The following is a 142,377-nucleotide window of genomic DNA, read 5'->3' on the forward strand; positions in this document are numbered from 1 at the left end:
GATAAATCATTTTGTTTGGCTATTCTCAAAGCATTCAAATTTACTTCCACCGGTAAAACACCCTCCTGACCATATACTAGTTCATATGGAGTCACTTTCGTAGCACCATGCCTTGAGATTCTATGTGCCCATAATGCCTCAGACAACAAGTCATGCCATCTCCTTGGATTATCCTCAATCTTCTTCTTGATGAGCTTGATTAAAATTTTATTGCTAGACTCAGCTTCTCCATTAGCTTGGGCATAATATGGAGAGGAATTGAGCAACTTTATGTTATAAGATTCGGCAAACTTTCTGACTTGGTGTGACATGAAAGATGAACCTTGATCTGTAGTTAACGTTTGAGGAATACCGAATCTATGAATAATATGCTCGGTTATGAATTGAATTACCTCCGTATGTGTCATGTTCTTGAGAGGTACTGCTTCAAACCATTTAGTGAAATAATCAGTTGCCACCAATACGAACCGATGCCCTTTTGAGGAAGACGGATGGATTTGTCCAATGAAATCTAAACCCCAACCCCTGAAAGGCCACGGTTTGATAATAGGATGTAACATAGCAGCAGGAGCCAATTGAATATCACCAAACTTTTGACAAGCTTCACACCCCTTATAATATCTGAAGCAATCATTAATCATAGTCGGCCAATAAAACCCAGCACGTCGCAATAACCATTTCATCTTGGGAGCTGACTGGTGAGTGCCACAAATACCTTCATGTACTTCTCCCATAGCAACTCTTGCCTGGTCCTCGTCCAAACACTTTAGAAGAACATCATTGACTGTTCGGCAATAAAGACCATCATCTCTCATTGTATACTTGAAAGCCATACGCCGAACAGCCCTGCCCACCCTTTCACTCGGATTGCACAAGTAATCAACAATGGGCTTCCTCCAGTCGGGATTGTCACCTGCACTAGATTTTTTGTTAATGACCAAATCAGTGGGTTCTGGTTCGGCCTCTTCTATACTGGTAAGACAAGACATTGGACTTTGAGAAATATGAAACATGCCATGATCAACATGGTATCCAGATGCTTGCTGTGCCAACTCATTTGCTTTCCAGTTGTCATGTCTAGATATATGTGCAATGCTAAAACAATACAAAGTAGAGATTATATCTAGACATTTATCAAGATAAACATTAAGTGATTCGTCCAAACACTGAAAGACTTTGGATATTTGCTGCACCACTAGTAACGAATCACCATAAGCCTCAATATGTGTAACACCTATAGCAAGTAACATCTCTAGGCCGAATAACAATGCTTCATATTCGGCTTGATTGTTTGTGCAAAAATATTCTAAGCGGCATGAGGCATCAAAAACAGCACCATGAGGAGATATATAAACAATACCAACACCTTGGCCATTGCTACAAACTGAACCATCAAAGTATAATCTCCATGGTACTAATGAAACAAGGTTCATATCAACATCATTCTTGTCATTAATCCGATGTTCAACAATGAAATTAGCAACAATTTGGCCTTTCATGGATTTTAGAGATTCATAAGCCAAATCATATTCAATCAAAGCATAAGCCCACTTGCCAATTCTACCACTAAGAATTGGCCTATGTGTAAGTGCATCTAGTGCCACCCCTAGTTGGTTTTGGAGTATTGACGACAAACCTAGTTGAGGGACTAATGTGTTTGTGAGAATTGCAGGATAACACAGGTAGAAGTCCCTCATTGATTCGGTTTTACTACCAGAGATGACCCCTAAAAATGTATGAAGACATTGAAGCCAAAGGTGGTATATGAAGATATTCACATTGAAGACTATGACAAAAGAAGACACGTTATGAAGCCTATGGAGCTTGAAGACTTAGATCTTTCATAGTTCTTTTTCTTCTGTGTTGAGTCATAGGAAACACCGTACTGTTAAGTGGGGTCCAGGAGAACCAGTCAGAATGACTGAAGTGATGCCTAAACCAAAAACCTATGTCTTCGAGTGAAGACAATGAGAGCGAATCTTGTCCAGAGCCGGACAAGTTAGCTTTGCTTGTAGACCAAGTAAAGTTGCCATGAGAGTTTGAAATCTGACCGTTGAGACACGTGTCAGTTCCTTAGTGACCCAAGGTCATTTCGGACAAATCAGGTCGGGTTGCCAAGTGGCTATAAATAGCCCACCCCCTACAACCATAAACGGTTGGCTGCTCAGATTTCAGTGCACGGCTTTTGTCGTTTGAGAGCAACCCACCTCGAAGCCTTTGAGAGAAAATTCCTAGCGAGGAGAAAAGCCCTAACCACCCAGAGCCAGAGGACATTGGGCATCACTTAAGTCTTCTTGTCTGTGTGATCTGAAGACTTATTACACTTGAGGATTGTGAATCCTCCAGATGGTTAGGCGTCGCGTTCAGAGCATCCAAGAGACATTGTGGATTGCCAGTGAACGAAGTCTGTGAAGGTTTGGGAGTCTACCTTGAAGACTTACCAGAGTGATTGGGCGAGGACTATGTGACCTTAGCTCAAAGAGAATACGGTGAGGACTTGGTGTCCTGAGCTGCGTGTTCAGGACTAGGTGTCCGGGACTGTGTGTCCTAAGGTTTAAATACCTAGCTGCTCCAACCAGACGTACAGTTGTCACAGCAACTGAAACTGGTCCAACACATCATTGTCTTCAACGAGTCACCGGTTTCATCTTCACTTCCTTTTTCTTACTGTTACTCATTGTGAAGCCATTGCATGCTTGCTCTATCTTTTGTCTTCACAACGTGAATGTATGATCTGTTTGGCTTCATAACTTCTTCCTACCTGATCCTTATTACACTGCAGCTGTTTGTCTTTGTGCTTTCACTCTATTGAATACTTGACCATGGCTTGCCTAGTGTAATCTAACTTCCGCTGCATAGTAATAGGCAAAATATTCGCTGTTTGTCTTCATAACTCCCACGTTTTGAAGACTTTCATAAAAATCGCCTATTCACCCCCCTCTAGTCGATATAACGCACTTTCAATTGGTATCAGAGCAAGGTGCTCCCTTGTTCTGTGTGATTCAGTTTAACCACCTGGAGTTTTAGCTATGTCGACTGCAGGGATAATCAAAGTCTCCGCTGCGTGCCCCGTCTTCGATGGAACTGAATATCCCTACTGGAAGAATAAGATGCGCATGCATCTTGAAGCCATTGACGTCGACCTATGGTATGTCGTCGAGAACGGCGTTCCCAAGGCTGGAGAAGGTGTCACTGCTGTTGATGTCAAGAAGTTCACTCAACTGGACTCTACTGCCAAAAATATCATCTGTTGTCATCTGACAAAAGGACAGTATAGCCGTGTGAGTGCCTTGAAGATATCCAAGCTGGTCTGGGACTGGCTCTCCAAGGTCAATGAAGGCATCTCAACCTAGAGAGATCAGAGAATCAGTGTTCTTCGCAACCTCTTCAACCACTTCAAGCGAAATGACAATGAGAATGTCCAGCACACATTTGACTGGATCACTGACATCACAAATGAACTTCAAGCCCTCGGCGCCACTGAGATCACCAAACATGAAATCGTCAAGACGCTACTGAGATCACTTGATAGTTCGTTTGACATCCTAGCCCTGATGATTCAAGAACGTCCTGATTTCAAGACACTCGATCCGTCTGACATACTTGAGAGGCTCAACACACATGAGTTCCAGCTTTCTGAGAAAAGAGATATCTACGGTCCAAACTATGGGCGAACTCGTGCCTTGAAGGCAAAAGCTGTTTACTCATCTAAAGAAGAATCTGACAGCAGTTCTGATGATCCTGAAGACATTGGAAGGGAACTTGCAATGCTAGTGAAGAAGTTCCAAAAATTCACCAAGAAGAAAGGCTTCAGAAAATCTGCACGACCAAGCTCAAGGAATGATGAAGCTACTGCTCATGACTACAAGAAGAAAACATGTCACAAGTGCAAGAAAACTGGACACTTCATCTCTGAGTGTCCACAGTGGGACAATGAGAACAGAAGGAAGAAGAAGAGCAAGGAATATGATTCTGACGACAAGAAGAAGAAGAAATACTCAAAGTCTTCTTCCAAGTCTTCCTCAAAGTCTTCATCACACAAGAAGAGCTCATCTGGCAAGGCACGTGCGTTTGTTGGCAAGGAAATGGATTCAGAGGAGGAGTCCGCTTCTGAGGAGGCAGAGGTGGAATCTGAGGAGGAGTCTGATTCTGGCATTGCGAGTCTGGCTACAGCATACGTCGCCAAGTCCATCTTCAACACTGAAGACAATGAATTCATCACCGACACTGATGCAAATGACAAGAACGACTCCACTCCCACCTACTGCTTCATGGCACGCGGTGCCAAGGTAAACACACGCACTACTCGCTATCAAACATCTAGTGACGATGACTCTGACTGTGATTCAAAACCCAGCTACAAAACACTTGCTAAAATTGCAACTGAACAACAGAAAGCTATGGAACATATTCAAAAACTGTTAGACAGAAGCGATGATCTGTTGGGTGCTGAAATGACTCGATCTGAATCCTTAATTGAAGACATAAAAAATCTTCACGTTAAGTATCAGGAACTTGAAGATCGTCTTGATACTCTCTCAACAACTCATGAAAAGCTTTCCTATGATTATCTTCAAAGGAAGCAAGAACTTGAGAAATTGAGAGCGGCTCATGAAGATCTTCAAAAGGAAAACGAATCACTTCGCGCCGAACAGATCAGTTCCGCTTAGGAAGGATTTGAACCACCATGTCTTAAATGCATTGAGCGTGATAATGCTACTTCTGTTGCTGAATGTTCCACTGCTACTGCTGTTGCAATATCTTCAACTGTTGATGTGGTAACTAACCCCTCTGCTGAGGATACCACTGCTATTGTTGATGAGAATGCTAGGTTGAAGACATTGCTTGAAACAGGGATGTACAAAAGTCTTAAAGGACATCAGACATTATGTGATGTCCTCAAGAAGCAGATTCTGAACCGAAACCTTAGGAAAGAGGGTGTTGGGTTCGTAAGGAAAATAAATGCAGATGGCTCTTACTGGAAACCTGAGCAGTACCCCAAAACCACATGGGTTGCTGCAAAGGAACCTTCAGCAGATCCATCCAATTTATCTGGCTTCACATGTGCTAACCCCATTATTATTGATGAATCCTTTGATGCAAACTATAAACTGTTTAAGAATCAGAATGGTGAAGTGTTTGCCAGGTACATTGGTACTAACTGCAGGAATGGACCGCCTATGAAGAAGATCTGGATTCCGAAAAAGTGTCTGGAAAATCTTCCTGTGAATGTCTTCATGACACCTCACTTGAAGAAGACAAACCTCAGACCAAAGGCTTCATACGGTCCAAAGGCTTCATACAAACAGAGGACTCACCTGAGTCACACTAACACAAATGTTTTGCAGGGAAACCATACTCAGGCATATGAATATGAGAGCGGTTCATCGAACCATCATGTTCATATGACCAAAAATTATTCTGCTTATTCCTATGAGTATTATTGTCCACCCGCAAGACTGTTTGCTAAGGCTTCAAAGCCAAAATTCTCAGATGCTGCACTTAGACTTATTGCTTCTAAGCCACCCTTGAAGATGTGGGTGGTTAAGAAAGCTTAACTCTCTTTTGCAGGGAAAGGTCTCCAGCAGAAAAACAAAATCTTCTGACGCTATTGTTGGGGACCTTAAAAATCTTGTAGGGCGCAAGATAAAATGCTCGAATGGCATCATTATGTACTTCGTTCCTGAATCGCATGCTACTCTCCCTATTAGTCCTAATCTGGATCTAAGTTTTCATAACCCACTGGTTCGTCAAATGTTTTTGCTTCACAATTCTCTTCGTGAAGCCTATCTCCCTAACTGCACTGTAGGGTACGACACCAGCATCTTCAAAGTCTTCAGAATGGATTATTGACAGTGGGTGTACAAATCACATGACTGGCAAAAGAAGCCTTCTTATGGACTCAACCTTACGTCCATCCGACAAGAGCCACATCACATTTGCTGACACTGGTAAAAGTAAGGTATTGGGTCTAGGTAGAGTTGCAATCTCAAAGGATCAACACATGGATAAAGTCATGCTTGTTGAATCCCTTGGCTTCAACTTAATGTCTGTCTCAATGCTTTGCGATTTGAACATGATCGTAATGTTTGGAAAATATCGTTGCCTAGTACTAATGGAATCTGACAAGTCTCTAGTGTTTGAAGGGTATCGAAAAGATGATCTGTACGTGGTAGATTTCTCAGCAGGGCCACAACTTGCAGTATGTCTTCTTGCAAAAGCTTCAGAATGCTGGCTTTGGCATCGGAGGCTTGGGCATGCTGGCATGAGGAACCTCCACACCCTTGCGAAGAAGAAGCATGTCATAGGCATCGAGGGCATCAAGTTCAAGAAAGATCACTTATGCGGTGTCTGTGAAGTAGGGAAGATGACAAGGGCAAAACATCCTTCGAAGACAATCATGACTACTACTCAACCCTTCGAACTGCTCCACATGGATCTTTTCGGCCCCACTCACTACTCAACTTTTACTACTACTGCTTGCCTCTATGGCTTCGTCATTGTTGATGATTACTCTAGATATACTTGGGTGCACATAATCCTTTACAAGACTGAAGTGCAGGATGTCTTCAGACGCTTCGCCAATCGTGCTATGAGCAATTTTGGCGCCAAGATAAAACACATCAGAAGTGACAATGGCACTGAATTCAAGAACACTGGCCTTGATACATATCTTGATACCTTGGGCATCACACATGAATTCTCAGCTCCGTACACGCCACAGCAGAATGGCGTCGTCGAACGCAAGAACAGAACACTCATTGAGATGGCCAGAACAATGCTAGATGAATACAAGACTCCAAGAAAATTCTGGACTGAAGCCATTGACACTGCATGCCATACAATCAATCGTGTTTATCTTCACAAGCTTCTGAACAAGACATCTTATGAACTCCTAACTGGCAAGAAGCCAAATGTCAGTTACTTCAGAGTATTTGGTGCAAGGTGCTGGATCAAGGACCCACACCACACCTCAAAGTTTGCACCAAAAGCACATGAGGGCTTTATGCTTGGATATGGAAAGGATTCGCACTCCTACAGAGTCTTCAATCTCTTTCATTACAAAGTGGTTGAAACAGTGGATGTGCGGTTCGATGAGACAAATGGTTCGCAAACAGAGCAACTGCCAAATGTGCTAGATGAGATTCCAGCTAGTGAATCAATCAAGCTAATGGGAACTGGAGAGATTATACCTTCTGAAGCTCATCCTGAAGAAGAACTTATCATCTCAGCACCTGATCAACATGAAGACAATGCTCAGCCTGAAGACATTCCTCCCAACAACAACACAGATCAGCAAGAGCAAAGTCTTCACCCTGTACATCCTCGTGTTGCCAATGAAGTGCAGATTGACAGAATAATTGACAACATCAATGCACCTGGTCCACTCACTCGTTCAAGGGCAACTCAGCTAGCAAATTTCTGTGGGCACTTCACATTCGTCTCAATATCAGAACCCAAGAAAGTTGAAGAAGCCTTCATGGAACCTGAATGGATTCAAGCTATGCAAGAAGAGCTTCAACAGTTTGAGCTGAATAATGTATGGGAACAGGTTAAGCGTCCTGATCCACGGAAGCACAACATAATAGGCACCAAATGGATATACCGCAACAAACAAGATGAGCATGGTCAAGTTGTCAGAAACAAAGCTCGTCTCGTTGCTCAAGGATATACTCAAGTGGAAGGCATTGACTTCGATGAAACATTTGCTCCCGTGGCTAGGCTTGAAGCCATACGCATTCTGCTGGCTTATGCAAATCATCATAACATACTTCTATATCAAATGGATGTGAAAAGTGCCTTTCTCAATGGCAAGATTGAAGAAGAAGTGTATGTTGCACAACCGTCTGGCTTTGAAAATCCAAAACATCCTGACATGGTATACAAGCTCAACAAGGCACTGTATGGCCTCAAACAAGCCCCTAGGGCCTGGTATGACACACTCAAATACTTCCTGAAGAGAAAAGGCTTCATACCTGGTTCCCTGGATCCCACTCTTTTCACGAAGACATATGATGGTGAACTGTTTGTGTGCCAAATATATGTGGATGACATTATCTTCGGCTGCACCAATCAGAAGTACAGTGAAGAGTTTGGATATATGATGCAAGAGCAATATCAGATGTCCATGATGGGGGAGCTGAAGTTCTTCCTTGGTCTTCAAATACGACAACAACGCAATGGCATCTTCATATCTCAAGAGAAGTATCTCAAAGATTGCCTGAAGAAGTTCGGTATGCAAGACTGCAAAGGCTTCACAACACCAATGCCAGCCAAACATCATCTAGGTCCTGACGACAATGGTAAAGAGTTCGGTCAAAAGGTATACCGCTCCATGATTGGTTCTTTGCTTTATTTATGTGCATTTAGGCCAGATATTATGCTTAGTGTTTGCATGTGTGCTCGATTTCAAGCGGCACCAAAGGAGTCGCATCACTTAGCTGTGAAGCGAATTCTTCGATATTTGGCTCACACCCCAACTCTAGGATTATGGTATCCAAAGGGCTCAGAGTTTGATTTGGTTGGATTTTCGGATGCTGATTATGTTGGTGACAAAGTTGATCGCAAGTCTACATCAGGCACATGTCACTTTCTGGGACGATCACTTGTATGTTGGTCTTCAAAGAAGCAGAACTGTGTATCTCTCTCCACTGCTGAATCTGAATACATTGCTGCTGGATCTTGCTGCGCTCAGCTTCTGTGGATGAAGCAAACACTCAAGGATTATGGCATTCATCTGAAGCAAGTACCACTTTACTGCGACAAAAAAAGTTCCATCAAGATTGCCAACAACCCAGTTCAGCACTCAAAGACAAAGCACATCGAAATTCGTCATCACTTTCTCAGAGATCATGTTGTGAAGGAAGACATTGATATCATACACGTCAACACTGAAGAAACAATTGGCAGATATCTTCACCAAGCCCTTGGATGAGAAGAGATTTTGCAAGTTACGGTGTGAGCTAAATATCCTGGAATCCTCAAATGTCTTGTGATCAGGCACACATCCTAACACTTATGCATATGATGACTTAGATGTGCAACGCACAAAGTAAAGTATATCTTCAATCAATGAAGACATACATTCTAAGTGTGAATACATTAATGTGGAATTTGACTTCGGAGCGCCACGATAATTGTGCGCCGTGTCTGGGTCTAATACTTCCTATACGGTGGGTAACGCCACCACCAAACGTTCTATTTTGAAGTGTTTCACTCATGGCGTTACCTTGCAATATCTTCACATTTGGTTTGGCTTCGAACTCAACATGTCTTCATGATTATCTTCACTACGTTGATTATATAGATGTATACATACTAGTGTTCTATCCTCTACAGCATTCACTTATAGCTATGTCTTCTTGGTTGAATCTTTTGAACTAAGTGAATGTGATCGGACCCTAATCTCTCTATGCTTTCTATCTCAAAGTCTATCTCTCCAAGTCATATGCATTCTATTGAAACTGTCGAATGTCTTCACTGCGTCCTTGTCAGCTGAAGATATAGAGACAACCATAAAGTCCGTTTTAAATGCCCATTCCTCCACATAAAATCCGGAGAAGCAGGAACGACCGCCCGACAATCCAGACGTGCGTGGGACGTGGAACAAACCCCAAACTTCCGCAAACTGGCCACGCGTTCCTCAGATGCGAATCGCCAGGGGCACCTGTGTAATAGCACAGTGCCGCCCTTGTGCCTATAAATTCACACTTACCGCGGTCATTATCTCCTTCTTCCACCCTCGCACGAACCCTAGCGCCACCGCTAGCCCTCGACGACGCCGGCGACGAAGCGCTTCGCTGCCGCAACTTCTCCGACGCCTCTTCACGCCGATCGCGGACATCGTCCTCTCCGCCGTCGACGTAGGTGTCTTCCGTCGCCAAGTTAGGGCACAGAGGACTGAACTGCTCGGCATCATCTCCCACTTCCGTCTAGCAGTTCCAAGTGTGGTAAATAAAACTTCTTTTAACAGCCCCTTTTGATCTCATGGTTCTGTCACTTTCTACCATAAGAAGTTTATCTTCACACAAGTTAGATCTCTCAATATGCATCTCACAACATGCCTAGTATATTCACTTGTGCTTCATGAAGTAGTTAGATTCCTCACTTGTACTGATCTGTGGGTTCGTACAAATCTGGAACCAACTTCTTATCTATGAGTGAATGTCTTCGCACGATGAGGTCAATGTCTTCTAAACTGATTAATCTTCAAAACCTTTTGAGAATGCATATGACCTCTTCCCCTTCCCTCGCACCTTAATGCTGTCACAGGTACATGTCCGTGGGAGAATCCTTCGGTTCTCATAGTCTGCATTCATTTGCAGAATTCCTACAGCAACACATAAATTCTCCTGAAGCCAGTTCCTGTTGGTCCAGCAAAAGAAAGCCTTTGAAAGTTTTGAAGCCTTTCAAGTTAAAGTTTATGGCTTCAGAAGCAGCTGCAAGGAAAGGGGGCAGACAGCGACATGAAGGAACTTCCAAAGATCTGCCTGAAGACCTGGCAGAAATGTATAAAACAGATCCAGAAGAGAATTATGGGCAGCGCAAGACCCGAATCCAATGGATTCGACGCTATTGGGCAGAACAATGGTTCAAATACCGCTTCGTCACCCAGGAGTATGCTGAGAAAAGTGCCATCAAGAGACCATGGGGGGACGTCCTTTACAAGAATCTCATACCCAGGACCAGAGATGAAGCCATTGCTCAAGGCTTCTACCCATGCATGGTCCGAGGACCACAGCCTGATGATGCGCATCCGTCGTCACTCCTCTGGTGCCGTGACGACAATCTGTTCAAGCGCAACTTCCAGTTTGCCCAAGAATCAGCGAAGCAGAACAAGAAGAAATTTGGGTTAGACTTCAACTCTGGTCCCTCAGCTCCAAGGGCAGATGGCACACGCTACGCAGAACCCAATATCATCGGTCCGTATGCCAATCTTGAGGGCCTCATCACCCGCATCTTAGTCCAAGGGACTGCCGTGAATGACCCTCCAGCTGACTCTGAGTCTGATGAAGCTCCTGCTGTACCGAAGCCGAAGCAGTCGAAGAAGCCAAAAGCTTCAAAGCCAGCCCCTTCATCAAAAATCTCAAGGGCGAAGCCATTGGCAACTGCACCTCCTGAAGACAGTGTGCAGTCTGAAGACGTATACCGCGTCTCCAAGCCCCAGAAGGCCAAGGTGCCTCAGCCACACACCGGCAAAAAGCTCACAACTGCTGCCATTCTGCGCAGCGAAGCCATTGATCTGTCGAGTGATGAAGATCTTGGAGATGACGCTCTAGAGCAGCTCATCAAGAGCAAAGAAGAAGCTGAGATCTTCAACAATTTGCCTCTCTTTGATGTCGCCATCATCCACAACTTCATCGACGAATGGTTTGCCACACCGAATATAAGCTTCGAAGATCTGCAGCTGCCTGTTGGCCTCAGCGTCGCCTTCCAAGGCGCAATTGCTTCAGAACTTGCCATTGCCCAGCGCATTATTGAACTGAAGCAGAAAATTGATCATGAAAAGGCTCAGTTCAAGAAGAATATGGCCAAGCTCAGCGTGCAAGAAGTGAAGATCTTCAAGACCATGTTGCATGAGCTAAAAGAAAATTTTCTGAAGAAGCATGCAGAAGCTCAAGGTTCACATGAGCGGATGAAGTCTCTGGCAGAACGATGTGTGCAAGCCTACAATGAGGCCGAGAAGCGCAAGGCACTTGGCCGTCCTGGCATCGACCCCAAGATGGCCGCGAAGAAGAAGAAGAAGAAGCCTGCTATGGCTGAACCAGAGGCATCAAGGCAAGAAGCAGTTCCAATTGTCTTCCCAACTGCAACGACTGGCTCGAAGCCAAAGAGCCAGTCAACAGCTTCTGAGCTCAAGAAGACAAGAACTGTTGAGGCTGAAGCCAGGAAAAGGAAAAGCTCTGAAGCCTCTCCTACTGCCCCCAGCAAGAAGAAGCGAAAGATCAAGAAATCTCGGGCTGCTCCCACAGAGCCCTTGATAGTTGAACCTATTTCTATGGTTCGCCCCAACACAGAACGACAACTGACAGTTCATGAGCCTGCTTCCACAGAGGCTCCTGAAGCTGAAGACATACCAACAGCCGACCCCATTGCTGTTGAAGACATTGGTCATCAGGACAATGTACAAGATGATGCAGCCCTTCCTCAGTATGAACACAGCGAACTCATCAGCATTGGTCATCCTCTGACGCCAATTGCACAAGATGCGTCATGGGCGGATCGCCCTCAAGAGGAAGAAGACAATGAGGCCCAGCCCACACCAACCCCACAAGCATCGTCTGCATTCCGCAGGCTTCGCAAAGGTCCAAGGCCTCACGTCTATGCTGAAGACATTCCGGCTGCATCAGCCGCAGAAGAAGCACCACAAGAGCCCAATCCTATGCTCCACCAAGAAGCAGTTCTCCAGGATAACGTGCTTGTGACTGACCCTCCAGCTAGTCAAGCGGAGGCTGAAAATGTTGAGGCTGCCACAACCAACACTGAAGCCAATGTGGAGCCCTCCCCACCAAAAGCTTCAGCAGACAGCGAAGCTACTGATCCAGACACTTCTGTTCCTGAGTCTGCTGCTGGTCCTCAATTTGATTATCATGTTGAGCACAGGCCTCATGTTCAGAAGCCAGTCCCAAGGCTGCCAAGGTTCCCAGGTCCTGCATCAGCACCTGGCTCCTTCGACATCAATAGCTTCAAGGCAGACAATACATTCTTCAACAGCTCCAAGAACCCCTATTCGAGGGAAAGGATTTCATCAGATAGGTTCTGGAGCTATCCTCAGCGCAGCTACTATTCATGCATCCTATACAACCAAGGTCGCATCTTCCTGCACAAGCGCCTTGATGTTGAAGCTATTGCTGGTCTGCCCTGTTTAGAGGAAGCGCTGGATTGCTTCAAGCAAGTGGGTCTGCTGCAGTTTATAACTGATGAAGAGCACTGGAATGAAGAGCTTCTGTTGCAATTCTATGCCACCCTACACATCAAGGGATACAACAGAGATCCGAAGACTTGGGCCCTGGAGTGGATGACCGGCAATGTCCATCACGAAGCCAATGCATTTGATATCATTGAGCTCACCGGCCTGCCCACTCCTGGCAAACTCTTCGAGGAAGGTTGTCCACTACACACTGAAGCTCTTGAGAGCATATTCCAGAGACCTGAACCAAATATGAGTCAGATGCTCTCCATGATGAAGCCACTGCCTCTCGATGCTCCTTATCCAATAGAGTTCTTCGTTGAAGACTTTGAGTACCTGCCCAGAACAATCTATCACATTATCTGGCGGACTCTCTGGCCTATTAAAGGGCACTCTCCAAATGCCAAGATTGAGGGTGCAATGAAGACTCTGATATTCTGTATCCTTCATGGCAAATGCTTCAACGCACAGGATTTCTTCATACGCCAACTCGCTGCATCAGGCTCAGATCTGTTTGGTTTAAAGTTCTATGCTCCTTGGGTAATGAGACTGATCAAGCTTCACTCTGCAATCTCATATCAGCCCTCAGCCCGCAACCATCGGATCTTCTTGCCAGATGTGGATACCTCTGCTGAAGCTATATATCCTAAGCCTGCCAAGCAACCTTTGAGTCTTCAGAATGCAGAACACCAGAGCTTCACTCAAAACGATGAAGGTGTTGAAGCCATCTCCAGGGTGTATCCTTTGGCTGGCACTACACGTGCGCCACACCCTGCTTCAACTGAAGCCACTGATAGTGCAACTGCTTCCAGACCCAAGAAGCGCGCTCGTGTTCTCAATAACCGAGAGCTTCTTGTGGCCCTTCATCAAAAACAAGATAGGCATCACGACCGGCTAAAGCGTCAGATGAAAAGCCTCTTGGTGGATGTTAATCGTCTTCGAAATCTTGCCACCAAGAATGCTTTCGTCACTCATGAAACCTGTCGTCGTACATGGAAAGGGCTATCAATGATGTGTACTGAAGCTGAACTTGAAGAGGATGGCTTCACTGAGCGATTCAAGTTTGACACCACACCTCCTAGAAGGTCTGTGATGCGCAACACACCATCACTTGAAGACTCTGAGTTTTCTTCATCTGCTGCCACAGTCACTGCCAGAATCATTGATGAAGAAGACGATGCTACATCACCGCCACCTGCTTCAGCACCTCCAAGTTCTTCTGCACCGCCAAACACCTCCAACGACACTGCTGCTCCTGGGAACGAGTAGACACTCTATGTCTTCAAACCTTTTTGGTCCTTCATGACAAAAGGGGGAGAAGCATATGGGTTGATAGTCTTCAAGCGGGTCCATATGGGTGGGTGCTTTATGTTTTGCTATATTTTGCTTCGTGCTTACAACTCTTGTTTTTGCTTCATTTGGTTCTTTGAGTTGTAACACTAAAACTCAATGGTCGTCTGCTACTTGTTTGCCACCCTGTTTGCGAAGATAAATTCCGCATGTGCGACGATAAATTCCGCACGTATCTCATTCTGCAGACGTCCATTTTCCATTATGCATGTCATTATCTTCATATACTTTCACATGCATAGTGGATTGTCATCATAAGCTGAATTGGATCTCCACAAGTACAACCTGCCATGTGCATTTGCATTCCAAAAGCAAATTAACTTATATGCACATCTTCAGGGGGAGCCCTTGAAACTTATGAAGACAATTCCTTATCCTTTACAATTTCACAGACTATATTCCCTGTTGAGAACTTCAACTAGTTTGTCATCAATCACCAAAAAGGGGGAGATTGTAAGTGCATCTAGTGCCACCCCTAGTTGGTTTTGGAGTATTGACGACAAACCTAGTTGAGGGACTAATGTGTTTGTGAGAATTGCAGGATAACACAGGTAGAAGTCCCTCATTGATTCGGTTTTACTACCAGAGATGACCCCTAAAAATGTATGAAGACATTGAAGCCAAAGGTGGTATATGAAGATATTCACATTGAAGACTATGACAAAAGAAGACACGTTATGAAGCCTATGGAGCTCGAAGACTTAGATCTTTCGTAGTTCTTTTTCTTCTGTGTTGAGTCATAGGAAACACCGTACTGTTAAGTGGGGTCCAGGAGAACCAGTCAGAATGACTGAAGTGATGCCTAAACCAAAAACCTATGTCTTCAAGTGAAGACAATGAGAGCGAATCTTGTCCAGAGCCGGACAAGTCAGCTTTGCTTGTAGACCAAGTAAAGTTGCCATGAGAGTTTGAAACCTGACCGTTGAGACACGTGTCAGTTCCTTAGTGACCCAAGGTCATTTTGGACAAATCAGGTCGGGTTGCCAAGTGGCTATAAATAGCCCACCCCCTACAACCATAAACGGTTGGCTGCTCAGATTTCAGTGCACGGCTTTTGTCGTTTGAGAGCAACCCACCTCGAAGCCTTTGAGAGAAAATTCCTAGCGAGGAGAAAAGCCCTAACCACCCAGAGCCAGAGGACATTGGGCATCACTTAAGTCTTCTTGTCTGTGTGATCTGAAGACTTATTACACTTGAGGACTGTGAATCCTCCAGATGGTTAGGCGTCGCGTTCAGAGCATCCAAGAGACATTGTGGATTGCCAGTGAACGAAGTCTGTGAAGGTTTGGGAGTCTACCTTGAAGACTTACCAGAGTGATTGGGCGAGGACTATGTGACCTTAGCTCAAGGAGAATACGGTGAGGACTTGGTGTCCTGAGCTGCGTGTTCAGGACTGGGTGTCCGGGACTGTGTGTCCTAAGGTTTAAATACCTAGCCGCTCCAACCAGACGTACAGTTGTCACAGCAACTGGAACTGGTCCAACACATCATTGTCTTCAACGAGTCACCGGTTTCATCTTCACTTCCTTTTTCTTACTATTACTCATTGTGAAGCCATTGCATGCTTGCTCTATCTTTTGTCTTCACAACGTGAATGTATGATCTGTTTGGCTTCATAACTTCTTCCTACCTGATCCTTATTACACTGCAGCTGTTTGTCTTTGTGCTTTCACTCTATTGAATACTTGACCATGGCTTGCCTAGTGTAATCTAACTTCCGCTGCATAGTAATAGGCAAAATCTTCGCTGTTTGTCTTCATAACTCCCACGTTTTGAAGACTTTCATAAAAATCGCCTATTCACCCCCCCTCTAGTCGATATAACGCACTTTCACTATGCAACATGTACTTAATGACATCGGTCTGACAAGCTACTACACAAGCACTCGGCACTAAATAATGTCTCAATTTTGTGCAAGCATAATATAAGCATAGACATAATTTTTCAATAAATGTATACCTTGTCTCGGCATCCAATAAGCGTCTGCTCAAATATGTAATAGCATGCTCTTTTTCCTCGGTTTCTTGAGTCAAAACAGCACCAATAACTCCTTCCTCCGCTGCAATGTAAAGCCTGAAGGGTTCCCTATGCTTGGGTGCTTTCATCACCGGAGGAGTGCACAAATAACTCTTGATCATATCAAATGCTTCTTGCTGTTTTGCCCCCCAAGTGAAATCAGCATCATTCTTCAACCGAAGGATAGGAGTAAATGCATCAACTTTCCCTGATAGATTAGCTATGAACCTTCTCAAATAATTGACCTTGCCAAGGAACTTTTGCATATCTCTCTTGCATGTTGGAGCCTCCACTTTCTGTATAGCCTCTATCTTTTTGGGATCAATCTCTATGCCATCTTCATGAATAATGAAACCCAAAAACTTGCCAGTTGACATGCCGAAAGCACACTTCAAAGGATTCATCTTCAGTCCATACTTTTTCATCCTTTCAAAAGCTAAACGAAAATCGGCCAAGTGAGATTCGAAAGCATCCGATTTGACAACAATATCATCAATATAAACTTCAAGTATGATACCGAGTAAATCATGAAAAATCAAATTCATAGCCCTTTGATATGTGGCTCCAGCATTTTTTAATCCGAATGTCATCACTGTCCACTCGAATAAACCAAGGAAACCAGGACATCGAAAAGCCGTTTTGTACATGTCCTCTTCGGCCATAAAAGTTTGATTGTATCCGGCATTACCATCTACAAAGCTAATAACCTTATGTCCAGAAGCATCATTAATAAGCATATCGGCTATTGGCATAGGATACTCATCTTTGGGTGTAGCCCTATTCAAATCTCTGAAATCAATGCACACCCTCAACTTGCCGGATCCTTTCTTCTCCACTGGGACAATGTTAGAAATCCACTCGGCATACCTGCAAGGTCGAATGAAATTAGCTTCAAGCAGTCGACCGATCTCTTCCTTGATCCGGTCATATGTTTTCGGATTAAATTTTCTGGCTGACTGTTTATAAGGTCTAAAACCGGCCTTTATAGGCAACCGATGCTCCACTAGCTCTCGGCTTAACCCTGGCATCTCATGATATTCCCATGCAAAGCAACAAACATATTCTTTCAATAGCTCGATTAACTTAGCCTTACAATCGGCTTTCAAATTTTTGTTTATAAATGTCGGTCGAGTGACTGAACCATCTCCAATATCTACCTCTTCTAATGGATCTGCTGATGTAAAACCTTGTCCAAGTTTATCCATGTCATCCAACTCCTCTATAGACTCATACATATCGTTCTCACTGGACCGATACTTTACAAGACGTTTTTGTAACCACTCGGAATTAGGATCCATTTAAATATATCATACTTTGGAGCCGATTGCATTCAGTCGGCTTTAAAGAGAGATGCACAAAACCATTCTTGGTCGCGCTGAGAAAATCAAATTCTGACAAGTCACGTCCCGTCAAGCAAGTAGCATTGGGATGTTGCCAATCCACCGATGCATCGGCCAAAGCAACACAGGCCGAGTTATCCGCATGAATGACTTCCATTTCATCATCAACCCACTGAATCAAAAACTGGTGCATAGTGGATGGCACGCACTGGTTTGCATGAACCCAATCACGGCCTAGTATAACGTTGTAGTTACCTTACACCTCAGCGACAAAGAATGCAGTAGCCAAAGTTTTGCTTCCAACTGTAAGTTCCACATACATTACACCTTTGGCTTCAGTTTTTTCTTTGCCTTCAAATCCGTTAAGCATCATATTGGTCTTGATCAATTCTTCATCAGGCAAACCCAATTTTTTGAAGACCAAATAGGGCATAAGATTTACCACAGCACCACCATCAACAAGCATCCGAGTGAGCGGCGACCCATTGACATGACCTCTGAGATATAATGGTTTCAGATGCATTACTGGTTCTTTTGGCTTCTCGAATATTGCGTTTTTAGGGCCAAAATCCAGCTGAGCCACCTCCCCTTCCTCATCTACAGCACGAAACTCAGCAGGTAAGTAATACACCATATTGATATCCATACCTTCATGAACCGGTGTAGACTCATAGTCCAACATATCAGCCTCCTCCTCGAGTGCATCCACCGATTCAGAAATTTGTCCGAGTGAAGAGGAAGCAATAGGTAACGTGGATGATGCAATGATTGCATCGTCCTCTTTTGGTAGTGTAGGTGCTGCTGTGATAGGTGTAGAGGCTACTGTATCTTGTATTTGTTTGGGCCTCCACACTTGTTTTGTAGGTACCATAGGCCTAGTGTCATTGAACAACTTATCCCTTTGCTTCTCAGCCTCTTGTTCTGCCATCTCTTGACTCCTTAACCTCTGTAGTTTCCTCTTTTGTGTCTTTGTTAGCCCTGGAGGACACCACTTTGGCTGAGTGTATTTAGGATCTCTCGTTTTTACTCGGCTGGTGCTTGCTTCATGGTCATTAGCCGAGTGCTTTGGCGCGATAGCAAGTATCGGCTCAGTCGGATTGCTATGCACAATCGGCTGTCGTATGGCGAATGTTTCGGTGCCCAAGATAAGTGAGTCGGCATCCGTTTTCTCCTTGCCTTTTCCCGACTCAACTGCTGCAATACTTGGTGACTTAACACGCCATTCTTTTCGACTTTCCAGATGCATGAAATTTCCACTCGGGCACAGCTTTTTACTCTGATGGAATCCACTCGGATGGATGTCACTCGGATGGAATTCACTCGGATGGAATCCACTTCGATGAAAGTCAGTCGGATGGAATCTACTTGGCCACATTTTTTCACTCGGATAGCTTCCACCTAGGTGCATTCTTACACTCGGATAATTTCCACTCGGTCGCATATTTTGACCAGCCAACTGATAGTCACCGATGTTGAGTTGGCCATTATATGAGTAATCAAGTCGATCCCACACAGATTGCCTCTGCTCTTCTGAAAACTGCGCCCTTGGTCCACTCGGTTTTGTATACCGACTGAACATATCAGCTGATGGTGACCTTGGTCATTTCAGATGAGTCGGTCGATTGAAACTAGAACCGGCCGACTGGTTAGCATACTGGGACAACAACATATCAAAAGTTGGCTTGATCCGCTTGCGCTGCATTTTAGCTTCATTCTTCTTCCACTTGCCAACTTCTGGACTCTTGGGCTTGACAAATTTAACACGAGTATTTTCTTGCACTTGCGGTTGCCCCCCGAGTGTAGGATTCTTGATGGTGATTTTGATCACTTCCTTGTCATCGGGTTGCTTATCAAGCACAACCTGTCTCCCCAAGACCTTGTTGTCCTCCTTGTCTTTCCTGGGCTCACCAACAATGACATTAGCTTTATTAGCAGATTCGGCTACCTCCGGCCGAATGAGTAGCTTCTTCCCCTCCAAATCCATGGTATTCATTGGAAAAGGTTGTTTATCAACTTGCATCTCAGAAAAGTTCAATCGTCCGTCATTAATGGCCGATTGTATCTGTCCTCGAAAAACATTGCAATCGTTAGTAGCATGAGAAAAAGAATTATGATACTTGCAATAAGCATGCCGTTTTAGCTCTTCAAATGGCAGTAAAGTATGAGATATTCTAATAATCTTAGCCTGCAGCAAAGCATCAAATATTCTATCATACTTAGCAATGTTAAAAGTAAACTTCATCTCTTCATCACGATTCTTATGATTCGGTTTCAGATCATTGCAAGTAAAGGGTTTGGCCTTAGATGGCCAAACAAATTCAGTAGCAAAAACATCACCCTCATCGTCCGAGTGATCACTATCATATTCCACCATATTCATCTTTGGACGATCGGCTTTGTATCTATGCACTTCTTTGATGTCTTTGCTTCGGCTTTCCTGAGCCAAAGCCCTTTGTAAGAACTCATAGCCTTCTAGCTTTTCTCTGATGGGAGTTCTCAAACCACTCAGTACTAGGTCTGCCAAGTCCTTCTCGGTTATCACCAAACTAAAACACCGATTTTTTGTTTCTCTGAATCTCTTGACATAATCGGAGACCGATTCATCATGCTTCTGTTTAACCGATGTCAGATGTGACAACTTGAGTTCATTGTCGCCGCTATAAAAGTGATCATGAAACTTCTGCTCTAGCTGCGACCAAACCCGAATGGAACCATGTGGTAAATAAGAAAACCATGAAAATGCGGTACCAGTTAATGATAAAGGAAATAAACACACTTTCAATTCATTTAATGAGCCTGCCTCACCCAATTGTGCTAAATATTGACTAACATGCTCCCATGTGGTTTTTGTGCCCTCTCCATTGAACTTAACAAAATCTGGAATCTTATATCCCGGAGGGCACTGGATGGCATCAAAGTACTCGAGGTACGGCTTTTGGTAAATCCGATTCCGAGGTAACTCAACTCCAAAATTTTCTCGAAGCATCTTAGCCATCTCCTCTCTAAGATTAGCTAGACCATCATCCATAGTGGACGATGCAGCTTGTGGCAGTGGCATAGAAGGAGTAGGGTTACTAGCTGTAGGTAGGAATTGTGGTATGTACGTCGACCCATAATTTGGTAGTGGTCGAGTGGATGTAGCTGTAGGTAGGGTTTGGTTAGGTGTTGCCACCGAACCTGTCATGCTCATAATAGGATTAATGGGTGCAGCCACAATCTGATTTGTTTGGGTAGGATAATAAGCCATCGGCACGGGAGGCGCCGATGAAATAGGTAAATCCAGATTAGGGTTTTGCACACTAGCAGCTACACCGTCATTACCACTAGCCGATTGAGATATATTCTTCTGAGCATTAGTATTTTCTATGAAAGTTTGATAGACTAGATTGTTACCATCAGCAATACGACTCTCAATCTCAGCCCACTGCTCAGGAGAAAAAGTAGTACTCACAGAGGGTTTAACCTGCTCGGCTTGAAGAGGAGGGAACTTGATTTCTTCAATCGGAGTGATGTTGCCTTGGCGATCCTTCTTGAATTTTGCAAGGAACTCCTGCAAATCCTTCTCTTCACGCGCCTTCTTGTACTCCTCATAGACTTGGCGATGATTGGCCGATATCTCATCAAGACTGGGTTAATGATGTTATCGGCGTCTACCTCAGATGGCTTGGGAAGATCAGACATGGTGGATGATGATGATTGACATTCGTTCCCCAGCGGAGTCGCCAAAAAGTGTGTTGACACACGAACACGTCACGTGTACCCTCGACGCCGGGGGTGATGCACCGCAGCTCACGTCGAAGGAGACCCGACCGACAGCGCGATACGCAAGACAGTCGACGGGCGCTTTTGCAGACCCGAAAACCCCACACCCCCGGGAGGGACCCCGTCAAGGAGTGCGGTGGCTATGGGCTGACCTAGGTCGATTAGCTCGCCCCTAGAGCCTCAGGATTCGCAGCTCTCAAACACGAAGAACAGCGAAGAACGAGAGAGAAAAACGGTGGAGAGATAAAACGTAGATGAAAAAGTAGTATGTTGATTTGTTCGATTGTGTGGTGTTCAATCGGCCGTCACCCCCAACATATATAAGAGGCGGCTGGACTTCCCGTACAAGTAAAGGACTCGTCTAGGCTTTCCTTACAAGAAAAATTACATCAATCCATGTCCTAGAGTCCTAATTCTATTCCAACTCGGATTCAGTCTGAATCTGGCCCAAACTCTATCTTCCTTCTTGCACGGGCCGCCGGGCTTGCATATGATCTCCGATCAAGACAGCCCAAATATCAAACTTGTGCGCCTCGACGATACGAACAACTCTCATGTTGATCACTTTTTCAAATAAGGCCATCTTGAATACTTTTTGAGGTCATCTTTATCTCCCAGTCGGACTCGGTCTTGCAGTAGACTGGATTATCCGAGTCTCGTAGTGAATTTGTAGGCTATATACTATCTCTGATGATGATGACTCCAAAATCAAAGTTTACCGTCTTGATGATACGCACAACTTCTGTATTGAACACTTCTTCATCCGAGGTCATCTTGATAAACTTTCAGGCATATGTTCAGTTTCACTCGGATTCAAGCTCATCCACTCGGATTAGAGTCATTCACTTGGATCGTCTGACTGGACTTTTCACTCGGAAGACAATCTTTCACTCGGATGACTATATTTTCACTCGGAAGGCATTTCCACTCGGATGACTATATTTCCACTCGGAAGGCATTATCTTATTCGATCGGCAAGTTTTCGTCCCGATGGTAATCTTTTCACTCGGAATATTTTCACCTAGAGGACAATTTCACTCGGATGACCATATTTCCACTTGGATAATAATAAGTTCATCCAGTCAGCAAACTTTCACTCGGCCGGTAAATTTTCGCTCGACCGTAAACTTTCACTCGGATGGTAAACTTTTCACTCGGATTTTCCGACTGAAAACATAGCCTGATCTTGATTTGTCTCTCCAGGCCCCATACGACCTCGGATTGAGACGAATTATATATGAAAATCGATTGGCTCGACGAGAAGAAACTTTTCCGTGTTGAAGGTTTTTCAATTCAAGGCCGTCTTGAAGGTCGAATTGCTCGCGCATTGCATCAGACACTCATCAACATGTGTCTGGTGTCAAGCGTAATATTTTGGTCTCTGGCCTGTCCAGACCGTATTGACTATAACTTTTGCATATGAACTCGGATTGAGATGATTTATATATGAAAATCGATCGTCTCGACGAGACGAAGACAATTCCTTTAGAGCACTCCTTCATCTGAGGTCATATTGAGGGCGTAATCGGCCGAAAAGCACTTAGAACATTAAATTTTGTCTCTCGGAGTACAGCTTCGGCCACTGAGATGAGGTCGAATGGCGATAGCCTAAACATCAAAGTTGTTCCACTCGACGATATGAAACTTTCTCATGCTGAAAACCCTTTCACTCTGTATCTTGCCAAAATCAGGTGTCAACACCGTGTTGAGACTAATCTTGTGGCCTAGTAAAGACCTGAACCAACAGCCTCGCTGGTTCGATCATCGGTTTGGTTTTTAAACTATGGACCCGGCGAGTCTACCTGGTCGAGACTCGGCTCGACATTATCCCCGAGCATCTTCGCGTTGCCGTCGGTGATGCCCAGCCGCATGGCCCTGCAGCCTTCGCCGCTACTATCATCGGGTGGTTGGTGTTCCCAAACAGCCCTCGCACCTCATATGAGAGTACGGGTGCGCCGTCGATGGTGGCCCCTTCACGGCTGTTTGTCTAGTGGGTTCTAGCGGTTTTGGTGCTAATGAATCCCAGTGTCCCCTACTCCACTTCGGCGCCTTCGGATCCAGGACGTGCTCACCTCCTAGCGTCGAGGGCTGTTGTTCGATGGCAGGTAGCCATAGCCCACCTCGAAAGGCCACCATACCCCTAGACATCGGAAGGCCGAAGTGGAGCAGGGGACACTGGGATTCATCAGCACCAAAACCGCTAGAACCCACTAGACAAACAGCCGTGAAGGGGCTACCATCGACGGCGCACCCGTACTCTCATATGAGGTGCGAGGGCTGTTTGGGAACACCACCCACCTGATGATAGTAGCGGCGAAGGCTGCAGGGCCATGCGGCTGGGCATCACCGACGGCAACCCGAAGACGCTCGGGGATGATGTCGAGCCGAGTCTCGACCAGGTCGGCGAGGGAGGTAGGTGAGCACCCGTCTCCGCCAACCACCGTGAGGATCTTTGCCCTGGCAGCCGTTTGCCAACAGTAGTAAGAGCAACTCCAACATGCCGAATTAAACGGACGGTGTTTTTGTCTGCTTTTTATCTGTTTGGATTGGCCGCCTGCTCGGCGTCCGTCCTATTAGAGATTTGGGTCAGCAGTGCGCCTAACACGCCGACCCATGTATGCCGGCGTGGCCGGCTGGCCGCCCTTTTTCAACAAATAGCATAAATTTTACATTATTTCACACACAAATTTTGCATTATTTCACAAGGGAGAAATTAGGTGGAGGGTGCTAGAGAAGGAGCGACGCTACTTCCTCTAATCTAGGAAGGCGATGGGCCTCCATGTGCACAGGTTTGTAACAAGCAACAATTTACCTCAAGTGGATAGCTTTAAAGTTTATCAAACCAATAGAAGTTTTGCAAAACGAACAATCAGTACCAGCACACACAAATACATAACAATCAGTACCTGCACACACAAATACATAACTTGCTACAAGAATTAACCTAACTTGTTTTCGGAAGTATTGTTTGCAATAAAATAAAAGAAAATCCAGATTGTAAACGGAACTGTAAAAATGTTGATCAAGGTTGAAAGCAATGTGAATGAATGGATTGGGATCCATAGTTTCACTAGTGACATCTCTCCATGAAAGGATAACATTGCATGATGAACAAATTACAATTGTGTATCGATTAAATCATAGTATTATGAACATGGTCATACATGCCATAATTGCATATCTGCATCATGTCCAGACATTCACATACCATTAGTCTAGCGGTATCTATAGTTAATAATCCACCCTAACAACACTATCCAGCATGCATCTTAATATATTAAGTAAAATAGAGTATTGCATTAAGTATGACGCGGTGTTAACCCTAAACCCCTTTCAACATTTCAAAATGTGTACTTAGACAATGGGTGCATATGCACCTAGGAGCCATTGCCAATTTCCGATTAAGTATGATGACATAATGTAGATAGTATATTGTCTTTAGCCTCTGTCTATAAGATAATTACACAACTATCTTTTTATCCTTAGTGGCAACAACACAATATAAACATTTTTACTTTCTCTCACTAAGGTATATTACTTGCAAAATTGAACTCAACTAACATACACAACTTCCTTTTGGTCATCATTCATCTAAACATGACTAGTTCAAGACTAATAGATCGAAGAGCATATCTGTCAATAAATTATGCAGCAGAGAACTCGTATGAATCTAAAAATAAAACATATATAGATCTAATCATAAAATGACAATTCGTCACACTGCAACAAACACAGTAAAGAAATTAAATCAGATGGATTACAGTTATGTAAGGCAACTCATGTGATCATTGTATTGAAGAACAAGGGAGACATTGCCATATAGCTATTGCTATGTACCCATAGTCCTAACGAAAATACCCATGGGTGATCATGTTGTGAGCAAGTTTGATGTAGATGACCACTGTGATGATTTTCACCTTCGGTAGAGTGCCGGAAGAGGCACCCACGTTGAACCGCCGCCAAAGAGAGAGGCGCGGTGGCCTGAAAAAAATCCTCAATAATTATTGTTAGGGTTTTCGGAGCAATATAAAAGTGTAAGCACTGAGAGGAGGTGGGGGAAGCCCACATGGGCCGACCATGCGGCCACATTCCCTAGTCGATTGGTGGCTATGGGCCACCCCTATGTTGGGCCATGTGCCTCCGGAAGCTCCCCGACTCAAAATATTTTCTTATTTTTTTAAAGATTTTTCTAAGTTCTGTAAAAATTATTTTCTTCAAAAGTCCAAAAATAGCAAAAAAAATATTAAACACCAACTAACAGTAGGCACTAAATTGATAGGTCATTCCAGAAAAATAATAAAATATGATTCTAAAACTATGCCAAAATAATATAATTATAGCATGTACAAGCAAAAACTATATATACATTTAAGACATATCTAGCGCTGCCACCCCGTGTCGCCTAGATAGGGATATCACGATGACGTCCTTCTAAAAGGCAGTTATCGCTTCTAAAGGAGATCTTTGTTCCGTATATCCTTCAATAGCTACACAAATCGGGATGAAAACGGAGCGGAAACGGACGGAACTGGGTGCTTCCACATTTGTTTTCATATTTTTTTTGCAGAAACGGAAACAAATACAGAAACCCCGAAAATGAATACGGAAACAAATACTACCGGAAATGAACACAAAGCAAATACAGAGCGGAGACAGAAACATAAGTGGTCATTTGCGAGAACTTAAAACACCATTGAATCATAGAAAAATGCACACACAAAAAATTAAATAATTGTTATCATGGCTACAAAATTATATGATTATGTCAGCAACTTAGCTTAGTGTTGTAGTAGTACTAGACAATTGCGTATAGGGTCTAGTTGTGTACGTCTGTGGTAGTAGAAGTTGGGCCTCAAATGATCCATTCTACTCATTCTGCTTGGTGTGTCATTGTGTGTTATTTGGTGGTTGCGTTACAAAGCAACCATAGTAGTTAAAACGGAAATTCTATATTCACGGAAACGGAAAGTTTTGTTTCCATGTCTGTTCCATCGGAAATCACTGTTCCATTTTTGTTTCCGTTTCCACATAAAAAATTTCCATTTCCATTTTCATTTTGCAAATTTCCGTTTCCATTTTCACATTTCCTCTCTGTTTCCATTTTTCCTTTGGAAAATCGAAAAGTTTCCACTCCATTTTCATCCCTACCTGCAACTGAGTGAAAAGTGACTACTCCATGAGACCTAAAGGAGATTGTTAGTAGTATTAATAGACACTAGCAAAAGGACGCGTGCATTGCAATAGGAGAAAAAAATCATAAAAGATTCAATGGCCATGACAACATTATGCTGCATCACCGATACATTTTGTTCAATTTCATTAATAGTTTTTAATACACGGACTTATTTAAAATATTATCATGAACGTTTGTTGATTTCCCAAACATTTTTTCAAAATTGCAAATATTTCAAAAAATATATGTATTTTTTAATCCACAAACATGTTTTGCTTTATTGACCATTTTATTAAAAATTCTCATTTTTTCTAATTTTCAGAAATTTGAACTACCAAAGTATTTAAAGGAGAAAACAATGAAAACAGAAAATAAAAAATAAAAATAAAGAAACAAAAATTGAAAACAGGCCGCCCGCATATGGGCTGGCCCAAACGGGCGCGCTGCGTCTTCTCCCAGCGCGCACAGGGCAGTATAGGAGGTCCCTGCTACGTGGTCCAGCCCAGGCGGAGGATTTCTCTGTGTGAATCTTTTTTTGTCACTTATAGGTGGCATCGATTGGTAATATTTTGCAACTTTGAGGGCAATTTATGTGACGTACCACTAGAAGCACTAATGACTTTATTATTACTAGCAAAAGGGCCCGTGCGTTGCATGGGTAGAAAAAAAATCATAATCTTTAACGGCGATGACCACATTTTATTCACATCTCATCGCATGATTTTGACAATTTGTTCAGGAATGCAAGAAATTGTTTCTTTTCAACATTTGTACACAAATTTAAGCAATGATCACATTTTCAAAAAAATACCGTGGTCATAGAAAAACTTGGTAATTCAAACAATTAGTCTGAATTTCAAGAAATGTTTTTTTAAAACATACTATAATATTCCGCTCCACCCCAGCAGTTAATTCTTCAAAATTCATGTGTGATTAACTACATACCTTCGATCATTCGTGACCATTTTTAAAAATTTGGGAACAGTTTTAATGATCGTGAACATTTTCTACTACTTACAAACATTACTTTAAAATTGTAAACATTTTTCTGTATTATGAACTGTTTTTAAGCATTTTCTATTGACTCGGCGAGCAATTCTAGAATAGACGATCAGTCTTTTTCGAAATTGTGGGATTTTGTTAAAAATTTCACACACATTTTTTGAAATACAAGAACATATTTTGAGTTAGCAAACATTTTATGAATCAATAAACTCTTGTAATTCACGAACTGTTTGAAACTTTTTAGGACATTTTTTTAATGCATTAAAAAAATTTAGCAATATTTTTTCCAATTTCATTAATCATTTTTAACCCACAGATTTTTTTTTAAAAATCATGGGCTTTTCTTTACAATTTTTCTCAAAATTGCAAACATTTTTTTCAATATGCGAATATTTTTGGAAAAATCTCGAGGAATTTTTGAATTCACAAACATTTTATGTTTTTTTAACATTTTATTTTCAAATTCTCTGTTTTCAAATTTTAAAGAAAATGAAGTTACCAATTACTTAAAGTAGTAAAAAACAGAACAGAAAAATAAAATTAAAAAGGAAACTAAAAAAACAGGCACACACATGGGCCGGGCCAAACGGGTGCGCAGTATCTTATCCGTCGCGCGGAGCGCAGTATAGTCGGTACCTATGCTTGGGCCGGCCCAGGCAGGGATTCCTTGCAAAAAGGTTTTTTGTCATTTATAGGTGGCATTGGTGGGTAATATTGTGCAAATTTCAGGGTAATTTTAATGATCTGCTACCAGAAGCAATAGCTGCTTTATTATTAGGAAAAGAAAGATTATGTATAGATATAGACGAGAAACAAAAAGGAAGAAGAATAGAGAAAATATATAGTTTGGACCCTTCACGCTTGATCTCCATTACCTTCTTCGGCCCAGGGGATATAAGTTGGGCCTGGGCTAGCACCTCCAAGCAGTTCTTCTTTAAACTTCCATGTGAATTTTCAAAAAAAAAAAAGGTCAAGACCAAGATGTGTACAACAATTATTGGAGGGACGGGCAAGGCCTAGGTACACTATCGAACAACAGCGCACTGCACGTGCATATGAGTTTTGCAGATTTCCAGAACGTGTATAACTCGCTCGTTGCGAACTGTACGACTCGCTCACCACTACGGCACCGGCGCATGGGCCAGACCCATAACATGGAGCACGCACAGTGTTCATTTGTCGTTTTTGTTCTTTCCTATTGTTTTGCTTTTACATAGACTATTTTATCGTTTAGCACAGTCAATGTGTGTGTCACTGAAATAATGCCAACATTTATTTTAAAGCTTATTTTTTGTTTTAAAAATGAAAATATATATTTCAGAAATTAATTTACATTAAATGTTCATGTAATGTAAAAAAATTGTTCTCGTAGTTCGTAAAACACATTTAGATCAGTAAAAAATTGTCCATCACACTAATTAAATGTTCACTTGTTACAACATATGTTCATGACATTTTTCTAAAGGTATATACATTGTAAAAAAATTGTTACATAAGTTTGTAAAATGGTTTGTAGCATTCAAAGAGTTCTTGACATTTTATTAAAATGTTCGTGACACATCATAAATGTTTCACAAGTTTTTATAAAATGTTTGCGCTATTAAAGAAAAATGTTCAACGTAAATGGTAACATTTAGAATAGAAGTTACAGAAACAAAAATGCAAATAATATATTGATTAAAGAAAGACATTCAACCGAAAAGAAATCAAAAGAAAACTAAAAACATACAAGAAACCCGTAACGTTCCAGGTCAGTTAACAGTAAGAAGAGAAAAATTCAACGTATAGCAACCATGACAAGCGTTCCTATAGCGACTGAGCAAGCGTGCATGCTAACTAAGTACTCGTTTGATAGGTCAGCCCATTTGTGGCGACTGCCGGCGGCAAGATCTATAACCGTCTCGGAGGGGACGAGGTATAGCTGCAGCACAAGTGCAGCAGGTTTTTGAAAAGGGACTCGGTCGTGATTTATAACTTGTTATTAATATGAACCCTATTAAATAAGATTTTCTTATTTTTACCTGCTCTACCTTTTTCTGATCTAGCTCAGTTATTTCATCTCGTAGAATCAACATTTTATTTGGTAGGGTTTGTGCGAGGAGAAGCCAATGGGCCATGGTATAGCCCAAGTGTCCATGGAGAAGAGAATCATGTAATCCAATCGAATCTAGACCGCAGAAACTCATAGACATGGGGGAGCTCCTATCGGTTCGCTATGTGCTGGCAATCAGCCAGGGCACACCCCCTTCCCCCACCTGTCCCTTTTGTGCCGGCCCATGCGCGGGGCGGGACGCGTCCTGTTTTCCATTAGTTTTTTTTCTTTTGTATTTTCTTTTTTGTATTTGTTTTTCTCTTTAAAATAATATTGATTTGAAAAAGATCCAAATTTCAAAAACATTGTGAATTTTGAAAAAAATGTTCAATAAATCAAAAAAATCCTTGAAATTTTCCCATAATTTTCAAAAAAATATATTGATATATTTTTTGTGGTTTTGAAAAAATATTCACGAATTCAAAATGTTCATGAATTTTTAAAAAATCACACAAAAATAAAAAAAATTGTGAATTACAATACATGTCCATCAATTCGAAAAATGTTCATTGATTTTGAAAAAAATTCATGCATTTCACAAAAATGTTCATCAAACAAATAATGTCGGTGAATTTCAAAAATTGTTCCCAAAGTTCAAAAACTCGCCGATTCAAAATTGTTTGTCAATTAAAAAAAGTTGATGAATTTGAAAAAGATGTTCGCAAAATTCAAAATGAAAAAACGGAAGAAAAATGAAATGGAAAAGGAAAAGAAAAAACTAATAAGAAAAATATTTAAAAAGAAAGGAAATGAGGAAATTGAGTAAAGCAGAGAAAAACTGAAAGGAGAAAAGAAAAAACAACTGGAAAGGAGATACTTGGGTCCGCTGAAAATGTGTACGTACTTAGCTGGAGGGGGTACGCGCCAGGTCCGGCTAACGCACCGACTCTTGCTTCGGAGCTGATAGACGCGACCTGCGCAACATGGGAAAGACAGAGGGTTCTAGTGACTTTTATGCCCATGAATGCGGAAGTTATACTTGATATTCCTTTGTGCATGAAGAATGTTGATGATTTCTGGAGTTGGGGTCATGAAAAGAACGGTATATTCTCCGTTAAATCTGTATATCGCATGCTTGTGAGTACACGGCAGAGAAGAGAAGCGTGGCTAGAGAACAGGGCCGGCCCCTCCAGCTCGGCAATAGGAGAAGGGGGATGGAAAAGGCTATGGAAGACAGAAGTGCCAGGGAAGGTCCGTATATTCCTCTGGAGATTCTCAACACAATCCATACCAACCAACGATGTAAGAGCACACCGGCATATGTCAGATTCTATAGCATGTGGTATGTGCGGTTCTCCAGATTCATGGAGACATTCCCTCTTGGAATGTACTATGTCAAGATGTACTTGGGCTCTAGTGGATGACGAACTGGCGCAAACCCTAGCAACTATTACCGAACCAAATGCAAAACAGTTGTTATTTACCCTCATGAGTTCATTATCGCATGAACTTTTTGTGAAGCTAGCGGTTACTCTGTGGTCTAATTGGGCAGCACGACGGAAAGCTATTCACGAGGGGTTATTCGAAAGCCCCAGACTATCAATGGATTCATCAACAGATATCTCCAGGAGCTAAATATGTTGTCTTCACCTACTCCAGCGTTGAACCAGCGAGCTGCTCCTACAACTAACGCAAGCGCCCAACGCCCAAAAGCACCGCCACAAGGCTATGCAAAAAATCATGTCGATGTTGCTTGTCGCAAGGGACTTGGGGCCTCTGTGGCTGCTGTATGCAGAGATGCAGTGGCAACTTTTTTGGTAGCTCAGCCCTTGTCATCGGGGGAGTTGATGACCCTGATATTCTGGAAACCATAGCATGCAGGGAGGCGCTCGCGTTGGCACAAGGTCTTAACATCCACAATCTAGTTGTTGCATCAGATTCTAAGTGGGTAGTTGGAGCTATCAACAACTGGGGCCGGGGCACTAATGGCCCCATCATCACCGAGATCAATAGTGTAGCTATTTCCTTTAATTGTATTTTTACTTTTGAAGGCCGTGCCGTTAATGTTGAAGCACATAGATTAGCCAAGTTCGCACTCTCATTAGGCATGAGATGTCACCCATGACCAGAGTTATATCCCACACACTGTGGTTTTTACTGAATAAAACTTGGTTTTACCTAAAGAAAAATTTGTGGTCAACGGTTTCCCGGACACCGGCCGGCCACAGCGTCGGGGGCCGAGCACACCTCCATACCGGCGGCTGTTGGGAGTCACCGAGCCTCTGAATCCTCTTAGATATCGTGACATTGCTCACTGCTGGTTCGCTGGCAAGTATTGATTCCTGACATTTCCTTACGCATTTGCTTGCACTGTATGTAAGATCAATTCCTCAACTGTAGATAGATTTTAGCCAGAAAAACAAGAGCTACAGACATCTCCACACAATAACTCCTGAAGGGGCGATCTTTAATTATTTATATAAGTATTACAGCACAAAACTACACTGCTCTACACATAGCAGGAAATGTACGTTTGAGAACCAGAATCAAAATCTAAAGCAGAAGCAGAATCTCTCCTTGTAAATGCGAGCAACCTTACATCAAATAGACTTAGACAGCTAGATACAGCAAACTGGGCGCGGTGTACCACGTGTGTACAGATAGGAAATGACCATGCTCATCCTAGGCATTTTCATGGTGAGCCGAACGAAGTTCAACTAGTGAAGCGTACACTCCATCTTTGATGTTCATCAGGGACTCGTGTCCCCCTTTCTCCACAATCACGCCATCCTTGAGGACTGCAATGATATCGGCGCCTTTGATCGTCGAGAGGCGGTGCGCCACGGCAACCGTGGTCCTGCCGATCATCACATGATCCAAGGCATGCTGCACGATCCGCTCAGATTCAGCATCCAAGGCGCTGGTCGCCTCGTCGAGCAGCAGTATCTTCGGGTCTTTCAGTATGGCCCTTGCGATAGCCACCCGCTGCTTCTGGCCACCAGATAGTTGTATCCCTCTCTCCCCAACAGAGGTTTCATATCCTTGAGGAAGGCTTGATATGAACTCGTGCGCATTGGATGCCTTCGCCGCTGCAATGAGCTCCTCCTCACTGACTTCCCCGTCCTTTCCATAGGCTATGTTGGCACGAATTGTGTCATTGAACAGTACAGGCTCTTGGCTCACCAGTCCAGTTTGCTTCCTCAACCAGTTGGTGTTTAAGCTATTGATTTCCACTCCATCCAATAAAATGGTTCCTGAATCCGGATTGTAGAATCTCTCCAGCAGTGCTATTACTGTTGACTTGCCACAACCACTCTCTCCAACGAGTGCAATAGTCTATAGGACCATAACAAAAGTAAGCTACTAACTGCATGATTGTAGTAAACATAACAATGCGATGAGTATATGAGAAGTAGGCAAACCTTTCCATGGGGAATGTGCAGAGTAAAGTTGTTAAAGATTACAACATCTGGGCGTGTTGGGTAGTTGAAGCTGACATGTCGAAAATTGATGTCGCCCTTGACCTCATCTAAAGTCAAACCCTCATTGCTACTCGAGTCGATTTCAGACTTCCGGTCCAGCAAAGCAAATATGGAGATAGCTGAATCCTTTGCTTTTTTTGAATCGGATGCCATTGCACTTGTTTGAGATATTCCCATAGTTGCTAACACCAGTGCGAAAAAAACCTTCAAAGCATATATGACTTACTATGTGAAATGACCTCGTGAAATTTGTGACGGTGGTTAATCATGGAGGGTTAAGAATACAAAAATAAAATACTAAGAAAAGAATCCTCAACCAGAAACTTCACTGCTGAAATAGTGCATATGTGTACCTCAAAAACATCACCAAAATTTGATTTGCCATGGCGCACGAATTGCCCTCCAACATAGAAACAAAGACTGTATGTAAGGTACAACATCAGGAATGAAAAACCAAATCCAATGCCCCCGACTATTCCTGTTTTGAATCCTTGATTCTTTGAGGCTTCACATTTCTGCTCATATATTCTGGTAATTCTTTTTTCAGAACAAAAAGAAGCTACAGTCCTTATACTACTAACTGCATCTGTGGCCACTTGACTCGCATCTTCATGCATCATCTGGAGATTGAGAAATCCATTATCAGAAACTAAAAAAGTGTTTATAAAATGAAAAATAATTATCTAAAGTGTTGATTATTACGATGCTTGACAAAGTAAAAAACGCATTTTGTAAACTTAAACAGATTATTTTTAATCTTTAATGTTGTATAAATGGATCTGCCGTGGTTCATCCACCCATTCCACTTTCCTCTTTCACCTTGATACAAATCTTGAACAAATAATTAATGACAACAAAGCTCCCCACATAAAAAACTAAGTTCACCACCTCCTTCAAAATTTATAGTGAATATGTATCATGGCACATGTGAGAACAAAGATAAGGTGTGACTATGGAGTTGCTGACATGGTGCAATATTTTAAGGAGAGCAAGAACAATGAGTCGTGACACTGACCAAGAAGGAAGTCAGATGTGCACAATAGCGTATGAGATATATGAACCTTGACCAAAAATAATCCATAGAATAGCACGGGTAATGAGCTGGTAGTTCTAGCTTGACAGTGGAAGCTATGCATGCACTGCTTCATTACTCCCTTTGGATCCCCAAAAGGTGTCTTTTCGGAGATAGTAATTATCAACAAGTTTTGGAACAATGGCAACTAATATCTTTAAATTTATATTTATCTAAATGATTTGGATAAATTTGTCTCACAAGGAACTTCCACAATGTATAGTTTTCTTCGTTTTTTATGCCTATTGTGGTGAAATTAGTGGCAAATTCTATTTTGTAAAGGCCTATGTCCAAAAAATTAATCTAACTATAGGGTGTAACATCTAGTTTTAGGTTTATTCTCAAAATGTCTTATAACTTGAGGAACATCCCAATAACTTTCTTTAATGAATTACCTTAGCGTCTTGACTGAAACCATTCAAGAACTTCACATTGGCATAACCTTGAATACCAACAAGTGGAATCACACATATGATAATAAATGCAAGTTTCCAGTCAGCAATCATAGCAATGACAACTCCCGTGACTAGTGTTGAGATAATCTGAACCATTAAAGACAAGTTATCTCCCACTAAACGTCGAACATTCGAAGCATCAATTGACAGTCTTGCACCAAGTGCTCCGCTGTAAGACATAATTTGGCAATTATTTAAAGTACCTCAAAGTAAAGTTCAAAATATATAGAATAAGAAGAAGAAACCAAGAGAAAAGATGCAACACACCTGGAATTCCTAGGGTCATCAAACCAAGCGACTTCTTGGTGCACAATGCTTTGAAATGACAAAGCTCGGATGCGCTCTATAAGCTTCCCACCAGCTAATCCAAACAAGAAGAACTCTGCTGGTATTGCAATTATCGATATGATGCCCATTAACACACACATCAGACCCCAAAAGCTAGTATCCTTTTTGAGTTTATCTGGTGGCTCATAGAAAGCTTTAATGGCACCCGAAAGTATTAAACCGAACACCGGGAAAAACACTCCATGGACTGCTGCAGCCAGGGATCCTAACAGAAGAAAAGGTACCTCTGGCTTGTTAAGAAGAGCTAGACGTACCATAGGAGCTTTCTTTGAGACCTCACCATCACCACTCTGCTCTTCCTGATTCTCCCCATGTGTTTCATTTCCTCCGGGCAATTCCATTGCACTAGGAAACCCAAAGGGGAGTGTGAAAGAGTGCCCACTACTATTGCCTACTGAACCACTAATTGACCGCTTCATTGACAAGCTTTTACTTTTAGACCTTGGAGTAGACAATCGGTGGTCTATTTTCTTCTCTTCGTGACTTTCTTGTAGCAGAACAAGTTGAGAGTACGCACCATCTAAGTTTAGCACCAATTCATCATGGGAACCTATATAAAAAGTGCATTCCTCACAATAGTTAGAAACTGAAACATCTAATTAAGATGTGAAAATAGGTTTTTGATAAAAAAAGTGATAGAAATGAAATACTGACCTTGTTCAACTATCTTTCCGTGTTGAACAACTGATATGCAATCAGCATTCCTCACAGTAGTGAGACGATGTGCAACCACAAGCGTAGTTCTGTCCACCATGATCCTATCTAGTGCCTCCTGAACTATCCTCTCCGACTCCACGTCTAATGCGCTGGTAGCTTCATCTAACAAAAGTATTTTGGGGTTTTTAATGATTGCTCTCGCAATTGCAATCCTTTGCTTTTGCCCCCCTGAAAGTTGAGCACCACGTTGGCCAACCATTGTGTCATAACCCTAGAAGGAGATAAAGTACATATTAGCACTTAGTTCGAGCTGGAAAAAAATTAATTGCACAATGTTTTTAACGCACATTGGGCAACTTGTCGATGAAAATCGTTGCATTTGCTAGCTCAGCGGCTCTCTTGATCTCCTCAATTGTCGCGTCCTCTTTGCCATATGTTATGTTATCTTTAATTGAGGTCATAAATAGCACGGGCTCTTGGCTAACAAGACCAATTTTCCCTCTCACTGAATCAAGATTTAAACTCTTGATATTGATCCCGTCAATCAAAACCTCACCATCATGTGGATCATAAAATCTTTCTACAAGAGTAACCACAGTTGACTTGCCACTCCCACTCTCCCCAACTATAGCCATTGTAGTGCCACTAGGCACATGTAGTGAGAATCCATCAAATATCAGCTGCTCGGGCCTTGCTGGGTAGCTAAAATACACATCCTTCAGCTCAACTTCACCCCTCATATCTTCTAATTGCTTACCGATATTGTCATCGGGATCAATTTGTGGTTTCCTCCTGATTGTTGTGAATAATCTGTGTGCTGCTGATTGTCCTTCTACAAAGGCAGTCATACACGGTGCTGCATTACCTAAACACCTGCCTCAAATGGGTGATAATTATCACATTTAGCAATATGATATTGAACATATGAATTCTAGTTCAAGGTAAGAGTAAAGACTGACCCTGCCCCAATCATCATAGCCAATAAGACTGTGATGGTTTGTCCTCCTGTGTATCCTTTTGTAAGAGCCAACTTTCCACCGTACCATATGGCTAAACCATAGCTAGAGAAGAGTACAAAGAAAACAGAACCCATGCCAAAGCCATTAGCAAGTCCTTCCTCAACAGCACTTTTGTATGATTTATGTATTAGTTTATTGTACGTTGTGATTTCCTTCTTCTCCCCATTGAAAGAAACGACCTATTTGCATATATGACCACATCATAAATTAGAGAGTGCACATACATTCATTTATAATAGCCATTGTTCATAACTCGTTTTGTGAATTGAACTTACTGTTCTCATGGCGCTAATTGTCTGTTCGACAACATTCCCCGCATTACTGTATGATGCTTGACCCCTGCTAGAGATTGTGAACAGCAATTTTGCAACTACTGCTCCAGTAATTACAACTAGAGGTATGCATGCCAACATGACAAGAGATAGAAGCCATCCTTTCACAAAACCTACAATGAAACCACCAACGAAAGTACCCACAAGTTGTTGGAACTTGCCAACCTGAAGAGTTTTAGAGTGCATGTCTACGTTAATTTAAATATGAGTTATAATGAATACAATTTTTGCTTTTTTCTTATCTGCTGGTCACTAGACTTGGAGAAAGTCCTTACCTTCTCACCAATAGCATCTTGAACTAGGACAGTATCACCAGACATTCTTGAAACTATCTGCCCAGTTGTCATTTCTACATCAAAGAATGATATATCTTGTCTCAAGACAGATCTGAGGTATAGAGAGCGAATGTGTGTCGCCTGCCTTTCGCCGGTAAGTGTCCAACATGACACCTCTGCATAGACGACAAGTTGGCTTGACAGTTATCCCACCTTGACATGATAAACACTAGACATATGGTTTATATATGATCAATTATTTTCTATTGAATGCATTACATAAGCAAAAAATTGCCGTCGTGATTGCTAATGTAATTTCATCTATCTTCTTCTAGTGAAACACAAAACATGTGAACATTATTTATCTTATATTCAATGGTTTTTCTATCTATTTTGGATAAGAACTTTAGCAACACAAACTAGAATTTGCGGGATGACGTTACTAACTTGCAAATTTAAATCACTAGCATGCATGTGTATTACTGCCATCTTTTCAAACATGGCCAACAGCTGGCTAGTGTCATGGCAGGTGACGGAAAAACATATGATTAGGCGGACGAAGTGTGATCATGCTCACGGAGAAAGGAGACGACTGCTGTTGCGATACCCAAGTAGACAAACTGCAGAACCACCTGCATAAAAAGAAATGGCAATGAAGTGAACAATGTTTTCCTGTGTTTTCCATCTTACAACCATGTATATGTGCAAAGAAATAAATCTTAACTATTTATGTAGATACGTGATGATATGTGGTTAAAGAGCTTCCAGCTTGCTAGAAATTCTTCCAAATGGTAGACCGAATTACGATCAATCCATGATGATCACACATATGTGTAGATCTTGTAGACATGTATACTAATATATATACAAGTGTCTTGGACTACAAATAAATACCACTCGTTGAGGTAACTTGTCGATGAAATTAAGAAATTCGATTTCCTAATTTTATATCCGTGTAGAATGCTAGAGCACACAATTGTGTTCGTGTGGATCAGTTGGTGTATTTCTTACAAGATATTGTAGGTGTTTTTCTTCAGCTGGAATCATGGACAAAATTGATGAAGCAACAGTCACTTATTTTAATCCAGGTCCTGATGGTAAACTGATAATGCAAGGAAAATGCAATCCATTTGTAAGGGGGATGGTATGAATCGTCGCCATCCCTAAGATGGTGAAGCGGACAAGTGACAGCTAAGCTAGGTATTGGCAATCTCTTCATTGTGTCCTCATATTACTTTAAAATTTTGGCATGTCAATTTCGCCTTTTATGAGTTGATGGACCACCGACCTCACATACTCCCTCCATTCCACAATGTAGTGCTTCCTCTATCCTCGTGCTTCAACTTTGACCGTAAATTTAACTACCAAGACCGATTGCGGCGGGAACAAAAGTTATATCAGTGAATTCGTATTCGAAAGAAGTTTTTGATTATACAATTTTTTTCTCCCGCGGCAGTCGGTCTCGTTGGTTAAATTTATGGTCAAAGGTGGACCTCGGGAAGCGCGGGCGCACTATATTTTGGAATGAAGGGAGTACCAATTTGAAGGATCGGCATTATAATACTCCCTTTGTAAACTTTATAAGGACGTTTTAGGTCACTAGGTCACTAAAATGTACAGAGGGAGTATTCTCTTTATTTTAAGAGAATAGTGGATTGGCTTGTGACACGCGGGGGCAGTCTATTGTGACATCTAGAATGGGGAAGTGTAAAAATGAAATATACTCCAACCCCATATATGGTCTTTAAGTTTTGCTAAATAAGCCTGCAAGAAAAGTTTTTTTTAGATATGCAAAAACTATAGTTCGATTCGTGAGTTGATTTACCGTCTATAAGTGGTATGGCACGAGGTTACAGTGCTACATGAATAGCATACTATTTCATAGAATTAAAATTTGAACAAAAAAACCAAATGTTCAATTGTACCTGACAGTAGATAAGTTTTCCAAATTGATATGTATTTAGAAGGATATGAGCAGGACTATTGTTGATATGTCTACGTTGGCAAGTGGTATGTTGGATAAGATAGTACTTCTGCTATTCAAAATTAGCTAAACATTTTACATGCAAAAATTGTAATATGGAGTTTTTAATCATTTCTTTTGTATGAGTATAATAAAAAATAATAAAATTATAATATCTATAAGAGAATTTGATGAATATAATTAGACAATTTTCACCGACCAATCTGTATTTTCTACACATACTGCATGTCAAAGTAAGATAACATTGGGTGGACGCTTTCTAATACATTATCAATTTTTAGCAAAGGAAATATGTTGCAGACACATTTAGTATAGTAGTGTATTGATGTGCTCACATTAACAGGGGCTTCTATTTGTGACACCGATGAGTGGGCACCTCTTGTCATTTGCTATCTATAAAAATTATAAATATTTTATTGCAAAGAAAGAAAACAAAAAGGAAAGCAAAATTTTAAAAACCAAAAATATCCCGATGAAATCCATAAAGAAAAATGCAGAAAACTAATAAAAGAAAACATAGAGAAACAGAAAAAGAACAACCCAAACCTTCCTAAAGCTTCCCAAAACCGCTACCCTCTCTCACTATTTTTTCAAATACTTGACATCTTTTTAAATGCACATTTTAACGCGGACCATTTTTTGATACACGTTGAACATTTTCCAAATACATGATGAACATTTTTAAATTACACACTTGAACATTTTATCGAATACGCGTTGAATATATTTTTTGAATGGTATGAAACATCTTTTTACTTTCAAGAATGTGATCTTACATGTGTAATATTTTTCTGAACAGTGCGAAACATTTGAAGAAAAATATTAAAACATTTTTTACATTGTCTAACCATTTTTCAAAATATAACGAACATACTTTTCAAACACGCGAACATTTTTCTTAAATTTCACATACCATTTTTGGATGGTACAAACCATTTCTTTCCATTAGGCAACCATTTTTTTACATTATGAAGCATTTGTTTAATATCATGAATTGTTTTTTGAAAGGCGTGAACATTTTTCAAAAGTTGCAAAGTCTTTTTTGCACTGTATTAAGATTTTTAGGTGTGTGATGAATAGATTTAAAATATGAAGTAATTTTTTTGGCAATAAATGGTTACAGAATATTTCAAAATATAAATGGACGAAACTTACGAACAAACGCTAGTTAATGAACTAACGCGACTGGGTTGTCCCACTTCAAACCCTGCCCAAAGTGTTTTGAGGAGCCCCCGCAAGGGTCACTTTGGTGCGCAGTGAGCGCACCACTTCAGCCATTGCCACGTGTCATGCTCGGGGCACTCCTTATGAATTTTGTTTTTTATTTATTTCCCTGTACGTGTCTTCAGCTTTTAGATGATTTTTTATTTATTTTTTGGCTTTTCGGTTTTCCCTTATTTTTCTTAGATTTTGGATAAAAATAAATTTTGAAAAAAGATTGCGCAAGAAAAATGCATTTTTCCTTCTGCGAGAGGCACGGTCCTGCCTCTCGAAAAGGAAAAAAAATGTGTTTTCTGTTTTTTTACTTCTGCGGAAGGCACGGATTTGCTTCCACGTTTTCTTCTTTTTACGCAAGAGGCGCGGATTTACTTCTCGTGGAGGCACGGATTTGCTTCCGTGAGACTTGGAAAAAACTGCATTTTCAAGAGCAGCGATTGTGGAGTACCAGGGAGTCCACCAAATTAACCTCAAGATGGTTTGCTTTTACATGGCATATGTATCATGCTTTATGTACTCCATGTGCTTGTAAATAGATGACATTTTGGATATTCATGTGGTCTCTTTCATCCTAAATAGATAGGGGTTTGAATATGGTATGGTATCCAATATGTAATTTTGATCATCATTTGTCACATAGATATATCCCAATGAGAATTAACAAAATTATGATATTACCAAAATGGGTTCATGATAATATAAGAATATTAGCTTCAGATGGTGCACGGGCATAGAATAGGCCGTTTAAGACAGCTAACTGCCACATGGTTTCAAAAGGCCATTAATGGTAAGGCAGAAATTATTGTTTATTTCAATCACAAATACACCTACATCGCAAAATGGATCCGGGTGACAACAACATATCATACACGGTTGGAACTGACAGCCCATGTGGAAAAGGTTCCCACTTAGTAGGCCTGTTAGGCTTTGGTATAAGTTTAGATCAACCCCCCCCCCCCCCCCCCCCCTCTCCTCCCAACACACCACACACATACATCACAAAACCCCAACTGCAGTTGCGTTAGTATAATACGAGTCAAAATTGGAGAAATACTTCCTCCGTTCACAAATATATATAAGATGTTTTGGATATTTTAGTATAGAACACATACAACCTAAATGAGTAAACAAACACACCTAAAATGTGTCTATAACTCTATATACATCAATATAGAAAAAGTTGAACATCTTATATTTGCGAACGGAGGGAGTAGGACTGAACATAATCTAGGATAGAATCTAGTATTTACGAATGGACGTAGCAATACACACAGACGTGGTTGCAAAAGGTATAACAGATATCAGTAAGCGCCCGCCATGGAAGTTGAGACCGGATGGGGCTTACTTTGTTGACGCGCTGAAGGACGTCACCGTCGGTGGCGTCGCCAAAGGCGTTGATGGTGGCGCCGAAGACGATTGTCATGAGGGGCTGCGACAGACCGTTGGCCAGCGCGGCCACCGTGCCGACCAGCATCAGCAGCAGGTCCGTGCCGTCGGCGTACCGGAACATCCCCATGAAGGACACCTTCTCTTGCTGCCCCAGGCTCTCCTCCTCCCCCTCGGCAGCCACTGCTGCTGTGTCCATTGCTAGCGGGGTAGCTCGTCCCCAACCCACTGCTTTGTTTGTCTAAAGCCTGAGTCTCACAATTGAAGTTCTCTGTTTGGATTAATCTGCAGGGTATTTATGCTTGGGCTGGCCAATGCTTCGAGATACAAGTGGGCATATTATTATACCGTTGCGACCACATGCATGCACTCGTCTCAAAAAAAAAACAACATATGCATGCACTCTGTTGCCAGAGTGGGGTATAGTTACGCTCCACTAAGACCAAAGAGTAGGGTCTGACGCAAATGGATTATGAAAAGTGTTATTTCTGGGCCGACAATGTTATTGAAGTTTATTCTTAATTTAACAGTTCAACAAATAGCTATTGAACTAAAATCACGACACTTATTATGGATCGAGGGAGTAGTATTTTATAGATGATGTACAACCTCATAGTTGCTGAACTAAGTGTACTCCTTTTTTTTCCTTTTGAGTGGAAGAAGTGTACTCTTTCTTTTTCTTTTTTTCTTTTTTTGTTGAGGAAAGAAGTGTACTCTTTTAGAAGTCCAGAAGTGTACAATTATAGGTGTGAAGGTATCATAACATGACATTTGCACATCAGTAGACAAAAATTTGAATATAAATACATAACTAACGGCATGCCACCCAATTGACTGACCAAGAAAAAAACAATTTCTTAAACTGCTGTGAAATAGCAAATCCGGTAGACGATGGATTAATTTTTTGCACTCATGGCAGGGTCTTAGTCTACACAAGCCGTCAGACTATTCTGGCGCATGAGCTTTCCTTGGGAGTCACTTAACCACAAGTTGGCGATATAAAGTTTGTGTGGAGTGTCTGTCCCCGGAAGCTTCCTACTTTTACACTCACCCTTATGAATATCATCTTGAGATTTACAAAGTCACCATAGGCGCCTCGTCGTCGACGGAAACGTCTCCTCACACTGAAAGCGCATCGCCGGAAATCCTGAAATAAATTCAGGAATAATGCGAGCACTAGGATTTGAACCCTGGTGGGTTAGGAATACCACTGTCCACCTAACCATCTCAACCACAGATTGATTCACGGAAGCTTCCTATTAATAAGGAACATATCTAGTAAGCTGACTGGACGCACGTGCTTTTACAGAAGATGAGGCCACTACGTGTTGTAGTTGGTGAACTAACCTCTTGTCACTTACTTGTAATAGTAATCAGGAAAGACCTATCAAACAGAAATAATCTTCTAATTTTATCTTGACTAGCTTCCTCTAAGTACATAATTAATAATAAACCTTGTTGTCCAGGCTGATGTATTATGGTAGCGATGAACGGCTCTCCTTCCTACTTATAAGTCATCAGAAACTTAACTATTTAAGGTAGACATTTGTGTGCAGACAATCGGTTTTTGGGTGACAATCGACTATTATGCCTCTTAATTTACAAGTGAGTTTCGTTAGAAGCTTCCGCCAAAAAATGAACCTCCTGAGAAAGTTCAAGCAAATCCGACCACCTGGTAAGCCCTAGTTATCCTAGCGTTGAGGTTAAACTACTCGATGCAAGGACCGGTTGATCAGGCTATGTGGACTAGTTCGTAGGGTTCTAATTCCTACAATAGACATCATATATATCTTACAACCTTTGCTGATCAAAATGGTCTTATTAATTTTGTTGGGATAAGGTTGTCTAGTCGAGTATGTTGATGTTCCGTTTCTATCATATCTAGCATGTGTCACTCTAGCCGCCTAGTTGTTCTACGTAATCCTACTAGCTTGTCTATGATCTTGTAGCGTACAATGGGTAAGAACACATATAACATTTAATTTCTATGATCATAATTGTCTATGATCTCATTTGCGTACAATGGTACAGAAATTCCTTTCAACTAAAGGTGGTCGTAATATTAGAATTGTGCATGTAGGATAAGAACACAGATAATGTTTACTTTCTGTAAGATAGGTTAATTAAGATGCAATACAAATTTAAAGATAACTATTATAGTAAATGCAATAATTATCCAGTGCTAACACCGGGGTGATAGGATATGCTCACTTGGCTAAATAACCTTCTTCTCTCATCTGCTATAGAAACACTTCCTCCATTCCAGTTTATGAGACACACACAATGACTTAACCGTCAATTTAACTTACAAATTATCACTTATATGCCAGAATTTATAACATTGAATCTGTACTCAAAATTAGACGGAACAGTCAGCTACCAGTTTATGACAGCGACCTGCATACTTCTACGGCAATTTTATACGTTACAAGTGCCAAATTAAAGTGGCTGCCTTTGCAATTCTCACTGAGAAGTTCTTGCATATGCGTGCTTCCAAGAAAACCCGGCCAAACATATGATATATGATTAACCGGTATGTAACTGCAACTTGAGAGTACAAAGAGATGATCACATGGTAGTATGCAAAATGTGACTTGGCCTATTGGTGGGGGGCACCCTAGGGGGATCAAGTAACTCCATTTAATTTTGCTGTGAGGGAACACTTATCCAAACCCCCATTTAACCTATATATAAATAAGAGAGCATGTATGTACAGTTGATTATAATCATTAATATTAATAAAGTGGAACTACGCCCCTATATTTTATGTGACGATTTACCTTCAATAGTGGTATGCTTCTTATCGACTACTTTTGTGTGTCCCGCTTCTTGACCCTTGATTGGCCTTGCTGTTAAAGGTTGTGGAAATGATTCTATGTGTGCATGTCTGTCTTCTTGTCCTCCATCCAAAGGAGTTTGACTGTGAGTGTACCGGGTCGTCTTTCTCCTTCTAAATTAGGATTTAGTGAACCTTCTCCTCTTCTTCTAAGCTTTTATTTAACTAACTATTTAGTTACTAGTCTATGACTATGACTTGCATACTTCTAGGTTGCAACGACTTTGTACCACAAGTTCCAATGCAAAGTGATTGTGTTGCATTTCTCATTGAGAAGTCATTATGTGTGCTTCAAGGAAAGCCTGGTTGAATAGGTGACATTCAACTGGATGATCAGTTGGTAGTATGCAAATGTAAATTTAGCCTTTGGCAAGGCCTACCAAGGTTGGAGTGTTCCACCAGCTCCTAATTGACTAAGTACTTCCACTTTGATGTTAGTGGGTATGGGTACTTATCCAAACACTCTTTTAGTCTATATATAAAAAAGAGAGCAGCATTAATTCATTATATACACACGGTTGAGTAGAATCATTTTTTTGCGGGGGTTGAGTAGAATCATTAACAAGGAGAAAATCGACCTCTATTTCTTCTGCGTCAATTTACCTCAGGTACTTACACTTTCCCTGGTCAAGTACATCCTCTGCATATCCTGCTTCGCACGCGGAGTAAAAGTCATGGAATGAATTCTACATGTGCATTTCCGTCCTCTTCTTTTTCTGAAAGCTCATTTCCATCTTCTTGTCCTTAGTCAAAAGGAGTTTGATTCCGTAAATATCTATCCAGCTTTCTCTTTCTAAATTATGACTTCACTAACCTTCTCTTCTCACTCTAAGTCAGGATTTAACTAATCGTTTAGCTACTAACCTACTACAACGACTAGTGTACTTCTATATGTAATGCTTTTTATATTACAAGTGCTGAAGTGCCAACCCAAAGTGGTTCCTTTGCAATTATCATTGAGAAGTGGTTACGCGCGCTCCAAGGAAAGCCCGGTTGGACGGGTGATTAAGAGATATGTAAGAGCAACTTGAGAGTACAAACAGAGGATTAGCTGGTGGTACGGGGATGCAACTTGGGGGTGAAGGCTAGTAGGGTGACATATGTAACCAGCAACTTGCATGTGTGATTGCGCTTGTATGCTATACTAGACATCGATAATGGTGAAATGAAATAGGAGAATAGGGTAGGCGAGACAAAGATTAGGACCATGCCTTAGCCGCCGGCTGGACTACGGTCATATAAGAACTTTTGTTGCCATGTCCATTATGTCATGTGACCGAGCTCGATTATTCATTATTTATACTACACTATGTGCCACCATAGTACTTCCTCCATAAATAAATACAAGAGCATTTAAATCACTAAATAGTGATCTAAATGCTCTTATATTTCTTTACAGAGGGAGTACTATATATGTCAGGTATTACCCAGTCTCTGGTATTACCTCCACCCCAAAAAGGTTGTCTTAGATTTATCTAGATACAGATGTATTTAACACTAAAATGTGTCTAGCCATATTTAGACATATCTATGAAAAACTTTTTAAGACAGAGGGAGTATTTAAAAAAAAATCCTCAAGGAACAGAAGGAAGTCGAGGCAGGCGAATGGTTTCTCCCAAGCATCTTTTAACAGCAAAATGAGCGGTAGATGCATGGCTACTGAATGATGTAGTGTGTTTTTAGATCAATTTGAACAGTATCAGATGTGGCCGTAGTATTTACATCTTTCAAACGGTTGGGCCTCACCCCAATTAACTCGAAGCAACACGAGCAAATGCCGAGACCTCGTCGTCTTAAGCGTCAGTTGGCGAACCAGCGCACGGGGACGTCACCCGCATGGGCTGTAGCCCAGTAACCGCTTGTTTGGTGTACACTCGCTAGGCCTGTTCCCTGATTTTATTCTATTTTTCATTCGCCTTTTTTTATGGCCAGTCTACTGGCTTCGAAAAAAACCGACTGTGTTTTTGTTAATTTTTAAAACTTGGTAAAATTAGAAGTGTTCAGGGATTTTGGAAAAAGTTCATGACTGTGAAAAAAGTTATGAATTTGTAACATGTCCACAAGTTTGAAAAGTTTAGAATTTTTTCAAAAACTTTATGAATTTTCAAATAGCTCTTAAAAGTAAGAAATGTTTAGTTTTGGAAAAAAAATTTAAAAAATATTTACGAATTTCAAACATTTTTTGGATTTTAAAAATGATAACTAAAATAGAAAAAGAAATGGGAAATGAAAAAACCAGAACTCTGTCGTTGGCCCAATCTTAGGTCTGGTGGGCTGGCACCTGCGCAACACACATTTCAGTTTGGTGGGCTGGTACCGGTCCTTGAACTCTGTCGTTGGCCCAATCTTAGGCACTTGTGTCCAGGAGGCAGAAGCCCAGGAGAACATTATCGCTTATTTGTTTCTCAAAAAAAAACTTATTTTTTTCTCAAAAATAAACACTATCACTTATTTTTATTTATTTTTGCGGGGACCAAAAACCACCACTTTTGGAACTTATAGAAGACATTCATGCGGACATATAGTAGTTATCCAAAAAAATCTGACATGATGTAGCCATTTGGTGAAATTTTAGCAAAATATCACACGACCAAGATATTTGTTCCTATACATCCATCCAATTTTCCTCGCCTGTCACTATATGTCGTCCATCATGAGAGAAAAAAGGGCAAAAAGTGCACAACCCAGGTATGTGTTGCAGTGTGGATAAGATGATGTACACACATAGTGCTAGAAGCACTCCGGCGGGTGAGCTACGTGGAGCCAATGGCACCAACTAATTGAGGCTCTCTCTTGGTAGCTAGAGACAAGCCAGCCATATCCCCATGAATCTCAAGCCATTGAAACAACCAGAACTCGACCGATCCGAACAATGTTCTACACTGGTTGGTTGCTATATATAGACATGATCGAATCTGCATGCAGCAACAGAGCACGCAGTGAAGTTCAGATAAGAAACACTAAGCTAGTTTAAGTGGTGATTAATCAGTTCATCACCAGCTTCTACCTATTAGCTCATGGGTTCCACGGAGGCCATCCTGTCTGCGCAGCTCGCCAGCCAATTCTTCAGCACCAACAAGGTACATGCAGCTCATAAGCTTCATGGTAATTCATGTTTGTTTTTTGACCGGAATAATTCATGTTTGTTAAGTTCTATACATTTGTGTTCTTATGTTTTTTTTCTGCTCTCTATATTTGTTTTCTGCAGTTCATGGCGAGCCCCGTACCGCAAATGCAGAAGCAATCTGATGCCAGCAGAAGACAGGCGGAGAAGAAGGAGATGAACAATGATTCTGCTGTCAAGCAACGGCAGCAACTGAAGCCACGGTTCGCCCTGGAGCTGGATGGGCTCAATTGCTTCGAGACCCTTGTCCCTCTCTGAAGCACTAGTTAGCTGAATGGGCTCCTTGATTATTATTATTTTGTGTACTACCTAGCCTACAAAAACGTCTTTTATTTTGATACAGAGGGAGTACTTTCCAACACATAGATTTTTGTCTTTGTCTCAAAAGAAAAAAACATAGATTTTTGTCTGCGAGAGGCTCATTATATGGGCGGCAGTTGTGTCTTTTATTTCACGAGTGATTATTAACTCGTAAATACATTTTTATGTTAACAGATCATGTTGTTTGTTTCAATGTTAAAGGACTCGATAATTTGTTCCCTGTGTTGATTGCATTTACGTGTGACAACATTTGTCCCAACTCATGACAACACTTACTAAAAAGAAGGGACATGCCAACACATTGCCCTACAATTTGGGCGCGCCTATGTCTCGCTTGACGCAAGACGTAAGGCAGCCTTGCTAGAGGGAGCGCGAGACAGGGCTGGCCTAGCACGCGGGAGGACGCAACCTCGTTTTTTTCTTTTTTTTCATGTTTTTATTTTCATATTCTTTTTTTCCTTTTTATACTTTTTATAATTTCAAATATATATATACATATATATATATCACAAATAACATTCTACATAAAATATTTGAAAAATGTTAATCTACCATTTGCATGTTAAATGTTTCCCATGTATACAAAAAATATACATTGTCTATAAAACAAGTGCAAAACATGATATATATACGGAAAATGTTCATGATATATACGGAAAATGTACAGTATGTATCAAAAAAGAGTACTCTTCAAAGATAAAAATTTAAAAAATGTTAATCATCTATTTCAAAAATGTTAAATGTGTATAACAAATGTTCTGATTAATAAAAATGTAGAACATTTATTAAAAATTTAACAGAAAAAATAAATTTTAAAAATGTTGAAAGTGAAAATTTTAATTACATATTTAAAAACTGTTAACTATGTGTAAAAATATTCTTTTTTAACACAGTACATTGGAAGCCCTGAAATAAATACAGGAAATGCGAGCATTAATGTTAAGTCTAGAACTTGAACTCTAGTGGGCTGAGGATACCACTGTCTTGCTCCCCGCAAAAAAAAGGATACCACTGTCCTGCTAACCACCAACCACAGGTTGGGTTCATACAAAAAAATGTTCCTGGTATATAGTGAAAATGTAAAGTCTGTATGAAAAAAGTAGTCAACAAACACAAAAATTTGGAAAATTGTTAATAAACTATCTAAAAAATGTTAAACGTGTGCAAAAAATATTCCTGGCATATATGAAAAATATAGACAGTGTATAAAAACTTCTGAACATAAAAACAAAAAATTGAAAAAAAAATTGTCATGTATAAAAATATTATTCACATATTTCACGAATACTAAACACGTATTAAAAAAATTTCTTAATATATCAAAAATATAAAATTTGTATGAAAAATATAGTTATCAAACATAAGATTTATAAAAATGATAATCATGAATTTGAAAAATATTAACATGTATAAAAATTATTCTTGATGTATATGTAAAATGTACAAAAGTTTATGAAAAGTGTAGACATGTGTTGAATAAGAAAATAAATTGAAAAGAAAAGCGGTGAGAATCAAAGAAAGGGAAGAAAGAAACAAAAAACACCTTAGAAATGAAGAAAAAGAAAGAAGAAAAAAAAACGTCAAAACCCATGAGGAAACAAGAAAAACAAAAAAAACTGAAGAAAATGATGTAAATTGATGAAAGATAGAAAAGAAACAAAAAAGGAAAAGAAAGAAAGAAAAGAAAAAATAGAGAAAGGAACAAAAACAAAAGAAAAAAAAGAAAGAAAACCAGTAAAAATCGGAATAAAATGAAGATGGCGGCGAAAAGGAAAATGAAAAACAAAAAAACAAAGAATCCTGTGAAGAAAAAAAACTGAAGTATAACGAAGGAAACTGAGGAAAAAAAGAAAACAAAAAAAACGAACAAAAGCATCGGCAAGCAAGACTAAATGGACGACTAGCAGGGAATGAACACGACTGGACACGCATCAATGAACAAGACTGATCCAAAAAAAGATAAAAACCTTAGAAAGGAAGTCAATGAATGACAATGAGCACGCCCACTTGGCCGGTCCATACGCGTGCGCTTGTTGGGGCGCTTCAGGCGAGTCGGAAGCTACTTTCGCGTGAAGCAAGACATAGCTCTCGCGATATAATTTGTGTGCTTTTGCCAAGGCGACTTTTTCAGTTGAACCGGTTTTCAGATTCCTTTATTATCCGATATCCTTTTTTATATGATGACCCTATCTAGCATGTGTTTTTCAGAGTCTGACATGTGCGATAACTAACACATTTCTTCGTCCTTATCTGATCCACATGTGGCGCCATCGGGGATCGAGGTGAACAGGGGGACCGCCGAAGCTGGATCTGGGCGCACAATGCCGCTGTCGGAGGGTCGTAGGGTGGCCCGATCTACATGTGGCACTATCGTGGAAGGTATTGGAGATGCACTATCACACCTTCGGTGCCACTGGGGAAGGAGAGGGGGGAGGAGAGGCGCCTAGTGAGGCTTTGTGGGGAAAGAGAAAGTTGGTTCACAAGCGATGTAGCTGCAACACTTTGGCCTGCAAAGCGAGCGACAGAGAGGGGAGGGGAGGCTACGGTCAGATCGGGGTCTAGCATCCGGGCTTATACAAGGCCCAAAAAACTTTCCGAGATGGGATATAGGTTACTGCAGCCCCGGAAAAAACGTCACAAATACATCCCTATGCGAGAGGACCATACTATAGCACTGCCTAAGATAGTTTCTATGAAGGGTCTACTTTCCGGTGTGCCCTAGAATACCTACCTTGCCAATATAGGCTTCACTCTGAGCTATCCGAGAATGAGGTCTAAGATAATCCGCCTCATATGGTTTTTTTTTCATGATGGACCTTGTTGGCACACCTTGAAAGCTTTATATGATATAGCTCTTTTTGTGTAGTAGTGAGATGGAGATGATTTAGCTCTTGAGGTTCTCTGCAAATTCGACTGAATTTTTCAACAAAACTCAAAACAATTCTAAGCAAATCATAAATATCCTGGTGACTATTTGATAAAAGTTTTATATCATTTGGATGACAAGCCCAGGAGAATCACCCTTTTGGAATTGTATACTAAATTTGATTCAATTTCAAGTCAGCATATCTATGTCGTAAGTACCCATCCTCTCAATATTGATATCCGACGGGCTGAGGTTTGACTATGAGTCTGGTGCGTATCATTATCATAAAAGTTATGATTTCTCATAAAAACCTCCAAAGGTACATAGACACAAATTCATTGAAAGTCGTGGCTTCATAAAATCCAGTTATAAATCAAACTTCTTGTTCTCCTCATTCGCTCTCCAGCGAGCCATCAAAAGACACCAGGTGTGTGAGAACTTTGATACCATCTTTGTGACTTCACAGTATGGCTGTGGTCCCCATCTATGTCGTGAGCTGAACTATTTAGCCGCCTCCCAAATTAGCCTCGGTCATTGCATGCCGAGGTAGTTTTCGAAACATGGTAACACCCTATTTAGTTTGCCATCAAACCAAACGTGGTAAGAAGTTCCAATAGCATAAGAGATGCATCATACCAGCTGGAGTGAGAAAAGAACAGTCCAACACATTCGGAACCTATGATGTCGACTTCTTGTCTACGCAAAATTCCTGCCTCCAAGACATGGTAAATGTCGACAAGTAAAGGCCCCACCATAACGTAGAACAAATATGTAGAAACCGTATAAAACCAAGCATATCAATTATAAATCTCTTGCTGTATTTTGCATGTACACTATATAAAATCTCTTGCTTGTTGGTTGCTTGGTGCAACAAGAATTTTGCTCCTAGAGACGACCATTGGGCTCTGTTTTCTTGGTGGTGTAGTTGGGGTTGGACACTTGGAAGAACAAGAAAATCAATCAATCTGTCACTCACCGCCGCCAGCGTTGCATCGCATCGTGGGCTCGTGGCCTAGGCGGACCCTCCCAAGCCCCCCAAACCCTCTCTCCATCCGTCTTCCTCGTGCTCTCCGCCCCTCCTCTTCTCCCCTCCCATCCCCACCTCTCTTTATACACGCCCCCGCCCCGAGCTCTCCTCCCCCATTCCGCCGCATTGCGCCAAGCACACGGGCAGACCGGAACCAGGCAGGGGACAGCCGGCAGCAGATCGTCGAGACAGAGGAGATGGCGGCCGCGTCCTTCACCGCCGCCAAGTTCTTGGCGCCGGTGGCCGCGAGATCCGGCGGTGACAGGGCGCGGCCCTCCCCCGCGCCGTCCGCGTTCGCCGTGCGCCCGCTCCGCCGCGGGCCCGCGCGCCGCCTCGGCTCCGTGATGGCCGTCTCCTCCGACGTGCTCAAGGCCGCGCCCGCCGCCACCGCGTATCCGGTGAGAATTCGCATCTCTCATCTATTCACCTCCCCAGAGCGAGTGTAAAAAAGCGATCTTGCAGCCCCGAGTGTAAAAATTGGATCTTGGCTTGGGCCGCGTTTACTGCTTTACGATTGGATCCCGGTAGCTGCCGTCTTTAGATTCGTCGAGTGTTCTAGATTTACTTACTGCATGACTTAGTTCTAGATAGATTGGTTCAGATTAGCTCGCATAATTTTCATCCCCAAAGGTTGGACAGTAAGTAATTCGACTACCCAGATGCTAGTCAGTAGCCTACTGAATCTTGTATTGAGAATTCTCTTGTAATCTGAGCACATCCCACGCTTGAAAAGTTCACTTTAGGATTTGCAAGTGCTGCAAAAGTTCTCTGTCTACTGATCCTCTCATGTCAACCTTGTTTTTAGTTAAAAACTGGTACTCGTTAGCAAATTAAAATGTACTGTATCATATAATTTCAGAATTGGAGTACTGTTTAGTTCTTAGATCTAGCTTCCAGTGTGGTAACTGCAGTGAGCCAGTGATGCTTGTATATGAAAAGTTCAGAACCTGAGGTTATCAATTCTTAAATCTTGGAGACTTTTTCATGTTCTGCTTCTCTGTTTCCTTAATTTGAAGTGTACCGCTTTATGCAGGCAGTGACCCGGGAAGAGGCATTGTACCTTTGGTTCTCAATTGTTAAATCTTTGAAATTTTCAGTGTCCAGGCTCTCTGTTTTCCTAATTCAAAGTGTCTCACTGTATATGCAGGCTGTCACACGCGAAGAGGCATTGGAGCTGTACGAGGACATGATCCTTGGCCGTAACTTCGAGGACATGTGCGCACAAATGTACTACCGTGGCAAGATGTTTGGTTTCGTCCATCTTTACAACGGGCAGGAGGCCGTCTCCACCGGCTTCATCAAGCAGCTGAACCAACCCGACTGTGTCGTCAGCACGTACCGTGACCACGTCCACGCGCTGTCCAAGGGTGTCCCGGCCCGTGCAGTCATGGCCGAGCTCTTTGGCAAGGCCACTGGCTGCTGCCGCGGACAGGGTGGTTCCATGCACATGTTCTCTGAACCCCACAACCTCCTTGGAGGTTTTGCCTTCATTGGAGAGGGCATCCCTGTCGCCACTGGCGCCGCCTTTGCCGCTAAGTACCGCCATGAGGTGCTCAAGCAGTCTAGCCCTGACGGGCTTGATGTCACGCTTGCATTCTTTGGGGACGGTACCTGTAACAACGGCCAGTTCTTTGAGTGCCTGAACATGGCTCAGCTGTGGAAGCTTCCGATTATTTTTGTTGTGGAGAACAACCTATGGGCAATCGGGATGTCGCACCTGAGGTCTACTTCAGATCCCGAGATCTGGAAGAAGGGCCCGGCATTCGGAATGCCTGGGGTACACGTCGATGGGATGGACGTCCTGAAGGTCAGGGAGGTGGCTAAGGAGGCAATTGACAGGGCAAGGAGAGGTGAAGGACCAACTCTAGTGGAGTGTGAAACTTACCGGTTCAGAGGCCACTCTCTTGCTGATCCAGATGAACTCAGGAGGCCTGGTAAGGATTACCTTTCTGGTTAATTTTTACTTCACTTTTATTCTAAGTAGTGGCACTGCTGGCATGAAATGACTGATTGACTGCTGGTGCCTAGGCTAACTGCGGAAATAGAAAATGCAAGAAAACCATTTTATTCATGAAGTTTACGGATCTGTTTAGATTGGTTGCCTAGTGACTGAACTGAAGTACTATATATACTAGTAGTACTAAATTTCTTGAGTACAACACCACATACAATATTGCTCATGCAAGTTGTGCCATCCTGTTTGGTGGCATCATAAACATGAGAGCTACATAGGAAGTAAACTTTATGGTGCCAATTGAAATATTGAGCGAAATATTTCCTTTGTTCTTATCATCATCCCAGTCATCTTATCTGACATGTCACCATCCTGATAGGTATGACTAGATTGTCTCATAGTAACTGCATAGAGTATTCAGCACCACTTGTTTTCTTTAAATAAACCTGAATACAGACAGCAAAATCCTCATATGTCAACCTTCTAGTAATAAGCAAATGCCATTCCGTTTCTTTTGCTTATGGGATGTGCTTTAATGAACCTGATACTAGGTATTACCGGTTGTTGACTCATAGGATCTTATATTAGTACTTAAATTGACCCACCTCGTGTTTCCATATCTAGTTTGTAAACATTAACAACTTTACAGTTACATACAACCAATCATAATATTTTGTTCCAGGATGTTTCCCTTTTTATGCAGTTATTCTTAAATCACGTTTGCTCTGTTCATAACTGTTTCAGATAGATTTTCGGTCATAAAGGTGGAAATATGAATTAGTTCGCTAAGTTTGGATCTTACATGACCTAGACCATATACTTGTTTTCGTCTTCAACCTGATTACTATATTTTTCATGGTCTATGTATCTAACATGGAAACAACCACTCTTTTAATCTTGATTTGTGACTATTTTGTACTCTGCATTTCAGTGTATGTCTGCATCTGTACTCTCTTCTCTACTGGATTGTATTACTTCTGACGGCATACTTGATTATCAGCTCCTGCATTGTCAGGCTGCACATACGTCCTCTTTTCTTTGCTAATGTTTGTGCTCTGACTAAATCATCTGATGACCTCGTGCACAGATGAGAAATCTCACTACGCTGCAAGGGACCCCATCACATCCTTGAAGAAGTACATCATCGAGCAGAACCTCGCGTCTGAAGCGGAGCTGAAGAGCATCGAGAAGAAGATTGACGACGTCGTCGAAGAGGCTGTGGAGTTTGCCGACGCGAGCCCGCTGCCCCCACGGAGCCAGCTGCTGGAGAACGTGTTTGCCGATCCCAAGGGCTTCGGCATCGGCCCTGACGGCAAGTACAGGTGCGAGGACCCCAAGTTCACTCAAGGCACGGCGCAAGTCTAAGGACCTCCACCGCAGAAGCAGCTTGTTTACGCCTTGTTTCTCATGTACTACCTCTCTAGCTACCCTCAGCCCCTAGTTTTGTCGAACCCGCTGTCGATTTCTTGTGTTGTTAGAGGTCATATATCACTGTAATTCATTGCTCGCTGTGCTACTGCGCGGCGTCTGATGCCCCCAGTTTTTTTTACCCAAGAAATGTTCCCCAGTTCAGTTGTTGTTCTACAGTAACTCAACATCTATCTGGTTTGTAGTAATTGGTACAGATATTGGAAGAGATGTGAAACATAATAGTATCTGTTGAAACTGCTCTACTGGGTTTGTTTGGGAGATTCCTTTCCTCTGTTGAGCCTCAGCTCATAGCACAAGGCCACACACCCTTCTCACATGCCAGATGATCTACACACACAAATAGGTATCAAACACAACATTGAAAATTCTGTTATATGTGCTGAATTTGTTATCTTTCTTGTCCAAGACCCTAGATCATGTTGCGGCATCATGATCGCTCGTGGTCATGGTAACAAGAGGGACTGACGTCGCCCTCACTGCACGCGACCTAATGCTGCTCAGGAATTGTAATTCGAACTGTACTATTTACTTGAGTCCTGATTGGAATGAAAGTTTGGCGCCTTGAGCGCCTTCCCCCTTTTCTTAAAAAAAAATGCTGCCCCTCTCGACGTCGCCCCATCGCACGTGCCCTAACGCCGCTCCTCCCCTTGTGCCTGAAAGAGAAAATACCCAACTGATTGTGCACTTGAAACAGCTAGAAAGGTAACCGGGTCCTGTCATCGTCCAACATGCCATTAGGGTGCGCAAATACCCCTAACTGATCTTCGCCATGCCATCAACATGGCGCCTAACACTCCCCCTCTTTCGGGTTGCACCCCCCCCCCCCCCCCCTTCGGTTTCGGAAAGGGCCCATCGCCTTCCTTGGTTCCTTGGAGAAGACTACTTCGTGCGAGATGAGAACGGAAACGCGGATTGACTTGTCGGGGAAACCAGTTCTTAGCATTGATTTGTGAGTGAGGGATAAGATGGTAAGAATCATGGTGTGTCAAGCAACGTTTATTCCCTGACTAGCATGGCACCACCACTGCTTTGGGAAAGGGAAAAGGATGGGCCAGCAAGCAGTTGGGAGAAAGTGGAAAGGAAACAAGGAGAGCACGGCAAGTACTATTCTCTCCCTCTTTCCTTTATCTTGGTCACATGTGTCATATTGATCTGGTGGTGGTGATGTTTTTGGAGAATGTTTAATTTTTGTTATTTCTCGTGTTGCTTGTACTGCCACGACAAACGATGAATAGATTAGAAGTGTTTCCCGCATTTTTTCCCCTCTTGTAAATAGGTTTGCCATGGGAAGTTGTTTTGTGGAATGTAATTTTTCCTGGGTTTCGTAATATATTATTATGACCGGAATTAGCGGTCAGAGTTGTATGTTGAAGAACATTTTAGTCTGCCTGAAGGAGTCATTTAACATGTGTTATGTTGATGGGGAAAATTATCTCACCTAAGGTGCTGAATGCTAACAGTGGAGTCGTCAACATTTGGAGAAATTTTGAGAAAACATTGCAAATATGTCAGGGAGGCGACCACATATGATGCGTTAAATTCAAAGATCAAATTCAGTCATCGCTTTGGTCGTATGAGAACATTGGAATTTGGTGGCACGAAAACATTTGAAATTGCTTTCTCTTAGATTCCAAAAGCAGCAGAGTTCAAAGTTGAAACTTGGCAGGTTCATATAGCATCACCTAACCTAAGTATGACATTTTTCCGACATTTTGACCGAAAATGCTAGTCTGAAACAAGAAAGTTGAAGATTGACAATCCAACCGGACACAGATGTCTCTGAAGAATATTCAACAGGAAAGGCCAATCAACATGTCAACACCAACCATAGGTAAATCAACACATGCGTATGCATACATGTCACCAGCGAGCAAAGCAAGAAAGAAATTCTTGTTAGCAACTAACCAACAAAAAGCACTATATTTTTATAGCACCTCCAAAATATGAGCCTTATTCATTGCAGTACATCATCATAATGATGATGGCCATGTCTCAGCATCCAATACAATTCAGTCTCATTATCATCATGGTTCTATATCCTAATCAGCTCTAAGCTTCACAGACTGCAGCTACAGCAGTATGTACACAAAAGCCTGCTTACAGACGCTTTCTAGCATGAGCAAACGCCGTCCTCGTCCTCATCTGCAAGCGCGAGCGTCTCAGGACCGAAAACAATTATGCCGGATAGCGTCGCTCGGTTGTGCATCGGAACAAATGCGCGTCATGGATCGTCGATGTTTGGTTCCTATCTTCTTCCTGGTCCTGCAAACCTTCTCGCCGTTCCGAATACGAGGGCTTTGGTCAGTAGCCCCTTGTCGAAGGTGCAAGCCAGGGCGACCACGCTGCCTATCACGAAGACTTTGGGTAGGTTGCCCGTCCAGTGCTTTGGCTTCTCGGCTTGGGCGTTGTTGCTGGTCGAACCGGCCTCGGTGTTGTTTTCTGAAGCGGTGAGCTCGTCGGCGACAAACTTTGTGTTGGCGTGTGCCATCGCAGCGCATTTCGAGATGGGCTCCCCGGCGGCCCTCGCGGTCTGGTATGCCCGCAGGCCAGGCTCTATCCGTTTGACGCAGCCCCACATACCCTGCTGCACGCCGAGCTTCGCGATGCTCCATGGGATACCCATGTCTTCGTGATGAAACAGGAGCACCTCGCATGCCGTCATCGCACCATCACCATTTCTTGATTCAACTGATAAAAATGGAACAGGTGTAAATTCATTGGCCTAGCAAAATCAGCTAGTGATGAGGAACCTGCGATGGAAGGAACTGGAATAATACCTGGACGGATGCACCAGCTAGAGTAGTACAGGTCCACGCGGCGAGGTTTGCTGCTCCTTGGAACAGAGGGACGAGGTACACTCTGAAAAAAATGCAGGAAGACATTTAATGATCTGTTTGGCTAAATAAAGCAATACTTGCTCTGAAAAAAATGCAGTAAGACATTTAGTGATCTGTTTTGCCTAAATGTATGGCATCTAAACTAGAGATAGCCTATATGTATGTATGTGAGAAACTACAGATATAGAAAGAAGAGTATGCTTGGCACAGATAGATATAGAATGCAGTGCATCTTATAATCAAACACAGAGAAAGCGGCAATAAATCTTTTTTCCAAATTTGCAAATGAGAAGATGGAACAAACAGCAACAGTGCCCAACTCAAATCCATTACGCAAAGGAACTCTAAACATGGCTGTAAAAGCAATCGCATGAACGTGTATCCCAATAACAGCTTTCTAACAGATATAAAGCTATACCACTTCATCACACACCTTGGTAACGCAGTAGTAGGTCTTTCCAGATGCCCATATCCTGCGACCGATAACATACTCCCTGTCGCTGCAGAAGAATGGAAACTGCAAAGGCAAGGCAAGCAGTGTAAGCAAAAGATACATGGTTTGCCATGAATTCCGCAAGGGCTGCCAGGGAGGGATATCACGCAGATAAGCTCACCTTCCTGACCCAGCGGACAACCATCGTTCCGGTCTTTGTGCACTCCTCCAGCGTCTCGTGCTCAAGAAGCATATCGTCCCAGGTGTTGCTGATCCGGAAGTCATCGTCCCAGAAGAAATCCCTGACAACATCCGGCGACGCGTCTTCGAAGATAGTGCTACTGCGGTACTGCGGCGGGCCGTTCTGGAATGAAACAGAGGGTGCAAACATTTAACTCATGAGCTCTAGGATAGTTGTATCTTCTATGTCTAAACACTGAATTACTGAATCGAAATTCGTTACAACTAATCTCACAAATCTACAACAACTGACTGTCATCAATCCAAAAACAGTAGTGCAATAATTGACACAATTTTGACAAGTTGATACACCTATATATGTTGTTAAATTCTAAGGCTATGTATGAATCAACTTTGAAAGAGTTGACAGACAAAATTCTTGGGTTCTACAGTTGCTGCTCAACTAAAAAGCTCTGGGAAGGCTTCATATCATACCTGGGGTTCTCTTTTCCAGGCCTGGTATCGGAATGTCGGGAGCGTGCGGTCCATCATGTGCGTCCAGGCGGGGCCGCCGTCCTTCTCCTCGACTACCCTGCGGAGGTGCATCAGGTCCGGGGTGCTGACCGCCAATTCTTCCTCCTCCACCGGCGCCAGCGAGGCCGCCTTAGCTCTATATACCCACACAAATTAGATAGAATTCAGTAAAGGGACTGAATCAATCAGAAGCCCCAAATCCAATTGGGGGCAGGAGGATATGTTTCTTGAAACACAGAGTAATTCCTCACCTAGGTACGACGGCCAAGTGGTCGGCAACAGTGGTCTGCGGGGCAGGGGCCTGCTGCGCCGCCGCTGCCGCCGGCACCGGCTGCTGTTGGTGCCCGGCGACGTCGACGACTGCGGCGGCCCAGCGCGGGCGCCAGGCCCAGCCGATGAGCAGGCCCACGAGGGCGGCGAGCCAGAGCGGCGCGGCGAGGGTGGCCAGCTCCCGCGCCACCCCGGCCAGCGTGGGCTCCCGGAAGATCTCCGCCAGCATGTCCGCCAGCACCGACATCTTGTTGTCCCACCTCCGCAAGATAGAGCCTTGAAGAGCAGGGAGGGAGAAGGAGACGCCTGGGTGTGTGGATCGGACGGACGGACGGACGGGCGCACCAGAAGAAGAAGAAACCTTTGTGGGTGGTGCGTGGAGAGGGCAGGGCCGCCCCCTGGTTGGAGCGGCGAGGGCCTAGTAGAAACCGCGCGCTGCGCACACCACACACAGCAGCGGGAGGGAGGTGGCCGGCGGAAGAATCCAAATCGGGGCGGGGTGGGGAGGGGAGAAGAGAGGGTTGTGGGCGCAGGCGCAGGCGAGGAATGTGTGGCGCGCGGGAGATGCGTGCGGTGCGGTGCGCGCTGGGGATAAGGCCAGGAGGCCGTTGGGAGGAAAGGAGATAGATTTAGCAGGCAGCAGAGTCCAGCCGATGCAAGGCAGCAGCAGGAATTGGACGGACGGACGGACGGTCGGAGGAAGGGGACAAGCGCCGCAGCGAGCAGCAAAGGGGAATTTTGATTGGTGGATGGGGATCACGGGGGGACGGGAGCCATTGATATACTGCTGGGGACGATGGGATGGAGGACGGATTGGGGAACGTAGGTGGTTGGATTCTTCCTCCGTCCAGTCCACTACAGGGCCGGGTCGTCGTCCGCGATGGGCCGGGCTTCTTTTCCTTTTTCTTTTTCTTTATGCTTGTGCGTGTGACGGCGTACACAGTCTCGCTCGCTCGGGTCTGGTCGGGTCGGGGGGTGGACGGTGGTGGGAGGAAGGAGCTGAGCGAGCGGCGCGGTGGACCGGACCGGTTCACACCTCGGCCACGCGCGGACCGGGCCACCTCGGAGCCGGGAGCACGAGGAACCCATTCTCTTCTGCATTAACCAACGTGCAGTGCAGGTCTCTCCTCCTTTTTTTTCTCTTCCCTCCCTACTACTACTTGGCACTATCATCAATCAATCGGCAGTAACCTACGACCCGCGACCTACCACCACCGAGAGAGAGAGCTCACTCCGTCCGACCACAATGCGTTGCGTGCCCGTAACAATAATCTGCTATGTGAGCGACTTCGATCGTACTCCCTCTATAAAGAAATATAAGAGCGTGTACATCGCTACCATGGCGCGTACCCAAACTTGCTGCCTACCACGCCCGTACGGATCGAAAGCCCGCCGCTCCCTCTCCCGAAACCCTGACCGCCGCCGGCCGGTTCCGTGCCCTCTCTAGCGGCACTGGGAGGGGATCAAGACCTCAACTCAACGTTGCGACGATGTGTCTATATATCCGAAGGAGGCGATACGTATCACACTTGTTGTGTTGTGCGGTACTGTCGTCTCGCTTTTTATTTTGCCCTACAACGACGATAACCTACATGCAATGCATAGGAGATGCAGTCGGCCGTCTGCTTGTCTTGGAGTGGTGGATCTGACCATGTCTTCGTGTTATACGGGTGGTCCCTTCATATGCGACTTTTGTTGACTATATGATGGTGTGTCGGGAGTTTGGAAGCGGCGTCGAGCTTGGCTCACGACGCACCGTCGACGAGCACATGAGGAAGGCGTCGTTGATGTCGTAGGGATAGGCGCACAATTTTTAATTTTTATACTCACTCTATTCCATATTGCAGTGCGCCCGTGCTTTCCGAGATCTAACTTTGATCTAAAATTTAACCAACGAGACCAACTGCGGTGAGAGCAAAAATTGTACCATTGAATTCGTGTTTCCATTGAATTCGTATCAAAATACGAATTTAGTGGTATAATTTTTGCTCCTGTCGCAAGCCTTATATTAGGAGGAAAAAAATGTTTTACGAACTGATATTGAAGTTCTTTTTTAAGACAAACGAACTGAGATTTAAAGTGCGCAGATGCTGGTGAGGCAGAGGTGCCCACGGCCCACCGACCGGGCAGGCAGAAGAAAAGTGGGACGTACGGATCCTGCCGTCGAGGCGGACGTGGAGCGATGTGCTCCGTCCGGTCCAGGGGGTGATACGTACGGTGCGAGCGCAATGTTTGACCCTACGTACAGGAGCTGGCCGGCCGGCCACGCGGTCCACGCGGCGCCGAATCCAGCCGCACGTTCGACTCGACGGAGGTGAACAAAATTATTTTTTAATTTGCCTTTCCGCGCGTACTTTCCGATATACTCTCTCTGTTTACTTTTATAAGGCCCTAAAGACTGAAAATGCCTTTTGAAGCTTGGCCTCCACGGTGGCTGGTTTTTGGAAAAACACAAAATTCATGGAAATTCATATTTTTACAATTCAAAAAATATCTGAAAAAAAATACAGATATGCATGGAGGCATAAGACACATGTGTGTAAATTTTTAGGACGAAATACGCTGAAATGAAGGCTGTGCAAAACAGACAAATATGTGGCTTTTTAACATATAATACTATTCGTCCGCAAAGTCCAGAAATTCGTTTTTTTTGTATAGGTCGCATTTCAAAGTATTTCTTCTTGAATTTTTACACACACATACATTTCATCCTTGTACAGTTGCATATATTTTTTTCAGAATTTTTCAAAGTTGAAAAGTTTGAATTTTTTATATTTTAAAAATAAAGGGCTCCATGGAGCTCGGTCATCAAAACGCCTTACTCCCTTAAGACAATTCAAACAGCGTGCAAAGCAGCCTATTTTCAGTTGTCTCAAACGACTTACAAAAGTGAATTGAGGGACTAGTTTCGATGTGACCAAGTTATTATAATCAACAAATTTATTATCCGCGAACCAACCTATTGTTGGATGGCTATAAGACCAGGTCGTCTGGACGAGATGAGATAGATTGAGCAGCAGAGTCCAGCCGATGCAAGGCAGCAGGAATTGGACGAACGGAGGAGGAAGGGGACAAGCGCCGCAGGGAGCAAAGAGATGGCAAAAGAATTGTTGATCCGAGATGGTTTGCTGAATCAGTGCACCAACACATGACAGAATGGGCTAGTATTCATACAAGGCAACCGAAGCGCCCTTCTCCGACACTGGCCGCGAGATGGAGCCCACCGGAGCAAGGCTGGATCAAACCAAACTCTGATGGATCAATGGCTAAACTGCAGGGCCGTGGCGGCGGAGGGGTGGTCCTTAGGGACCACGGTGGTGCTTTTAGGGGAGGAGCCGGCTATGTTTTCCCTCATGTTTCAGACCCTGAAGTTGCTGAGATCGTGGCCTGTCAAAAGGCTGTGCAGTTTGCAGTACAAAGGGGAGCCTCTAAAGTGCATCTGGAAGTGGATTGTCGATATGTTGCACTAATGCTTAACGAACAAACTAAGAACCTGAGTGCAGCAGGCCCGGTCATTGAGGAGATCAAGCTACTGTGAAGGACACTCGAAGGATTTGAGGTTTCGCGATTCGTAGATCTGGGAATCGAGGAGCCCATTTGTTAGCTAGAGAAGGAGTTAGTTCCGAACTTTGTAATTTTTGGTTGTCTGAACCCCCGAGTGCATCTTACATGTAATCTCTGATGAAATCCCAACTGTGGGGTGATTAATAAAGGCTCATGATGATGATTCTCAAAAAAAAGAAGCGTCGATGTTTCGCACAGGCGTGGCAAACCTGGGCCGACCCATTCGGCATGTGCAATATATGAAAAAATAAGCGCAAACATAGCAAAACGCTGGTGTTGTCGATATGTTGCACTAATGCTTAACGAACAAACTAAGAACCTGAGTGCAGCAGGCCCGGTCATTGAGGAGATCAAGCTACTGTGAAGGACACTCGAAGGATTTGAGGTTTCGCGATTCGTAGATCTGGGAATCGAGGAGCCCATTTGTTAGCTAGAGAAGGAGTTAGTTCCGAACTTTGTAATTTTTGGTTGTCTGAACCCCCGAGTGCATCTTACATGTAATCTCTGATGAAATCCCAACTGTGGGGTAATTAATAAAGGCTCATGATGATGATTCTCAAAAAAAAGAAGCGTCGATGTTTCGCACAGGCGTGGCAAACCTGGGCCGACCCATTCGGCATGTGCAATATATGAAAAAATAAGCGCAAACATAGCAAAACGCTGGTGTTGTCGATATGTTGCACTAATGCTTAACGAACAAACTAAGAACCTGAGTGCAGCAGGCCCGGTCATTGAGGAGATCAAGCTACTGTGAAGGACACTCGAAGGATTTGAGGTTTCGCGATTCGTAGATCTGGGAATCGAGGAGCCCATTTGTTAGCTAGAGAAGGAGTTAGTTCCGAACTTTGTAATTTTTGGTTGTCTGAACCCCCGAGTGCATCTTACATGTAATCTCTGATGAAATCCCAACTGTGGGGTGATTAATAAAGGCTCATGATGATGATTCTCAAAAAAAGAAGCGTCGACGTTTCGCACAGGCGTGGCAAACCTGGGCCGACCCATTCGGCATGTGCAATATATGAAAAAATAAGCGCAAACATAGCAAAACGCTGGTGTTGTCGATATGTTGCACTAATGCTTAACGAACAAACTAAGAACCTGAGTGCAGCAGGCCCGGTCATTGAGGAGATCAAGCTACTGTGAAGGACACTCGAAGGATTTGAGGTTTCGCGATTCGTAGATCTGGGAATCGAGGAGCCCATTTGTTAGCTAGAGAAGGAGTTAGTTCCGAACTTTGTAATTTTTGGTTGTCTGAACCCCCGAGTGCATCTTACATGTAATCTCTGATGAAATCCCAACTGTGGGGTGATTAATAAAGGCTCATGATGATGATTCTCAAAAAAAGAAGCGTCGACGTTTCGCACAGGCGTGGCAAACCTGGGCCGACCCATTCGGCATGTGCAATATATGAAAAAATAAGCGCAAACATAGCAAAACGCTGGTGTTGTCGATATGTTGCACTAATGCTTAACGAACAAACTAAGAACCTGAGTGCAGCAGGCCCGGTCATTGAGGAGATCAAGCTACTGTGAAGGACACTCGAAGGATTTGAGGTTTCGCGATTCGTAGATCTGGGAATCGAGGAGCCCATTTGTTAGCTAGAGAAGGAGTTAGTTCCGAACTTTGTAATTTTTGGTTGTCTGAACCCCCGAGTGCATCTTACATGTAATCTCTGATGAAATCCCAACTGTGGGGTGATTAATAAAGGCTCATGATGATGATTCTCAAAAAAAGAAGCGTCGACGTTTCGCACAGGCGTGGCAAACCTGGGCCGACCCATTCGGCATGTGCAATATATGAAAAAATAAGCGCTGGTGTTGGGGTTAGAACCGGTGACCTCACAGTCTCGAGCGCGCTACGGTAGCCGTTGTGGCCAGCTAGCTCTTCCGCTAAATTTGTAGCGCAATAGTAAAAGAAATAAGAGCAACAGCGATAAAACTTGACGTTCCTAAAAAATCCAAAAATTGCAAATGATAACATTTTTCAAAATGACAAACAATTTTGTAACAAACACAATCTTTTTTCGAAAAGAAGGAACAAACATTGAAAACAAGAAACATTTCTCAAAATTGCGAACAATTATTTCAAAACTCAAACATTCTATGAATTTGCGAACAAAAATTTAAAACCTGAACATATTTTGAATTCCCTGAACAAATTTGTAAAGCTAGACACTATTTCAAACCACAAACATATTTCAAATTTGTGAACAAAAATAAAAATGCGAATTAATTTTTTGAATTTCAAAACAAATTTCAGCGCAACAGTAAAAGAAACAACAACGACAGCGATAAAACATGAAGTTTCTAAAAAAATCCCAAAATTGCAAACGAGAAAAGTTTTCAAAATGACGAACAATTTTGTAACAAACACAAACTTTTTTTTTCGAAAAAAGGGAACAAACATTGAAAACAAGAAACATTTCTCAAAGTTGGAACAATCATTTCAAAACTCAAACATTTTATGAATTTGCGAACAATATTTTAAAACCTGAACATATTTTGAACTTCTGAGCAAATTTACAAAGCTAGAACATTATTTCAAACCCCAAACATATTTTAAATTTGTCAACAAAAATAAAAATTTGAACAATTTTTTAGAATTTGAGAACAAATTTTCAAAACGTGAACAATTTTCAAATTCGTGAACAAAGTTGTAAAATTGTTCAGCAATTTTTATCTTTTATGAATGTTCGAACATTCTTCTGAAAATAAGTGAACAAATTTTGAAATACTTATTTTTTTTGGAATTTCGAAACAAAATTTGAATAGAGGAAGAAAATCTGGAAACTGATTTTTTAAAGAAATACGAACATTTATTATTTTCTGAAAAGTTGGCAAAAAACTTGATTTTTTCTTAACAAAAATAAATAGAAAAGAAAAAATAAACTGAAAAAATAGAAAAGGACAGAAAAGAGAAAAAACAGGAAAGAGAAAAACGAAAAATTTAAAGGAAAAATAATAAACGGTTCTGGAACCTTCCAGAAGGATCCCCGAACCAGTAAAAACCAGCTGGGAATCCTCTGGAAGGTTCCCAAAACCGGAACCAGAAAGTTGTATGTAAGCTACACATGGCCGGCCCAAATCTCTCGACTGCTTGCGCAGTCAAATAGGGTTTTCCGTTGGATTCTTCCTCGTGGCGGGCGGGCTCGGCTGGGTCGTGGTCCGCGCTGGGCCGGGCTTCTTTTTCTTCTTTTACCTTTTGCGTGTGCCTGTGACGGCGTCCACAGTCTCGCTCGCTCGGGTCTGGTCGGGTCGGAGGTGGACAGTGGTGGGAGGAAGGAGCTGAGCGAGCGGCGCGGTGGACCGGACCGGTTCACACCTCGGACACGCGCGGACCGGACCACCTCGGACCCGGGAGCACGAGGAACCCATGGGTCTCACCTCCGCTCGCTCCACCAAAACGGGTAGCGGCACCTTTCATCTCCTTTCTTTCTTCTATTTACACGTACGTAGGAGTACTTGCAAAAAGTACCATCAATCAAACAGTAACCTACGACCTGCCGCCCATAACAATCCCGTCACCTTTTTTTTAACATCTGTACAGACACAAGCGCTCATATACACGCGCATACATTCACCCTTATGAACGCACACACGCATACCCTACCCCTATGAGCACCTCCGAAAGATCGAGCCGGCATATCTTTTTGAAATTTATGAAGTCATCGTAAGCATCTCGTCGTCGACGGGAACGTCTCCTCCCACTGAATGTGCATCGTCGGAAATCCTGAAATAAATCCAAAAATAAATGCGAGCACCGGGATTTGAACCCTGGTGGGCTGGGGATACCACAGTCTCCGTCACCTCTGCTACCTATGTCTACGTGTACGTACGCTCCTCTCGTGTCGTGTCACCCCGACGATGACCACCATACGTGCCGTCCTTGCTTCCTTTTGTTTCCCTTTATTTAATTATTAATAACACGGCATAATCATACATAGATGCTCACGTGCGTACACGTATATATAAACGCACGTTCAACCCATGCCTCCACGGCGATGCGGCCGGCCGTTCGGTCGCTGCTCGTTCCTGAGCGCCTGGACCTGACCATGTCTTTGTGTTATGCAGGTGGTCTTTGTGAATGCGGCTTTTTGGCCGCCGCCGTCGACGACCTCTTGCCATCTATCATGGTGTTCCGGAGGCTCGGAAACGGCGTTGAGTTTTGCAGACGACGCGACGGGTGCACGAGGAATACATGGATTTCAACAACGCAACTTTTTGGCTTTCTATGGCGACGAACCTTGTAAGGGGTGGTCGACGCGGCTGGCAGCTTTAGTGTTTTGGAATGGTGGCATTTCGTTTATTTATTTTAGTCCATTCTTCGCTCAGCTTCAGATCTTGATCCGTTGCCTATGAGAGGGTTCGTTGAATTCTCTCCTCAGGAGCAATCGCTAGATGGCATTCCCTCATAAGAAAATTTAAAACTGGGGCGGATGTACGGATCTTGTCGTCGAGAGGACGTGGAGCGGCGTGCTCCATTTGGAGATCACACCACACGAGCAGAGCGAGCCCGCAAAGTCTGATAGCTGATGACCCTACTATCGGAGCTACATCCGCATATCTTGGATAGGAAGTCCCGAACTGGTTATTTTACCTTAATGGTAACAGAAAGTAGAAAGAAACGGTATTTACCACTATTCTCCTATTCATCCAAAGTTTGTTCGTTTATTTATTATTATCATTGCCTTAGAACGACATGTCTCGGCTTTTTCGTGACACCTGGTTTCGCCTCATCGGCGATGCCGTCGATCGGTTGTTGCTCCTCCGGACGGTGGATCTAATCATGTCTTCGTGTTATACGGGTGAATCATCAAAGGCGGCTTTTCAGCTGGTGTGTCAAGGACCTTTTCACCACCTTTAATGGTGTTTCGAAGGTATGGAAGCGGCGTCGAGCTTTGCTCCCGCCGCGCCGCTGCTGGGTATACGAGGAAGACGACGTCGCACGTGCATTTCCACGACGTAGTTTAAATTTTTTTGGTAGTGACGGGCCTTGTAAGGGTTGATCAACGTTTTCAATACATGGATCTTTAGCCTTATGATATCGGGAAAAAAGAGTAGTTTTATGCAAGTGAGATCTGAGTGCGCACGTGCTGTTGAGGCCGAGGTGCTCATTGGTCGGTCAGTCCGATCGGGCGGGAGAAGAAAAGTGGGACGGCGACGGGCGCACGGATCCTGCCGTCCAGTGCAGGCGGACGTGGAGCTAGCGGAGATGAAACGTACGGTCACGGAGCGAGCGCAATGTTTGACGGCTGATGATGGTACGACGGCTGACCGGCCGGCCACGCGGTCCACCAGACGGCACGGTGACGCGGCGCCGAATCCAGCCGCACGCACATAACGTTGGACGGGTGACTAAAACTATTTATTTGGCTTTCCGCACGCCCGATCATGCGATTTTGATCGGTTGCTGGCACAGGCAACCCCGCCCTGGTACCTATATACTCTTCCAAAATAATTGGAGTTTTAGGTTTTGCGTGATAATATGTGTCTCCTTTATATATCATAATAAGGATCATACTACAAACCATGTGTACACTGACCTAACAAAACCAAACAAATAGTAAAACGATAGCCTTTACACAAAAGAACACTGGTCAAGAAGTAAAATTATAAACAAGACTGAAGAAACCTCTGAGCTTGACACCAACACCCATCACCGACTTCTGGCACCACGACAACATCTACCAAGGAAAAGAAATGACGGATCACGTCCACACCCCGAGCTCAACGATTGAATTTGCTAAGCATGACCAGCTCTATGGAAGATATGGTATGGTGTACAATACGAAATACACATAGTATGGGAACACACGTCGTAAGTAATTCCATTGAGATTAATCTGTGGCGAGAGCTTCTTCGATGGTTCGTCGATGGTGGAGTCGGAGTCGCCCTCGCGAAGGTGTGATGACGATGGCGCCAGGTGGCAACCTCGACGACACTTTTCTCCCCGGCGGCGTGTGTGTGTTCTTATGTGGATTGTCATGTCACCCCGTGTGTCTTGTTTTACGGGCGTGTTGTAAATCGGGTCGCAAGGGACCACATTTTAAAAAATATTTGACATATTGGCTTGGTTAAACTTAAACAAGTTTTACTTGGGACAAACACATAAGTCCAATTATTTCCGAACAGAGGTAGCACTTCTCTTCCTCTGTCGACATCCGAATTTTTTTTATAGCAGTTATTGAGATGTATTTGCGTTACAAAATTGATATTTTTTCGTTTTTAGGAACAAAAAAGACAGTAGTATTACCGAAAAAAGCTTTCGCCCCGCTTTATATATAAAGCAATGATTAACAGCATCCAATACAAGTGCACACCCTCACAACACAAGCACACACGCACCCAGGCAGGATACATAAGCGCCGAGCGCAGCAACACCAATCCAAGCACTACACTAAGAGGTGAAGCCACATATGACGAACCGTGGACTTCAAGACGGCGCCTTCAGGAAGGGAACGACACCGGAGCGCCGCCACCGCCCGATCCGAGGATCAGAGTTTCCCCTAGAGCACCACGACGGGCAATGAGAGCCGCGACGACGCCTTCAAGAAGGGAACGAGCTTCGCCGCCGCCGGTCCCTCCGAAGATACACTAGTAGATAAAGGGCCTTTAGTCCCGGTTCATAAGGGACTAGTGACGGTACGCAAAAGCATGCACAATGGGGGATTTTGAACCATGTTCGATGACCCAAAGAAGAATTTTCTTTTGTACATTTTGTCTCCAAGGGACCATCAGCCCAACAACAATGAAACGACAATTTTGTATAAAAACAACAACAATGAAACAACATCTAGTGCAACAAAAGGAAAGCTTGGGGAACAATCAAAACTGTCTGCCGTCCAGATCGAACGATCCATCGTGCATGGGTAGGGAATTAAACTTTTCCACATGTCTTTCAAGCTTTTAGGGGTATAAATTAATTCGGACCACACAATTAAGGTAGCAAACTGATTTAAGGTGATGGGAAACATAAATGGAGACAAATGCCAGTTTATTGCTCGATCTGCAGCCATCCTAATTAGCGTTTTATGTTCCTCTAGTTAATCCTTACCCCAACGTACACTCTATCAATGACAGCAAATGAGATCAAATCAGAAGTTACATGCCCGTTAATTGCTCCATTTCATCTGTATATATATGCTGCTCGCCTGGCCAAGTTGCATACTCGATCAACAATTGACTCAAGCTTGTAAACTTAATCTCCTCAACCAGCGAGCCCCATCCATGGCATCCTCCAAGCCTCTCGCCGCCGTCACCCTCCTCCTCATTGTTGTCGTGCTTCTCATGGTTGTGGATGCGCAGCCGTCATCCAAGATAGGTACGGACGTGAATCCATGCATATGTCCCCGGTCAACTAATAATATATTTCGTCTGATTAAATGGATGACAATATGCACGTACAATTCATCTATAAGAAACTGATATGAATTTTGCTGTGTGCAGATTGCCCGTCGGCGTGCAAGGCTCGGTGTGCAAAGAACTGGAAGAACAAGATGTGCAACAGGATGTGCAACATCTGCTGCGGCAAGTGCAACTGTGTCCCCTCCGGCACCAGCCAGGCGACCCGTAACGAATGCCCCTGCTATGCCAACTTGAAAAACTCCAAGAACGGCAAGCTCAAGTGCCCCTAGACTAGACCCTATAGGCATGTGTGCGTGCATGCCAGAGTTGTACGGACTTATCTAATGAATTATCATGATCTACCAAATCAAATCATATATAGGCTTATTTTCTTTTGACGGCATCGACACATTATTGTCATGTACTCTTCCTGGTCAATCGTACCTAGAGACTATAAGAAACTGAGATTAGGATTTTGATTTCAGATGGATTCTTATCTAATGACCCAGGGCGGAACCTGGACGCGAGGAGTAAAAATTCTTTTTTTATTTTTTCTTACAAATTGGATTTGTTTCGTACATTCATCTATGAGAAAATCCGGTGGTTAGAATTCTTTCCAATTCGAAAATCCCAAATGATCAAGGGAGTGGAAAGAAAGGGATTCGAACCCTCGGCACAAAAAAGTTGTACAACGGATTAGCAATCCGCCGCTTTAGTCCACTCAGCCATCTCTCCAGGTTGCTTCTATTTATTGGTCGGAAAATATCTTTATCCAAAACCCTTTAGCATTGGACTAATTATCTTAGAAGACAGTCAAGTACTTACTTTTAATTGTTGGAACTAGTGCACCAGATCTCTAATGCAATGTAGTCAATCAATGGATTTCTAATTGAAATTCAACAAAGAATTAGAGAAGGTAAGAAGACACTCGACAAAGGACTCGTTTGCCGAGTACCCATGGAAAAACACTCAGCAAACAACCTGACACTCGGCACATAACATTTTCCCGTGGCGTATAATCAAATGTGTCATAATTAAGCTAGCTTTGTACATGCCAAGCTTGTAGCCATGGAATTTTTCTTTAGCATATATGCCTTTTTTGTATAGCTTGAATGCACTCCAAATGGATGTTTTCTGTGATCATTCGCCCTGGGGAGAAAGCCATCTGGATTAGTTATATTGTATCCTGCAGCACGGCCGTAACGATTGGCCAAGCATTTTGAAACCACTCTGTAAACCTCATTGCAAAAACTGTCATGTCTAAAATCTCTGACGTACGTTGTTTTTGTGGACAATACTGCCGATAACTATATGCAAACTCTAGGTCCTTTTTTCACAAATAAACAGTGACGTCTAAAAATACTGTCATGTCTAAAATCTCTGGGAAACTCCAGTGGAGAGCTACTTATGGTCAATATTACTTGAGCTCCGCTAAAACTATACTTCCTCCGCCCGGAATTACTTGTCGGTGTCGCTCAGATGGATGTATCCTGCAATGAAATAGTGCTAGATATTTCCATTTGAGCGATAAGTAATTCGGGACGAAGGTAGTAGTTGTCTCCTCCAGCTCAACCTGAGTGTGATATGCATGTAGCTTTAGCATCGGGTCACAATTTGGGACGACCGCACTCAAGTTTTCTAAGGAGGGTTCAAGCTCACTTGCAGCTTGTAGCTCAAGTTTTCTAGAAATGAGCAGCACGCGAATCCAATGCTCAGCTTTTCTATGGTGGTTTCCGTGTAATGCAAGAGCAACAAAGCAAGAGGTATATATACGAGGAACAGTACGTGACCTTTTTGTTTTTAAACTCCCGAAAGCTCAGTACCTGCTATCCAAAATTGTACTGTTATATTGCAAAGAATGTCCATCCTGACGAGCGTGTCTTCAAGAATCAGAATTTTACGTTCTTTCGGCGAGTGGGCGACCAAGACGATCGACCAAAGACAACTAGGTGACCGTGACTGGCTCACGGGCGAGTGCGCGATACTTTTTCTGTAAAATTAGTTTGCTTTTTTTTTTTAGAAAAGGAGGATGACCCCCGGCCAAAAAAAATTAGTTTGCTGAGGACCTTTGTGTCGTCGCGACCCGAGCGAACGAAGTTTCGCATGACTGGGTGACAGTCGTCCAGACGTACCCGGGGCCGGCGAAATGGCCAAATGAGCCGTCTGCCAGGAACTTGGGATATATATATATATATATATATACTGAGGTGTGGTTCCACAATCACAGGCATACACTTCAGAGCCAGCTCCTACCACAGACTCCTGCTATGCGACTGGCCATGGAGGCCTCCCCTCTCCTACTGCTCGTCTCACTCACTCTCCTACTTGCCACGTTTCTCCAGGCCAAGGCAGTGCCATCCCTGCAAGATCAAGCAGGAGCGCTCCTTGCCTGGAAAGCCACGCTCCAAAGCCAGCCAGCCCAGCTGCAATCCTGGTCAAGGGGAAACAATACTAGCACACGGCCCTGCAGCTGGTATGGCATCAAGTGCCGCAAGCATCAAGTAAGTCACCAAGAGGTGATCACCGGGATCTCTCTACGTGGGCTGCGTTTGAGAGGGGATCTCGACGCCCTCAACTTCACGGCATTGGAAACCCTGACAAGCGTTCAACTCTCGCACAACAAGCTCACTGGGAGGATCCCTCCGAGCATTGTGTCCCTCAAAGAGCTCCGGTTCCTGCTTCTTCGGCGCAATCAGATAAGGGGCCCTTTATCACCTGCTTTAGCATCCTTGACAAAGCTGCAGTACTTAATGCTCCAACAGAATGAACTCTTCGGTGAAATACCAAGGCAAATAGGAGAACTAGAGGGTCTTGTGAAGCTGAATTTGTCTGCCAACCACTTGTCTGGTCCCATCCCCGGCGAACTAGGCTACCTAAATAAGTTGTCCATGTTAGATTTTTCTAGCAACAACCTCACAGGCCCCATTCCAAGAAATTTAGGTAATCTCACTAGACTCACTATCTTGTACCTTTCTGGTAATTATTTATCTGGATATCTTCCTCGAGAACTAGGTTACCATGTAAATTTAAAAGATTTGGATCTTAGCAAAAATATACTGATAGGTTCCATCCCCAATTCCTTTGGGAGTTTGATTAACGTCAATGTCTTGGCCCTATGGCATAACCAATTTTCGGACAATATTCCTCGAGAACTAGGTTACCTAGTGAATCTAAAAGAGTTGTATCTTAACATGAACAAACTCAATGGTTCCATTCCCAGTACCTTTGGGAATTTGACAAAGCTCACGATCTTCTACCTTCATGATAATAAGATCTCTCAATATCTTCCTCGAGAACTAGGTTACCTAGTGAATCTACGAAAGTGTATCTGTGGAATAATACATTTTCCGGGTGTATTCCTCGGGAACTAGGTTACCTGGTGAATCTGGAAGAGTTGGATCTTAGCTATAACAAACTAATATGTACTATTCCCAATACTTTTGGGAGTTTGATTAATCTCACTGGTTTGTACGTCAGTGATAACCAACTCATGGGTCCTATCCCTAGTATCTTTCGAATTATGACTAAGCTCACTACATTACACCTCGATGATAATTCTCATGTGTCACACGGCTTGCCGCACGCCCACCTCTAATCTATTGCTAATTAGGGTCGGTCACCAACCAGTGGTACACCACGGCAGCAATGAGTTCCCCCAGAGCATTTCTGTCCGATACACCGAGACCCAGAGCCTGGACAAGAAACGCAAATCTAGTTAATCATTCAATTTCATTAATAATGATGAACAAAAAATGCAATAGCTGTTAGAATAATCTTGTCTTAGTTTAGTTGTTGTCCTGGTAGTATACGTGTATATGCAGGAGTAGTTGGTTTAAGCAGTTAGAGTTGAGTCCGGTTACAAGTCTGGTCTAGGTGTCATAGTCCGTCTAGGAATTGTATTTGGTCAATTGCGTGTCATAGAATTAGTAATTGTAATCAGCGTTGCCGGGTCATTAGATTAGGAAAGTAACTTGTGTCCGTACGAGTACTACTTCGAGTCGGTTGCCGTATATATATGTGTTGGAGTCAGTTTGGACTATGTCCGGTCCTTGCTGAGACGATGCATATATATATGCGTGCTGGTACGTGAGATTTGTAGTATCAACGTGGAGAAAACAGAAAATAAAAAGAGGAGAAACAAAGGGCACGACAAGAGCCCTTGGATATAAAAGTTTTTTGTGCGTGTGTTTGTCGTACTGTGATGTGATCGATCCTGTGGGCGGAGTTCCAACAATTGGTATCAGAGCAAGGTCGATTTAAAGCTGCGCTTGCCCCGGGGTGGCGACCTACCAGCGCCTCGGGGCGGGCGATGCGGCGATCAGGAGATTCTATGATCGTCGTTCAACAGAGCGACATGGAGGGAGACGGCGGGAAGATCGTTGATGGGAGAGGTGGTGCCGAGGTGTGGCGCTGGACTCATCAAGGTCATAGTCCGGGGGAGTCGGATGAGCAAGGAGTCGTGCGAGTTTGCACAGTCAGTCGTCGTCGTTGCGTGTGTGAGTCGTCGTCATGTCCAAGTGCTCATCTCTGTGTGGATTCGTTTAAGTGGAAGCGGTGTGCACGGTGTTCCATGGGTCATGTCCATGTCCTCGTGGAGCGTCCTGGTTGCGGCCAGCGTGGGTTCGGTGTGATGCCGAAGGCGGACGGTGGTAGGTGAAACCATCGTAAAGCGAGGAGGTGTGCGAGCAGTGGAGAGTGGATCTATTGCGAGTAAGTACAAGGAGTATGGTGCGGACGAGTGCAAGGCAGCGGCCAAGCAATGGCGGTGGCACAACATGGCAGAGCAAGGAGGCACTGCATGTTTCCGGGCGGGTCATACTTAGTGTACGGATATGACAGTTGAAGATCAAGCTTGACGTGTAGTGGGACAGTGACCAGTTAAGTTGTACGACGTGAAGACTGACGATGTGTCCAGTCTTGCACGTTGCACGCGTAGATGTGACCGTGTGGGCTGGTAGTCCGGATCATACATCGGAGTTTGGATCATCAAGTCGTGGATCTCCAGCGAGTGAAGATGAAGAAGAGCATGAGGAGATGACAAGTCAAGATTAGGAGAGATTGTTAGAATAATCTTGTCTTAGTTTAGTTGTTCTCCTGGTAGTATACGTGTATATGCAGGAGTAGTTGGTTTAAGCAGTTAGAGTTGAGTCCGGTTACAAGTCTGGTCTAGGTGTCATAGTCCGTCTAGGAATTGTATTTGGTCAATTGCGTGTCATAGAATTAGTAATTGTAATCAGCGTTGCCGGATCATTAGATTAGGAAAGTAACTTGTGTCCGTACGAATACTACTTCAAATCGGTTGCTGTATATATATATGTTGGAGTCGGTTTGGACTATGTCCGGTCCTTGCTGAGACGATGCATATATATATATATATGCGTGCTGGTACGTGAGATTTGTAGTATCAATGTGGAGAAAACAGAAAATAAAAAGAGGAGAAACAAAGGGCACGACAAGAGCCCTTGGCTATAAAAGTTTTTTGTGCGTGTGTTTGTCGTACTGTGATGTGTTCGATCCCGTGGGCGGAGTTCCAACAATTGTATCAGAGCAAGGTCGATTTAAAGCTGCGCTTGCCCCGGGGTGGCGACCTACTAGCGCCTTGGGGCGGGGTGATGCGGCGATCAGGAGGTTCTATGATCGTCGTTCAACAGAGCGACATGGAGGGAGACGGCGGGCTGTCGTCGGCAAGGCGGTGGAGGAAGATCGTTGATGGGAGAGGTGGTGCCGAGGTGTGGCGCTGGACTCATCAAGGTCATAGTCCGGGGGAGTCGGATGAGCAAGGAGTCGTGCGAGTTTGCACAGTCAGTCATCGTCGTTGCGTGTGTGAGTCGTCGTCATGTCCAAGTGCTCATCTCTGTGTGGATTCGTTTAAGTGGAAGCGGTGTGCACGGTGTTCCATGGGTCATGTCCATGTCCTCGTGGAGCGTCCTGGTTGCGGCCAGCGTGGGTTCGGTGTGATGCCGAAGGCGGACGGTGGTAGGTGAAACCATCGTAAAGCGAGGAGGTGTGCGAGCAGTGGAGAGTGGATCTATTGCGAGTAAGTACAAGGAGTATGGTGCGGACGAGTGCAAGGCAGCGGCCAAGCAATGGCGGTGGCACAACATGGCAGAGCAAGGAGGCACTGCATGTTTCCGGGCGGGTCATACTTAGTGTACGGATATGACAGTTGAAGATCAAGCTTGACGTGTAGTGGGACAGTGACCAATTAAGTTGTACGACATGACGACTGATGATGTGTCCAGTCTTGCACGTTGCACGCGTAGATGTGACCGTGTGGGCTGGTAGTCCGGATCATACGTCGGAGTTTGGATCATCAAGTCATGGATCTCCAGCGAGTGAAGATGAAGAAGAGCACGAGGAGATGACAAGTCAAGATTAGGGAGAGATTGTTAGAATAATCTTGTCTTAGTTTAGTTGTTCTCCTGGTAGTAGACGTGTATATGCAGGAGTAGTTGGTTTAAGCAGTTAGAGTTGAGTCCGGTTACAAGTCTGGTCTAGGTGTCATAGTCCGTCTAGGAATTGTATTTGGTCAATTGCGTGTCATAGAATTAGTAATTGTAATCAGCGTTGCCGGGTCATTAGATTAGGAAAGTAACTTGTGTCCGTATGAGTACTACTTCGAATCGGTTGCCGTATATATATGTGTTGGAGTCGGTTTAAACTATGTCCGGTCCTTGCTGAGACGATGCATATATATATATATGCGTGCTGGTACGTGAGATTTGTAGTATCAATATGGAGAAAACAGAAAATAAAAAGGGGAGAAACAAAGGGCACGACAAGAGCCCTTGGCTATAAAAGTTTTTTGTGCGTGTGTTTGTCGTACTGTGATGTGTTCGATCCTGTGGGCGGAGTTCCAACAATTGGTATCAGAGCAAGGTCGATTTAAAGCTGCGCTTGCCCCGGGGTGGCGACCTACTAGCGCCTCGGGGCGGGCGATGAAGTCGCTGGGTGATGCGGCGATCAGGAGATTCTATGATCGTCGTTCAACAGAGCGACATGGAGGGAGACGGCGGGCTGTCGTCGGCAAGGCGGTGGAGGAAGATCGTTGATGGGAGAGGTGGTGCCGAGGTGTGGCGCTGGACTCATCAAGGTCATAGTCCGGGGGAGTCGGATGAGCAAGGAGTCGTGCGAGTTTGCACAGTCAGTCATCGTCGTTGCGTGTGTGAGTCGTCGTCATGTCCAAGTGCTCATCTCTGTGTGGATTCGTTTAAGTGGAAGCGGTGTGCACGGTGTTCCATGGGTCATGTCCATGTCCTCGTGGAGCGTCCTGGTTGCGGCCAGCGTGGGTTCGGTGTGATGCCGAAGGCGGACGGTGGTAGGTGAAACCATCGTAAAGCGAGGAGGTGTGCGAGCAGTGGAGAGTGGATCTATTGCGAGTAAGTACAAGGAGTATGGTGCGGACGAGTGCAAGGCAGCGGCCAAGCAATGGCGGTGGCACAACATGGCAGAGCAAGGAGGCACTACATGTTTCCGGGCGGGTCATACTTAGTGTACGGATATGACAGTTGAAGATCAAGCTTGACGTGTAGTGGGACAGTGACCAATTAAGTTGTACGACATGACGACTGATGATGTGTCCAGTCTTGCACGTTGCACGCGTAGATGTGACCGTGTGGGCTGGTAGTCCGGATCATACGTCGGAGTTTGGATCATCAAGTCATGGATCTCCAGCGAGTGAAGATGAAGAAGAGCACGAGGAGATGACAAGTCAAGATTAGGGAGAGATTGTTAGAATAATCTTGTCTTAGTTTAGTTGTTCTCCTGGTAGTATACGTGTATATGCAGGAGTAGTTGGTTTAAGCAGTTAGAGTTGAGTCCGGTTACAAGTCTGGTCTAGGTGTCATAGTCCGTCTAGGAATTGTATTTGGTCAATTGCGTGTCATAGAATTAGTAATTGTAATCAGCGTTGCCGGGTCATTAGATTAGGAAAGTAACTTGTGTCCGTATGAGTACTACTTCGAATCGGTTGCCGTATATATATGTGTTGGAGTCGGTTTAAACTATGTCCGGTCCTTGCTGAGACGATGCATATATATATATATATATGCGTGCTGGTACGTGAGATTTGTAGTATCAATATGGAGAAAACAGAAAATAAAAAGGGGAGAAACAAAGGGCACGACAAGAGCCCTTGGCTATAAAAGTTTTTTGTGCGTGTGTTTGTCGTACTGTGATGTGTTCGATCCTGTGGGCGGAGTTCCAACAATTGGTATCAGAGCAAGGTCGATTTAAAGCTGCGCTTGCCCCGGGGTGGCGACCTACTAGCGCCTCGGGGTGGGCGATGAAGTCGCTGGGTGATGCGGCGATCAGGAGATTCTATGATCGTCGTTCAACAGAGCGACATGGAGGGAGACGGCGGGCTGTCGTCGGCAAGGCGGTGGAGGAAGATCGTTGATGGGAGAGGTGGTGCCGAGGTGTGGCGCTGGACTCATCAAGGTCATAGTCCGGGGGAGTCGGATGAGCAAGGAGTCGTGCGAGTTTGCACAGTCAGTCGTCGTCGTTGCGTGTGTGAGTCGTCGTCATGTCCAAGTGCTCATCTCTGTGTGGATTCGTTTAAGTGGAAGCGTTGTGCACGGTGTTCCATGGGTCAAGTCCATGTCCTCGTGGAGTGTCCTGGTTGCGGCCAGCGTGGGTTCGGTGTGATGCCGAAGGCGGACGGTGGTAGGTGAAACCATCATAAAGCGAGGAGGTGTGCGAGCAGTGGAGAGTGGATCTATTGCGAGTAAGTACAAGGAGTATGGTGCGGACGAGTGCAAGGCAGCGGCCAAGCAATGGCGGTGGCACAACATGGCAGAGCAAGGAGGCACTGCATGTTTCCGGGCGGGTCATACTTAGTGTACGGATATGACAGTTGAAGATTAAGCTCGACATGTAGTGGGACAGTGACCAGTTAAGTTGTACGACATGAAGACTGATGATGTGTCCAGTCTTGCACGTTGCACGCGTAGATGTGACCGTGTGGGCTAGTAGTCCGGATCATACGTTGGAGTTTGGATCGTCAAGTCGTGGATCTCCAGCTAGTGAAGATGAAGAAGAGCACGAGAAGATGACAAGTCAAGATTAGGGAGAGATTGTTAGAATAATCTTGTCTTAGTTTAGTTGTTGTCCTGATAGTATACGTGTATATGCAGGAGTAGTTGGTTTAAGCAGTTAGAGTTGAGTCCGGTTACAAGTCTGGTCTAGGTGTCATAGTCCGTCTAAGAATTGTATTTGGTCAATTGCGTGTGATAGAATTAGTAATTGTAATCAGCATTGCCGGGTCATTAGATTAGGAAAGTAACTTGTGTCCGTACAAGTACTACTTCGAATCGGTTGCCGTATATATATGTGTTGGAGTCGGTTTAAACTATGTCCGGTCCTTGCTGAGACGATGTATATATATATATATATATATGCGTACTGGTACGTGAGATTTGTAGTATCAACGTGGAGAAAACAGAAAATAAAAAGAGGAGAAACAAAGGGCACGACAAGAGTCCTTGGCTATAAAAGTTTTTTGTGCGTGTGTTTGTCGTACTGTGATATGATCAATCCTGTGGGCGGAGTTTCAACAATAGCAGCCAGTTTGGAATTAAGCACGGTCTGACCTGCAATGTCGTCCTGGCCGGCCGCTGCAAGGCACAAGGAGCTGTTCATGATGAGCGCCGAGACGATGACGAAGAGAGCCATCTGGAGGAGCACCATGAGACGGCCGGCAGCTCTACTACTACCCAAGAATGCCATGGGTATATCTGGTTGTGCTGATATTTGAGGGTTTGAGAGCTTTTATTTTCTTGGGAAATGAGGCTTTCAGAACTGTGTGTCCTGCTGTGCTGCTTGCCTATCCTACTTCCAAGGCCGGTATTTATAGTCCGCGTGCGCACGAAGAAAAGCTTCACTCGAGTGTCCACCAATGTCCGATGATAATAGTCGCTCTCCTTTTTTGTGGGTACTATATATTTTTCTCCGGTTAGTCAACAAGGCTGCGAGCGACGTACTAGGTATTCATAGACCCACGTCGCTCCTGTCTCCCCGGCCTCTGCTTCCTTATCTGTAAAGGCTTCATCTGACGCTGTGTCTCTTTCTCTACTCTCCGCTCATCCCCTCACACATAGCCGTTTTTTTTTTTGAGTTACACATAGATGCTGAGTGCTGAGCGTTCTACCGCTTTTTTTAAGAAAGACCATCATGGCTAGCTTTATTGATTAATTAACAGAGATGCATCGTCTACGAGCTTGCTGACCAAACAATCTAGAGGCTCGTTAGTCCAACTAGAAGAAATTTTTTTACAATACTAAAACTAGCTAGCACATGCCCCGCTTGATTTGCTAATCAAAGACAATGCTTAAAGTTGAGCTTTCCAATCAAGGTAGAGATGTCCACACATTCCGTGAATATCGCTGCCGCCACGTCCCATCAAGTACTTTGACAGGAGCAACAGTTGATCACCGTTAGAGAGTCGGATTCCGCTTCAACCCGCTGGAACCGTATGTTGTTTGCCAAGTTCAGTCTGTCCCTCATCGCCATTGCCTCTGATATCATTGCGTCCGCTGCATAGGGGATAAGCTTACAGTGAGCTGCAAGGAAAAATACCTCATTCGTCTCTAATAATTGCTTCCGTAGCTCCAACTCCTTCATCCACAAAAAAGGCTGGGTCCATTGAGTTTGATGAACATTGTGTCTGGTTTCAACCATCTTGCCTCCTCTGTCACAACTATCTTCAACATGGCTCGCTGATAGTTGTATGTAATCGCTAAGACCGACAAAGGCCATCTTACCAACGCGGGCAACTCTCATTATATGTTATAAGGTGGTGTGTCCACCGGAGATACCAACATCCCACCACTACCACCTGTTCAATCTCCAATGTTAGCATTAGAGGTAGTGGCGTTTGATCAATCACTACTAGGGAAAACCTTATACACAGAATCTTAGCAGCAGCGCGGCACAAAAAGAAGCGCTACTGCTAATTAGCAGTAGCGCGGGTTTTTAACCCTCGCTACTACTAAGTTGATAGTAGTAGCGCGGGTTTTTAACCCTCGCTACTACTAAGCGGTCTCTACCGTGCCCCCCGACACATGCCATAGTAGTAGCGAGGGGTATAAACCCGCGCTACTACTAAGTTGATAGTAGTAGCGCGGTTTTATACCCCTCGTTACTACTAAGTACGAGGTAGGTGAAGTCGCCATATCCTCGGCCGAATCCCCATCTCCTCCCCCAAATGCATCCTCTCTTCCACCACTCTCTCCTCTCACTTTTCATACGCTCTCACATGGACCTCTTGCCCATGCACCCATCCTCCTCCATGGCGCCGAAAGAGGCCGCTGCCTCGCGCCACCGGCGTCTAGGAGCTCGCCGGTCTTCCACCGACGTCTAGGAGGCCGCCGCCCCGCGCCACCACATCGGAGCACCTTGCCACCGGTGACTAGCTCCGCTGCTCCCTACATCACCTTCCTCTCTCCCTCGGTTTTCCTTTTCTCTCTCTCCCTCTGGTTTGACTCACCCTCCCATGTCCATGCCCGTGCAGGTCGTCGCCATGGATGACCCGGAGCTATCTGGCATGGTCGGGAAGAGGAGCCCCACGCCGCGGCCTGGCTCTGCCATAGAAACGGGCCCTCTCCAACAGCCACTGCTGGATCTGGTCTTCCGCTGTCCGTTCATGCCTCTGGCGACGCCAATCATCGCTAGATCTTACCATTGCTGCCATTGACAGCACGCACGAGATCGGGATTTTTTTTGTTTTTGAAAGTAATAGCAGTAGCGCGGGGTATAAGACCCGCTACAGCTAATTAGCAGTAGCGCTGTTTGCAACGCACGCTACAGCTAACCATGTATAGCAGTAGCGTGTGTCAACGCGCGCTACTGCTACAAGTTAGCTGTGGCGCCGTATCAGTAGCGCGGGCACCCACGCTACTGATACACCCAAAACCCGCGCTGCTACTAGGCTTTTCCCTAATAGTGAATTGACAAGATATGCTCCATAATGACCGACCCAGATCGATCAACATTTGCTGCAGTGTTGATGAAATATGTCAATCCAAGGCGGCTCCACATATCTCTCGAGTGAATACACGTGAAGAATAGATGGTGTATATCTTCAGAGCTCTGATGGCAAATTGGGCACCCTCTAATTGCCCCGACGTGTCTATTAGCGAGCATACCTTTTAGGGGCAGAATTCCATGTAGTAAACACCGGCAAAATATTGAAACTTTACGTGGAATTTGTAGCCTCCATAATGTACACCACACCGCCGGAGTAGCAGAACCTCCCGGTCGACTGATGTCATTTGCATGTGCCCATGTTTTATGTAACCATTCACTACTAGGGAAAACCCTAGCAGTAGTGCGGGGTCCCGAGCTATTGCTAGGGCGCTACAGCTAACCTTTAGCAGTAGCGGTGGTTTGACCTGCGCTACTGCTAACTCAGTTGTCAGTGGTCAATATTGCTCGAGCTTTGCTAGAATTAGATTATTTCTATCCTTAATTTTCGGCCACCAGAGTAGCTTTAGCATCAGGAACGGTCAACATGAGGTCACAGTTTGGGACGAGCGCACTCAGGTTTATTTACAGATGGTTCAAGCTTAGTGCACTTGTACCTGTCATTCTACCCCCTTGAAAATCATGAGCACAGAGAGATCTTTTCGTTGAATCCAATGCTCACCTTTTCTTTCTTTGGTGGTTTCTTATGCAGGGACAACAAAGGGAAAGATATACACGCGAAACACGTACGTCGCCTTTTGTTTTTAAACTCCTCAAAGCTCACTACTTTGCAGACCTTTGCCTCGACCAGTACAAAAGCTTAAAGCCTCCAGTCCAAAATTCTAGGGTTAATTTACAAAGAACGCCCAGAACCAGAATTTACTTGGACACGGTTTCCACGCTAAGACGAGGCGACATTATTTCTGTAAAATTAGGACCCTTGCGTCCAGTCGTACGCGGTCTACCTACCATGAAGCTGCTTATAAGGTGAAGTTGCGCACAGTTTCGGAGGCATACACCAAGACCCAAGCTCCAACCACAGCCATGCGACTAGTCATGGAGAACTCCCCTCTCCTACGCTTCATCTCACTCACTGTCCCACTAGCCATGTTTCTCCAGGCCATGGCAGTGCCGTCTCTCCAAGAACAAGCAGGAGCCCTCCTTGCCTGGAAAGACACACTAGAAAGCCACCCTGCCCAGCTTCAATTCTGGGGAATGGGAAACAACACTAACTGGCCCTGCAGCTGGTACGGCATCGAGTGCAGCAAGTACCAGGCAACGCACCAAGAGGTGATCACCAAGATCTCTCTACGTGGGCTGCGGCTGAGAGGGGAGCTCGACGCCCTCAACTTCACGGCGTTGGCGACCCTGACGAGCATCCAACTCTCGCACAACAGGCTCACCGGGAGGATCCCTCCCGGCATTGTGTCACTCAGAGAGCTCCGGTTCCTGCTTCTTCAACGCAATCAGATAAGGGGCCCTTTATCACCTGCTTTAGCATCCTTGAAAAACCTACGGTGCTTAATGCTCCAGGAGAATAAACTCTCTGGTGAAATACCAAGGCAAATAGGAGAACTAGAGAATCTTGTTTCGCTTAACTTATCTGCCAATCACTTGTCTGGTCCCATCCCCAGTGAAATAGGGTACCTAAAGAAGCTTGTCTGGTTAGGTCTTGTCAACAACAACCTCATAGGCCCTATTCCAAGAACTTTAGGGAATCTCACTAAACTCACCATCTTGTACCTTAGAGGAAATTATTTATGTGGATATCTTCCTCCAGAACTAGGTTACCTGCTAAATTTACGAGAGATGTCCCTTAATGTAAATGAACTCATGGGTTCCATCCCTAATACCTTTGGGAGTCTAAATAACCTCACTCACTTGTATCTCTGGGAGAACAAACTTTTTGGGCCTATTCCTCCAGAACTAGGTTACCTGGTGAATTTAGAAGAGCTGGATCTTAGCATCAACAAACTCTTTGGTTCTATCCCTAATACCTTTGGGAATTTGGTTAAACTCACTAGCTTGCACCTAAGGGATAACCATCTTTCTGGATTTATTCCTCCAGAACTAGGCTACTTGGTGAAACTAGAAGATCTGGTTATTAGCAATAACACAATCATGGGTTCCATCCCGGATACCTTTGGAAATTTGACTAAGATCACTACCTTGCAACTCAGTGATAATCAATTGTTTGGACATATCCCTCGAGAAATCGGCAACTTAACAAATCTTGAGAAACTCGAGCTCTCCAATAACTACCTCTCCGGTCCTCTGCCACCCAATTTGTGCATCAGTGGCCAGCTAAAGAATTTAACTGCAGAAGATAATTACCTGAATGGATCTTTGCCATCAAGCTTGTTAAACTGTACAAGCCTGGTCAGAGTTCGTCTTGAAATGAATCAACTAGAAGGAGATATTTCTGCGATGGGAGCTCATCCAAATCTAGTGTACATAGATATGAGATCAAACAAATTATTTGGTCAATTATCTTATAAATGGGGGGAGTGTCGTAAACTTAACAAACTAAGTATCTCAAACAACAACATCACGGGTAAAATACCCACAAGTATGGGGCAGCTGTTTGGACTAAGGATACTTGATCTTTCATCAAACAAGCTTGAAGGGGAGCTTCCAAGAGAACTTGGCAATCTTAAAAAGTTATTCCACCTGAACCTCGCAGACAATTCGCTCCATGGAAGCATACCACAAGAATTTTGGGCATTGTCCAGTCTGGAGTTTTTAGATTTGTCATCAAATTACCTAAGCGGTTTGGTACAAGGATCAATTGAGAATTGTTTAATGCTTCACTCATTTAATTTGAGACAAAATAACTTCAGAGGAAGCATCCCTTCCATGCTAGGGGTGTTGCACAACTTAATGGACAAGTTGGATTTAAGTGAAAATTCATTTAGTGGGGCAATACCAAGCCAACTTAGTAGTCTAACCATGCTAGAAACTTTGAATCTTTCAAACAATGAACTTAGTGGCTTGATCCCATCGTCATTTAAGAGAATGGAAAGCTTGACATTGATTGATTTATCTTATAATGAATTAGAAGGGCCAGTACCAGAGAGTAAACTCTTCCGAGGAGCTCCAATCCAATGGTTCATGCATAATAAGATGATATGTGGTGTTGTGAAAGGATTGCCCCCTTGTAGTAGTCCAACCCAGAATGGAGGGAAGATGAAAGGATACAAAACACTTGCACTAGCCATGGTTACTACTACGATATGTCTTGTTCTTGTTGTATATATATTGGTGTTCCGACATGAGAGGAACAAATCAAAGTCAATTGTCAATTCTAGAGTTACACAAGAAAAAGTATTCTCTATTTGGAGTTTTGATGGGGCAAATGTGTTCAAGCAAATTGTGGAAGCAACCAACAATTTTAGTGAGACCCATTGCATTGGAACAGGGGGATATGGATCTGTCTACAAAGCTAGAGTTTCAGCATGTGAAATATTTGCGGTGAAGAAGATACACACGATACAAGATGACTGTTGTGTGAACGAGGCAATGTTCAATTCTGAAATAGAGGCATTGGTGCGGATTCGACATCGAAACATCGTCAAACTATTTGGGTATTGTTCCTCTAGACAAGGAAGGTTCCTTATCTATGAATATATGGATAGACGTGACTTAGCGGAAATATTGAGATCCAATGCAAGAGCAATCGAGTTAGACTGGAGAAGGCGGATACATATTGTACTGGACGTGGTTCATGCTTTGGCATACATGCATCATGATTGTTCGTCACCAATAGTCCACAGAGATATAACGAGCAACAACATTTTGCTTGATCTGGAATATCGAGCTTGCATTTCGGACTTCGGTACTGCTAAAATTCTCGATATTGATGGCCAGAATATTACAAGGCTTGCAGGGACAAAAGGCTATCTTGCCCCAGGTAAACAAAAATCAAACCTTAACAACTAGTTTTGTGGATGTGATGTATTTTGATCATTATGATGATCTTTGATCAATTTACTTGCAGCACATACATACGCTAATTAGATTATAATAATTGCAGAGCTAGCATATACAGACAATGTGACAGAGAAATGTGATCTATATAGCTTTGGAGTTCTTGTTTTGGAGTTATTTGCAGGATGCCATCCAGGTGATTTGCTCTCATCCCTCTCATTGAGAACCAAAAATAATGATGTTTACTTACAGGATCTGCTGGACTTGAGGCTCGTGCTACCAGATGCCGCAACCACTAGAGAAATATACTCCATGCTCAGGGTTGCAGTTCAATGCCTTGAGCCGAGTCCATCACGCAGACCAACGGCACGGCATGCCAGTGACGAGTTATCAACGATTAAAGCATGTGCAAATCATATTGATTTTATACATGCTAGGCTCATCATTCCTACACAGTAGTGCCTATGTCTATGGATGACGTGATTGTGCCATGTAATTTCTTATATACCACCTAGGTACTTCCTTGGAAAGCATAGTGAACTTGAACTAATGTAAGCATCTTAGTACCATAATTAAACTAGGTATAATTCTTGTTAATATTATACAATGCAGGATGTAGGGTTTTACCTCATGACGAGGGCCCGAACCTGGGTAAAACATTGTGTCCCTACTTCTCCTGTTACCATCTAGCTCAGATCACCAAGCTTGGAACCCCCTACCTGAGATCTGCCAGTTTTAGCACCGACGCTACTCTAATCCATATACAAACGTTGTTCCTACATAGATCAACATAGAACGTAGAAATCTGGCATAGATAACATATAAACATAATCTGATTGGACATAGAAACTTAACACAATCCGATCGAAAAGTGCCCGCCACCCGAGTTCATCACTTAACGACTTGATACGAATTAAAATTAGAGGCTGATTTCACCACTTCCTTGCCGGACGCTTCCCCTTGGGATCTCGGTGGCTGGACTCGGCGTAGGCGTCGGTGTCCCCGGGCGCGTCATCATCATCATCGCTGTTCAAAGCGGAGGAGGACGGCAATATGAAGATGCCCGCCATGTGCCGGGCGGCGCGGGTCTGCTCTCCTCGGAGCCATGCTCCTCTCTTCACCGTCGTCGCTGGCTGCATCGCCAACCACTCCGACTCTTGGAGCGCCATGCGGAGCACCTGGCATTTTGCGGCAATGACGACGGGCGTCCGTCTCTGCGGAAGTGTAGAAGCAATATCTATGTCTTCTACAGTCCTTTTTTTGGCATGAATATACGATGGAAGCAATATCTGTACATGCATGACTATGCTGGTTTTTTCACAAATGATCGTTTTTGTAACAGCAATCTGCAAGCACAGTGAGCGTGCTACAACATGATCGTATCCACTAAATATATACATTTGCGAAACATGTCGGCATGCCGTATTTCCTTTGAACAGTATCTGAAGCTCAATATCAAGTGTCCATGTCTAACCTTCCGTGGAGTCCAACTTTGCAGCTGGAATCAAACTGATCATTGGCGTCCATCGAGTCCAACTTTTCAGCTGGAATCAGACTTTTTTGCCTTCCCTTGGACCTGGGCGGACGACCTGTCCTGATCGTGCTATAATATAACTGGCGTACGCCAATCTGCTGATGGTGAGTCTTTAGCAGTACACTCCGAGAAAGGGTTTCCCCCGGTTTTGTATTACAAAGCAACCACCACGATACAGCCAATGATAGGTGCTGAGGCGGAAGCAGCACAGTCACGCCTAAAAGAAACGGACCACACAGCAAACGAGGACTGACTCAAACCGTACATGGAGCTGTCTCAAGACTAAAGAGTCGTGTGTGGGAGCTACACCCATGAAAAATGCCAAGGATCGTGAAACTGATATAAGATGACTCCGTGACGTTTCACAGGCATAAACAAAGAACCAGTTCCTACCATGCAAGTCATGGCGACCTCCCCTCTCCTCACACTCATCTCACTCGCTCTCCTACTAGCCACGTTTCCACCAGCCATGTCTCTCGTGCCGACCCTGGAAGAGCAGGCAGGAGCCCTCCTCGCCTGGATATCCACACTCCAAAGCCACCCAGCCCAGCTGCAAACCTGGGGAAGGGGAAACAACGGTACATGGCCATGCAGCTGGCATGACATCATGTGCAGCAAGCATCCGGGGAAGGGGAAACAATGGTACATGGCCATGCAGCTGGCACGGAATCGAGTGCAGCAAGCATCTGGGGAAGGTGATCACCGAGATCTCTCTGCCGGGGCTGCGGCTGAGGGGGGACCTCGGCACCCTCAACTTCACGGCGCTGCGTACTCTTACGAGTATCCACCTCTTCAACAATCAGATAAGGGGCTCCCTCCCACCCGCTTTAGCATCACCCTTGCCTAACCTGCGGCACCTAATGCTCCAGGAGAATGAACTTTCCGGTGAAATACCATGGCAAATAAAACACCTAGAGAGTCTAGTGGGGCTTGACTTGTCAGCCAATCACTTATCTGGTCCCATCCCCACTGAACTAGGCTACCTACAGAAACTAATTAGTGTAGATTTAACGAGCAACAACCTCACAGGCCATATTCCAAGAAGTTTAGGGAAGCTCACTAAACTCACTCTCTTGTACCTTGGTGATAACAAACTCTCTGGATATATTCCTCAAGAACTAGGTCATCTCTTGAATTTGCAAGAGTTGTCTCTTAGGCAAAACAACCTCACCAGTTTCATCCCTGATACTTTTGGGGGTTTGATTAACCTCACCGCCTTGTACCTATGGGGTAACCAACTTTCCGGGCATATTCCTCCAGAATTAGGGCACCTCGTAAGTCTGAAAATATTAGATCTTAACTTCAACAAACTCAAGGGTTCCATCCTCGATACCTTCGGGTGTCTCATTAACCTCACTGTTCTGTATCTATGGGATAATCAACTTTCCCGTCAAGTCCCTCGAGAACTAGGTTACCTACTGAATCTTGAAGATTTGGATCTTAACAAGAACCAACTCATGGGATCCATTCCCCCTACATTTGGGAATTTGACTAAGCTCACGACATTGTACCTTTACCGTAATCAATTCTCAGGGTATCTTCCTCGAGAACTAGGTTACTTGGTGAATCTACAAATGTTGGATCTTAGCACGAACAAACTCATGGGTTCCATTCACGATTCCTTTGGTGGTTTGATTAGCCTCATTGGCATGTATCTATGGGATAACCAACTTTCCTGGAAAGTTCCTCCAGAACTAGGTTACCTGGTGAATCTGGAAGATTTGGAACTTAACAAGAACCAACTTTCTGGGTGTATTCCTCGAGAACTAGGTAAACTTGCCAATTTAAAAGCATTGAATCTTGGCAAAAACAACCTCGTAGGTTCCATCCCCAACTTCTTTGGAAATTCAAGTAAGCTCACTACCATGTTCCTTGCTGATAATCAGTTCTCTGGATACCTTCCACAAGAAATAGGTTTCCTGGTGAATTTACAACGGTTGGATGTTAGCACAAACAAATTGATAGGTTCTATCCCCGATATCTTTGGAAATTTGACAAAGCTCACCACCTTGCAACTCAGTTACAATCAATTATTTGGACAAGCTCCTTGAGAAATTGGCACCTTAATGGATCTTGAGCTACTGCAGTTGGATGGTAACAATATATCTGGTCACTTGCCACCTGAGTTGTGCGCTGGAGGCTGGCTGAAGAATTTAACTGCATCTGGTAACAACCTGAATGGACAACTACCGTCAAGTTTGATACACTGCAGAAGCCTAGTCAGAGTTTGTCTGGAAAGGAATCAAATAGAGGGATATATCTCTGCTTTAGGAGTTCACCCAAATCTTGTGTATATGGATATGATCTCAAATAAACTGTTTGGCCAATTATCGTATACCTGGGGGCAATGTCGTAATCTTTTGATGCTACGCATCTCAAACAACAACCTTACAGGGAGGATACCCGCAAGTATGGGGAGACTATCTCAGATAGGGCTTCTTGACCTTTCATCAGACAAGCTTGAAGGAAATATTCATTGTTGGTAATGGTACTTCTACGAGAGTGAAATCAGCCTTCTTCCAAAGGACAAAATTCATTGTTGGTAATGGTACTTCTACGAGATTCTGAGAGGATACGTGGTTAGGGGAGACGCCTCTAGCTCTCCAAATTCTTCTCTCTATAATATTGTTCAGCGTAGAGATGCTTACGTTGCAATAGTATTACAGTCCAACCATCTAAATATTCAATTCAGGAGGACGTTAGCGGGAAACCGTTGGGAAGCCTGGCTCCATCTTGTGAGAAGATTAATGGATGTTCACCTCTCTCAACAGCCAGACCAGTTGCACTGGAAACTAACTCAGAACGGAGTGTTTTCAGTGAAATCCATGTATTTGGATATTATCAATTCTGGCACTATTCACCGTTCTATGCATATTTGGAAAGTCAAAGTGCCCTTAAAAATTAAAGTGTTTATGTGGTTTGTCCACAAGCAAGTTATTCTAACTAAGGACAATTTGACAAACCGTAACTGGACATGATCGTGAAGATGTAGTTTTTGCGAACATGATGAATCTGTCAAACACCTCTTTCTTGATTGGCCAATGGTGAAAATTTTATGGCGGTCTGTTCACATAGCGTTTAACATTACTCCTCCCAATACCATCCACACGTTATTCGGGACATGGCTGGATGGAGTTGAGTTAGAAACCGCGAAACATATTCGTATAGGAGTATGTGCTTTATTATGGGCTATATGGAACTGCAGGAACGATTTGGTTTTTAACAGAACAACACATATTCATTTCTTGCAGGTTATTTTTCGGGCCACTACACTAATCCGTATGTGGTCGCTACTCACTCCGACGGATGCCAGGGAGCGTATGGTTACTGGGTCTATCTATTGGGAGACGGTAGCACAAGCTATCTTCAACCGTTTTGGATGGCGGTCATGTAATAGGATAGGTGTTTAGTTTCCTATCTATCTTTTTTCGCCGGTTGTGGCTATCTCGTTTTCATGCTTTTGCTCTTTGTGAGCCTTTTTGTTATTTGAGACTTTGTTGAATATTTTGCTTATTAATAAGATGGCCTCATGCATCACTCCGATGCAGATGCCGGGGGATAACCTCCTTTTCGGAAGAAAAAGAACTTCATATGTTCATATTCATTTCATATGTTCATGCATAAACAAAGTTGTACCGGTTCATACGTTCATACTCATTTCATTTTGCGGGGACAGAGGTAACCTCATGGGTTCCTCTTTAAATAATGGGATGTAATTAGGTCCATTAACTTCAGCTGTCCCTACGGCTAACAGCTCTAAAAGACGAATCTTTTCAGTTTGTGCTTCCAGTTCCATTATTTCTAGATCCTGCTTAGCTTGCAGTCTTGAGTGTATCCTGGATGATGAAGGCCACTGCAAGGATGCCAAGTGAGCAATTATTTGTGTGAACACATAAATAAATGCATATACAAAAGGAATAACCACATGGAAAGCCTAAACCATCAAAGGTGTAGATCGCAAAAGGAGTGCAACATCACACAAGAGCACTACCAAATGTTATTTCCGATCTATTTTCAAAATTTTAGCCTAAAATTTATATGCCATCTAAGAAAATTTCAAATACGAATTTAGTTTACACATTCATAGTATGAGAAGATCATATTTTTTGCTATGAAGAGATATTGGGCGTACCACTAATATTTATGGAACAGTTTATCCTTCTTTTGCGGGGAGAAGAGTTTATGCTTTATGTATCACCTAATACATGTTATCTTTTAAAATCAAATTTATTGCAATGCAAAGATCATTGTACAGTAGTGCCTAGACGCAATTTTTTCATATTTTCTTATGATTTTTTAGTAGTGCTATCATGCATTATTGGTAGCGATGTAACATCAGCCTTGTCGCACGAGAACTTCTCCCCGCCACAAAGAAATACACGAGCGCATATATGCTTATATACCTCTGCGCCGTCGAGATGATCTGACAGTGCCTTCCAGATTGTTTTTGGCAACATTACTGCAAGATAATGAATAAGAAATTAATATGGTGTCTCGGTTCAACTGACCGGGAATAAATAGGAACATTAGTAAAAGTAATGTGGTGTTTGAAATGAGCTGCACTACTCACAGTTCAGCCAAGTTCCCCACAAGAACAAGAGAGAGAATCTCCGGCGGAACTGTGCCAGTCAGCATATTCCCGTTCAGCCGCCTGCAAGGAAGAAACAAAACTTGTCATTTTGTACTTAGAAGATTGCACCTTCTCTGTATTGGTGGTTTAACATACAATGTTGCAATGCACGTTAATTATCATTTCTTCATCTTTGTGTAATACTTGTAATGTGACCAGAAGTCATACAGATAACGCAGCGTCTGGATGGCCCCGAGCGAGGCCGGTATGGCTCCAGTGAGAAGGTTGTCATAGAGATGAAGAGTGATCAGGCTTGTCAGGTTGCCCAAGGTCGCTGGTATCGATCCGGTGATGTTATTTGCATACAGCTCACTACATGCAAAGACGAGGAGGTCAATCCCTGGTGTAGTGTACGTGCAACAGCAATGTCTCTGCTTGGCAGCAAGGTTGCAGATCTTCTTACAGATACTGAAGATGCTGAAGACCTCCCAGCTCCGGAATCAGGGGGCCTGAGATGCCCGCCTTGCCCAAATCCCTGCACCGCATGCACAGTGGAAACAAACAATCAGAGGCATATTTATGTATATCCTTTAAACAAGGCCGGAGAAATGAGAAAGAAAAGTGAACATACACACGGACAACGGAACCGTCGCTGGAGCAAAAGACATGAAACCAGGTGCAGGGATCGGGAAGGGTTGGATCCCAGCTCTGCAGCACGTTGTTGGGGTCCTCCCACGCCTGCCTTTGCGCGTAGAGGATGTCGCCTTCAGATCTCAACCATTACAAACTAGCGTAAGTATTCCTGGAAACTAGAGTTGCAAATATATGACCATGTGCATGTACCTACGTACCTTCTACGTTGCAGCTTGCAAGAATTGCAAGAGCAAGGAGGCTTGTCAGGAGAGCTACTGCAAAGTGAGTCACCATTGCGCTTGGAGCCTGAGATGTCTTATTTTGGGTTGGTGGTACTGGTGGAGCGATGGCAGGCTTTTTATATGCACTTGTGCAGAAGGAAATTTCCCTCCCTCTACTGAACAAGATGCCAACACACATACGTACGCACATACGCACACAAACGTATGGTTATATGTCTTTGTGACGAAAGATAAGAAAATAGAAACAAATTAACATACTAGGTTATTTTAGTCTTGCAGAGAGTGATTGCCAACCATGTGCAATTATTTAGTTGCCGGCCATGCATCCAGGCCGGCTGGTGAAGAAGTGGCAAATGGAGACATTATGTAAGAAGCAAATGCACGAGTTTTCAGAGGTAGCTTAACTAGGAGAAAAGATTTAGCATGCCAAGGAGGTAGATCTCACTTTTTAGATTAAAAAAATGCTGGTTGATGACCATTTACTACATAAAATTTGCTTACTTGAGACGAACAGTAACCTAGCCAACAGTTCCCTCCCCCTTGCCCCTCCTCCTCGGCGTTGTTGCGGACAGCGCCGGGGTTCTCTTCCATGTGGTCGGCATCGACCGTGGGCTAGGATTTCACAGTTGTGGGCACAGGAACATACGTGGGGGGAGCGGCAGTGCTGGTGTCGGTGCGGCGGCTTCGCTGCTGCTTGTGGCGGAACCGGCGCGGAGGTTGTTGACCGTTGTGGCGGCAGCAATGCTCGCCATCTCCCTCCTGAACAGGAATGGGAGCCACTCTCCTATTTAAAGCGGTGCCCAAGCCAGTGACATGCTTCGCACATGCCCTCCAGTTTGCACTGCTTCGACAATCTTCTACTGTTACGAACAAGGTACTGCTTCACCTCATCCCCATGCACCACTTCCAATGCTGCTTTCCTAGCTCTACCTAGCTTGTGTCTGCTAACTTCCATGTTAAATTTCTTCCTAACTTTCCTTGAAAATGTAGCTAGAGAAATCTTCTCATTATCTCTGAACTTCTCCACATATTTGCTAGCAAGAAAGGGGGCTGTTAGTTCTTTGACATCCCAGACCTTCTCACAAGTGTGCTCTGCAATTAAAGTCTTCACAAGAAAAGATTGTGTCCTATTGTCATTGACAGCCACTAGTTTCCAAGGGCAACCCTCTTCACACACTGCCTCAAATCTTTGTTTATTATTTTTTTTCTTCCTAATTTGCACCCTGTTCTTCACTGCATACTGTGCTACTACTTTCCTAAGGAGCTCCACAGAATCAAAAACCATGCCCAGCTTGAATTAAGGGTTTTCCATGTCAACAGCTGGGTTAAATGGTTTAAACCTATAAATGGGTTTCTCCTTCTTTTTTTTCTTCTTATACTCCTCATCATCAGAGTCACTTTTATGTTTTCTATCCCAGTCATCCTCTTCTGGCAGCTGCAAATCATCTTCATACACATCATCTGTCCCAGGAACATGCCTGTACTCAGCACCAATACTTTTGCCTTTCTCAATCAAAGCATCGTGCACAACAGCATCTACATTCTTGTCATACTCCTCATCATCCTCCTCCATTCCATAATCACTGTCATACCAAGTAGGATCTATGTCTGAATCACATTCATACTCTTCTTCTGAAACTTCTGAATTTTCTGATATATCTGCATCTTCTTGTTGCTCTGAATTTTCTGCCTCCTCTGACAGTTTCTCTGTTTTCATCTTCTTGTCCTTTCTAAGTGGACTAAATATAACTTTGGGTAGAACAGGGCAACCTTTGAACACAATGTCATCTTCCTCCTGCATCTCAGGTTTTCTGATATGCCTGACAAACAAAACCAGTACCTTTGAGTGAACAAAGGCTTTGGCCATCTTCTGACAGTGAACTTCCAGGATGATTTCCACCATATCTGCAAGTGTTTTTCCAGGTGGGCACCAATACATAATTTTCTCATGATCAGGATCATTCAATTGTGCTAGCATGTAGTAGATGTAGTCACTGCAAAAAGTTCTTCTGTCCAAATTGTCAAACCAACATATCTTCTCATCCAAATATGTCAGATTCACTCCCTTCCCCACAAAAAACCCACCATGATGCACCTCCACACTGAATTTCACTGATTCATAACCTACATTCAACAATGGACAGTGCATTCAATAAATACATTCAAAAAACACACTACTAACCCTAGCTGCTATCCTCAAAAATATTATGTGATACAAATCGTAGATGAATACCAACACACCCTAACTACTACTGCTCATTGAAGTCATAAAACTACTACGATGCTCCAGCGATCATCATCTATTGCCGAAGGGAGAAAACCCTAACTAAATTGGGGGAAAACTTACCGTATATCGGCCTCCCATGCGCTTCGGTCCTCAGGAGTGGCAACTCCATCGCCGGATCCACAGTCGTCGCCGATGACTGACTTGCCGCCGACCAGCTTGCCGTGCCAGCGGCGCCGCCTGTCTCCTCTCCCATCGGCGAAGAACACGAACATGCAGAGAACAGAGGAAAGGGGGGCTATGCGCCTTTTGCCCTGGATCCAGGGGTCTTTGTGCAAAAAACGATGCAGTCCAGAGGCCTCACGTGCGCCGCGCGTGACAGCGAAACAGAAAAAACCGGGCGACGACGCGGTTCAGCTGGTGTGTGTGACTTGATTGCACCCGTAACGCAAGTTCTGCGACGGGTTTTTCTGGTTTGCAAGTAGTGTGACTTAAGTGCACCGGCGGTGCAAGTTCTTAGACCGCCAGTGTTATTTACTCAACAAGGTCGGGGAGAATCCTTGCCTGGGGCAACTGATGCAAACGATGGTGTCTCGTGTGGATGTCATCTCCTCCTTGGAGGCGTTATCATTTCCTTGTTTGTTCCCTTCTCAGGCACCTGGGGAAGCCCTAGGCCAGGTTTACTAGGCCACATGAGAGGGCATCGTCTCCTCCTTGGAGGTGTATCCTGGGTGCCCATGGAGTCCACGGGAGTGGGAGCTGGAGGTCGTGATCTCGCCGATCTCTTCGGCGAGGCTTAGGCACATGGTCTCGTCGGTCTCTGCAGCGAGGCTTAGGCACTGTGTCATTTTGGTGATGGTTTCTGCTATGGGCATGAGCCTTTGGAGCGCAACATACAGTGCCAACAACACCAAAATCTAAAGGTATGTTTTATAAGATGACGATTTGACCTGTGAAGATGTACGGGCTAGAATGTTAGCCAACTAAAAGGCAAACTGTCTAACAGTTAGGTGTAGCATAGAAGCGCATGTTGAGATGGATAGCTACACAAGAAATGATCGGTTCAGAATGATATATGTGATAGAGTTGGCATAGCTTGTCCAACATTATTTTTGATAGTTTGGACATGATCCTAGTGCTCAACCATTATAGCTCAGCCTGGACACGATCCGGGCCGGTCCGGTCCCGGTCCGAGCCGGCGTTTGGACCGGCCGCCGGTGGTTCGGTCCGGACCGGACCGAACTGTCAAACGAGCTAGTATTCTAGGACCGGACCGTTGGGGTGCCAGCTCGGTCAGGCCCGAGAGGACCGGCCAGCTTTTAGCTCCTATTTGTTGCCAGGAAGTGTATATTTGCTCCTTTTAGGTCGTATTTGTTGCCAGGCAGTGTATGTTTAGGCATCTGCTGGTTTTGGAGAGTAGATTAATCAAAAGTACAACAACAACACTACTGTTAGCTACTACCTAGGCTGTGTTCTACTGTTTAGGCATCACATACTGACATGGATGTAATATGACAAGTCATCAGTGATCACTACAGTTTTCAGATAAGTTTGGACCGAAACAGCGGAAATATCACAGCCACAAACAACTAATTTGGACAGCAAGCACTGGACTAAATTTGGACAGCAAGAATAACTAAATTTGGACATCATTTCCTTTGTTTTCTGGACATCCACAAACTGATTTTGACAGAAAAGATGGCACAAATCAGGTTAAGCACAAATATCACATCCACAAACATAAGGTCTTATCATCATCGAACGACACGATTACAAACTTGCAATGATAATTCCAAGTCCATGTCAATTGACAAGTTGAACATAACACAAATGAGAGGTTCATCTCCAAGCTAGCAGTGACAATTCATAGTTCATGACTTGAAAGGTTCCAACATAACAGAAATGCAAAAGTAGCCTTCACATGAGAAAGATCACTTTGACATTCATCTCCAAAATAGCAAGATCAACATCCACATGATGAACGTCTACAAGTAAGATAATCAACATTCACATAAATAATACTTGGTATCGTATGACAAGTGAAACATGTAGGAAGAATAGTTACCAATCATTGATCTCCTCCACCACAATGGGTAACTTGATGTTCTCAACATCATCCTCTTCATTCTCATCCCTTGGCTACAAGTGTGGATGTTAGACAAATGCTCACATCACAAACAACAAGACCAAAAAAGAAAGAAAAAAAGGTAAGGAAAAGATGGCAAACATACCACCAGATTCAAGTCAACATGAGCACCCTTGATATAACTTGCACCACAAACTAATGCCTCCACCATAACCGGTTTTAACGAACTCCTATAGTCATCTAATACGACACAAGTTGACAAAATAGTTTGAGGATGAGAAGTTGACAAGTTTATAACCAAAGTTCAATAGTACGAGTTGACATACCTAAAATCCTCCCGGTCGTGCTGAAGGTAGATTCCGAAGACACGGAGGTAGCCGGGATAGTAAGGAACCTCCTGGCTATCTTGGCCATAATTGGGTACCTAGGAGCATTGTCTTTCCACCAACCAAGAAGATCAAGAGCCTTGTTGCGAGGGGCAACCTCATCCTCTAAGTAGTTCCTCAACTCACTCTTTGATATTCTTGTTGAACGGGATGATAAGAAGGACTCGTACCCAGCTTGAACCGGGATACTAGGAATGTTTGTAGAGGAAGATGAGCTTTCTCCATTTCCAGCTCGCTTATCTTGAGCAACACATTTGTCATACAAGGCCGCCAACTCTTTCTCCACGATTTTGATCTCAGATCTAAACCTCGTACTTCCTTCTCCATATAGTTCTCCAAAGGCCCACTCTATGTAACCCATCTTGTACCTAGGATCAAAGATGATAGCATTGGAGTGAATTAGAAAGCATACGAGTAAAAGCAACAAGCATATGAGTAAAAACAGCAACCATTGGAGTAAAAACAGCAAGCATGTGTACCGTGGATCAAAGATGGTTGCGATCACCATGGCATTGTTCTTTTCTTCCCAATATTTGTCAAACTTCTCCAACATTGCTTCACCCATTTCCTTGTAGTGGTCACTATCACTAGTCATTGCATGTTTGATTGCAAGCTTGACGCCAACAATGTATGGGTAGAAGATGTTCGAAATGGGATATAAACTTCCTAAAAATGCTTTTGTCACCTCAGCCAAACTCCCAAGTAATGGAGAGATAAGGTCATACATGTCCCACTCTGCGTTTGTCGGCGCCCAAGCATAGTTGGCAGTCGAACCAGCATGAGAGGTCAAGGCTTCCTTATATCCACGGGCAGTGCTAATCATCTTAAAGGTTGAACTCCACCTTGTTTTACAATCCAGGTGTAAATGATTACCAACTTTGACACCCAAGCTTTTGCAAGTGGCAACAAAAGCATGGAGACGAGAAGGTGACCTCTTGAAGTACTTCACCATCTCTCTCAAGCTGTTTATCAAATTATCTAAGATCGCTGTCCCATCTTGCACGACCAAGTTGAGGATATGTGCACAACAACGGATATGAAAATATTGGCCTTCGAAGTCCTTACCTACAAAATACAAGCATATGAGCATAAATAGCTTCTATATTAGCATATACAACAAGCATATGAGCATAAATAGCTTCTATATTAGCAAAACAGCAAGCATATGAGCATATATAGCTTCTATATTAACATATACAGCAAGCATATGAGCATAAATAGCTTCTATATTAGCATATACAGCAAGCCTATGAGCATAAATAGCTTCTATATTAGCAAAAACAGCAAGCATATGAGCATAAATAGCTTCTATATTAGCATATACAGCAAGCATATGAGCATAAATAGCTTCTATATTAGCAAAAACAGCAAGCATATGAGCATATATAGCTTCTATATTAACATATACAGCAAGCATATGAGCATATATAGCTTCTATATTAACAAAAACAGCAAACATATGAGCATATATAGCTTCTATATTAACATATACAGCAAGCATATGAGCAAAAAACAGGATACAATCATACCTCTCCGAAACAGGAACTTGGCCTTCAAAGCATCGTCGCACCATCATTGTTTGAAGCGTTGTCATGTGACGGACATAATTTTGGTCTCAATATTCCATTCTGTCACACACGCATAGAGAGCATCCGCAATGACATTTCTAGAGTGAGGAGGATCCAACTCTATGAAAGCAAGCACACGGGTTTGTAAGTTCCAATTCCCATCTATATAGTGTGCAACCACACACATGTAAGATAAGGTTTGGTTGCTTGTCCACAAATCTGTAGTTAGACATATGGAGCTCACACCCTTTAGGAGAGATTTAAGCACCTCTTTTTCGTTCTTGTAAACCCTCATGCACTCGGCTCGTATTGCCTTCCTTCCAATGGGTTTATAATTTGGATTCATGCACTTCATTAGAATGTTGAACCACTCATGTTCAACCATTCTAAATGAATACTCATGCACACATATCATCTTAGCAATAAGCTCCTTAACGATTCCTTGGTTGTACTCAATAGAGGGGTGCATTGTTGGACCACTTGTTGGACCATTGATTCTGCGCAGTTCAGGAGTTGTTTGGATGGCATTCCTAGCCATCTTGTCCCTTAAACCTTCACATTTTAACATATGCCTTCCAATAGTTGAGGTGCTGCCACCTTGCGTATACGCATACCTCTTTTTGGGACAATAATTACAAACAGCCTTCAACACCATCTCTCCGGGATGCTCCGTTGATGCCTCTTTGACCTTGTGAAAATGGGCCCAAACATCCGATGACATCCTAACAGGAGCATTGGCTCTTGGCCTCTTGTTCTTTTTCTTTTTCCTTTCTCTTGCCTCCTCCTCACTAGAAACAACATGCACAAGTGATTCCTCGGACATAGTGTCACCTTCTAGTTCATCAGCTGATTCCTTATACCCTTCTGATGTATCATCATCCGACATATCAGCACTCGCTTGTGGTGGGACTATAAACAGATTCTGCTCCTCATATTCCTCATCGTCCTTCTCCTCGTCCTCGTCCTCCTCCTCCTCGTCGTCTTCTACCACCTAACACACATGAGCACACAAATAAGCAAACAACACCTATAAGGTTATATGGAAATATGGCTACATCAAGCATCAAGTAAAGCAAACTTACAATAGTAGGTGCATGAGGCAACTCGGAGCAGGTTGCGGAGCCAGAGGCAGCGGCTTCCGCGGCACGCACGCCGGCACCGGTGCAGTCGGGGAGACGCGGAGGAGGTGGAGGGTGTCTTTTTAACCTACAAATCAACTCTCCCGCTGGGGCATTGGGAAAGTCTTTCGCCTTCCTAATCTGCACCTTAGGCTTCTTCTTCTTCCTCGGAACCGGCGGAGGCAGCGCCGAATCTTGCCTAATTAGGTAATTCACGCTCTTCTCCTTTGCCTTCGCCTTCGCATTCTCCTTACCAGCACCCTTTCCCTTCTCATTCCCCTTCTCCTTCACCATTATCTACAAAAAAACAGCACATAATATCTGCAGTCAGTACATCAATCAAGTGCAAAAAAATCATCTTCTTCTTTTTGTAGCATAGAAAATCATCTAGTACTAGTGCAAATAAACATAATTATCTCCTGACCATTATCTACAAAAAAACAGCACATAATCCCCTTCATCCATTAACATCACTCAATAAGACATAAATGTATTGCAAGGACTGGAGCTGTAACTAACTATTACCACATAAACCTGGATAAACTACCTATCGCCCTTAAATTAGTAGTCAATTGACCAGTAAAGTTAATAGATTTCTTACGAAATCTGAAACATAGTAGCAGCATCAGGTTGTAAGGGGCTATTGATACCGCTCAGCATAGGTTAAGTTCCAAAAGCAATTAAAGGTTGCAAGCACTTACCAAAGTATAGTAAACCAAACAAGCTATCATAGTCTATTGATGGTTCACAAGCACAGTGGGGAAAAGGTGCCTATTGATTACTAGTACTTCATTCCCATTCTCCTTCACTACATCTCCTGAAACTCTTGACTAATTATCTCCTGACAACTTATCAGGTCAAGCAACACCTGGTGCCTATATGCCAAATCCTGGGAATGCATCTTTCAGTGCTACAACTCAATCCTCTCATGCACAATTCCCAGGCATGTTACGCATGTACCATCTGCAGCAGCCTCCCTCAATCGTAAGTCCACATCCAATGGTATAGGTTAGAGAAAGATTACGTCTTCCTCTTCGTGGAGCTCGGTGAGGAACCAGGGAAGGACGGACCGACGGCATGCTGGCCTTGCTGCCTCCCCGATGTACACGTGCTCCTCCAGCTCGGACTCGGATGAGATGGCACCGTCGGTGAAGGGAGAGGCCGCGGGTCAGGCTGAGCCACGGGCAACGACGCCGTCGCCTTAGGGTTAGGGTTAGGGATAGAACAGAGGAGGAGGCACTGCCTCTGTTTGCAGAAGGAATCGAGCGAGGAGGGGGAATGGAATGAGGGGGGAGGGGGTTGCTCGGCTCGGGGGCTCGGGGCCTCGATCTGTTACACAGTTTATGGGCCTTGCGCCATCGGTCCGCTCGGTCGGCCCGGTTAAAGACCGGACCGGACCGAACTTTTTTCAGTCTGTTTTCTGGGCTCGGACCGGTATATTTTCCTATCAGGCCTGGACCGTGCGGGCCGGTCCTAAACGGGCCACGAGCGGGCCGCAAAGCCCGCTCGTGCCGTCCAAGTTGAATTATAGCTCACAAACTTCAGATTTCTTAAGCTGATTCCTCCTTCATTCTTCTGTTGGAACAACTTATCTCATCCCATCCAAGGAGAACATCACCCATCATTCTCCTCATGCCACCAGACTATCCTTGACATTTGCAAAAGACCAGCACATATCTATACCCCTATATAGTGTGCGAATAATTTTAAAAGATGGTCGTTGGATGAAGCCAATCCGACGGTGCAAAGATGGCAAATCCGAGCACTACTGGCCGTTAGATATCATTTACATTCCACCAGATTTTGCCACATGTACAATTTAGAAGACTCCATGGTAGAACTTAAGCATAATGCACAAACCTCAAAACACAAACACTTCTCCTTTGTTCTATAATCGTCCGTATCATAATTGCCCAAATTTTTTTCTACATGAATAGCCATTATTTGTTTTTACTTAATGCTTTACAACGCACAATTCCATGAATCTTAAAATAGATTAGTTTTTTATAAAAACTAATTGGTTTTGAATGAGATGAATTATAAGAATTAAACGAACATTTACATTATGCATATATGACTCAAAGCTAAATGCTATAATGTGGTATTTATTCATTATTTGGTTGTCAAATCTCGTGCGTGCAATGCACGTGTACCTTACTAGTGTCGTCTGAGATTTGAAACACACACATTCCATACATATGGAACATAGATGATTTGATCGGGACATCTTTACTGCCACTTGACAAGTCCTTCTTCGACCAATCCATGAAGCAGTTCTCACTGCTATTCTTGGTAGACCGAAACCTTCAGTTCTTCATATATCCCCAAGAGCTTTGGTTGCCTACCCAGCTTTTATACAACTGAATTTTTTTCTTCGAAAACTGGATAACCCTTATGTGGTTGATATTTTTATTCAAAGCCTACAATTTTATGGCCTTTCCTCAAGCCATAAGGAGGGACCTCAAAATTAGTCTTCAGGGTAGGGATTGTTTGTGTCCTGTTGTTCCTTATTTGTCCTGTCAAATTACGTTTTGATGTACTTTCTCACCCAGATAAGTATTGTACTATGAAGGTCTTTCCTCAAGCAATAAGCTGCTTTCGCTGAGCAATTTCCTTATAAAATTCACGTGTTTAACTGCTTAAACCGAAGGATTTCTTTACGAAATTCCTACTGTAACTGCTAAAAGCGTAGATAGAGCTAAAAAATCATACAGATTTTCCAGTGGGTATTTGATAGTTGCACCATCGTATGAAATTCGTGCTCAGCGTGCTATTGTAATTAATATGTACAAACTCTCGAAAGTGCACTGGGAAGGTTATCTAACAACAAATGTTGTGACTATACGATTAAAACAAAGGGTGTCTTAAAAAGTTCATTGTTTGGGTGAATGAAATTTTTAGCTTCTTAAGTTCATCGATTGGCAGGGTGGCCACAGGCACAACCCAAACGGAACCTTACATTTAAGCAGTCATCAAAACTTCTGCAGGTGTCGATTTCATGTACTTACATCAACCTTAGGTATTCACATATTATTAGAAAATGGGAATAATATTGCTCTTTCAAATGATGTTACTAGTATTGCTCTAGTACATTTCCCCCATAAATTGGGTCCCGCTTCGGTACAACTCCCTCATAAAACGTATAAAGGGTAGTATGGACTTTTCACAAGTCGTATCCATTTTATGATGGGTTGTCCAGTATAAGCGAGTTGGCCACGAGCTGCTGAGAAATAGGCAATTTCTCGATTAAATTAATCCACGAGTAAATCACTAGCATGGCATTGACACAAATAAATGCATACTGATATTCAGTCAAGCAAGCACATACTACGCTAATTGCAGAAAGATCTACGTATAACGCTAGCATGGCTAAAACAGAGAACAGTAGGAGCGGGATAAACGAGTTATACCCTCCAGTAGGCCATGCAGAGGCCGCGGCTTTGGTGGCAGCAGCGGCGTCCTCGGCGGCCTTCTTATCGGCTTCAGCTTTCTCGGCGGCGGCACGTTCGGCGTTGATGGACATGGTAATGATGAAGGCGACGCGGACGTAGAGGAAGTAGACGATTGGAAGCGAGCAGTCGCATAATCGCTGCCCAAAAACCTATTCGCCCCTCACCCCGTACAAGAACCAGAAGGGCGTGGTTTCAGAGACCTGCTCTCCCGTCGACCGTGTACTACTTGTGATTTCTTATAGTGCAGATTATATAAGAACAAACAATGACGTACATACATAAAAATATTTCTGAAAAAATCGAAAATATTCTTGAACAAAATTGTGAACAATTTGTAAAAGTCGGATATTTTTGAAAAAATAAAATTATTTATGCAACTCCAAACTTTTCTGAAAATGCAATAATTTTGAAATTCCGATTTTTTTTGGAAAAAGTGAAGAATTTTTTGCAATCCTAGCATTTTTTATAAATGTGAACAACTTTTGTAATCCTCAACAATTTATAAAAATGCAAACAAAATTTCAATATTCCATACAGTTTTAGGAAAACATGAAAAAATAATCAAAAACATGATTTTTCCTGAAAAACACACACATTTCTAGAAACTCCGACCAAAATTTGGAAAAGGCAAACATTGTTTTTGGATCAGTGAAGAATTTTGAAAGAAGAAACATTAAAAAAAATTCATTTGATGCATAGATGCAACTTGCATGCAGGCTAGTGACGGCGTAGGGTTCGTACAACGCTGTGCGGGCGATACCGGCCGATTAAAAAACAGACGAACGTTGCCCCTCCTAGACCTACTTAAGCTTTTACGTATTCCTACGTAACATCCTTCCACGAAAACTAAATGCCCCCCCCCCCCCCCCCCTCCCTCCTGATTTTCAGGGGGTGGGCCCGATGCCTTCACTAATATCCAATTAGCTGCTGCCAAATCATCTTTTACGTAAGATAAGTAACAATCTGCACGTAGATGTAGCATTGCTCGTCCCACCTCGCGACGCCAACAGGTCGTTGGCCACCGTAAATACCTTTATTACTCAAGTACGACAAGCATTGGTCTTCATTGAACCCATGTGCAGGATCTGGAGTGGCACTAGGAGTCTTCACCGGTTGCGAACTAGCGAAGTTTCCTACTGATTTTTCAGATTCTACAAAAAAAAATCTTTGATGTCCGATGTCTTTTTATTTATGTTTTTAACTCGCACATAGTTTTGTCACACAATATATCAAGTTTGGCTCTGCCAGAGGGGAGAGTCTGCACACGTTTTATTTCCGACTCCACGGAACGGGTCCAATTTTTTTCGCTCGTTCGACTGACCATTCGTAGCATGCACGCCAATGTTCAGTGAATATCGACACTTTATGTATTTCCTACTGTTTTTCCGGCCAAAAAACCCTAAAACACTGCCCGCACATGAAGCAACATGCGTTCGGTGTCCGAACTCTTTGAAACTTTGTGTGGGCCACCCGGATGGGCGTGCCCACCAGCTGGCAAATTTTTGTGTTCATCTGAAGATGAGCAAAATTTGACCTACGCCAGCGGAGGCCGTTCAGGTAGGAACAAATGGCCTGTCTGGAAGGACGTTTTTTTCGACATCCTTCACATGAAATATTTTTATATGACATTGTATCCACATGAGAAGCATGCACGCCAATTTTTAATGCATTTCGACACTTTATGCATTTTCTATGATTTTCTGGGCCGAAAAACCGTAAAACACTGTCCGGATGTGACACAACATGTGTTCGATGTAAGATTTCGTTCATTTCTGGCATGGGGTACCGGTACTCCATGCAAAAAAGAACGAAATCTGACACCGAACGCACATTGTGTCACATCCGGGTAGTGTTTTAGGGGTTTTCGGCCCGGAAAATCATAGAAAATGCATACAGTGTCGAAACGCGGCAAATTTTGGCATGCATACTTGTGATGGTCATTCTAGCCCACGAAAAAAATCTGAGCCTGTTTGAAAGATGTAAAGAAGAGACATGCACCCGAGGATCCCTTTTGCCCACACCGAAACCCCTACCTTCCACATGAAGTACCTGAGCGCAATCAAGGAATGTACCCAACTTCTGCTAGCGCGTGTGGGGCCCCATCCCAGTACCCCACGCCAAAAATGAATGAAATCTAACACCAACGCATGTTGTGTCAGGTCCGTGTAGTGTTTTATGGGTTTTCGGCCCGAAAAATCATGGAAAATGCATATAGTGTCGAAACGTGACAAATTTTGGCATGCATGTTTGCCATGGTCATTCTAGCCCGTGAAAGAAATCTGAGCCCGTTTGACGGATGTGAAGAAGAGACATGCACCCGAGAATCCCTTCCACCCATACCAAAATCCCCTGCCTTCCACATGAATTACCTAGGCGCAATCACGGAATGTACCCAACTTTTGCCAGTGTGTGGGGCCCCACCCCAGTACTCCACGCCAAAAATAAACGAAATCCGACACCGAACGCACATTGCGTCACGTCCGAGCAGTGTTTTAGGGTCATTTATTCATACTCCAAAAAGAGCACCGGTTGAGAGGAGTGTGACATGCTAGGGCAGACGAATGCATTCATGAGCATATAATTTTTCTAATTTTAAGGCTTATGTTATTTGTAATTTTTGTCATTATCAATCAAAATAAATGTTTTTATGTCCTAAACATTTATTGAAAATTGTCAAAAAATTGGATGCTTCTGTAGTTTATGATTTCTTGGCATTATCAATCAACATGATTTTTTTTGAAACGCAACCAATTTTTCAATTTATGAAAATTTCACGCATTTGGAAAATTAGGAAAAGGAAAAAAAGAAACAAAAACCAGAATATAACAGAACAAAAAATGGTTTTAAAAAACACAAAAACACTGACATGAATATTCACAAAGCTAGATTTGCCACATAAGTAGCCAGAAAGAAATCCTCCACTTTGAACTAACATATCTCTTTATATATTTTTTTGAAATGTTCATGGTTTTAAAAAATGTTATTCATACTTTAAAAAAATGTTCATAATTTTTTTTAAAGAATTATCAGAAATTGTTCAAGTTGGTCGAAAAGTTGTTGAATTTTCAAACACTATTCTATTTAAAATTTTATATAGAATTTCCAACAAATGTTGGAAAAAGTTGAAAAGGTGTCCGAATTCTAAGTTGGTGTTACCTCTGCCCGGGATTTTTAGGCTAGAAAGCTACCGGTGGAGGTCCGCTTTTGTAAGCAGGTTGGTTTTCCCTACACCTGAATTTAATAACCAATTTGTTAGTCAATGCAAATTAATTGCAAGTTGTTAACCGAAAGCTCGATTGGGGCCATGGGCCATGCCGCCAATATATATATATATATAGGTGCCTGGACATATGGGACACCTAGGTGCCTGGACACCTTGCCTCTCCGCCGTCGGATCGTGTTTATCGGCTGATTTGGAAACCAATATAAATGTATCAATTGCTAGTTAATTTGGCAGGTTTTAATTTGGGGACCATCTCATGCATCCGTGTCACGTGATATAAAGGCAGAGTATTAAGATGTCATAGGGAATAAAAGTTGACATTTATTACTTCCCTATATAGCATTTATTCCTTTTTTGTATAACAAATCAAATTAGGAGTGGTACGTATGACACATGATTTTATTGGATATATACGAACCCTGCGAATGTACGTAATTTTGTTAGTAGGTATTACACACCCGTATTAGATAGTTAGGAAACAAAATAAAATGTAATAGATTAAAAAATAAACTATTAGGTATATACGTACCTACATATGTACATAATTACGTTAGTAGGTATTAGATACCCATAGTAGATAGTTAGGAAAGAAAAACATGTACAAGATTTTGTTAACATGTATTATATACTCGTATTAAATAGTTAGAAAACAAAAAAAGAATGTAATATTTCACAAAATAATTTATTGAGTATATATACCCGCGTATGTACGTAATTTCGGTAGTAGGTATTAGATACACGTATTAGATAGTTAGGAAACAAAAACATGTACAAAATTTCATTAATAGGTATTAGATACTCGTATTAAATAGTTAGAAAACAAAAATAGAATGTAATATTTCAGAAAATAATTTACAGAGTATATATACCAGCGTATGTACATAATTTCGTTAGTAGATATTAGATACCCGTATTATATAGTTAAGAAACAAAAACACTTAAAAAATCATTAATAGGTATTAGATACTCCTATTAAATAGTTAGAAAACAAAAATATAATGTAATATTTCAAAACATAATTTACCGAGTATATATACCCGTGTATGTATATATTTTCGTTAGTAAGTATTAGATACCCGTATTAGATAGTTAGAAAACAAAAATAAACATATTAGATACCCGTAGTAGTTCAAAAAAATAATTAAACATTAATACGATTTATTGTATAGCAAGTGTTGCATGTCTAATAGTGAAAAATGGAAACAAAAAGGAACTATGGAAAGTCTTGCATGAAGAATAGTTAGGAAACAAATCAAACAGTCATTATGTAGCGCTACATACCTAAAACAATCAAGGTGCCCGGGCACCTAGGTGTCCCAGATAATCAAGCGTGGTAAAAGAAAAGCGATGCATGCGAGAGCGTTGAGGGATGCGAGGCAATTTGGCAATTAATTTAGGCTAGTTAATATCCTTCACTCGTGCTCACTAATTGGGCAGATTCAAAACCAAAATCTCGCGCCGATGTGCCTTGGTCTTGCCATCTTGGCAATCCTGTCGGTTGGTCCAATAAATTCGGACGCAGTAATTCTTAAGTTTCCAGCCTCTCTTATTTTCAGAAAGACGTGTCAGCTCAAGGGGTCAGCCTCTTAGCATCAATTGCTAGAGGTCTACTGTTCAATTCCTAGCACCGGATAATATAGATTTGTTTTATGAATTTTTACACCCCGCAAACAACGCACTTCCTACAGGCTACAGCCGTGACCAATTGGCGTACGCCCTATACATCATTTCGGCAGGCGGGCGACGTAATTTTGGAAAAAGGCCATCCTATCCTTTCTTGTGAAAGGGTACGAAGAAATCTAGACCATTGATGTGTTTAAAGGGGTTGTAGGGACGCAGAAGTGAAATTTTCAGTGGTAGAGGTCTGTTTCCTTATCCTTGTCGTACGTTTCTATAGTCAAACAGGTCGACATCATGGGTGTTGACAATAAGGGATGCAAAATGTGGACCACCCCGTATCCAACTTTTGACCTGCTCACGCGAGCTTCAAGACCAACATGATAAACAACACTAGCCCCGCAGAGAAGAGAGAGAGAGAGAGAGAGAGAGAGAGAGAGAGAGAGAGAGAGAGAGTGGGGGTGGGGGGGGGGGGGGGACACTGGACTACAAACCTATATAAACTCGTGCCGATCCATCTTATTTTAGACAAGGAACTTGAGTAGTTTCACAAGTTACAAATAACTTGGCTAGAGATGGCATCGTCGTCGATCGGAGTTTGTTTCAAAGCTCGTGGTTTGGTCGTGTTTGTGCAAGCCATGCTTCTCATGTGCGTGGTGATCATGAGCAGCAGCTACACAATCCATGGCGCTGGCCGAGGTATGAGTTCCAATTTGTTTTCCTGTATATTTAATTATTTTCTGGAATACTATACATGTGTTTATTTTGAATCCTTTTTTGTTCTAACTAGATAATACCCCGCGCGTTGCTGCGGGAATTGGTTACAATATATTTTGATGAGATTTAATTTTTGTATACATGAATATTTGATTGGCAGAGAAGTAAAACTAAAAAATACATACAATTTATTTTACTATTTAACTGTTAAGATTACATGTGTACATGTTGAGAAAAATATATTACTGGAATAATCTATTTAGTTATATAGAATATGATGGTGCACCAAGCATTGATGTGGTACTCTTCGCTTGCATTAAGGGTCTTGTTTAAGAAAAAGAAATATAAGGCTAAATTGGCACTGACAATTTCAACAACAACAATGTGACATGGACAGAGTATATATCAACTTTTCTTGCACAGAGGGCCTACCAGGCAACATCAATCATAATTAGGTGAAGTCAGCACATCAATTATGTATGTTAACAAAATCGTGCATTTTTTATTTATCCCTGTAGTTCCCATGATTGTCAGAGATAATCGAAATTAAATGGTGATGTGACTGATTACAACTTTCCTGCTGCAAAGAACTCTATTATGTCATGGCTTCCTCTTGTGGTTGTACTGCAAATTCTTTCCCGCAGACTAAAAAAACGAAGTTGTATAGATGTAACTGAGGAGGGTGTTCTCATAATCTATACTTTAGCATAGAAATACTCCACTGGAAAAGTAAGGAATTAGCGTAAGGCCCTTGTATATGCACCAAACTTAATAATTAGGCTTGTTAGCTTACAAAATATGACAAAGGGTACAATTCCACATAAATATAGTTATCTGAGTACACGCAAAATCTAACTGACAAAATGGAGATTGCAGGACAAGATGAGTGAGAGGACTGCATCGGACATCGTTCGCCATGAGTTTAGTACTCACAACAAAACATTAATCGCTTCCTCCCATTAAATCCAAACTCTTTTATCCAGTACATGAACAAATTGAATGGGTACGAAGCAGGTGTCCATCGATTGGGAATTAATAAACACATCATTATTCTGAAGGAGTGAGAATCGCTGATAATTGAGGAGAGCGTACCCGTAGCCGACTGCTGATCTTTGGCAACCCCTTGGTAGGCAGCATGAGAACAGAACACATCAATACTATTCCTGAAAAAAGCATGAGAAAATTAGACATATACTATTAGCAATCAAACACATGTCCAGGACTCCCGGCAACATGTCCAAGACAACTGAAAGAAAATGAAAATAGCATTGTATAATATATGAAGAGCATGAGAACATATACATAGGTAAGCATTGAGATCCATATTCCCATGTAGTTAAAAATGACAATCACATGCAAGCAACTAACCAATAATCATAGAAGGTATTACTTTGACAATACTTTCAGTTAAGCGGCCGATTTTATTTGAAGCAAGGGCAGATAGGAGATCAAAATGGACTCTCTGCAGAATATTCGTGAAAAGAACAGACTAAATTCATGCAAACTGATAAAAGTATTTTCATGTGGCCATGATTCTGACCGTCAAGAGGGCAATACTGAATGCCTTTACTGAACCTAATTAATCTTCTGCTTCATCCATACTCCCCTCTTTAATTAAGAAACTGTTGGGAGATCGACAAATAATAGATACGAAGAGATCGACCAGTGGACTGCTCATAAAAGTATAGATCCAAACTTCTCTAAACAAAACCCAATGCACATGTATGTGCAAATGCAGCAGAGCAGATCGTTAAATCATAATATGTGATGGTTAATTGGTTACTAATTCAAGATCAAGTGCAATATGTCAATAATGAAATTATTGTCCTTTAGATTCCAAAATGAAAAAAGAATTAGGGAAAGGGTCATGCATTACCCATTTAGCTTGCACACGGTAACATTGACACCAACAATAGGAAGGAGTTCAGTTTGCACACTGCAATAAAATTCCACGTGCTTAAGGTGGCGCTAGCGGTATTGAGAAGACAGGAGAGACATGGGTAAGGAAATTGGTTTGGTAGTACATGCGAACAAATCTCAACTGCAAATAGGGCTTCTTCTTCCTCTCTCACCTCAAACCATGCCGACCGGCTGGCCGTGCTCCAGGCCGGAGGAAACGGAGGAGGTACTGAGGGCTGTACCATGGGCGGCGGCGGCAAGATTCTTTGTGATGCCACGACTATGCGGGGTGGCGGGCATGTGAAGCCGAGGCAGAAGATTGATGGTGGTCATCCAAACGAACCCATGTGGGAGCCAACGAAGAACTATTGGCATGCAGCGGTTCCATCCAGGCACGATGCGGTGGCGCTGCATCCAACCCAATCTTGGCATGAAGGTCGCTCGCACCGGAGCTCAGTTTTGACAGCCGCAACTCTATAAGAAATATGTATGTGGGAAGATGAGATGCGTGAGGAAGTGAGAGATGATGCATCTGTGATCTTCTTCCAGTTATAAAAGGAATGCATCATATGTTACGAATAGGAAAGGATGGATAGCTTCGAGGACAGGACTCCAAACGCATCAAGTAAAAACTGAATTCTAAGTAAATGACGAATCGTTTTAGTGACCAGAGTTTGCTGCGTACTAAAAAAATCTTGTGAAAATGATGTGTCGCTTCGCTGACCTGGATCTTTACGTACTAATGAAAAACCGAGTCCCATGATTTGTTGATGGAATTGTGTGGGCGCCAGCTGTTGGGTTAGTGATGATGTGGCTGCATATAAAATCAGTTTTTGCTTAGATGGCATGGTTGCTGATGTGGACAGCTTGCATGTTGAGATAAATGAGGTAGTGGGGGTGAACTTTTTAAGTATATAGAATTTGCTCCCATCTATATTTAATTAGTTTGTGCTTTGATCTTTTTTGCCTATGCAATCCCGCGACCGTTCTTCCGCGAGCCGAAGACACCGGAAGTGCACCTACCAGCAAAATGTCTCGTCCCGCCTTGCCACTAGCGGGTGAATCAGCTTCGTCTAGAAAACAGAACAATAAGCGAGTTGTTGAATAAGCAATAGGGAAGCATCCTCTATGGGCGCATGCATGTCGTGTATGGTGATATCAAGCATCTAGCTGATACAATATCTCAAAAGGAAGTTTACACGTAGTCAGCAAATATATGTAACCACCATGTGTTGTGTGAAAAACATTCATGTGAAATCTATTTATTTCCGCATCGTTCTCCACCGACATCAAATGTGATATCGATCATGTTAGCTTGTGGTTCTCAAAAGTGCATTACAGAGTCAGCAAATATATGTAACCCCTGTGTGTTGTGTCTACCGAATAAAACAATTTTCATGTGAAATATATTTACTTCCTCGTCGTTCTCCACCGAAATGAAATGCTTTACATGAAGGACCTATGATTTCCTCTGAACAACGAGGCGGCCCGAGATTATCAAGAGCTACCCAAACATAGTTCGGGCTACTAACTGCCATGCATGCTAGATTACTCAAAACAAACTATTCTAAAGTTGATTTTGAAGTTCCCGTGCACTGAAAAATTGTTACTCTTTCCTTCTTGTTGCGGCAGCTAAGGCAAAGTCCTCATCCCCTCTAGGCTCCAAACTGAAGGCTTAATTTGACGGCAGAGGATGAATAGTATGATGAGCAGTGTCTCGAAGGAAAGGAGAGGAGCGTTTTCCATCAACTTCAGAGGGCTGCCACGATGGTGTGTCGCACCATCCTTATGAACTAATGCTCCACCAGCTATCCTTATTTTGCATGGATTACGTGTAATCTTCTGCAACTATCCTTATGAGGGCATGTACAATGGTGCTATCTTAGGAATGTCACGTATGATAAATGATGACATGGAGGAGAGATAACTCATAAGAAAAGGCTTGTCTTCTCTTATTTAAGAGAAGACAAGAGGTGATCTCTTAGCATAATATGTCTCACCACATTTTTAAGAATTGCTAGTTATTGAAAATAAGACTAAAAAATGACCCATTGTAGACAAAAAGTTTTGTCATCTCTAAATCACATGCAAGACTTAAGATAAGACTATTTTATCAACCATTGTACATGCCCTGAACTACTGCTCCACCTGCTAGAATAGAGTAGATCCCGCCGTGTGCTTGCATTTATATACTACCAAGTCACATCTTTTTTATTTTTTGCCCAAAGGAGAAACAGCAGCCTCCATCTCTCTGTATTTCGGCCCAGGATAACTAGACCATCGCATGCACATAGGCCCGATTTAAGTGAGCCGAAAAAGGAAAAAGGCACATCAGCCCCAATTTTTTTGGGCGTCCCTATATCTCCCCTACAGAGAGCTAGCCAAAAATGCTACACACACAGACTCCCACCTCACGGACTTTACGGACCTGCTGAGTTGTCCTGTTTTAATTTGTCTAATTAATCTCCTTCTCCTAATTAACCACCCCCCCCCTCCCTGATTTTAACTGGTGGGCTGGGTGCCCAGGCCCGTAAACCCCCCGTAACTCTCCGTCGATGTAGCAAAGCCGGAGAGCTAGCCCAACTTCCGATCGGCCGAAGGAGCGAGCAAGATGGGCCAGCCCACGCACGCTGCAGGCCACAGCTTCTTTTTTTTCATATTTCATTTTTACTTTTGTACCTTTTTATGCTTTAAATTATTATATATATTGAAAAAACTCTAGTAAACACATTTCCAAAATGATGGTCAAGTATTTGAAAAATTTTCAACAGGTATTTGAAAAATATTGAACAACTATTTATTAAATGTTTTTTTGTGAATAACTATTTATAAAATGTTAATCAAGCAATCGGAGAAATGTTGAATGTGTACAGAAAAATTGTTGATCATGTAATAAAAATATGATGAAATCTTTTGATCATTTATATAAAAATGCTAATCAAGCATTTTTAAAAATAAATGTTGAACAAGTATTTACAAAATGTTAATCAAGCTTTAAGGAAATGTTAAATGTATATAGAAAAAATATATTAAATACGTGATAAAAAATGTGGACTGTCCCGTCTCCAAGTTTTGACCTACTCACGCCAGTTTCCAGATTAACATGATAAACACTAGCCCGGCAGAAAAGAAAAATAAATAAGAAGAGACTACCCTTACAACCCTATATAAACTCTCGCTGATGCAACTTATTTCAGACAAGGAACTCTCACAAGGAACTTGAGTAGTTTCACAGGCACTGGTAGAAAAAGGGCCTATAGTCCCGGTTCGTAAGGGCCTTTAGTCCCGATTCCTAAACCGGGACTAAAGTGTCGGTACTAATACCCTGACCCTTTAGTCCCGGTTCAATCTAGAACCGGGACTAAAGGGCGCGGCCACGTGGAGCTCCACCTTTAGTCCCGATTGGTAACACCAACCGAGACTAAAGGAAAATTTATGATTTTTTTTGAAATTTTTTTTGATTTTTTTTATTTTCAAACTTCTGAATTATTTTAACCTCTAGTCTGTAATCACCACCCCTCATCACTTCTCAATTTATCCTCTAATCACCCCTCATCATTCTAAGTCATCTAACTTCTCGAACGGTCACCCATCCTCCCACTCCCCCAGCCTGAGCACGCTAAACTTTCGGGTTCTATTCTCCCTCGCTCCAAGTTTGCACTTGTTGTTTTCCTGACAATAGTAAGATGTCAATCCTATTAAGCTTCAGGAATTTTGCTTGAGCATGAAGTGACACATTTCACTGTTTGAGTTTGAAACTATTGTTTTAAAAAACAATAATTATTTAGTAACACTAATATTTCTTGAATAATTAGTTTGACCACAGTTTGACCAGATTTGACCAAAATTGAAATAACTAAAATAATTATTTAGTAACACCAATATTCTAGAATAATTAGTTTGACCATTGTTTGACCACAGTTTGCCCACTGTTTGAATATTTTTCAATTTTTTCCACTCTAGATCTTAAAAGCCCCGTAACTTTTTTTCTATTAGGTTTTTGAGGATTTTGAAAATGTTTAACGGGGTTCCCCCCATTAAATTTGGATGTAACTTTTCGAGTAGATGATTTTTCATATAAAGAACTTTTTCATCCGAGTTAGTATGCAAAAGTTATGCCCATTTTTACAAATTTCAGAGAGATTTTGCAAATAAAGTCAAAATTCACATTTGCAAATTTTCCCAACAACTAGACCACATATCACATGAGAAACTTATTTTCTTTTATTTTTTTTGACATTTCCATTATTTTCTTTTATTTTTTTTAAAACTGAAAAGGCGATCCAAGGGGGGTAGAGTTTGAAAATGGGACCTTTAGTACTGGTTCGTGGCACGAACCGGGACTAAAGGTCTCAACCCCATTAGTCTCGGTTCGTGCCTCAAACCGGGACTAAAGGTCTAATCTTTAGTCCCGGTTTGAGGCACGAACCGGGACTAAAGGTCATCGCACCCTTTAGTCCCGGTTCATGTCTTAAACCGGGACTAAAGGGCCCGAGTGAACCGGGACTAATGCTTTAGCCGCACGAACCGGGACCAATGCTCACATTAGTCCCGGTTCTAGACTGAACCGGGACTAATGCCTTAGCCGCACGAACCGGGACCAATGCTCACATTAGTCCCGGTTCTAGACTGAACCGGGACTAATGGGCTGAGCCGGCCTGGACCATAGCCCTGTTTTCTACTAGTGAGGTTACAAACTAGCTATGGCGTCGTCGATCGAAGTTAGTTTCAGAGCTCGCAGTTTTGTCGTGTTTGTGCAAGCCATGCTTCTCATCTGCGTGGTGATCATGAGCAGCAGCTACACCATCCATGGCGCTGGCCGAGGTACCAGTTCTAATTTGTTTTCATGTATTTATTATTATTTCCTGGAATACCACATATTAGTTTTTTTGTATCTTTTTCTGTTCATATGACGCTGTTCGATTAATTGGTTTGTGCTTCGATCTGTTTTGCACATGCAGTCCCGCGGCCGTTCTTCCGCGAGGCGAAGACACCGGAAGTGAACCTACCAGCATATTCCTCGTCCCGCCGTGTCACTAATAGTTGAATATAAGCTTACTCTAGAAAAAGTACTGTTGAATAAGCAATAGAAAGCATGGTCTATGGGCGCATGCATGTTGTGTATGGTGATATCGATCATGCCTGCTGATACAATTTCTCAAAAGTGCATTTACAGTGTCAGCAAAATATATGTAACCACTGTGTGTTGCGTCTACAGAATAAAACAATTTTCATGTGAAATATATTTATAACCTCATCGCTCTCCACCGAAATCACATGTTTTTTATACGAAGCACCTATGATTTCGGCCCAGGATACCCACCCCATCGGATGCAAGAAACAGCAGCCACCGGTTTTCTGTATTTCGGCCCAGGATAACCACCCCATCGGATGCAAGAAACAGCAGCCACCGGTTTTCTGTATTTCGGCCCAGGATAACCACCCCATCGCACGCAAATGGGCCCGATCTAAGTGGGCCAAAAAATGAAAAATGCGCCGTTGCCGGGGATCGAACCCGGGTCACCCGCGTGACAGGCGGGAATACTTACCACTATACTACAACGACTTGCTTGCTTTAAAATGCAGGAACAAGTTGACATTTGCAGCGGCACAAGGCAGGATGTGACAGTAGATGATACTCCGCACGATTATTGCGGGAATAGTTTGCAACATATTTCAATGTGATTTATTGTATGAAACATGAATATTTAAAATAATACTCCCTCTGTTTCTAAATATTTGTCTTTCTAGATATTTCAACAAGTGACTATATACAGAGCAAAAAAAGTGAATCTACACTCTAAAATATGTCTACATACATCCGTATGTGATAGTCCATTTAAAATGACTAGAAAGACAAATATTTAGGAACGGAGGGAGTAATATAAAAAGCTAAAACTAAAAAACATATAAGTTATGATGTTTGATTGAAAATTCTCATGTATGCTTGCATGTTGAGATGAGTGTTTTTCCATAAATGTCATGATGAAGTGGCATGCTTGTATGTTGACACACATATGATAGTGGGGGTGGGCCTTTGCTCATGCATGTTGTGCGAGATGTGGCATACTTGCACGTTGAGAGAAATAGTTAATGGAGGCAAGCTATTTAGATATAGAAGATTAGCATTTATGTGAAATTTTTTATGGAAAACAATATATATAGGTCGATTGGTCGTACACAGAAATCACCCGCTCCATCGCGCGCAAGAGGAAAAGTCGCCTCCTCACCATGTCCAACATAGCCATGCTTTTTCACCCCACCTCGGCACCTACATCTAGCCCCCCCCCCCCCCCCCCCCCCCTCTCCCTTCTCAGGGAGCTCCTAGACTACTTCTATCGCATGATTTTTTTGGAATTTTTTCTTCCACCATGGACCTTGAGCACAGCTCAATAATGAAGTCCTCCAAGCGCATCAAGCCTGACGGAAACACCTATACTATGGGGAATGAGTAAAAAGCGGAGCTCGTCACATGGTGCTACTAAATTGGATATTGTAGTTATTCTGTCTTTGTTTTGACGAGAAGCATGATTTATGTCACACCAGACTAACACAACTAAGGTGCCTTGTTGCATGTCTCCATGACCCACATGGCATAAGACACACATTCCGCTACATGAGCAATTTGTGTCGCTCTGTTTTCCCTTTGACCTCCTGGGTCCCGATAAAACTTCAAAGAGCTGGATTCGCTTAACAGATCATTGTGTATGTGTGTGTGTGTGGGGGGGGGGGGTGCGATCTTGTGAAGTTCACCCCCCCCCCCCCCCCCCTACTGGTTCGAAGACGGGCCTTCTTCAAACATGCCTTTGTAAGTGGCTAAAAAATTATTAGCCAACCAATGCCAACACCATGACCATGATATGCATTTTCAAATCGAAAACAACTCATTTTTGAGAAACCGACTTGACTAACGCCTTCTTGTCAAGAAGGAGCTGAATGATGTTGTTTTTCACCGATAGGTCTTAATTGTTGTTTATTCAACATTGAATTTACGACTCATTCAATCTATTTTTGCAATTGTCTAGTCATTTTCTTATTCAACATGTTGGATCCTTGCATCTGTTAATTTGCTCAACTTTCCGCGGAATTCAACAAATGAGGGTCTTCATAATTCTTTCAAATGGCATTGAAAGTGGCAGAGCTAATCACAAATTATAGGGTGTGCCACCTAGAAAAACAATCGGCATAACACACGAATTGACCATAAAAGGAATACGAATAACCCTATTAAAATAGAAACCTAAAGTTTTTTGTGGGTTCTCCCAAAATCATTGTCCCCATGATATCGGGGGGTTTCTCAAAATTGTAACATCACATACGTCACACGTGAGAGATGAAGTAGTCATTCGAGGCAAGAGGGTTGACTCTGCGTGTCTCGCATCAATCGGGGGCAAAGAGGCCAATAGATGTTATCCATCACCATGCCCGACGCATATCACCGCGCCCCATTTCAAAACTCGGTTTTCCCGCATTATGGATTTATATGAGAGAAAAGGTTTTCAAAAACTCAGCCTCCAACACCGAAGCCCTCCAAGCGCATCGAGGTTGGCAGAAACACATGGACTATGGGAAATGAGTCCAAAGTGGGGCTCGTCGGATTGTGTTACTAAACTGGAGATGGTTTTTCTTTTGACGAGAACATGACTTATGATGAGACTAAACAACTAGGGCCCTCGTTGCGTGTATCCATTATCCACATGTTCTCATGTTCTGCTATGTAAAGCAATTTTGTGTCACTCTGTTTTCCTTTTCACCTCCTGTCGTGGAATTGTCACGGCAGATGTCCTTAGTGTCAGGACTTAGTCGCGAGGCCAACGCATCTATGTGGTAGTTTGAGAGGGGTTGAGCGGGACGAGAGACGCATGTTTTACCCAGGTTCGGTCCCTCACGGTGGAGGTAAAAGCCTACATCCTGCTTCATTGATATTGATTATGATGACCACGGTTATAAAAGTGCTCTTATCTCGAGAGCTATTGTCTAAACCTAACTTGTCCAAGGTTGTGGAACTTGTCCCCTTTTGGGGAGCCCTGCCCCTCCTTATATATGTTGGAGGGGCGGGTTACATGACTAGTCCTAGTTGGATTAGGACTAGTCTCTTTTCTATTACAAGACGGATAGCAATCCAGGTCTTATTCAAACTGTTTAAGTCGGCCTGCTGGGCCACCTCCCGTGATGGGCCGCGGCCTACCTCCATGAGGATACCCGTGTCCCATATCCACGACAGTAGCCCCCAAGCTTTCGGGTGACTCGAAGAGTCGGGCGGAAGGTCTTGATTTTGTTGATGCTTTTGTCTTCCTTGAACGTGGAGCTTTTTTCCGGGTCGTTGACGTAATGGATGCCGAAATGTTGATGATGTTGAAAATATGCCCTAGAGGCAATAATAAATTGATTATTATTATATTTCCTTGTTCATGATAATCGTTTATTATCCGTGCTATAATTGTATTGATAGGAAACTCAGATACATGTGTGGATACATAGACAACACCATGTCCCTAGTGAGCCTCTAGTTGACTAGCTCGTTGATCAATAGATGGTTACGGTTTCCTAACCATGGACATTGGATGTCGTTGATAACGGGATCACATCATTAGGAGAATGATGTGATGGACAAGACCCAATCCTAAGCATAGCACTAGATCGTGTAGTTCGTATGCTAAAGCTTTTCTAATGTCAAGTATCATTTCCTTAGACCATGAGATTGTGCAACTCCCGGATACCGTAGGAATGCTTTGGGTGTATCAAACGTCACAACGTAACTGGGTGGCTATAAAGGTACATTACAGGTATCTCTGAAAGTGTCTGTTGGGTTGGCACGAATCGAGACTGGGATTTGTCACTCCGTGTAAGCGGGGAGGTATCTCTGGGCCCACTCGGTAGGACATCATCATATGCGCAATGTGGCCAAGGAGTTGATCACGGGATGATGTGTTACGGAACGAGTAAAGAGACTTGCCGGTAACGAGATTGAACTAGGTATTGGATACCGACGATCGAATCTCGGGCAAGTAACATACTGAAGGAAATATGCCCTAGAGGCAATAATAAAGTTATTATTTATTTCCTTATTTCATGATAAATGTTTATTATTCATGCTAGAATTGTATTAACTGGAAACATAATACATGTGTGAATACATAGACAAACAGAGTGTCACTAGTATGCCTCTACTAGACTAGCTCGTTAATCAAAGATGGTTATGTTTCCTAACCATGAACAAAGAGTTGTTATTTGATTGACGAGGTCACATCATTAGTTGAATGATCTGATTGACATGACCCATTGCATTAGCTTAGCACCCGATCGTTTAGTATGTTGCTATTGCTTTCTTCATGACTTATACATGTTCCTATGACTATGAGATTATGCAACTCCCGTTTGCCGGAGGAACACTTTGGGTGCTACCAAACGTCACAACGTAACTGGGTGATTATAAAGGAGCATTACAGGTGTCTCCAAAGGTACATGTTGGGTTGGCGTATTTCGAGATTAGGATTTGTCACTCCGATTGTCGGAGAGGTATCTCTGGGCCCTCTCGGTAATGCACATCACATAAGCCTTGCAAGCATTGCAACTAAGATGTTAGTTGTGAGATGATGTATTACGGAACGAGTAAAGAGACTTGCCAGTAACGAGATTGAACTAGGTATTGGATACCGACGATCGAATCTCGGGCAAGTAACATACCGATGACAAAGGGAACAACGTATGTTGTTATGCGGTCTGACCGATAAAGATCTTCGTAGAATATGTAGGAGCCAATATGGGCATCCAGGTCCCGCTATTGGTTATTGACCGGAGACGTGTCTCGGTCATGTCTACATGGTTCTCGAATCGTAGGGTCCGCACGCTTAAGGTTTCGATGACAGTTATTATGAGTTTATGAGTTTTGATGTACCGAAGGAGTTCGGAGTCCCGGATGAGATCAGAGACATTACGAGGAGTCTCAAAATGGTCGAGACGTAAAGATCGATATATTGGATGACTATATTCAGACATCGGAAAGGTTCCGAGTGATTCAGGTATTTTTCGGAGTACCGGGTAGTTACGGGAGAAGTAATGGGCCTTGATGGGCTTTAGTGGGAAGAGGAAAAAGGCTGCTGCGCCCCCCCCCCTCTAGTCCGAATTGGACTAGGGAAAAGGGGGCCGGCCACCTTTCCTACTCCTCCACTTCCTTCTCCTTTCCTCCCCTCTTGATGGACTCCCCACTTGGAGTCCTAGTAGGACTCCCATCCTGGCCGCACCAATGGCCTTGGCCGGCCTCCTCCTCCTCCATCCTTTATATAATGAGGCAAGGGGCACCCCATAGACACAAGTTGATCATTGAGATCGTTCCTTAGCTGTGTGCGGTGCCCCCTGCCACCATATTCCACCTCGATCATATCGTTGTAGTGCTTAGGCGAAGCCCTGCGTCGGTAATACATCAAGATCGTCACCACGCCGTCGTGCTGACGGAACTCCTCCCCCAAGCTTTGCTGGATCGGAGCCCGGGGATTGTCATCGAGTTGTACGTGTGCTAAGAACTCGGAGGTGCCGAAGTAACGGTGCTTGGATCGGTCGGATCGGGAAGAAGATGTACGACTACTTCCTCTACGTTGTGTCAACGCTTCCGTTGCGATCTACAAGGGTACGTAGATCATACTCTCCCCTCGTTGCTATGCATCACCATGATCTTGCGTGTGCGTAGGAAATTTTTGAAATTACTACGTTCCCCAACAGTGGCATCCGAGCCTAGGTTTTATGGATTGATGTTATATGCACGAGTAGAACACAAGTAAGTTGTGGGCGATATAAGTCATACTGCCTACCAGCATGTCATACTTTGGTTCGGCGGTATTGTTGGATGAAGCGGCCCGGACCGACATTACGCGTACGCTTACGCGAGACCGGTTCTCCCGACGTGCTTTGCACATTGGTGGCTTGTGGGTGACAGTTTCTCCAACTTTAGTTGAACCGAGTGTGGCTACGCCCGGTCCTTGCGAAGGTTAAAACGGAGTCTATTTGACAAACTATCGTTGTGGTTTTGATGCGTAGGTGAGATTGGTTCTTGCTTAAGCCCGTAGCAGCCACGTAAAACTTGCAACAACAAAGTAGAGGACGTCTAACTTGTTTTTGCAGGGCATGTTGTGATGTGATATGGTCAAGACGTGATGAGATATAAGTTGTTGTATGAGATTATCATGTTTTGTGGAAGTTATCGGCAACTGGCAAACGCCTTATGGTCGTCTCTCTATTGCATGAGATGCAAGCGTCCAATAATTGCTTTACTTTATCGCTATGCGATAGCAAGAGTTGCAAGAGCAATAGTTGGCGAGACGACCGTGTGACGACACATTGATATAGATCAAGATGATGGAGATCATAGTGTCATGCCGGTGACGATAGAGATCATGACAGTACTTTGGAGATGGAGATCAAAGGCGCAAGATGATGATGGCCATATCATGTCACATATTTTGATTGCATATGATGTTTATCTTTTATACATCTTATTCCTGCTTTGATTGACGGTAGCATTATAAGATGATCTCTCACTAATTATCAAGAAGTGTTCTCCCTGAGTATGCACCGTTGCAAAAGTTCTTCGTGCTGAGACACCACGTGATGATCGGGTGTGATAGGCTCTACGTTCAAATACAACGGGTGCAAAACAGTTGCACACGCGGAATACTCAGGTTATACTTGACGAGCCAAGCATATACAGATATGGCCTCGGAACACGGAGACCGAAAGGTCGAGCGTGAATCATATAGTACATATGATCAACATAATGATGTTCACCAATGAAATTACTCCATCTCACGTGATGATCGGACATGGTTTAGTTGATTTGGATCACGTGATCACTTAGAGGATTAGAGGGATGTCTATCTAAGTGGGAGTTCTTAAGTAATATGATTAATTAAACTTTAATTTATCATGAACTTAGTCCTGGTAGTATTAGCATATCTATGTTGTAGATCAATAGCTCGCGTTGTTGCTTTCATATGCTTATTTTCATATGTTCCTAGAGAAAATTGTGTTGAAAGATGTTAGTAGCAATGATGCAGATTGGATCCGTGATCTGAGGTTTATCCTCATTGCTGCACAGAAGAATTATGTCCTTGATGCACCGCTAGGTGACAGACCTATTGCAGGAGCAGATGCAGACGTTATGAACGTTTGGCTAGCTCAATATGATGACTACTTGATAGTTTAGTGCACCATGCTTAACGGCTTAGAATCGGGACTTCAAAGACATTTTGAACGTCATGGACCATATGAGATGTTCCAGGAGTTGAAGTTAATATTTCAAGCAAATACCCGAGTTGAGAGATATGAAATCTCCAACAAGTTCTATAGCTAAAAGATGGAGGAGAATCGCTCAACTAGTGAGCATGTGCTCAGATTGTCTGGGTACTACAATCGCTTGAATCAAGTGGGAGTTAATCTTCCAGATAAGATAGTGATTGACAGAATTCTCTAGTCACCATCACCAAGTTAGTAGAACTTCGTGATGAACTATAATATGCAAGGGATAACGGAAACAACTCCCAAGCTCTTCGTGATGCTGAAATCAACGAAGGTAGAAATCAAGAAAAACATCAAGTGTTGATGGTTGACAAGATCACTAGTTTCAAGAAAAGGGCAGAGGGAAGAAGGGGAACTTCAAGAAGAACAGCAAGCAAGTTGCTGCTCAAGTGAAGAAGCCCAAGTATGGTCCTAAGCCTGAGACTAAGTGTTTCTACTGCAAAGGGACTGGTCACTGGAAGCGGAACTACCCCAAGTGATTGGCAGATAAGAAGGATGGCAAAGTGAACATAAGTATATTTGATATACATGTTATTGATGTGTACTTTACTAGTGTTTATAGCAACCCCTCAGTATTTGATACTAGTTCAGTTGCTAAGATTAGTAACTCGAAACGGGAGTTGCAGAATAAACAGAGACTAGTTAAGGGTGAAGTGACGATGTGTGTTGGAAGTGGTTCCAAGATTGATATGATCATCATCGCACACTCCCTATACTTTCGGGATTAGTGTTGAACCTGAATAAGTGTTATTCGGTGTTTGCGTTAAGCATGAATATGATTTGATCATGTTTATTGTGATACGGTTATTCATTTAAGTAAGAGAATAAATTGTTGTTATGTTTACATGAATAAAACCTTATATGGTTACACACCCAATGAAAATAGTTCGTTGGATCTCGATCGTAGTGATACACATAATCATAATATTGAAACCAAAAGATGCAAAGTTAATAATGATAGTGCAACTTATTTGTAGCACTGCTGTTTAGTTCATATTGGTATAAAGCGCATGAAGAAACTCCATGCTGATGGGCTTTTGGAATCACTTGATTATGAATCAGTTGATGCTTGCGAACCATGCCTCATAGGCAAGATGACTAAGACTCTGTTCTTCGGAACAATGGAGCGAACAACAGATGTGTTGGAAATCATACATACTGATGTATGTGGTCCGATGAATATTGAAGCTCGTGACAGGTATCATTATTTTCTGATCTTCACAGATGATTTGAGCAGATATGAGTATATCTACTTGATGAAACACAAGTCTGAAACATTTGAAAAGTTCAAAGAATTTCAGAGTGAAGTGAAAAATCATCGTAACAAGAAAATAAAGTTTCTACGATCTGATCGTAGAGAAGAGTATTTGACTTACGAGTTTGGCCTTCAGTTAAAAACAATGTGAAATAGTTTCACTACTCATGCCACCTGGAACACCACAATGTAATGGTGTGTCCGAACGTCATAACCGTACTTTATTAGATATGGTGCGATCTATGATGTCTCTTACCGATCTACCACTATCGTTTTGGGGTTATGCATTAGAGACAGCTGCATTCACGTTAAATAGGGCACTATCTAAATCCGTTGAGACGACACCATGTGAACTATGGTTTGGCAAGAAACCTAAGCTGTCGTTTCTTAAATTTGGGGTTGCGATGCTTATATGAAAAAGTTTCATCCTGATAAGCTCAAACTCAAATCGGAGAAGTGCGTCTTCATAGGATATCCAAAGGAAACTATTGGATACACCTTCTATCACAGATCCGAAGGCAAGACTTTTGTTGCTAAATTCGGAAACTTTCTGGAGAAGGAGTTTCTCTCGAAAGAAGTGAGTGGGAGGAAAGTAGAAAACTTGATAAGGTAATTGTACCTTCTCCCTTATTGGAAAGTAGTTCATCACAGAAATCTGTTCTTGTGACTACTACACCAATTAGTGAGGAAGCTAATGATGATGATCATGTAACTTCAGATCAAGTTACTACTGAATCTCGTAGGTAAACCAGAGTGAAATCCGCACCAGAGTGGTACGGTAATCCTGTTCTGGAAGTCATGTTACTAGACCATGACGAACTTGCGAACTATGAGGAAGCGATGATGAGCCCAGATTCCGCGAAATGGTTTGAGGCCATGAAATCTGAGATATGATCCATGTATGAGAACAAAGTATGGACTTTGATGGATTTGCCCGATGATCGGCAAGCCATAGAAAATAAATGGATCTTCAAGAGGAAGACGGACGCTGATAGTAGTGTTACTATCTACAAAGCTAGAATTGTCGCAAAAAGGTTTTTCGACAAGTTCAAGGTGTTGACTACGATGAGAGTTTCTCTCTCGTATCTATGCTTAAGTCTGTCCGAATCATGTTAGCAAATTGCCGCATTTTATGAAATCTGGCAAATGGATAAACAAAACTGCATTCCTGAATGGATTTCTGGAAGAAGAGTTGTATATGATACAACCAGAAGGTTTTGTCAATCCTAAAGGTGCTAACAAAATATGCAAGCTCCAGCGATCCATCTATGGACTGGTGCAAGAATCTCGGAGTTGGAATATATGTTTTGATAAGTTGATCAAAGCATATAGTTTTATACAGACTTGCAGTGAAGCCTGTATTTACGAGAAAGTGAGTGGGAGCACTACAGCATTTCTGATAAGTATATGTGAATGACATATTGTTGATCGGAAATAATGTAGAATTATTCTGTAAAGCATAAAGGAGTGTTTGAAAGGAGTTTTTCAAAGAAAGACTTCGGTGAAGCTACTTACATATTGAGCTTCAAGATCTATAGAGATAGATCAAGACGCTTGATAAGTTTTTCAATGAGTACATACCTTGACAAGATTTTGACGTAGTTCAAAATGGAACAGTCAAAGAAAAAAAAAGTTTCTTGCCTGTGTTACAAGGTGTGAAGTTGAGTAAGACTCAAAGCCCGACCACGGCAGAAGATAGAAAGAGAATGAAAGTCATTCCCTATGCCTCAGTCATAGGTTCTATAAAGTATGCCATGCTGTGTACCAGATCTATTGTATACCCTACACTAATTGGCATGGGAGTACAATAGTGATCTAGGAGTAGATCACTGGACAGCGGTCAGAATTATCCTTAGTGAAATAAGGATATGTTTCTCGATTATGGACGTGACAAAAAGGTTCGCCGTAAAGGGTTACGTCGATGCAAGTTTTGACACAGATCTGGATGACTCTAAGTCTCGATCTAGATACATATTGAAAGTGGGAGCAATTAGCTAGAGTAGCTCCATGCAGAGCATTGTTGACATAAATATTTGCAAAATACTTACGGATCTGAATGTGACACACCCGTTGACTAAGATTCTCTCACAAGCAAAACATGATCACACCTTAGTACTCCTTGGGTGTTAATCACATAGCGATGTGAACTAGATTACTGAATCTAGTAAACCCTTTGGGTGTTGATCACATATCGATGTGAACTATGGGTGTTAATCACATGGTGATGTGAACTATTGCTGTTAAATCACATGGCGATGTGAACTAGATTATTGACTCTAGTGCAAGTGGGAAACTGAAGGAAATATGCCCTAGAGGCAATAATAAAGTTATTATTTATTTCCTTATTTCATGATAAATGTTTATTATTCATGCTAGAATTGTATTAACTGGAAACATAATACATGTGTGAATACATAGACAAACAGAGTGTCACTAGTATGCCTCTACTAGACTAGCTCGTTAATCAAAGATGGTTATGTTTCCTAACCATGGACAAAGAGTTGTTATTTGATTAACGAGGTCACATCATTAGTTGAATGATCTGATTGACATGACCCATTCCATTAGCTTAGCACCCGATCGTTTAGTATGTTGCTATTGCTTTCTTCATGACTTATACATGTTCCTATGACTATGAGATTATGCAACTCCCGTTTGCCGGAGGAACACTTTGGGTGCTACCAAACGTCACAACGTAACTGGGTGATTATAAAGGAGCATTACAGGTGTCTCCAAAGGTACATGTTGGGTTGGCGTATTTCGAGATTAGGATTTGTCACTCCGATTGTCGGAGAGGTATCTCTGGGCCCTCTCGGTAATGCACATCACATAAGCCTTGCAAGCACTGCAACTAATGAGTTAGTTGTGAGATGATGTATTACGGAACGAGTAAAGAGACTTGCCAGTAACGAGATTGAACTAGGTATTGGATACCGACGGTCGAATCTCGGGCAAGTAACATACCGATGACAAAGGGAACAACATATGTTGTTATGCGGTCTGACCGATAAAGATCTTCGTAGAATATGTAGGAGCCAATATGGGCATCCAGGTCCCGCTATTGGTTATTGACCGGAGACGTGTCTCGGTCATGTCTACATTGTTCTCGAACCGTAGGGTCCGCACGCTTAAGGTTTCGATGACAGTTATTATGAGTTTATGAGTTTTGACGTACCGAAGGAGTTCGGAGTCCCGGATGAGATCAGGGACATGACGAGGAGTCTCGAAATGGTCGAGACGTAAAGATCGATATATTGGACGACTATATTCGGACATCGGAAAGGTTCCGAGTGATTCAGGTATTTTTCGGAGTACCGGGTAGTTACGGGAGAAGTAATGGGCCTTGATGGGCTTTAGTGGGAAGAGGAAAAAGGCTGCTGCGCCCCCCCTCCCCTCTAGTCCGAATTGGACTAGGGAAAAGGGGGCCGGCCACCTTTCCTACTCCTCCACTTCCTTCTCCTTTCCTGCCCTCTTGATGGACTCCTACTAGGACTTGGAGTCCTAGTAGGACTCCCATCCTGGCCGCACCAATGGCCTTGGCCGGCCTCCTCCTCCTCCATCCTTTATATACTGAGGCAAGGGGCACCCCATAGACACAAGTTGATCATTGAGATCATACTCTCCCCTCGTTGCTATGCATCACCATGATCTTGCGTGTGCGTAGGAAATTTTTGAAATTACTACGTTCCCCAACACATACCGATAGACAAAGGGAATTGTATACGGGATTGATTAAGTCCTTGACATTGTGGATCATCCGATGAGATCATCGTGGAACATGTGGGAGCCAACATGGGTATCCAGATCCCGCTGTTGGTTATTGACCGGAGAACGTCTCGGTCATGTCTGCATGTCTCCCGAACCCGTAGGGTCTACACACTTAAGGTTCGATGACGCTAGGGTTATAAAGGAAGCTTGTATGTGGTTACCAAATGTTGTTCGGAGTCCCGGATGAGATCCTGGACGTCACGAGGAGTTCCGGAATGGTCCGGAGGTAAAGATTTATATATAGGAAGTCCTATTTCGGCCATCGGGACAAGTTTCGGAGTCATAGGTATTGTACCGGGACCACCGGAAGGGTCCCGGGGGCCCACCGGGTGGGGCCACCTATCCCGGAGGGTCCCATGGGCTGAAGTGGGAAGGGATCCAGCCCAAAGTGGGCTGGGGCGCCACTTCCCTTATGGCCCATGCGCCTAGGGTGAAAGGAGAACCCTAAGGAAGAGTCCCAAGGAGGGAAGGCACCTCCTAGGTGCCTTGGGGGGGAGGGAAACCTCCCCTGGCCGCCGCCCCCCTAGGAGATTGGATCTCCTAGGTCTGGCGCACCCCCCCCTTGGGCTCCCTATATATAGTGAGGGTAGGAGGGCCTCTTGAGACACACCTTTGCCTTTGGTGCAGCCCTTCCTCTCTCCCAAGTCCTTCTCCTCTCCCGTGGTGCTTGGCGAAGCCCTGCAGGATTGCCATGCTCCTCCACCACCACCATGCCGTTGTGCTGCTGTTGGATGGAGTCTTCCTCAACCTCTCCCTCTCTCCTTGCTGGATCAAGGCATGGGAGACGTCACCGGGCTGTACGTGTGTTGAACGCGGAGGTGCCGTGCGTTCGACACTTGGTCATCGGTGATTTGAATCACGACGAGTACGACTCCATCAACCCCGTTCACTTGAACGCTTCCGCTTAGCGATCTACAAGGGTATGTAGATGCACTCTCCTTTCCCTCGTTGCTGGTCTCTCCATAGATAGATCTTGGTGACACGTAGGAAAATTTTGAATTTATGCTACGTTCCCCAACAGTGGCATCATGAGCTAGGTCTATTGCGTAGATTCTATGCACGAGTAGAACACAAAGTAGTTGTGGGTGTTGATTTTGTTCAATATGCTTGCCGTTACTAGTCTTATCTTGATTCGGCGGCATCGTGGGATGAAGCGGCCCGGACCGACCTTACACGTATTCTTACGTGAGACTGGTTCCACCGACTGACATGCACTAGTTGCATAAGGTGGCTAGCGGGTGTCTGTCTCTCCCACTTTAGTCGGATCGGATTCGATGAAAAGGGTCCTTATGAAGGGTAAATAGCAATTGGCATATCACGTTGTGGTCTTTGCGTAGGTAAGAAACGTTCTTGCTAGAAACCCATAGCAGCCACGTAAAACATGCAAACAACAATTAGAGGACGTCTAACTTGTTTTTGCAGGGTATGCTATGTGATGTGATATGGCCCAAAGGATGTGATGAATGATATATGTGATGTATAAGATTGATCATGCTCTTGTAATAGATAATCATGGAGCCCCAAGATGGAGATCAAAGGAGCTATATGATATTGGCCATATCATGTCACTATTATTTGATTGCATATGATGTTTATCATATTTATACATCTTATTTGCTTAGAACGACGGTAGTAAATAAGATGATCCCTTACAACAATTTCAAGAAGTGTTCTCCCCTAACTGTGCACCGTTGCTACAGTTCGTCATTTCTAAGCACCACGTGTTAATCGGGTGTGATGAATCCTTACGTTCACATACAACGGGTGTAAGACAGTGTTACACATGCAAAAACACTTAGGGTTAACTTGACAAGCCTAGCATGTACAGACATGGCCTCGGAACACAGAAGACCGAAAGGTCGAGCATGAGTCGTATAGAAGATACGATCAACATGAAGATGTTCACCGACGTTGACTAGTCCGTCTCACGCATAGATCGGACACGGCCTAGTTGACTCGGATCATGTAATCATTTAGATGACTAGAGGGATGTCTATCTAAGTGGGAGTTCATAAGATGAACTTAATTATTCTGAACATAGTCAAAAGGATTTTGCAAATTATGTCGTAGCTCACGCTATAGTTCTACTGTTTAGATATGTTCCTAGAGAAAAATTAGTTGAAAGTTGATAGTAGCAATTATGCGGACTAGGTCCGTAAACTGAGGACTGTCCTCATTGCTTCATAGAAGGCTTATGTCCTTAATGCACCGCTCGGTGTGTTGAACCTCGAACGTTGTCTGTGGATGTTGCGAACATCTGACATACACGTTTTGATAACTACATGCTAGTTCAGTTAAACGGTTTAGAGTTGAGGCACCAAAGACGTTTTTGAAACGTCACGAAACATATGAGATGTTTTGAGGGCTGAAATTGGAATTTCAGGCTCGTGCCCACGTCAAGAGGTATAAGACCTCCGACGATTTTCTTAGCCTGCAAACTAAGGAGAAAAGCTCAATTGTTGTGCTTGTGCTCAGATTGTCTGAGTACAACAATCGCTTGAATCAAGTGGGAGTTGATCTTCCAGATGAGATAGTGATGTTTCTCCAAAGTGATTACCACCAAGCTGCTAGAGCTTCGTGATGAACTATAATATATCAGGGACATATATGATGATCCTTGAGATATTCGCGATGTTTGACACCACAAAAGTAGAAATCAAGAAGGAGCATCAATCGTTGATGGTTGGTGAAACCACTAGTTTCAAGAAGGGCAAGGGAACAAAGGGATACTTCATGAAACGGCAATTCAGCTGCCGCTCTAAGTGAAGAAACCCGAGGTTGAACCCAAACCCGAGACTAAGTGCTTCTATAATAAGGGGAACAACCACTGGAGCAGAATTACCCTAGATACTTGGTAGATGAGAAGGCTGGCAAGGTCGATAAAGTATATTGGATATACATTGTGTTAAGGTGTACTTTACTAGTACTCCTAGTAGCACCAGGGTGTTAGATACCGGTTCGGTTGCTAAGTGTTAGTAACTCGAAATAAAAGCTACGGAATAAACGGAGACTAGCTAAAGGTGAGCTGACGATATGTGTTGGAAGTGTTTCCAATGTTGATATGATCAAGCATCGCACGCTCCCTCTACCATCGAGATTGGTGTTTGCGTTGAGCATAGACATGATTGGATTATGTCTATCGCAATACGGTTATTCATTTAAGGAGAATAACGGTTACTCTGTTTATTTGAATAATACCTTCAATGGTCTTACACCTAAAATGAATGGTTTATTGAATCTCGATCATAGTGATACACATGTTCATGCCAAAAGATAGCAATGATAGTACCACCTACTTGTGGCACTGCCACGTAAGTCATATCGGTACAAAACGCATGAAGAAGCTCCATGTTGATGGATCTTTGAGCTCACTCGTTTTTGAAAAGTTTGAGACATGCGAACCATGTCTATTGGTGTATATTGTTGGGGAACGTAGTAATTTCCAAAAAATTCCTACGCACACGCAAGATCATGGTGATGCATAGCAACGAGGGGAGAGTATGATCTACGTACCCTTGTAGATCGCAACGGAAGCGTTGACACAACGTAGAGGAAGTAGTCGTACGTCTTCTTCCCGATCCGACCGATCCAAGCACCGTTACTCCGGCACCTCCGAGTTCTTAGCACACGTACAGCTCGATGACGATCCCCGGACTCCGATCCAGCAAAGTGTCGGGGTAGAGTTCCGTCAGCACGACGGCGTGGTGACGATCTTGATGAACTACAGCAGCAGGGCTTCGCCTAAACTCCGCTATAGTATTATCGAGGAATATGGTGGCAGGGGGCACCGCACACGGCTAGGGAACAGATCACGTGGATCAACTTGTGTCTATGGGGTGCCCCTTGCCTCAGTATATAAAGGATGGAGGAGGAGGAGGCCGGCCAAGGCCATTGGTGCGGCCAGGATGGGAGTCCTACTAGGACTCCAAGTCCTAGTAGGAGTCCATCAAGAGGGGAGGAAGGGAGAAGGAAGTGGAGGAGTAGGAAAGGTGGCCGGCCCCCTTTTCCCTAGTCCAATTCGGACTAGAGGGGAGGGGGGGCGCAGCAGCCTTTTTCCTCTTCCCACTAAAGCCCATCAAGGCCCATTACTTCTCCCGTAACTACCCGGTACTCCGAAAAATACCCGAATCACTCGGAACCTTTCCGATGTCCGAATATAGTCGTACAATATATCGATCTTTATGTCTCGACCATTTCGAGACTCCTCGTCATGTCCCTGATCTCATCCGAGACTCCGAACTCCTTCGGTACATCGAAACTCATAAACTCATAATAACTGTCATCGAAACCTTAAGCGTGCGGACCCTACGGTTCGAGAACAATGTAGACATGACCGAGACACGTCTCCGGTCAATAACCAATAGCGGGACCTGGATGCCCATATTGGCTCCTACATATTCTACGAAGATCTTTATCGGTCAGACCGCATAACAACATACGTTGTTCCCTTTGTCATCGGTATGTTACTTGCCCGAGATTCGATCGTCGGTATCCAATACCTAGTTCAATCTCGTTACTGGCAAGTCTCTTTACTCGTTCCGTAATACATCATCTCACAACTAACTCATTAGTTGCAGTGCTTGCAAGGCTTATGTGATGTGCATTACCGAGAGGGCCCAGAGATACCTCTCCGACAATCGGAGTGACAAATCCTAATCTCGAAATACGCCAACCCAACATGTACCTTTGGAGACACCTGTAATGCTCCTTTATAATCACCCAGTTACGTTGTGACGTTTGGTAGCACCCAAAGTGTTCCTCCGGCAAACGGGAGTTGCATAATCTCATAGTCATAGGAACATGTATAAGTCATGAAGAAAGCAATAGCAACATACTAAACGATCGGGTGCTAAGCTAATGGAATGGGTCATGTCAATCAGATCATTCAACTAATGATGTGACCTCGTTAATCAAATAACAACTCTTTGTCCATGGTTAGGAAACATAACCATCTTTGATTAACGAGCTAGTCAAGTAGAGGCATACTAGTGACACTCTGTTTGTCTATGTATTCACACATGTATTATGTTTCCAGTTAATACAATTCTAGCATGAATAATAAACATTTATCATGAAATAAGGGAATAAATAATAACTTTATTATTGCCTCTAGGGCATATTTCCTTCAATCTCCCACTTGCACTAGAGTCAATAATCTAGTTCACATCGCCATGTGATTTAACAGCAATAGTTCACATCACCATGTGATTAACACCCATAGTTCACATCGATATGTGGTCAACACCCAAAGGGTTTACTAGATTCAGTAATCTAGTTCACATCGCTATGTGATTAACACCCAAGGAGTACTAAGGTGTGATCATGTTTTGCTTGTGAGAGAATCTTAGTCAACGGGTGTGTCACATTCAGATCCGTAAGTATTTTGCAAATATTTATGTCAACAATGCTCTGCACGGAGCTACTCTAGCTAATTGCTCCCACTTTCAATATGTATCTAGATCGAGACTTAGAGTCATCCAGATCTGTGTCAAAACTTGCATCGACGTAACCCTTTACGACGAACCTTTTTCACTTCCATAATCAAGAAACATATCCTTATTCCACTAAGGATAATTTTGACCGCTGTCCAGTGATCTACTCCTAGATCACTATTGTACTCCCTTGCCAAACTCAGTGGTAGGGCATACAATAGAGCTGGTATACAGCATGGCATACTTTATAGAACCTATGAGGCATAGGGAATGACTTTCATTCTCTTTCTATTTTCTGCCGTGGTCGGGCTTTGAGTCTTACTCAACTTCACACCTTGTAACACAGGCAAGAACTCTTTCTTTGACTGTTCCATTTTGAACTACTTCAAAATCTTGTCAAGGTATGTACTCATTGAAAAAACCTATCAAGCGTCTTGATCTATCTCTATAGATCTTGAAGCTCAATATGTAAGCAGCTTCACCGAAGTCTTTCTTTGAAAAACTCCTTTCAAACACTCCTTTTATGCTTTACAGAATCATTCTACATTGTTTCCGATCAACAATATGTCATTCACATATACTGATCAGAAATGCTGTAGTGCTCCCACTCACTTTCTCGTAAATACAGGCTTCACCGCAAGTCTGTATAAAACTATATGCTTTGATCAACTCATCAAAGCGTATATTCCAACTCCGAGATGCTTGCACCAGTCCACAGATGGATCGCTGGAGTTTGCACATTTTGTTAGCAACTTTCGGATTGACAAAACCTTCTGGTTGCATCGTATACAACTCTCTTTTAGTAAATCCATTAAGGAATGCAGTTTTGTTTATCCATTTGCCAGATTTCATAAAACGCGGCAATTGCTAACATGATTCGGACAGACTTAAGCATAGATACCAGTGAGAAACTCTCATCGTAGTCAACACCTTGAACTTGTCGAAAACCTTTTGCGACAATTCTAGCTTTGTAGATAGTAACACTACTATCAGCGTCCGTCTTCCTCTTGAAGATCCATTTATTCTCAATTGCTTGCCGATCATCGGGCAAGTCAACCAAAGTCCATACTTTGTTCTCATACATGGATCCCATCTCAGATTTCATGGCTTCAAGCCACTTTGCGGAATCTGGGCTCACCATCGCTTCTTCATAGTTCGTAGGTTCATCATGATCTAGTAGCATGACTTCCAGAACAGGATTACCGTACCACTCTGGTGTGGATCTTACTCTGGTTGATCTACGAGGTTCAGTAGTATCTTGATCTGAAGTTTCATGATCATTATCATTAGCTTCCTCACTAACTGGTGTAGGTGTCACTGAAACAGTTTTCTGTGATGTACTACTTTCCAGTAAGGGAGCAGGTACAGTTACCTCGTCAAGTTCTACTTTCCTCCCACTCACTTCTTTCGAGAGAAACTCCTTCTCCAGAAAGTTTCCGAATTTAGCAACAAAAGTCTTGCCTTCGGATCTGTGATAGAAGGTGTATCCAATAGTTTCCTTTGGATATCCTATGAAGACGCACTTCTCCGATTTGAGTTTGAGCTTATCAGGATGAAACTTTTTCATATAAGCATCGTAACCCCAAATTTAAGAAACGACAGCTTAGGTTTCTTGCCAAACCATAGTTCACACGGTGTCGTCTCAACGGATTTAGATGGTGCCCTATTTAACGTGAATGCAGCTGTCTCTAATGCATAAACACAAAACGATAGTGGTAGATCGGTAAGAGACATCATAGATCGCACCATATCTAATAAAGTACGGTTATGACGTTCGGACACACCATTACATTGTGGTGTTCCAGGTGGCATGAGTAGTGAAACTATTTCACATTGTTTTTAACTGAAGGCCAAACTCGTAACTCAAATACTCTTCTCTACGATCAGATCGTAGAAACTTTATTTTCTTGTTACGATGATTTTTCACTTCACTCTGAAATTCTTTGAACTTTTCAAATGTTTCAGACTTGTGTTTCATCAAGTAGATATACTCATATCTGCTCAAATCATCTGTGAAGATCAGAAAATAATGATACCTGTCGCGAGCTTCAATATTCATCGGACCACATACATCAGTATGTATGATTTCCAACACATCTGTTGTTCGCTCCATTGTTCCGAAGAACAGAGTCTTAGTCATCTTGCCTATGAGGCATGGTTCGCAAGCATCAACTGATTCATAATCAAGTGATTCCAAAAGCCCATCAGCATGGAGTTTCTTCATGCGCTTTATACCAATATGAACTAAACAGCAGTGCTACAAATAAGTTGCACTATCATTATTAACTTTGCATCTTTTGGTTTCAATATTATGATTATGTGTATCACTACGATCGAGATCCAACGAACTATTTTCATTGGGTGTGTAACCATATAAGGTTTTATTCATGTAAACAGAACAACAATTTATTCTCTTACTTAAATGAATAACCGTATTACAATAAACATGATCAAATCATATTCATGCTCAACGCAAACACCAAATAACACTTATTCAGGTTCAACACTAATCCCGAAAGTATAGGGAGTGTGCGACGATGATCATATCAATCTTGGAACCACTTCCAACACACATCGTCACTTCACCCTTAACTAGTCTCTGTTTATTCTGCAACTCCCGTTTCGAGTTACTACTCTTAGCAACTGAACTAGCATCAAATACTGAGGGGTTGCTATAAACACTAGTAAAGTACACATCAATAACATATATATCAAATATACTTATGTTAACTTTGCCATCCTTCTTATCCGCCAATCACTTGGGGTAGTTCCGCTTCCAGTGACCAGTCCCTTTGCAGTAGAAGCACTTAGTCTCAGGCTTAGGATCAGACTTGGGCTTCTTCACTTGAGCAGCAACTTGCTTGCCGTTCTTCTTGAAGTTCCCCTTCTTTCCTTTGCCCTTTTCTTGAAACTAGTGGTCTTGTTAACCATCAACACTTGATGTTTTTCTTGATTTCTACCTTCGTTGATTTCAGCATCACGAAGAGCTTGGGAGTTGTTTCCGTTATCCCTTGCATATTATAGTTCATCACGAAGTTCTACTAACTTGGTGATGGTGACTAGAGAATTCTGTCAATCACTATCTTATCTGGAAGATTAACTCCCACTTGATTCAAGTGATTGTAGTACCCAGACAATCTGAGCACATGCTCACTAGTTGAGCGATTCTCCTCCATCTTTTAGCTATAGAACTTGTTGGAGATTTCATATCTCTCAACTCGGGTATTTTCTTGAAATATTAACTTCAACTCCTGGAACATCTCATATGGTCCATGACGTTCAAAACGTCTTTGAAGTCCCGATTCTAAGCCGTTAAGCATGGTGCACTTAAACTATCAAGTAGTCATCATATTGAGCTAGCCAAACGTTCATAACGTCTGCATCTGCTCCTGCAATAGGTCTGTCACCTAGCGGTGCATCAAGGACATAATTCTTCTGTGCAGCAATGAGGATAAACCTCAGATCACGGATCCAATCCGCATCATTGCTACTAACATCTTTCAACACAATTTTCTCTAGGAACATATCAAAATAAGCATATGAAAGCAACAACGCGAGCTATTGATCTACAACATAGATATGCTAATACTACCAGGACTAAGTTCATGATAAATTAAAGTTCAATTAATCATATTACTTAAGAACTCCCACTTAGATAGACATCCCTCTAATCCTCTAAGTGATCACGTGATCCAAATCAACTAAACCATGTCCGATCATCACGTGAGATGGAGCAGTTTCATTGGTGAACATCACTATGTTGATCATATCTACTATATGATTCACGCTCGACCTTTCTGTCTCCGTGTTCTGAGGCCATATCTGTATATGCTTGGCTCGTCAAGTATAACCTGAGTATTCCGCGTGTGCAACTGTTTTGCACCCGTTGTATTTGAACGTAGAACCTATCACACCCGATCATCACGTGGTGTCTCAGCACGAAGAACTTTCGCAACGGTGCATACTCAGGGAGAACACTTCTTGATAATTTAGTGAGAGATCATCTTAAAATGCTACCATCAAACTAAGCAAAATAAGATGTATAAAAGATAGACATCATATGCAATCAAAATATGTGACATGATATGGCCATGATCATCTTGTGCCTTTGATCTCCATCTCCAAAGCATTGCCATGATCTCCATCGTCACCGGCATGACACCATGATCTCCATCATCTTGATCTATATCAATGTGTCGTTACGTGGTTGTCTCGCCAACAATTGCTCTTGCAACTATTGCTATCGCATAGCGATAAAGTAAAGCAATTATTGGACGCTTGCATCTCATGCAATAGAGAGACAACCATAAGGATTTTGCCAGTTGCCGATAACTCGGTTACAAAACATGATCATCTCATACAATAAAATTCAGCATCATGCTTTGTCCATATCACATCACAACATGCCCTGCAAAAACAAGTTAGACGTCCTCTACTTTGTTGTTGCAAGTTTTACGTGGTTGCTACGGGCTTTAAGCAAGAACCAATCTCACCTACGCATCCAAACCACAACGATACTTTGTCAAATAGACTCCGTTTTAACCTTCGCAAGGACCGGGCGTAGCCATACTTGGTTCAACTAAAGTTGGAGAGACAGTCGCCCGCAAGCCATCTATGTGCAAAGCACGTCGAGGGAACCGGTCTCGCGTAAGCGTACGCGTAAGGTTGGTCCGGGTCGTCTCGTCCAACAATACCGCCGAACCAAAGTATGACATGCTGGTAGGCAGTATGACTTGTATCGTCCACAACTCACTTGTGTTCTACTCGTGCATATAACATCAACATAAATAACCTAGGCTCTGATACCACTGTTGGGGAACGTAGTAATTTCAAAAAAATTTCTACGCACACGCAAGATCATGGTGATGCATAGCAACGAGGGGAGAGTATGATCTACGTACCCTTGTAGATCGCAACGGAAGCGTTGACACAACGTAGAGGAAGTAGTCGTACGTCTTCTTCCCGATCCGACCGATCCAAGCACCGTTACTCCGGCACCTCCGAGTTCTTAGCACACGTACAACTCGATGACGATCCCCGGACTCCGATCCAGCAAAGTGTCGGGGTAGAGTTCCGTCAGCACGACGGCGTGGTGACGATCTTGATGAACTACAGCAGCAGGGCTTCGCCTAAACTCCGCTATAGTATTATCGAGGAATATGGTGGCAGGGGGCACCGCACACGGCTAAGGAACAGATCACGTGGATCAACTTGTGTCTATGGGGTGCCCCTTGCCTCAGTATATAAAGGATGGAGGAGGAGGAGGCCGGCCAAGGCCATTGGTGCGGCCAGGATGGGAGTCCTACTAGGACTCCAAGTCCTAGTAGGAGTCCATCAAGAGGGGAGGAAGGGAGAAGGAAGTGGAGGAGTAGGAAAGGTGGCCGGCCCCCTTTTCCCTAGTCCAATTCGGACTAGAGGGGAGGGGGGGCGCAGCAGCCTTTTTCCTCTTCCCACTAAAGCCCATCAAGGCCCATTACTTCTCCCGTAACTACCCGGTACTCCGAAAAATACCCGAATCACTCGGAACCTTTCCGATGTCCGAATATAGTCGTACAATATATCGATCTTTATGTCTCGACCATTTCGAGACTCCTCGTCATGTCCCTGATCTCATCCGAGACTCCGAACTCCTTCGGTACATCAAAACTCATAAACTCATAATAACTGTCATCGAAACCTTAAGCGTGCGGACCCTACGGTTCGAGAACAATGTAGACATGACCGAGACACGTCTCCGGTCAATAACCAATAGCGGGACCTGGATGCCCATATTGGCTCCTACATATTCTACGAAGATCTTTATCGGTCAGACCGCATAACAACATACGTTGTTCCCTTTGTCATCGGTATGTTACTTGCCCGAGATTCGATCGTCGGTATCCAATACCTAGTTCAATCTCGTTACTGGCAAGTCTCTTTACTCGTTCCGTAATACATCATCTCACAACTAACTCATTAGTTGCAGTGCTTGCAAGGCTTATGTGATGTGCATTACCGAGAGGGCCCAGAGATACCTCTCCGACAATCGGAGTGACAAATCCTAATCTCGAAATACGCCAACCCAACATGTACCTTTGGAGACACCTGTAATGCTCCTTTATAATCACCCAGTTACGTTGTGACGTTTGGTAGCACCCAAAGTGTTCCTCCGGCAAACGGGAGTTGCATAATCTCATAGTCATAGGAACATGTATAAGTCATGAAGAAAGCAATAGCAACATACTAAACGATCGGGTGCTAAGCTAATGGAATGGGTCATGTCAATCAGATCATTCAACTAATGATGTGACCTCGTTAATCAAATAACAACTCTTTGTCCATGGTTAGGAAACATAACCATCTTTGATTAACGAGCTAGTCAAGTAGAGGCATACTAGTGACACTCTGTTTGTCTATGTATTCACACATGTATTATGTTTCCAGTTAATACAATTCTAGCATGAATAATAAACATTTATCATGAAATAAGGAAATAAATAATAACTTTATTATTGCCTCTAGGGCATATTTCCTTCATATATGCATGAAGAACCTCCATGCAAATGGACCGTTTGGACTCACTTGATCTTGAATCACTTGAGACATGCAAATCATACCACATGGGCAAGATGACTGAAAGCCTCGGTTTCAGTAAAATGGAACTAGAAAGCAACTTGTTGGAAGTAATACATTTTGATGTGTGCAGTCCAATGAGGGCTGAGGCGTGTAGTGGATATCGTTATGTTCTTACTTCATAGATGATTTGAGTAGATGTTGAGTATATTTACTTGATGAATCACGAGTCTGAATTATTGAAAGGTTCAAGTAAGTTCAGGGTGAAGTTGAAAGATCATCGTGACAAGAGGATAAAAGATCTATGATATGATCATAGAGATGAATATCTGAATTGCGAGTTTGGCACGGAAGTAAGACATTGTGGAAATTGTTTCACAACTAATACAGCCTGGAACACCATAGTGTGATGGTGTGTCCGAACATCATAACTGCACCCTATTGGATATGATGCATACCATGATGTTTCTTATCGAATTACCACGATAGTTTATGGGTTAGGCATTAGAGACAACCACATTCACTTTAAATAGGGCACCACGTAATTCCGATGATATGACACCATATGAACTATGGTTTAGAGAAACCTGAGCTGTCATTTCTTAAAAGTTTGGGGCTGCGACGCTTATGTGAAAAAGTTTCAGGCTGATAAGCTCGAACCCAAAGCGGATAAATGCATCTTCATAGGACACCCAAAACAGTTGGGTATACCTCCTATCTCAGATTCGAAAGCAATAAGGGATTGTTTCTAGAATCAGGTCCTTTCTCGAGGAAAAATTTCTCTCGAAAGAATTGAGTGGGAGGATGGTGGAGACTTGATGAGGTTATTGAACCGTCTCTTCAACTAGTGTATGGCAGGGCACAGGAAGTTGTTCCTGTGGCACCTACACCAATTGAAGTGGAAGCTTATGATGGTGATCATGAAACTTCAGATCAAGTCACTATCAAACCTCGTAGGATGACAAGGATGCGTACTACTTCAGAGTGGTACATAATCCTGTCTTAGAAGTCATGTTGCTAGACAACAATGAACCTACGAGCTATGGAAAAGCGATGGTGGGCCTAGATTCCGATAAATGGCTCGAGGCCATAAAATCCGAGAGAGGATCCATGTAGACTTTGGCAGAATGGCTCGATGGTCGTAAGGCGGTTGAGTACAGATGGATTTTAAAAGGAAGACGGACAATGATGGTAAATGTCACCATTAAGAAAGCTTGACTTGTCATTAAGATGTTTTCTGACAAGTTCAAGGAGTTGACTACGATGAGACTTTCTCACTCGTAGCGATGCTAAGAGTCTGTTGGAATTATATTAGCGATTACTGCATTATTTATGAAATCTTGCAGATAGGATGTCAAAAAAAACATTGTTTCCTCGACGATTTTC

General features: G+C 43.1%; 8 protein-coding genes, 1 non-coding gene and 2 pseudogenes across 10 annotated transcripts; 6 read left to right on the forward strand and 5 right to left on the reverse strand.

The window, feature by feature from the left end:
- Positions 1-32,025: 32,025 nt before the first annotated feature.
- Positions 32,026-42,080, reverse strand: LOC125534993 (ABC transporter B family member 4). Its single transcript, XM_048698053.2, has 12 exons — positions 41,776-42,080; positions 37,806-37,860; positions 37,229-37,404; positions 36,897-37,118; positions 36,562-36,800; positions 35,950-36,475; positions 35,600-35,873; positions 34,865-35,495; positions 34,538-34,766; positions 33,424-33,690; positions 33,011-33,274; positions 32,026-32,924 (listed from the first exon to the last, which is right to left on the reverse strand). The coding sequence occupies exons 1-12, from the start codon at positions 42,013-42,015 to the stop codon at positions 32,271-32,273; spliced, it is 3,777 nt and encodes a 1,258-aa protein (XP_048554010.1). The 5' UTR covers positions 42,016-42,080; the 3' UTR covers positions 32,026-32,270.
- A 5,364-nt stretch (positions 42,081-47,444) lies between these two features.
- LOC125540579 (uncharacterized) lies at positions 47,445-48,275 on the forward strand. The gene is made up of 2 exons (XM_048704188.2): positions 47,445-47,732; positions 47,861-48,275. Exons 1-2 carry the CDS (start codon positions 47,670-47,672, stop codon positions 48,032-48,034), a joined length of 237 nt encoding a protein of 78 aa, XP_048560145.1. The 5' UTR covers positions 47,445-47,669; the 3' UTR covers positions 48,035-48,275.
- Positions 48,276-51,992: 3,717 nt separating this feature from the next.
- On the forward strand, positions 51,993-55,617 carry LOC125534992 (pyruvate dehydrogenase E1 alpha). Its single transcript, XM_048698052.2, has 3 exons — positions 51,993-52,388; positions 53,138-53,924; positions 55,032-55,617. Exons 1-3 carry the CDS (start codon positions 52,188-52,190, stop codon positions 55,307-55,309), a joined length of 1,266 nt encoding a protein of 421 aa, XP_048554009.1. The 5' UTR covers positions 51,993-52,187; the 3' UTR covers positions 55,310-55,617.
- A 1,659-nt stretch (positions 55,618-57,276) lies between these two features.
- On the reverse strand, positions 57,277-60,375 carry LOC125534991 (uncharacterized). The gene is made up of 6 exons (XM_048698051.2): positions 59,611-60,375; positions 59,321-59,495; positions 58,827-59,009; positions 58,646-58,729; positions 58,153-58,234; positions 57,277-58,063 (listed from the first exon to the last, which is right to left on the reverse strand). Exons 1-6 carry the CDS (start codon positions 59,874-59,876, stop codon positions 57,621-57,623), a joined length of 1,233 nt encoding a protein of 410 aa, XP_048554008.1. The 5' UTR covers positions 59,877-60,375; the 3' UTR covers positions 57,277-57,620.
- Positions 60,376-69,507: 9,132 nt separating this feature from the next.
- On the forward strand, positions 69,508-74,085 carry LOC147982736 (uncharacterized). Its single transcript, XM_087542667.1, has one exon. The coding sequence runs from the start codon at positions 72,804-72,806 to the stop codon at positions 73,905-73,907; it is 1,104 nt and encodes a 367-aa protein (XP_087398793.1). The 5' UTR covers positions 69,508-72,803; the 3' UTR covers positions 73,908-74,085.
- Positions 70,420-70,826, forward strand: LOC147982737 (cypmaclein pseudogene; annotated as a pseudogene).
- A 7,635-nt stretch (positions 74,086-81,720) lies between the features above and the next one.
- LOC125534989 (uncharacterized) lies at positions 81,721-87,031 on the forward strand. Its single transcript, XM_048698049.2, has 2 exons — positions 81,721-86,407; positions 86,531-87,031. The coding sequence occupies exons 1-2, from the start codon at positions 83,542-83,544 to the stop codon at positions 86,881-86,883; spliced, it is 3,219 nt and encodes a 1,072-aa protein (XP_048554006.1). The 5' UTR covers positions 81,721-83,541; the 3' UTR covers positions 86,884-87,031.
- Positions 87,032-88,349: 1,318 nt separating this feature from the next.
- Positions 88,350-91,449, forward strand: LOC125534990 (uncharacterized). Its single transcript, XM_048698050.2, has one exon. It carries the CDS (start codon positions 88,558-88,560, stop codon positions 90,007-90,009), a length of 1,452 nt encoding a protein of 483 aa, XP_048554007.1. The 5' UTR covers positions 88,350-88,557; the 3' UTR covers positions 90,010-91,449.
- A 127-nt stretch (positions 91,450-91,576) lies between these two features.
- On the reverse strand, positions 91,577-93,475 carry LOC125540578 (uncharacterized; annotated as a pseudogene). Its single transcript, XR_015614892.1, has 6 exons — positions 93,380-93,475; positions 93,160-93,292; positions 92,992-93,063; positions 92,529-92,900; positions 92,362-92,417; positions 91,577-91,811 (listed from the first exon to the last, which is right to left on the reverse strand). The product of XR_015614892.1 is annotated as an uncharacterized LOC125540578 (transcript).
- A 4,213-nt stretch (positions 93,476-97,688) lies between these two features.
- On the reverse strand, positions 97,689-98,937 carry LOC125540576 (zinc finger BED domain-containing protein RICESLEEPER 1-like). Its single transcript, XM_087539334.1, has 4 exons — positions 98,579-98,937; positions 98,040-98,467; positions 97,859-97,953; positions 97,689-97,766 (listed from the first exon to the last, which is right to left on the reverse strand). The coding sequence occupies exons 1-4, from the start codon at positions 98,920-98,922 to the stop codon at positions 97,689-97,691; spliced, it is 945 nt and encodes a 314-aa protein (XP_087395460.1). The 5' UTR covers positions 98,923-98,937.
- Positions 98,938-117,187: 18,250 nt separating this feature from the next.
- Positions 117,188-117,259, reverse strand: TRNAD-GUC (transfer RNA aspartic acid (anticodon GUC)). The gene has a single exon. It is a non-coding gene; the product is annotated as a tRNA-Asp (tRNA).
- Between the last annotated feature and the right edge of the window lie 25,118 nt (positions 117,260-142,377).

Source organism: Triticum urartu, chromosome 2A, assembly GCF_056163025.1.
Source record: "Triticum urartu cultivar PI428250 chromosome 2A, HENAU_Tu73, whole genome shotgun sequence".
NCBI classification, from domain to species: Eukaryota; Viridiplantae; Streptophyta; class Magnoliopsida; order Poales; family Poaceae; genus Triticum; species Triticum urartu.

Excerpts from the sequence above, each read along its gene's own strand:
- LOC125534992 (XM_048698052.2), top strand. The coding sequence starts at position 52,188 with ATGGCGGCCGCGTCCTTCACCGCCGCCAAGTTCTTGGCGCCGGTGGCC. Across the intron at positions 52,389-53,137 it reads CCGCCGCCACCGCGTATCCG|GCTGTCACACGCGAAGAGGC; the intron begins GTGAGAATTCGC and ends CTGTATATGCAG. Across the intron at positions 53,925-55,031 it reads AGATGAACTCAGGAGGCCTG|ATGAGAAATCTCACTACGCT; the intron begins GTAAGGATTACC and ends CCTCGTGCACAG.
- LOC125540579 (XM_048704188.2), top strand. The coding sequence starts at position 47,670 with ATGGGTTCCACGGAGGCCATCCTGTCTGCGCAGCTCGCCAGCCAATTC. Across the intron at positions 47,733-47,860 it reads AATTCTTCAGCACCAACAAG|TTCATGGCGAGCCCCGTACC; the intron begins GTACATGCAGCT and ends TGTTTTCTGCAG.
- LOC125534989 (XM_048698049.2), top strand. The coding sequence starts at position 83,542 with ATGCGACTAGTCATGGAGAACTCCCCTCTCCTACGCTTCATCTCACTC. Across the intron at positions 86,408-86,530 it reads AAAAGGCTATCTTGCCCCAG|AGCTAGCATATACAGACAAT; the intron begins GTAAACAAAAAT and ends TAATAATTGCAG.
- LOC125534991 (XM_048698051.2), bottom strand. The coding sequence starts at position 59,876 with ATGTCGGTGCTGGCGGACATGCTGGCGGAGATCTTCCGGGAGCCCACG. Across the intron at positions 58,235-58,645 it reads CCTACTACTGCGTTACCAAG|AGTGTACCTCGTCCCTCTGT; the intron begins GTGTGTGATGAA and ends CATTTTTTTCAG. Across the intron at positions 58,064-58,152 it reads TAGCTGGTGCATCCGTCCAG|TTGAATCAAGAAATGGTGAT; the intron begins GTATTATTCCAG and ends CATTTTTATCAG.
- LOC125540576 (XM_087539334.1), bottom strand. The coding sequence starts at position 98,922 with ATGATTAGCACTGCCCGTGGATATAAGGAAGCCTTGACCTCTCATGCT. Across the intron at positions 98,468-98,578 it reads GCAACCATCTTTGATCCACG|GTACAAGATGGGTTACATAG; the intron begins GTACACATGCTT and ends CTTTGATCCTAG. Across the intron at positions 97,954-98,039 it reads CACGACCGGGAGGATTTTAG|ATGACTATAGGAGTTCGTTA; the intron begins GTATGTCAACTC and ends GTGTCGTATTAG.
- LOC147982736 (XM_087542667.1), top strand. The coding sequence starts at position 72,804 with ATGCGACTGGCCATGGAGGCCTCCCCTCTCCTACTGCTCGTCTCACTC.
- LOC125534990 (XM_048698050.2), top strand. The coding sequence starts at position 88,558 with ATGACATCATGTGCAGCAAGCATCCGGGGAAGGGGAAACAATGGTACA.
- LOC125534993 (XM_048698053.2), bottom strand. The coding sequence starts at position 42,015 with ATGGACACAGCAGCAGTGGCTGCCGAGGGGGAGGAGGAGAGCCTGGGG. Across the intron at positions 35,496-35,599 it reads CGGAAAGATAGTTGAACAAG|GTTCCCATGATGAATTGGTG; the intron begins GTCAGTATTTCA and ends CTTTTTATATAG. Across the intron at positions 33,275-33,423 it reads ATTTTGGTGATGTTTTTGAG|GTTTTTTTCGCACTGGTGTT; the intron begins GTACACATATGC and ends TATGCTTTGAAG.